This window comes from Gambusia affinis, linkage group LG19 (assembly GCF_019740435.1).
Source record: "Gambusia affinis linkage group LG19, SWU_Gaff_1.0, whole genome shotgun sequence".
Lineage (NCBI taxonomy): Eukaryota > Metazoa > Chordata > Actinopteri > Cyprinodontiformes > Poeciliidae > Gambusia > Gambusia affinis.
Genome location: NC_057886.1, coordinates 7,306,340 through 7,432,787, shown reverse-complemented (window position 1 = coordinate 7,432,787; position 126,448 = coordinate 7,306,340). Strand labels below are relative to the sequence as shown.

The 126,448-nt window shown below is 41.1% G+C and overlaps 7 protein-coding genes, 1 long non-coding RNA gene and 1 pseudogene across 21 annotated transcripts; 1 reads left to right on the top strand and 8 right to left on the bottom strand.

Annotated features, from left to right (window-relative positions):
* Positions 1-28,227: 28,227 nt before the first annotated feature.
* Positions 28,228-56,981, bottom strand: LOC122821959 (annotated as a pseudogene).
* Positions 55,245-63,985, top strand: ccdc97 (coiled-coil domain containing 97). 2 transcript variants are annotated; one of them, XM_044100766.1, is made up of 9 exons: positions 55,245-55,417; positions 59,291-59,349; positions 60,010-60,197; positions 60,282-60,446; positions 61,276-61,435; positions 62,022-62,110; positions 62,201-62,378; positions 62,490-62,613; positions 63,709-63,985. In XM_044100766.1, the coding sequence occupies exons 2-9, from the start codon at positions 59,328-59,330 to the stop codon at positions 63,857-63,859; spliced, it is 1,077 nt and encodes a 358-aa protein (XP_043956701.1). In that variant the 5' UTR covers positions 55,245-55,417; positions 59,291-59,327; the 3' UTR covers positions 63,860-63,985. The 2 variants fall into 2 exon arrangements, with proteins under 2 accessions (XP_043956701.1, XP_043956700.1); XM_044100765.1 differs by lacking the exon at positions 55,245-55,417 and having other exon boundaries at positions 59,337-59,355.
* Positions 63,986-64,475: 490 nt separating this feature from the next.
* LOC122822251 lies at positions 64,476-71,153 on the bottom strand. 8 transcript variants are annotated; one of them, XM_044100757.1, is made up of 12 exons: positions 70,900-71,153; positions 69,159-69,201; positions 68,880-69,072; positions 68,660-68,728; positions 68,307-68,440; positions 68,167-68,217; positions 67,828-68,089; positions 66,886-66,971; positions 66,400-66,444; positions 65,380-65,542; positions 65,197-65,302; positions 64,476-65,109 (listed from the first exon to the last, which is right to left on the bottom strand). In XM_044100757.1, the coding sequence occupies exons 3-12, from the start codon at positions 69,043-69,045 to the stop codon at positions 64,884-64,886; spliced, it is 1,308 nt and encodes a 435-aa protein (XP_043956692.1). In that variant the 5' UTR covers positions 69,046-69,072; positions 69,159-69,201; positions 70,900-71,153; the 3' UTR covers positions 64,476-64,883. The 8 variants fall into 8 exon arrangements, with proteins under 8 accessions (XP_043956692.1, XP_043956693.1, XP_043956698.1 ...); XM_044100758.1 differs by having other exon boundaries at positions 68,880-69,068; XM_044100763.1 differs by lacking the exon at positions 68,660-68,728 and having other exon boundaries at positions 65,380-65,532; positions 66,399-66,444; positions 68,880-69,068.
* A 127-nt stretch (positions 71,154-71,280) lies between these two features.
* On the bottom strand, positions 71,281-77,633 carry LOC122822250. 4 transcript variants are annotated; one of them, XM_044100752.1, is made up of 11 exons: positions 77,514-77,633; positions 76,230-76,473; positions 75,982-76,044; positions 75,356-75,489; positions 75,200-75,253; positions 74,732-75,110; positions 73,694-73,770; positions 73,326-73,362; positions 73,096-73,242; positions 72,733-72,853; positions 71,281-72,646 (listed from the first exon to the last, which is right to left on the bottom strand). In XM_044100752.1, exons 2-11 carry the CDS (start codon positions 76,405-76,407, stop codon positions 72,454-72,456), a joined length of 1,383 nt encoding a protein of 460 aa, XP_043956687.1. In that variant the 5' UTR covers positions 76,408-76,473; positions 77,514-77,633; the 3' UTR covers positions 71,281-72,453. The 4 variants fall into 4 exon arrangements, with proteins under 4 accessions (XP_043956687.1, XP_043956688.1, XP_043956689.1 ...); XM_044100753.1 differs by having other exon boundaries at positions 72,745-72,853; XM_044100754.1 differs by having other exon boundaries at positions 72,733-72,805.
* A 4,979-nt stretch (positions 77,634-82,612) lies between these two features.
* On the bottom strand, positions 82,613-85,660 carry LOC122822249 (GTPase IMAP family member 7-like). Of its 2 annotated transcripts, XM_044100750.1 has the most exons (3): positions 85,476-85,660; positions 85,076-85,129; positions 82,648-84,175 (listed from the first exon to the last, which is right to left on the bottom strand). In XM_044100750.1, exons 1-3 carry the CDS (start codon positions 85,513-85,515, stop codon positions 83,232-83,234), a joined length of 1,038 nt encoding a protein of 345 aa, XP_043956685.1. In that variant the 5' UTR covers positions 85,516-85,660; the 3' UTR covers positions 82,648-83,231. The 2 variants fall into 2 exon arrangements, with proteins under 2 accessions (XP_043956686.1, XP_043956685.1); XM_044100751.1 differs by lacking the exon at positions 85,076-85,129 and having other exon boundaries at positions 82,613-84,175.
* A 723-nt stretch (positions 85,661-86,383) lies between these two features.
* On the bottom strand, positions 86,384-91,679 carry LOC122822248. Its single transcript, XM_044100748.1, has 5 exons — positions 91,418-91,679; positions 91,111-91,338; positions 90,871-90,939; positions 89,477-89,769; positions 86,384-88,431 (listed from the first exon to the last, which is right to left on the bottom strand). Exons 2-5 carry the CDS (start codon positions 91,334-91,336, stop codon positions 87,550-87,552), a joined length of 1,470 nt encoding a protein of 489 aa, XP_043956683.1. The 5' UTR covers positions 91,337-91,338; positions 91,418-91,679; the 3' UTR covers positions 86,384-87,549.
* A 2,295-nt stretch (positions 91,680-93,974) lies between these two features.
* LOC122822245 (nuclear body protein SP140-like) lies at positions 93,975-103,231 on the bottom strand. Its single transcript, XM_044100745.1, has 16 exons — positions 103,069-103,231; positions 102,162-102,336; positions 101,753-101,974; positions 100,929-101,045; positions 100,719-100,852; positions 100,587-100,631; positions 100,472-100,511; positions 100,329-100,385; positions 100,127-100,246; positions 99,863-100,002; positions 99,205-99,273; positions 98,976-99,109; positions 97,720-97,840; positions 97,543-97,617; positions 97,225-97,368; positions 93,975-96,078 (listed from the first exon to the last, which is right to left on the bottom strand). The coding sequence occupies exons 1-16, from the start codon at positions 103,210-103,212 to the stop codon at positions 95,992-95,994; spliced, it is 1,824 nt and encodes a 607-aa protein (XP_043956680.1). The 5' UTR covers positions 103,213-103,231; the 3' UTR covers positions 93,975-95,991.
* Positions 103,232-104,617: 1,386 nt separating this feature from the next.
* LOC122822247 (extracellular serine/threonine protein kinase FAM20C-like) lies at positions 104,618-114,561 on the bottom strand. 2 transcript variants are annotated; one of them, XM_044100746.1, is made up of 11 exons: positions 114,478-114,561; positions 112,755-113,285; positions 110,591-110,769; positions 108,246-108,324; positions 108,025-108,117; positions 107,120-107,235; positions 106,811-106,991; positions 105,720-105,829; positions 105,535-105,616; positions 105,338-105,397; positions 104,618-104,903 (listed from the first exon to the last, which is right to left on the bottom strand). In XM_044100746.1, the coding sequence occupies exons 2-11, from the start codon at positions 113,282-113,284 to the stop codon at positions 104,645-104,647; spliced, it is 1,689 nt and encodes a 562-aa protein (XP_043956681.1). In that variant the 5' UTR covers position 113,285; positions 114,478-114,561; the 3' UTR covers positions 104,618-104,644. The 2 variants fall into 2 exon arrangements, with proteins under 2 accessions (XP_043956681.1, XP_043956682.1); XM_044100747.1 differs by lacking the exon at positions 105,338-105,397 and having other exon boundaries at positions 114,478-114,550.
* An 8,126-nt stretch (positions 114,562-122,687) lies between these two features.
* LOC122822244 lies at positions 122,688-123,752 on the bottom strand. The gene is made up of 3 exons (XR_006369118.1): positions 123,565-123,752; positions 123,377-123,443; positions 122,688-123,090 (listed from the first exon to the last, which is right to left on the bottom strand). It is a non-coding gene; the product is annotated as an uncharacterized LOC122822244 (long non-coding RNA).
* Positions 123,753-126,448: the final 2,696 nt, after the last annotated feature.

Below are 126,448 nucleotides of genomic sequence, written 5' to 3'. Positions count from 1 at the left end.
GACTGAAGCATGGTACCCACAAGGGGAAATGCTGTTTTTGGGTCAAAGGTCAGATTTAGGACTAAGGTGTGAATTGAGTTTTGGTTAGGGCTAGGGTTAGGTATGTAATGGTTAGGGTTAGGATAAGGGTAAGGTTTAGGCTGTAGAAATGAATGGAAGTCAATGGAAAGTCCCCACAAAGATAGCTGCACAAACATCAGTGTGTGTGGGTCAGGCATGGTGAGGTGACTCACTGGGTCACTGACGAGATCTGCCCTCAGTTGTGGCTCACAAACCCAACCCAGTAGCACACGGCGAATGAAAAAGAACCCAGACTGTGAGCTGAAGTGAGCGATACATAGGCAGGGAAACTACTCACCAGAGCCAGATTTAAAATCTGCTCCGCATACCTGTTGTTGTGTCTTTGATTTTTGTGTTAGTCCAAAGCAGACAACGCAGCAAATGTGAGCATGCCAAATTGTTGAAGCTAATCTCATTTATTTGGAAAAACTCTATTACAAATTTTACAGTGAGTTATGCTATACGAAAGGAAGGGCATTATATTAAAAGGAATCACTTGTTTGAGCTTTATGTCCTAAATGACATGTGACAAACTTGAGGCTCGTGGGCCAGATCCGACCCGCCGTAGCTTTTTATCTGGCCCTCCAGATTCTAGACTAAACATTAAGTGTGCTTAAATGTTATTTTAGCAATCAAATTTAGGCAGTTTTTATCTGTTTACTGCCGAATTATATCAATCAGTCCCTTAAGATTCTTGAGAATTATTGTGAAAATTCACAGAAAATCAAAAAAAAAATTTTTTGCGCCAATACATATTTGGGAGTTTATAGCAGATTTTTCTCAAAAATTGTCAGAAGTTTTCTTTCTTGTACCAAACAACTGCCTTAGCCTTAATTGATGTCAGATTATAGTTCTTGATCTATTCAGCGAGCAATGAAAAGTCACATTTATCATCATAAATAAGTGCAAATATTTCCAAACTAGTGCCACAAACACTTTGAATTTTATTGCACAAAATCGCAAAAAAGAATCACAAAATCCTGGAGGGACTGAAAAGGTTTTCAATATTATTGTGTAATTTTAAGAATTCAATAATATTTTAACAGTTTAACAAGTTTTATCAATACATTCTGGCACAACTGGCCCTTTAAGAGCATTCATGATCTTGACTTGGCCCCAAACAAAAATGAGTTTGACCTGAATCAAACTAATTTTTCCCAAATCATTTACTCCCCGTAGCAACCATTGGGAGGTTCTGTCCGCTGTAGTCAGGTAGCTGTAGAGAGAGCAGCGCAGAAAGCAGCTGAAACCATTGTCATTCAATTTTAGAACGTTCAAACAAAAAGTTATTTTATCCCACTGACACTATTGCATATCTGTCCTTTCTTTCAATTACAAAGACAGATAGTATGTCAAGGACAACTGCTAGAGTTAATTAATTAAATAAACTCCAGGAAGTAATACGGTAGTTAATTATGTAAACGTATTAAAAATCATAGTCTCACAAAAAAATGCATGCTTAATTTAATCGCAGGGTGAAGGTGTGCGTGTAGAAATAAGACAATCAGTTTGGATTGAAACCGAGTTTTGTAAAATGAAAAAAATAAATCCAGCTGCAGAGGAAGATTCTTAATTTTTTGTCAGCTGAGTAAAACTTTTACCCACTCAATTAAGACATTCTGTACATGATTGTCTCTGTCTGTGGGTAAAACCTCTTTTCACAGAGGGTCTAAATTGCACACTTTATACATCACTGTAGGACGAATATGTCATTTATAGGTAAAATTTGAAAAAGAAAGAACAGAAATTGATTGTAAATGAGCCACCTTTGGCGTTTCAGTACGTTGAACCACTGCTGAGGGGAACTCTGGGGTCCGATATCTGAATGGAGACTGGACCTCAGTGGGTCATTGACTGGGGCATCCCCAGCTAAGCAGGAGCTGCAGCTTTTTATACGGGGCTTCATCGGGACGAGAGAGAGAGAGAGAAAGAGAGAGAGAGAGCAAAGCGTAAATTAAACCCTGGTGGACGCAGACACCAACTTGCTCTCAGTTGCTCTTTCGCTCACTTTCCTCTGCAAAACTTTAGTGACACAAAGCGGATTTGTGAAATCCAGTCGACTGCCGCTTCGGGATGTTCGCACGCGCGCGAACACACGGGTGCTAAGCCTTCAATTTAACATGCTTAATAAGCTGCGCGGTGTAAGGTCAGGACCGCAGCTCACATGCGTTTCAGCACGTATGGTCCCTTTTAATGAATCTCTTCCTCTGTTTCAGCGATCTGCGCACGCAGCTCTCCGCCTTTGTTGAGCTCGAGCGACGTGGGCAACGCTCAATTAGAATCACTTGGGTTTAGTGGATTAGCCTAGTTTAGGGCTGATGTTTTCATCTCAGAGGCTCCGAAACATGCGGATGACTCATATCTCATCCAGGGCTGCCGATGACATCGGGATAGGTTTTCGCAGCCTCCTCTCTCTCTCTCTCTCCCTCTCTCTCTCTCTTCCTATCCACCCCAAGCTGTTTTCCAAATCTATATTTATCATCTTATCGCACTCTGAGAAGCCAAATTTAACCTATGCAGTCAATTTCCTACGTCACAATAAGCCCCTAGGACACCTTTAATCTTTTGTGAGGATGACAAACCAGCGGAAATCTGATGTTTCATGGCAGGTAAAATGTCTGACGCAAACAGGACGGCGGCCTGGTTGGAGGGAAATGATCCTCGTCCAAATCGTTAATGGCGATGCTGAGATAGCGGCGCAGCAACCAGAGCTTCGCCCCGTCTTCAAAGAGAACGCTGCGGATGTTGTACCAGCTCCCTTTCACTTTTAGGAATGCTTAATGAACTCTAAAATATTCAAAAATAAAGGCAAAATAATTCATGGATTCCCTCAAATATTTATTCGGAGGGTTTTGATATTCATAATTCAATAAAAGAGTCCTGAGTTTGTGTGTAATTAGGAGATAAGGGCTACATATTTTGCATTTATCTGAAGTCAGTGAGCGGCGTTATTAGATGAGACGTGTCTTTCTTCTCGTTATTGTCCAGCAATTACGGGTAGCGAGTCCGTCCAAAAGACAGCTTCGGTTGTTCGAGCGTGAGAAATTCAACCTCTCGACAAGTTTTCTCTAAGCTTCGTTTCCTCAAAAGGAAAAAAAAAACATTGAGGAGAACAATTGTTCCCACTAATATACCCGTTTTGTGCATAAAATTGGGCCACGTGTAATGGTTCCCCTTACACAAGTCGTGACCAAAACTTCTTCCTGTCTCCAACAATCTGAACCAAAATGAGATCTTATTATTTAGACTAAAAGGCAGGTGATCTTTTCCAGGAAAATAAATTTTTCACCTTGTAAGGCTTAAATTATGTAAGCTGCTGCATCTTGATCATGAAAATGTAACTTTTTTAGTAAATTAAATAAAAGAAAAAGTGTATTAGAAAGTTTGGTAACACTTTTGACGGGTTGTGTATAAGACTCAAACTCGACACAACAACTTGTTATGAACATGAAGGAGTCATTATGAATATTATCATTAAGTGTCATTAATCAAATAATGACACTTTTAATGCAAAGCTTCTTTAAAAATTGCATTAAAAGTGCCATTATTTACCGAATGACACGTCATGATAATAGTCATAAACATTCATAAAGACTGTTCATTACAGATGTTGCGTCATATTTATAACGGTGTCCAGTTAGTCTTATGCACACCAATTCAAATAGTGTTACAAAAACCTTCATTACACACAGAGTGGCATATTTCAAACATTTATTTTTATACACATATTTGATTATTATGGCTTACAGTTCATGAGTAACATTTTTTTGTTTATTAGAAAATCATTTCTGGAGAAATATTGTAGTCTAGTCTATGTGATTATGAGGATTTATTTTCAGGTTTGAATACATTTTACAATGAACAGACCTAAAATTACACACCACTATACCTGCTAAATAAGGTCAGAAGTATTGCCTGTCTGTATAATTGCACGATAATGCAGAGCTTTAAAACTGACATGCGCTACAAGAAACCCGCACTTCGACATTTTGGTTTCACCCAGCGTGGCTTTTACCTCCAGGCTAACTAAGATGCTCTTTGAACAAACACATATCGGGGTCCATTAATCTAACGGTAAAGGGGGCGTCTGACCGTTCCTGTACGTCATCCAGAATGGATCAAAAGAGGCAGCATGCAGAAACCATGGCGACAGACACAGACGTTAGCTGCACTGAATTAAAGCTTTACTCTTTGTAAATGTAAATACACCATGTTTGTAGGCACATCTGGTTATTATGACTAGAAGATATTTTGTCTTCCATTGCAGTCACATAAAACTTTCTGCAGTCTTGAGCTTTGGATATTCTTCATAGCCACCATCGATGTTATAGCAGCCCTAAGTTTGGCCCTAATGCCGCACCGTAGGCCTTGCCGTGTTTATGGTGCGTCCAGTTTTACTGCCACCCCACGCTGACGTAGAGCGCCTTCTCCTCAGCTTCCCTACGTCTCCTCTACTTTGTTCCTGACCTGTTCCTTGTCCTTCATGATGTTTCTTTAGCTGCTGGATATTTATTTAGACTAAATTCAATTAATGGTAAATAGATTATTTACTTCTGCAGCGGCCTCTAAAGATACAACATACTCTTACTCTTAAGCTGTTCTTTATTTTGTAGTATGCAGTCACTTCACAATTGTTCACAGATTTTTTTTTTTTTGTTTTTTTCATATTCAAGTTTTTCTCCAAGTCCCTTGAAAGCAAAGTTAAATAAATCAATTATTTGATGAACTCAGCAAAGGCCACCCCAATAGTTGCACCATATTTAACAGCTCTTGCATGCAGAGGTAATCGCATGTATCAGAAAAAGCACTTGACACAATCTTTTGTTTCTCTCCTTATGACTAATAGCTAAATGTTCCACTGTCACCATAAATATTTATCTGAACTGCAATCAGCGGTGCTGCGCGACTCTTTACGTTGTCTTTTCTCCAATCGCATTATCGCTCGAGGAGGCTCTCTAGCTCAATCCTTTATCACCGTCATCTTCATAATTGTTATTGACGTAAGTAGATGGATATTTAAAGCACATCAAAGCACTTCTTACGCTCAAGAAGATGGTTTACTATGAGACTCTATCGCAGTGATTACAACAAGTCTGCTGAATGAGGACTAAAACTCACTGTGGGTGGTTCCTTGCCGATTAAAACTTTCAATAGCAGAAAAGGCATTATTTTTTTCATTGTGATATTTTGGAGTTGTATTTCCACTGTATGCTCAATACATTACAGTTTTTTTATGCTCCAAGTCTGTTAGGTTGATTTTTTTCTTTCCCCAAAATGCTCCAAAAACATGTCTGCTTGTTACGGTTCAGTCCAGCAGGAAAAACATTGTCAGGTAATGTGCAGAAGTAAGCAACACGGTGAATCTCATTACCTGGAGCAGGAGCCGGATACGGGGCTACATTAATGTCCAACCAGCATTTAATGTCAAAGTGATCTGCTCCCACAAATAGGGCTTCATTATTTATTTTTTTTTAATGTGATCGTTTCTGTCTGAATGTCATAGCCTACAGCTCAGGATAGACGTGGAAAGAGCAATTTTCTGCTGAATGATGATTTTTTTTTTTCTTTTTCCCCCAAATGATTTACTGTCTGGAAAAAAAAAAGCAGTCACAATAATGATGCCAGCACTTTTCTGAAAAGTTCACTTTCCCGTCCTCCCCCGTTTCCTTGCAAGTAACTCTCAACACCGGTGCGCAAAAAGCAAGGAACACCCTAAAGATATTTTAGGTGCATATTTAGTCAAAAGCACTAAGCGGGGACAGACCCCAAAGGAAAATACATAAGGAGGTAAATTTGGGTTAGAAGATACTGACTTAACTCTGGAGCACAAGATTCTGTGTTTACTCTAGATCAAAGATTCACAAAGCCTGAATTTAATTACCATTAAATCATTTTACCAGCTTTTTGCATGAGTTTTGAAGACAGCTAAGCATTTCAGAAGATCCTAACTGGTCTCATATACAGAGAGCACCATAAATAATAAACAGCAGCATAAACTGAATGGATTCAAATCTGTCTGACAACAGTCTTCAGACCCCAACACCAGCAGCCTGCTGGTGGTGACTGCTGAGTTGCTTTATAATTTATATGACCGGAGATGAAAGTCAGACACGTTTTAAACTATGAAGCTACAAGCCACCCGCTATCTGCAGGCTGCTGTGGAGACCCCCCTGTGACAGCAACATCATGTGTTTGTTTTGCATGGTGTCAAGCAAATGAATACCTTCGGCTTACATATATTTGCATAGATCTAAAAAGACAATTACATTTGCAGGACGTTTTGTCATGTAAGCTTGGTCAAGGTTTCAGACTGTACAGTTGGACATCAAAAATATGGGTTGATGTTCAGTATTTGAGAGTATTCTCCGTTCTGTCATTTTTTTTATTTTATTTTTATCAAACAAATATGTAGCCAAAATAGAAAAGCTGTGTGTAAAAATCTTAGCCAATCCCTGTTGCTTCCCTGACATTACTAAGACAAAGCAGCACTTTATGTTAATCGGTCATTAGAAAGTGTCACCAGGTCCTTAAAAGAATAAGATTCAGCAGTTGTTTTAATACTGCGTTTACAGTATTTCCAGCAAATTCACCTGGAGATAACTAAACAAAGCAACCTCAGAGATACAGTAAGAAATCTTTGCAAACCGCTGTCAGCAAATTGAATGTCAACAGGTGACCATTACGTCCGAGACACGGCGCCTGCGTCTGATTCTTCGTGTTCCGGAGATCCTGGAGACCCGGTCCGGCAGCGAACTCAAAGCTGTGGTTTTTGCTAACAAAGTGAAAGAAAGTCTCCTTATGTGTCTGAGCTCCTTCCATGGCTAACTACGCTGATTTATTCTGGAAGTAAAAGATTATCAGAAGAACACTTTTCAACAAATATAGCAGAACGGCGCAGGGTTTCACATTTCACAGGAAATTGTTCTGCATTAACGTCCTTCGGACAGATGAGACTAAATTACAGACAACAATGCGCAGTGCTAGTTCTGATGGATTTGTTTTATCCCACGAGCTGTCAAGGCACAGTGGTGGAAGGATGATGACAAATTTGGGCTTACTTTGCAGACACAGAAGCTATGACTTCGGATTATATGTGTGCCAAATTATTTTAAAGTCGGAGATCCAGTTTAAACGTGGGTCGTTCTGCAATGACAGGAGAACCAAGCAGCAACACTCCAGCAGTGCTATGGTAACCAGAAAACATGTTTGTTTGATTTTTAACACGACTCATTTGGCTTCCAGTGTTTTTCCACTTTCTTTCGTTTCTGTTTGATCTGCGGCAAAAAGGTAGAATCTGTTTTTGTTCACTTTCCTTCCCTACATATCCCGATGCATAAAAACATGCATGCACTGGAAAGAGGCTTTTTTTTCTCCCATAATTGACATTTATTACCATTACCTGTGTAGTGTTGCTTTGGGATTGAGAGCGTGATTACATTTGACATGTTAACAACATCCCCCCTGTTGGAGGAATCATTTAAAGGTATAAATAGCCAGTAAGATATTGCACATAATCCCGAGGGCACCCAAACACAGTCATGGTACCAGCTGGCCGCCGTGAAGATGCTGCGGGGAACGTGTGCCGCTGCAGCTTGTTGGAGGAGCTCCTGGATGAAAAGCGTCCGAAGCGGAAACACAGAGGAGCAGCAAAAAGGGAGTCTTATGCACAACGCCAAGGGACGGAGCGGGCTGTGTGGGAAGAAGGTGCCTTCTGGCTTAATTAGGGGTGGAAAATGAATTAGCGACAGAATGTGAATTAATCAGACCTCCAAAGACCAAAGTCCAAAGACGATGCCAAACAGACTTGACAGTTTGTTACAGCCCAAACGTTATCCTGTTAATTGACAATGAGGTACTTTTTGAGCCCGTTTCTCGAATCGCCCAACAGTAGGAGGCGTCTTGAACCCGTGCTGTGTTTTCATTCCACACCTTGCATACGGCTGAAATAGTTTTTCTTGACTAACCCTGTCACAGTAATCAATAAATCAATTAATCGCATGATATTTTAAAACAAACTCAAAAATAACTAAAAACAACTTCCATCGGCATGATTCATCGTTTCTCTTTTTTTCTCTCTTTATGCCAAAGACTAGATGATAAAAGTCTTCAGTTTGGACAATTTTATGTACAAAGACTTCAACATGCATTTTACTAGTTTATTTTGGGTATTTTAAATGTCTTCCAGTTCCAGTGTTAAACGTTCATTAGAATTTTAAGTTTACTGATATTTTAGAACGTGCATTACTATGTTTGCCATTGCCATTATATTACTTAACAAATATAACAAAATAACAAATAATTGACAAATTTCTGCTTCTGAGTTGTTCCTGCTATCGTTTCTGATTCCTCAAAATCCACATCTTGTGTAACCCAGTGACTGATCACGTGTCAGCTCTCTGACGTTTTTGTCCTTTAAGGCCCCGCTTGGCTGAAGCGTCCCCCATGTTGGGGTCAGGGAGCCGAGACTGTTGTCTGTTTTCATCTTCTTTAGGAAGCAGTGAACCGTCTGCCCTTCATGCCACAACAGGATCAGTGGTACTCAATTACTATGGAAACTAGAAAAAAAACAACAACATGGTGTCCAACCGTCTGAGACAAGAAAAAAAAGGAACCAGCTACATAACTTACATAAGTATTTATCATATTTAGCTTGCAGTATGTGCAAACATGCTATAAATAGGAGACTAGAAGAAGGCCTCATTCACTTCATTTGTTAGGATAATTGTTTCAAAAGGAAGCAACAACATACTGTGCAGCTTACTTTTGCCTCAAGCTACAGTTCTTCTCCTTGTAGACGGATCATCAACGCGAGCAGCAAGTGTCGAGGTGAGAACCAGAAAAAAAAACAAAAAAAAAACAACCCGAGTGTTAGAACCAGCAGTGTATTTTCTGCCTTCAGGCTCAGACGTGTGTTGGTTTATAACTCTTAATTTCTGTTCTGGCTGCTCTTCAGTGCGATTCACTTTATGTAGCACCGAATCCCATCGAAAGTCCTCCCACAGCACTTTAAGAGCAAAACAGGGCCAGATCACTTCCAGTTACGTTCATTTCATTGTCACGGTCAAAGAGTTTCATTCCAACTCCGACTGCATGATTTTTGATCTTTACTTTCCCGGACACTTAATAGTGACAATTAAGGATTTGTCTTTTCAGTGGGCGTGGATCATCATTATCAATGCCATTTATTGTCTTCTTTGTAAAAAGTGTTGACTTTCTACGCCTGAAGACTATTGTTGCTAATCCGCATCAAACCCCTTCCAGTCTTAATTTCCACCAATCCATTTTATTTCAAGTTCTAAATTTAACAATGTTTTTGTCACGTTGTTTTTGACCAATCGTCACCATCATAATTCTGACAGATTGTGCCCAATTTTTCTTTTTACTTTTAAACACCAACATTTTGATCTGTTGCATGACTTAGGTATTCAAATTAAGTCTTAATTTTGCAAGCGCTTTACAGCAAAAGCACTCAGGATGCAGAATATATGAGCATCAGCCGATGGGTGAATCTGGACCTGTTTATTTTTCTATCTTGTTGTTTGTTTCCATATTTTTGCCATGTTTGGGCATTTTTACAGTCAAGTTACAGAGACAGAGATGCAGCACAGGATTATGTGGCGATTAACTGAAGCAGAAATGCAATGTGAGGTCGCTTTCATGCAGTCTAAAATGTAGGGAAATATTTTAAATATGTGTAATTTGAGTAAATATTGGTTATTAGCTATGATAACAGTATTATTATTATTATTATTGGCGATTGATGGTGGCCCAGATTTTCACATCAGTGCACCCCAAAAAAATATCTTTTCACCAGACAGTATGACGTTTTTTTACACACTTCTGGGGAGTTTAAATTCAGGGTTGGATTTCCAATATTTTTGGATACTTGGACAACTTTGACAACAATATGCAGCTTTAAAAAAAAAAAAAAAGTATGAATATGAAGTTTGCAGGCCTGAAAAGTAAGAAACAGAACCTGTTGGGAATGTTTACATTACGACCCGCCTTCTCCTGCGATATTGCTAACGGAGACTCTAATGACGAAGTGATTCTAATTTAATACAGAGATACCGCGGCCCAACTCGGCGAGGCTGGAAGGGATGATGATAATAATACTGCAGGGCAGTCAGCAATAAATCACCAACTGATAAGGTCAATGTCTGAATAATGATCACATTAATGTAATGAGTCCTAGTCATGAAACGGAGCTGGCGGACGCTCTCCTGGGCATCGAGTGGTAGGAATTTGATCTGTTCTGCGCTAACTGTGGTGTATCATATAACAGAACGTGTGTGTTTGTCTATATAAAAGGGTTTTTCTTTTCTTAAGGAAGTCTCTACAGATTCTCCACCTTCTGCAAGTTTCCAAACAGAAGCTCCTCGGCTAAATATAGAGTCTCACCTATTTTCTCACTTTATTCTTCCTCGGCCTAACACCGTCTTATCTCTCCCGGAGATTACACAACTCTTAGCTCTCATCCATTTGTCTTTGCAATCTCCCATCGTCTCCATCTCGCTCCAGGCCGCTATCCCGGATCCAACGCGCTTAAAGTGACTGGATTGCTGAGAAATTTGGGTCAGTCTTTGCGATCTCAAGAGAATTGAGAACAGAACAGAATCTGAGGACATTTGTTGTCCGCTGAAAGCAGATTATTGTAGATCTTGTGTGACATAAGGTGAAACTTTTAAATAAGTCGTTTCGTCCAAAGGCATTTTTAGACATGTGCTGCCACACCAAGAGCTGAACATTTTAGAGCCGTCAGATTCTTTATGATGCTTCTCATGCTGTCAGTGAGTAGTTTTCCCTGTTGAGTTGAGCTGTAATATCTTGTCTACACAAATGTCAGTCACCCAAGGCTTCCCATCTTAACGTTGCTCTGTGCAATACTCTTAAATTATTAAGCAGAGACTCGTGTTTCTGTTTCTACAACAGGATAAACAAAGACGCACCAAGTCAAACTGAAACTTAAATGTTGCTGAAGTCGGCACGAGGAATCAGTTGCTGGTAATGTGTTTGTGGTAACGGGTTCCACAAAACGCAGAGTTGTATTTACGTCGACCTTGAAGTAAATTTGGAATTTACTTCATGGTAGATTTTAGATCAAGCTTTTTTTCAAGTAAGGCAAAAATATGGCTAGTCTTTCCAGTTTCCCATATATTTAATTGGCAACACTTTATTTGAATGGGTGTTTGTAAGACTGACATGATGCTGTCATAAATATGATATAATACCCGTCATTGTTGCACACTTAATAATGAATCAGTGGAATTTTCGCAGGGTTTTTTTATTGTTGAAAACTCGGACAAGAGCGACAGTGAGCGCTGATCGGCCGAATAGCCTTCGCTCGCTGAGTCGTGACTGCTCACTGTGTTCTATACGCCCACTGGTGGCAAGCTGCTGTAACTACAGTTTAATACTTCAGTCCGAATAGAAGTACAACTTAAAAATAATTTCTATAGTCAAACGGATGTAATAAAATAAAGTAAGAAAAGGAAGAAGGTGCAATTATTTCTAATGTTCATTCTGCCATATCATGAACACGGAGAAGGCTTTATGAATGTTTATGACAGCTATCACGAAGTGTCATTCGGTAAATAATGACACTTTTAATGCAAAGTTACTTTAAAAGTTGCATTGAAAGTCCATTAAAAGTGCCAACTTTGCATTATTTTGTAAATTTGTACACTTTAATGCAAAGTTGGCACTTTTAATTGACTTTTAATGCAACTTTACATGAAAAGTATCATGATTTACCGAATGACACTTCATGACAACAGTCATAAAGATTCATAAAGACTCTTTCATGTTCATAACACGTGTTATGTCATGTTTATGATAGACTCCTGTCAGTCAAGGGCTACCATTTACTTTTTGTCTTGTTTTGATCATTTATATACAGCAGTTTTCCACACTCACTCAGAAATGCCACATCCTTCTTCTTCTTCTTCTACTGCTTGGTTGAGTCTGGAATGGTGCAAATAGGGTGGTGGCAAAAGCTGGGAGTGGATTCCGTACAAGCTTCAAACAGTGACATGTGCTCTACACTTTCTAAATTAGAAGCTTGTGTGCTTTTATCGTCTTTTAATCTGTCTGGATTTTTGATATAGCCGATTTTGCTATATCATGTTAGGATTTACAGTGAATTAGCAAGATAAACTGAGTGGCTTGTTTTTGTATTCCCCCTCGCGGTCCTTCCACATTGTCTTGGTTTACCTTCTCTCACGTTTCCTGCAGCCTATACCATGATCCGTGATGGCGCCGTTCTCCGTTTTTGTTGCTGCGGTCTCAGTGCAAGCTCAGCTCCTCGCAGCAGGTCGCGGTGACACCTCTGGCTTTAAAGCGTGTTTTATTGTTGCTCCACGGTCGGCCCCCGCAGCCCGTTAACATGCCGTACCCCCAACCCGAACTGTGTCAGCGTTTCCTCAGCCTCCGTCCGGGCACAGGTGGGGAAGGGAAGGAAAAAAGATCAAAAAAATGCAAACACCGACAGGAACATGTTCGCTTTTCTTGCTTGTCGATTCACATCCGATAAACCGGTTGTCATTTTCTGCGTGTTCTGTTTGCATATCAGTATCAGCGCTGGTTCCAGAAAGCCATGGCATAAGCAGAAATTAAAGGGTAGCTAATTAGAAATAGTCGGAGAACATTCTCCTTAATCTGCGGTTTTGAAGTGATGCGTGGAAATCTGCTGATGGGACAAATCACCATTTTACTGCTGTTCAGTTCCTGACTTTCTGTTTTGTAATTGCGGGTAAAATACTACGTGAATCATTCTTGGTTTTGAAATAATAGCAGAAATAATCTTCAATAGCTGAACCATATATCCCATTAGATTTAATCACATTTATCTATACGCAGCAGGAATTAATGCCCCTTCTTCGCCGCGCATTTAAAGGAAAGTGAGTACAGTTCACAGCTTGCTGGTCTAATCTATATTTGTTTTGTTTTTTCAATGCGTCTTTAGGTGGTACTGAGGTTTGTATCTTATCTTCTTTTTGTTCCAGATGAAACAACAAAGTGGATTCCTTGAGGCTTTTACAAACAATATCTCGAAGTAAAATGTCAGCTTTCTCTTCCCTCGGCGTGCCGCTACCTTCCTGTGCTGTTCCCCGTCTCTTGCACCAAAGCATGCTTGACCTTTTCTGGCTGATTGCAGAGACAACACTGTGTACACGGCCCAGTTGGATGTTTCTTCTCTGCGGTTTATGGCTTACCCCCGTCTGTTCTCGACTCAGATACGTTGTTAGCATAAGCGTTTTGGTTCAGTCGTCCCAAATTTCCTCTCCGTCGACATTATATATATATATATATATATATATATGTAAATATATATATCTGTATGTTTTTTTAGAGAAAGACACGGAAAAATGCTCTCAGGTGTAGGAGAAAACCAGCTAATCACAGTTGAACAAAAAGTACTTTATCTACACCCACTCCAAAACACCAACAGTCCCACAGAATATCATGAAAAAGATGAACGAATAGTAGTAGACTAAATATTTCAAATATACACGATCCACCTCCTGATTGGGGTTTACAAATGCATTTTCCATACACACTTTATTGAGTTCAGGATTACACAGGGCCAGCTGTTTTCCCACTAGAGGCTGAGTGATGCCTAGATGGGTTTTCCAGCCCATCATAAAACCGTCACGGAGACATTTGACAAACACCTCGCGTAAGTTTGCAAATCAAAATGATCAGTCTATTCATGTTCTTTGCTGCGACGTAAACGTGCCAAGAGAAGGTTACAAAAATATGAATGCATCACTGGGAATTGGGAACAGGAAAGTATTGCAGCAGGAAAACACTAGCTAGTTGTACAACCTGGAAATAAGCTAACATCAGTTGAGAGAGGTAAATCTGTTAACAGCGAGGGGATTCTTTGGAGGGTGCAAGACATCACAGAGACACACACTGATAAATGGGATACAAGTTTTCTTTTTTTTAATGTCAGTAAGACAAAATATATTATTTCTCTTACAACCAAAATAAAACCTATAAGTAGGAAAACGGCCTTAGCCTTTAGCTACCAAGTACAGCTAACGTTTACAGGTATTCCCCTCGTATTGCTCCGACAGCTCTAAATCACACAGCGTTTTGTGGCAACATTCCTGGACAATAATCGAAGCGAAAGCGCGGCTGCATGTTGATTTGTTGCATCACACCCATGCTGCACATTCGCATGCCATCCTGCAAGTGCCACTTCTGTGCTTTGTCTCTGGCTCTCTGCTTTAACAGTCTGCTGCTGCGTGGCACAAATCCCTGTGTCTGCTGACACATGTATCGGGAATCAATGTGGTCCATGCTGGGAAACTGTAAAGGCAGCGAGCGTGGAAAGCTTTTCCAATGACCCTGTTTGCCTCATGTGCTGCAGAGGTAAATGCTGCTCCGATACCGGACAGTGTTCTTGTCGCAATCATTAGAGAAGCGTTTCAGTGCTGCTGTGGGAGGACCAAAACATTTTACACAGGAAAACAAAACTTTTTAGTTAGCCAATGGGCTCTTTGAGCCTACGGCGCTGACATCACATCCGCATGAGCGAAAGGCCGACTTCTTGCTTCCAATTTGGGTTACCATGACAGCTAGGAAAGACAAAGTCGTATTTCAGACGCAAATAAAGCAATACCATGAACTAATGATGGTGAGATGAAGCCTCATGAGGCATTGAACCACTTGAGCCAACTGGTTCGAGAAAGGTTTCATTTCTTGAAGCTTCATGTGCACACGAAACCACCTACTAGCCAGGTGGCCATTGAATTTTTGTCTATTATGGCTCTTGGGAATGACTTCACAAAAGGTGAAGAATAAAAAGAGACAAAGAGAGAGAGAAAGAGATGTATAGAGATGGAGAGAAAAAAATTATATATATATATATAAATATTTTTTTTTCTCTCCATCTCTATATATCTCTTTCTTTGTCTGTTTTTTCTTTCTCTCTGTCTCTCTGTATATATTTTTTTTCTGTTTCTCTCTATCTCTAGATCTATATATCAGGTGGTAGAGAAAAAAAGACAGAGGCAAAGAGTCTCTCTCTTTGCCTCTGTCTTTTTTTCTCTCCCTCTTTCTGTATCTGTGTGTGTCTCTGTCTCTATCTATATGTATATATATTTTTATATATATTTGTCTCTGAGTCTCTTTCTTTCTCTCTGTATCTACCCAACCCCCACCCCACCCTCTCTACCTTTTCTCTCTCTCCCTTGGGTACAATCAGAGGACGAGGAGTTGTGGACGACGTGCGGCGGCCCGCGCTTTCCTATGACTCCCTGGTGAAACTGCCCTATTGGGTGGGGGAAGTTGTAGTTTATATATATATATTTTCAAACTAAATAACCACTATCAAAACTCTATCCACTCTCTCAACTGACCGCAACTCGCCTACAACAACCCACATTTTGAATGGAGCCTGTGGGGTTTCTAAAGCTGTCAAACCCCGCGCCAAAATCTGAGCCACTTCCCGAAGCAGTCACGTGGTACAGCCGGGCAGCGAGGCTTCTGACGTCATCGTTTTCGGCTCCTCCCCTAAATGAAGCAAGCTTCGATACGCGCTTTACGGAAACGCCCCCTCCATTACTCGACACACGCCTCGAAGCCTCGGCCCATCACGTAACATCACTGCCCTGAACATTGTTGTCTTCCAAATATAATGAGCTTTTAAGTTTTCAGGTATTTCCCAGCGATCCTGAATTTGCAAATATTCGTCGCTACCAGTTAACGCTGAACAGCGAAGTTTGCAGCCTTCACTTCACTCCGGATCAGCTTCTTCAGACCAAAACTACCGGAGGGAGACAGGTGGTAAATAAAGGAGCCGTCCTTGTGTTATTTCCAAGGAATCACTTATATATTCAGCTTGAAAGAGCGAGTGTCTGGGAACGAGTGAGCAGACCACAGCCAGACAGCCGAGCAACTGATCCGCCTGTACTGCTGTACACACCGCGCTATTTGAGCTCTTTACAAGAAGCATGCAAAAGTAATAAAGCAAAATAACACAGAGACCTTGTGACGGAGGAGCCGTCATGAGTTAGGACACATTTAGAGTCCATGTCAGTATGCAGGCACGCCCGCACATATACAAACAATCACTAACTTACTTTTTTGTTGCAGGTTGAGCTGAGAAGGTTCATTGTGGGTGCACACGCGGTGTTCCTATTTCAGTGAAACATTCATGCAAAATCCATTATTTTCTGAATCAAACATTTTTCTGGTTTTATTTTCAAGTAGGGTTTTTTTTTCTAGATGGTGGCTTGCTAGGAGGCAGTCACATGATGACTGCATGATGGCATCAGATTAGTACCAGGTGTTTTGTATCAAATTGAGTATTGTATTTTTGTTTACAAGTTTATTTATTTATTTCTGTTATTATTACTCTTATTATTATTATTTTGTATACTTTAAGAATTTATTTGAGTTGGAAGTAATTGTTTAGTTCTTGATTGTTTGGAGTGTCTGTGGGCAGAGCCTGTGGCTTTAAAAGCAGGGCTCTGTGCCACAGGCAGGCAGTCTGTGTTTAGACTCACGCTGGAGGTGAGACTGCTGACCCGAAGCTGAATAAAATACTCTAAAAACAATCTCCGACTTGGACTAGTCATGCTTGACTAAATCATAAGAGAACCCCATCACAGACCTTAAGAAACACGGCCGTATTTTTCTAAAAGCAACAACTCTGAACCTGAACAGTCAGCTGAACTCAAACTCTGACACCGGAGCTGCTTTACATTTAAGCTGAGGCTTGTTGTGCTTCGGAAACAAAAAGCCCGAACCGTAACCTCCCCTGGTACTCTGCTTGACGCTAACGACAATAAACACATATATTACACTTGAAAGCAAGTACAAAATAAGGCAAAAACATTGTCCGTTAGAATGGATTAAAATGTTTAGATACTTAAATAGCACATTTTTACTAGAAAAATGTCCGAGAATATTACCCACTAGCATAAGCTAAAGTTAATGTTAGCCACAAAGTTTAAAGAAAGTAAAACTCACCTTCATATCCGTGAATGTATAACGAGGCGTACATCTTAAAAACTTTCTCCAGTTTACTTCTTGAGGCTTTGGATCGATGTGCATCATCAATTGTTACCTTGTTCAAGCCCTGCAAGAGCCGAGTGTAAAAACACGGAAACTGACATGCAAAGAGCCCATTTCCCTGCACGCAATATGTCACATGAAATCCCCACCTATGATAACTCCAATGAGATTTCTCTTTAGGTTCATTGTGATTTTTCTTTGTCATATTTTCCAAATTCACAAGAGAGTTCAAGAGCGGGTTAGCGAGGCCAGGAACGACTTGGGGAAAAAAAAAAAAAAAAGTATGGCACTGGAAATAAGAAAATAAATCTGTCTAATGGAAACCACTCCAATTTTGAAAAAAAAAGAGTAGTTTTTCCATAAGACGTTTTTGCGCTATGATGTATCAAAATGAGTGTATTTCACAAAACTTTAACAAAAACACATGTTTTTAAAATACACATTCATGTGGTCAACAGCAGGATGTCACCATTGGCGGAAAAGATGGAGAAGACGACAGCAAGTGGAAGGAGGATGATGGTGCTGCATGTTTTTAAATGACAAAGTTATTCACGTGTGATTTTAATAATTTCTTATTTAATGAAAACACTGCAATTACAAAGTTATGTTTGTGTTGTTTTTGGGTTTTTTTACATTAGCATAATATTGACAAAGTTTTGTATGCACTGGTAATGGAGACTCAACTTCTGTAAAGACACTTTTCTGGATCTTGTTGTTGGAATTCCCCAAGTACTTTTATAACGTAGCATAAGCCTCACCGTGCTAAGTTTCCAGCAAGTTTCCGTGAACTCGCTTGAAACGTTCTTGTAACTTACATGGCACTTTCTAAGTACACACCGGATAATTTACTTTCCAGGAACTTAGCAGGCAACAAATTCTGGGGAAAAAAAAAACCTAAGGCCTTCTGAAAAATAACCTCTAAGATCTTAAAAAAAAATAACTCCTTCATCCTAGGAAAGGATGCCTTAACTGTGTTAAGGCAAGTGCTGCCACCACATCTTAGTAAGTCTGACTGAGAGCAAGAACAGACTCTTAAAGCTGGGGGAAGCAGTTGCTTCTCTTGCTCAACTGCTTGATCAACTATCCACGCACCAAGCGAACACATCCCACCTCAGGCAGGAAGAATGTGGACAAATCAGGTAACAAAAACAAAAGCAGATTGGGAGTACTCTTTTTATTTTCTAACAAATGCTACGCTTAGTGAGAACGCACCTTGCACATTTTGTCACCCACACACTCAAAAGCCCGTAAAAGCTCTGTAGGTAGGATTTAAAAGTTTTGGCAGCAAACAGAGAGAGAGAGAGAGAAAAAAAATACGATTTTGAACTCCACCTTCAATCTGTTGTCACGGGGAAATATGCATTTGCTGAACAGGAGGAGGATAAGCTCCCTACCTTGATCTTTACTCTTAGCGAGTATCGCAGCTACCGCCTAACATGCTCAACAGAGAGGGGGTGAGAGGGAAGCAGGCCTCCCATTGATCATGCCAGAGGAACCAGACGGTGCGGGCATGCAGAGCGCGTAATGGACACTCTTATCATTCTGTGGCTGCAGTCCTGACTTAACTTGCGGCGGGCTACCCTGAAAGCACAAAAGGTTGTGTGTCTTTGATGGGAATGTGGACAGCATGATAACACCAATGCCGTGAAACAAATTACGTCCGTCGCCAACATCTCGCCCACAAGGATAGAAACGAACGGCGCGTTTGTCTCGCTAATGAGACTGCGTGTCGCTTTAACCTTTGCGCTAATTCTGATTATTTAAGCAATTACAGAACGTGAAAGTAGACTTGAGGTTTGTGTTTGAATTAATAGAGCAGAGCAGATTAAGCCAGCAGAAGCCTCATGCAGAAATCCACCTCGTACCCTGACGACGAGACAAACCATCTTCTTTGTTAGTACTCTGACTTTGTCCAACTTAATTTCCAGAAGCCATTTAACTTTCATGCATGTTTTTTTTGTTGTTGTTGTTGTTTTTTTGCAGGAAGACGGAGTAACCTGCAAAAAACGAACATATGCATCTGAAAGATCCATGCAGATGCACCCTGGTAAGGATTTGAGCCAAAAGTGGTCCTGCATTGTAAACAAACAAATAAAACATCTCTAATTTACGGTAAAATAAACTACCGTAAATCAATTACAGCTGTGGTTGCCAGAATTGTACCATATAAGGAGTAAAATTGTGGCAACCTCAGCTGCTGGTGTATTGCCATAAATGAGAGACGCCTCTAATACACTGTAAATTGGAGTATTTATGGGCAAAAAATACAATTTTTTAAACAATTTTATTCTGGCAACCACAAAACTTTATTATATAAATTTTAATATAGAAAATCGACTGTATAAATTTTATCGTATAACTAGGGATTTTACCGTGTTTATACGCGGTAAAATACGGTAAAATCCGTATTTACATGGTAAAATTCTGGTTGCCACAGCTGCTGGTATTTTACCATAAATTAGAGACTTTTTTTTTTTCTTTTTTCTTTTTTTTTTACAGCGTGAACAAATGTTGCTTTGCAGGTTGCAACTCAGTCAGACAGTTTTTGGTTGCTGCCAGAATGAATAGATTTTATTTAACTTGCTTTAGTTTTAGGCACAGTTTATTTGAAAGCAGTGCTTTTTGCCAATTTTTTTTTTTTTTTTTTTTTTTGCAATTAATTAGTGTTTAAGTTTCAGTCATTCAGCTGCAGATGTAGCCCTGTTTCTTAATTAATCTGCTTTATTTGTCTGACGAATCGCTGGGCCTCAGCACTATGCTCCCTCTGCCGTGTTCGGTTTTGGGTTTTTAAAAAAAAGTATTGACAACTATCTCTGTAAGCACAACAATAAGCTGCTCATGACCAATAGCTACTTCTACGTTTTGCTTTCAGTAAAATACTTTTTTCCATTCTTGAGGACGACGTCAACATCCTCAGGTTTCTGTTTCCCTAAACTCTGCTGATTGTAGGAGTTTGATTGGATTTCTTGGTTGCTCCCCTCCGCGTTGCTGTATTTTAGGGCACCTTGTGCTCCAGTTAGCAAAAGGCAGGTCAGGCAACACCTGCATCACAGTCGTGGATCTTGCAGCTGTTGTCACCTGAAACATGGGGGTGGAGGGAGCGAACTGGAAAAATACCAGTTTGATGTATCCAGGGGTTTATCTGATCTGAGCTCGGATGTAAATACGTGTTTCCTGTTGTTACACGCAGGTAATTATTAAATAAATAAAATCATCGTTATTCTTAATAATGATGACTGCATCCACAGCATCCAACAAAAATGTCCGTTTCACATTTGCCAGGAAAAGACTTTGGTAAAATATTCAGTGGTTTGATGAAACCAGAAGGGTAACTTTTTCAAGATATGCTCGCCATTGCATCTGGCATAAAACAAACACAGGATTTCAGGAAGAAAAAAAAAAGAATATCTCATCAGCAATCAAACACGGAGGTGGCAGTGTAATGATCTGGGGCTCATCTGATGCTTTGGGATAATCTGACGCTGATGAGTTCTGCTCTCAGACAGGGAAATTACTTCATCTGGCATTCAGGTTGTCATTTTGAACCCAATCACACTTGAACTATGCATGCAGAAAAATGTTGAACGGCTAAAAAAAATAATTTAGATTTGAAGACGGACACGAAGCCTTACGACATCAAACGTAAACCTGGCGAAGACCCGGACGAGATGAAGGGAACAGAGCCGTCAACAGATGGTGAGCCCCGGACGTACAGGCGCCGCTCGCCGTCTCTCTCCGCTCTCGTTCTTTTGGCAGCGGTTCAGCAGTTTTGTTGAGCAGAGGCACAAAGTATGGAAGCTGTCAGGTGCCATATGATGCTGCCTCTGCAGTTTACACACACGGAGCCCCGACTCGGAGATTGATGACGAGGTTGTGGGAACATAAAAGAGTTCCAGTGGAGGGAACACGGGGGTCGAAGGAGGACACACGGATCAGAGAGAGTCCTCACTTTCTTTCTCACGCCACATCACACCCACTGTCAGTTAATTTGTTTAGTACATGCTCATCTCAGAAAATTAGAAGATAATCAAACATTTATTTATTTATTTTACCTACTGCAGAGTGAAGCGTGTGCCTGATGTAAATAAGATATGCACATATTTAGTATTTCTTTTTATCAATGTCAATGACAATAGCTCACGGGTTTACAAAAAGCCAAGATTCACTTTCAAAATGAAGAAAAAAAAAGATTTTTAAAACAGACCTGTCAGCGTACTGACTAGTTTATTCATGTATTACATGCACTTAGCACCAGTAGCACCTTCTGCTGTACGCGTTGTGTGCGTGCCTTGAGATTTTATACTCATTGGATTTTTTTATTATCTAACCCTCTGTATTATTAACAAAACTGTGGCAAAAAAAAGATGTTTTGTGTCAAAACCTATTTTGACACAAAACATTCGTAGTACACGTCTGTGTGAGTCTGTGGGGGTGAGCACGTCAGAGCCTGAATGTTATTGGTCTGTTTACTTTTGCTTATTTGGCAGCTTGGTGTTTTTTTTGTTTGTTTTTTTTGTAAGCTAAAACTGAATTTGAGTTTGAACGCTCCCGTAGTTCTAAGAGGGTTCGAGTGAACCCCAACTGAACTTTGTACCGTATGTGCGGTTCTGACTGGCTCACCGGTTTATGAGCTTTATTTTTTTTTTTTGTGGTTTCGAAGTGCTGACGGGTCACCCGGTTGGCCGACCGTGACATCTGCTGTGCTCATTCTGAGCTTCACATTGCGACTGCAGGAGGGTTGATCAGTAACATCTAGTCCAAACGTCCCACAGAAAAATAGAAATTAAGCAAACGTTGTTGATTCTCCTGCTACTCCTCTGGAAATCTGACACACCCAGCTGCACCTGGGACTCTCCATCCTCCACCTCCATGGGTAGGCTTTGCTTTTCTGTTTTTATTACTTAGCATAATTTGTAAAAAGAAAAAGAAAAACATCTGGAGGTAATTAGTCCATGGTTTTGCTGAGGTGTTGCTCTGACAGCTGTCTTCTTGACAATCCTCCTCATCTATTTTGTGAACTGCCCCCTCCTGCAACCAATCATGACGCTGCCACCCCTATGCTTCACAGTTGCTATGGTGTTCCCAATATAACCTAACATTCAGTTTTGGTTAGACATGTCCGGACATGGAAAAAAAAAGCTTTTTCATCTCAGAAAATATCAACAAACTACAATTTGGCTTTTTACGTTCCGTTGGGAGTAATGACTTCGTCCAACTCATGGTTGGAACTGGACTTTTGTCGCCAGTGTAGATAAAGAATCAGTCTTACAACCAACTAGCGAGGTTAGTTGTGAGTTTGTTTCTGTTGTGTTGCCTGTTTTACAGCAAAATGACGTTCACGTCTGGGACACAGAACCCTGATCCGTATGACAGCCGGGCATTGGTGTCAAAATTTGTAGATAAGATTATATGTACAATATATGTAAATATATTGTACATATAATATATGTAGCTTTTCCTCAATAAATCACATAACTTTCTCTTTTTTTCCCCCAATTGAATATGTGAAATAATGCTACTCGTCTGTGATATTCTAATTTAATAAGACATACCTGTTTGCGGCAAAAGGTCAGTAATGTTTCCACTTCGTGAATGACCCAGATTCAAATGCTCTACCTGTGTGTGTGTGTGTGACAGCGTGCATCCCCTGGCGTGGAGTCGTGCGTGTGTGTGTGTTGGGATGAGTGGGTGGGCCGACACTGTGCCGCTCCATCACAGCTCTGGTCGCATCTGGTTTGAAGCCTAAGTTGGAGAACTTTTCCGTTCTCCTCCTGACCTACATCAGCAACGCGGCGTTCTTCCACAAACTCATTACATCTTTCTGCAAAACATCTGTGGTCAAGATTGTGTTTGCGTACCTTCCCCGGAGTCTGACTTTACCACACAAACACACATGCATGCACACACACACACACACACAAGCTCAGAGAAGGAAATTCAACAGTTTAGTAGTGATAGTGGTTTCACGGAAATGCTGCTGTCACATTACAGGAAGGATTTGATTTATCTTAAGCTTCTCTCAGCAGGCTGCCTCCTGCTGCTACGTGGTTAACAGAAAAGCTATAATCTGCACACGCACACACACACACAGAAAGAGAGAGAGAGATAAACAAAAAGTATGAGCAACGAAATACAGTGACTCAACATGCAACCTTTACAAGGAAAAAAAAAAGCAACTCTGATCCACACAAAGACAAACTTCTGCACTCACACACACGTTCACATTGCGTGCTATTTGCAGCGGTAATTAGAGGTGTGACAGCCAGACAGGTGGAGGTGACGATAATGGGCCTCAGCTATTTCTGTTCCCCCTCTCGCTTCGTCTTTACAGCTCTGACATTCCCCCCTCTCGCGCTCCACCCTCCCAACTTTCTCAGAACCGAGCGCCAGATGTGAGAAGGAGTTCAACGCGCTCTCACACTTCGCATTGTTTTCTTCCTACACACGTTCTCCTGTTTGTTCCCGCGCTCTCCCACTCCGCGGGGCCGACTTGGTTATCGCAACAGCTTCCTCTATTCTGATAAACAAACATTCATGCAACTTCTTAATATTTACCTTGCTACAAATTGGCAAAACTTTAAAGTGACAGGCACCCCTGAAACGTTTTGCAAAAACGGGGACAAGTTAACTTTATTGTCTTACTTTTGATCGGATGTCGACGAATCGGTATTCAACATAAGGTTTGTAGTGCGACGCGTTGCGGGCGCTTCAACCTCCAGTGTGCAGTTGGATTTGGAAAAATGATTTTCTATGAATATTTCATGCTAGAATCCCTAACCGGAACTGATTGTTATTTGGAAATCAGTGCATTGGGGAAGTTGTCACGTTGCGACTAGCTGATTGGATGATACCAGATGCGACTTTCTTACAATACATATCATCTGTTTCATCTTTTACCTCCTTTATTCACCTCTACACCCACATTAGCTGCCATTTTTGTCATCCCAGGTGATGATTAATTAGGCTTCATGTTCAAGGACTCATAGATGTGTCAGTATGGAGGTTTCAAGGTGATACATTTTCCATCCCAGTGGACAGACTGTAATATATCAACCCGACGCGTTGTTCTTGAGCTTCACGGAGACGTTCACCTTAAAGGTTACCTAAACACTCTTCAGCCCATTTTATATGCACCTTTTATCTGATTCAGGGCTCCAGGGATCTGCTTTAATAGCGACAGAATTGTGTGTTTTCCGACCACATGATATCATTTATTACCACAAGTAATTAACCATGTTACCTTCAGTTGTTATAACAATGCATAAAAACTGACCTTGTAATTTAGCGCTTTGTAATTGGGCCTCTGTCGCTTTAAGAAAGTCCTCCTCTTTCCAAAACTCTGTCATCACAGCATGACTCCCCTACTAACCCTTTAGCAATGTTTTTACCAGCATTTCACTGAGAAGTGGCTCGCATAACGAGCTCTTCGGACGCATAGCTAGCTCTACCAGGTGTTTGCTAATTGCTGCTGGCTAGTCTGAAGGAGCTGAGTGGAGGAGTCAAGAGCAAGGGCCGCTCTGTAAGGTGGAAAGTGCAACTCTTGAGACGGAGCTTCGTCCCCCCAATTGTTTTCCAAAGCTGAATAGTTTGCCACGGGAAATTTAAGATAAGAATTTCACAAACATGAAAGAGTCAAAGCAACACTCCTGGTGTGTTTTTGATGATGGAACAATATAACATGACCTAAATCTCTAAAAAGTCAATTTTACACAATTTTGCCCCTTTAAAGTCTGTCCTGCTGTAGCTCACTTCCACCCAGCAGTTAATTAGTTAACATATAAACGAAGTCCTGTTTGTTTTTTGTTTGTTTTTGTCTTGCTGCTTGCCTGCCTGTCGTTGCAAATGACACGTTTCCCCATTTGTCGCCTGCATCTGACAGGCGGCCGCTGCGATTTTGTTTGCACATGCAGCTGGAGCTGAAATCTGCCACTTCGCTCCTGCGAGCACGTGAGCCGTCGTGCGGCGGCACGAGCGTGTCACCGCGGCAGGGCTCCTTCCAAGCGATCCTGTTTTAGCGCGTCATCCGTCCTCAGCAGCAGCGACCGCCTTGACCTTGACGACGTTACGGAGAGGGCGCGCGTCGCGTCGCACGGCTCTCTGCTCTCGTTCCTCCTCTTCCTTTCGTCCCTTTTATTTCTCCGCCGTTAATTTTTCCCGCCTCATTGTCTGCGGCTTTTCTTCCTGTAGGTCACTCTTACCCTGAATTCATTGCAGCCTCTTTGTAGACTGCAGACCGAGACTTTTACACAATTGTGGCAACAGCTTTGTTACTGTTCTTATTATTTATATATATATATATATATAAACAATCTTAATTGCACCGGTTGTTAATGTTAGCCAAACTGTTATAAGATCTGGGACATATGACTCATCTCATCAAGTCTGAGGCAGGTTATAAAACAAAAATGAAATCATTCACTGCTCATGATGCAACAGTGGGACAGATTTTTACTATCATTGAGTACCGATGGGGGTTCGGTTTTCTTGAAAGGCCTACAGCTGTGTCCCTGAGGGCATTTTGTGGGATTGTGGGTTAGCCAGATTGCTTTTAAAGACTTTCAAATATATATATATATATATATATATATATATATATATATATATATATATATATATATTTTTTACACCCAAATCGAGAACCGTGTCAAAATCCTCGGCACAAGATCAAGCCTGTTCCCAGTGCGATTGCTTGAGTTCCGCCCCGTGTTACGATGATGTTTGAGGCGTTCGTGGACGAGATCGTTTCATGTTGGATCTCAGATAAGAACAAGTGGACAGACGATTTTCTGAGCATCGAGGGTCAAAGGGCAGTAAACAATGACGTGGGATTGAAAGAAGATTCTAATAAAGCTGGAAAAGCTTCTTCACAAACCCACATGCAATGGTAATTGTCCCTTTACGGTGTTTCATGGGGATTTTTTTTTTTACGTCCTTGCAGCCTTTCGTGGTGTTGCCCGTTTCACGAATGCTCCCTTTTGTCCAATCAAAGCAAGTCTTAACTTTCTTGCTTTGCGAGTTATGATGAGTTTTGGATTGAGATTGGAGCAAGCTGATGATTAAACGACAGTGCACAATATTCTGTAAAAGAAACCAGTGCCAGGTGTGTTTTTAGCGTCAGAGTACATGTTGCATCCGCCACAGTCTTTAAAGTGTTTCGCTTAAGTGAGCAAAGAATAAGCAGCAGAACACACCTTGAGAAGGGCAGAAAATATCTCCACAAGACGCACATTTTTACTAGTTCTATCATTTTTCACGCTTAGCGTTTGCCGTCTTCAGATGTAAAACTGTCCATAAAAGCAACAAATGTTAGAAGAGTTGTATGTTTTTGAGCAGATATAAGTAACAGGAACGCAAACTGAAGCCGGATGCAGCGCCGCATGAAAAGTGCGGCAGGATGCATTGCGGCCCAAGCAGGCCGTCTGAATTGGCAAGTTCTGCAAAGTGTGTGAGCGTGGCTCGAGTCGACCGTTTGAGCCAGCTTGAAGGCATCGCAGCTTAACGTAGAAATAAAAATCCAAACCTGTAATCTTTCTGTAGTTAAATACAACAGAAACAAACGCAAAACAAAAACACGTATTCATCACGTTTTGTTCTGATTTGAAGACGTCATCACAAGCACAAAGCCGGGATGGGTAACCCCGCCCTTTGACATACACTCTGCGTTCACATATTTCTCCACACTATAAAGATCATGCTTGATCCACCGACCTCTTTTCATCTGTGGGAATTTCACACAAAAAAACATCTATGTGTGATTTCTGTGTTAAAGAACTACTCCCTCTTTGCGTTTTGCGCATATTGATGCGCAGATATTTCTTTCTCAGCGTGTTGCGCATCGCAGACGGACCTCCTGCTGCAGCGCTGAAACTCATCAAAGCATCTGCAGCATCACTCCAGGCTGTTCAATAGCGAGACTCCCTCTAAGCTGCATCCAACATTAGAATGCTGCTTTCAGGGTTATACGTGTGTGTGCGTGTGTGTGTGTTAATTACTTTGTGTGTGGTGCCTGTATATGAACTTGTGCATCTCTGGGGAACAAATCTTCCCTTTATACAAGCCAGAGGTGAAGCTAAAACAATGGTTTGGGTGGATGGATTTTTATCAAATTTGAGATTTTTTTTTTAAACACAAAAATGAACTGCAACTAAATTGTAATTTCCTTTCAATGCATTTTTTTTTTTTTTTACAGCAAATGAACTTGAAGGACGGAAAAGTTGTTTTGTTTTTTACACTGATTCCAGATACTCTTGATTATTCATTTATTCACTAGTAGGAATTTATTGACGTCACGATAAATCTAATTTGCCATCGTCGTGGTACATTTTTCACAACAACGATAAACACAGTAATTTACAGTGGTGTAAATGTCTCTCACACTTGGGCTTCAGTGTTGAGCGTGTGTGTGCTGCTCCTGTAAGACGGAGTAGTGAGATTTCCACATGATTACATTCAAGCTACGTCACCAATTTCATCATAGTGTAAAAAAATGCTTTAAAAAAAGAATCTAATAAATATTGTGTTAATAAAACAATGCTTTGGGCATGCAATATCAAGATAAATATACCTGTAGGCTTCACATTTTGCTTTTTTTTTTTTTAAAGTATCAAATATCAGTTTAAAATTGCTTTTGAACCTTTAACAAACACAAACATCTCAAATGTTCAGAAGAGATCTGTAAATTTAGGGTTAGATCAAGCCTGCAGCCTTAATTTTGTTGGGAATGTGCAAAAACCTCAAAGATACTTCTTGGCTCCCCTTACGCGCTAGTTGTTTGTAAATGAGTCTCCATTTGAAACTCATTTGTGATGCAACAGGCTGTGGATTCAAGTCGATGCCTGACTAGAAATCGGAGCGAGTGAGTGGGCACACTTCTGCTAGTCCACCTATAGCAGACAAACATTTTTCACTCAGCACTTTTGCGTTTTTTGCAAAACGTCTTGTGCAATTATAGACTTTATTGTCATTCAGCTGTACAATTACAATGTACATATTAAGCAAAGTTCTGCTGCAAGGCTCCAATATTATGAGCTTCTCCTAAATTGAATTTTCCAAATAAATTCCAAGGTGCTAATTTACTTGGCAGTTTTGTGAATCTTTGCTGGAATAAAATTGGACATCTGAATTGAGGTTTTTTTTTTGTGGTTATTGTCTGTTAAGAGTTTTTCAAGAAGACGTCTATAGTCGTGCTCTTACTTTGAAGTACACGAAGGCTGCCGTCCGTTTCCTCTCCTAATGTTCTCTCCCATTAACGCGGTGCAGCAAATGGCACGTTCACACCAAACGCGTCCAACGCTTCAAGTTCAACGCGTGTGCACTCCGAATGCAGACGCTTAACATTTTACTCTACACCTAGAGTTTTATGCGTCAGGTTTAGATTCAAAGTCCATGTCAGGGCATGTCAGCGGACGCTCGAACCGTCGTTTTCTGTTGTCGGACGTGTTGGATGCTGAAATGCTTCAAACGACGCACCTCTACATAGACTTTGAACATAAACCAGAGGCACAAAATGTGCTTGGTGTGAACGCACCATAATCATAATTCTACCCAGAATGCATTAGAAATCCACTGATGTCACGTGTGCTTTGCTGGGGGCAGTTGGCCAAAATCTGCAACAGAGTGATCAACACTGAAACCACGAGTGACCGGTCTGTTGCAGAGAATCACTTCTTGATACGCAACCTGACACTGTGTTGCTTTAGCGTGAGCGCAGCTAACGTTTATGATTAGCGGTTTACGGTTAGCGCAGCTAACTTTTAAGCTAGCAGTGCCCACCACTGATCACAGCTAAAGGCACATAAACCTCTCCAGTGTCCAACTATCTACTAGCTTACCGTCTGTAGGACCAGCCTGAGAAGTATTAGCAAGTCAAAAATAAATAAATGTGAAAGCGGTTAAAGACTGAATATGGCAGAATGAGAAATGACACAGGTTTAAATCCTGAAACGTCAGGTATAGACTAAACTTTGAGTTGCTTTTCTGACTGTTTCCAGCTACATTCAAGAGTCCCAGTCCATGTGAAGGTCGGAACCGTCCAGGAAGTCTGCTGAGAACACACTCGGGGGCGTTCGGGGCAGCAGTGTGGACGTTTCCCATTCGCTCTCTCCTCCCACGGGGAAGCCCAGCCATTCCTTACGGTCCGCGCTCCGTTCCCTGTCCGAGGAATCCCCGGGAGCTGGGTCCAGGATGCAGGTGGTGCACATAATTTGGTCATCAAGCAAAGTGAGGAGGCCGCCTGGTTCCACCCAATGGAGAGGCTTCCCAGGGATACCTTCCAGAAAGTCCTCCAGGCGTCCGCCGCCACACAAGTCGAAGTGTTGCTTATAATCCAAGCTTTTGGCTGGAGTCCAGGGCCCAGGCTGCAGAGGAGAGTCGTGTTGTAGCGCAGCGCCGCTGGGGGAGTTGGGCGGTGACAACAGGAGGTGGAGCGGTGACGGGCAAGGTGAAGAAAACGAGAAGTCTCTGCCGTCTTTCAGTGTGTCAGGTGTTTCTGAAGGCAAAAAGGAAAACCTTCTTACAGTGCCTTACAAAATTATTCACATACAGTACAGACCAAATGTTTGTGTCTTAAACCTTTTTTTATGATTTACAGCTTCACAACAACGTGCATCAATGTGTTTGATGGGGTTTCGTGAGTTGTGAACAGCACAATGGTGCCGGGTTTCCAAAGAAAAAGTGAAGTGTTGTCTATGAGATTGTCAGACAATATTAGATAAACTAAGGATCTGCTGTCAACATGGCTTCTTATGGCGTTCATTTTTGACACGTTTCCACCAAGGCCGGATTCGTAAAGAGCAGGACTAATCCTCGTGTTGCAGACTCATTCTCCAACCTGAGCTGTGGAGCTCTGCAGCTCCTCCAGAGTCCCGGTGGCCTTCGTAACGTCTTCTTTGGCTGACCTCTCAGCTTAGATGAAACGTTGTGTTTTCATAGATTTGTGCCTGTCATGTACTTCTTTCCATTTCCAAATGAGGGATTAACGTCTTGCATGAGACTCAAAACTCATGCAAGGGATTCTAAGATGCAGCAACTTGAATTGTAACACGGGGGAGTTTCTTCCCCACTTAGTGAAATTCTTAAATTAGTCATTAAATTTTAAATGGTAATTATTGAGTTTTGTAATAGAGCTAGCAGAAAAGATCCTTATTTATTCTAGACGGTCCACGCACTGTACCTCCAGCCTGCAGGATGAGGTCGATGAAATCCTCGTCTCTCAGCTGACGACAGAGAGAGAACAGCAGGTTTTACCACCAAATGACTGAAAATAGCTAGTTATATGAAATTAAAATCATACAGTTGACCGTGAAACCTAAGCGTGACTTAGAAAGCTACACAGTTAGACTTTAAAACATTGTCATACTTTATCGGGAGACGGCGAGGCTGACGTTTCGACCGAATCCGACGACAGAGGACTCAACAAGACATCCAGACCTGGGAACATCTCCTGTAGGTCACAATACATCAGGGCAATTTAAAAATGCACATATATATATATATATATATAGAGAGAGAGAGAGACAAAATCTGAAGTGACAATCTAGATGAATGTTCAGGTTGCTTACAGTTTGACAGAAAGGTGATGGGGAGTTTTTCCACCTTTGAGGAGACTGCAGCCTGCGTGGCGCTGGCGGACGATGAGCCGCTGCTTCCTGCAGCTCCACGCATTCCTGACGCGCCTCAATCTTGTTCTTTAATGACGGCATGTTATTAAAGACCTTTAAAGAAAGCGAGTTTGATTAAGAAGATACAACAGAAGAAGTTTTTGTTGTTTTTTTTTGTTTTTCTTAATTTGGCTGCCTTTAAATGTTTTCAGGAAAATGTTTGACGCATAAATAAACGAGCAGGAGACTAGAAGAAGCCGGCTCATGTTTTAAATTGCAGCATTCAGTTCACATCAAGAAGAACTGTGAATTTAAAAGAAATTGAAGCGAAAAAATAATAATTAGGATGATTAATAAATCAGCTGGAGAGGTGTTTAATACATTCACATTTAATTAAAGTCATTTTTTTTAATGCATGCCTTGTTTAAGATTTCTTTTTGCTGGCGTTTAGAAATAGTTAATAACATTTTCCAATAACACATAATTACCTCGTCTTATTTTCACATTTTCGGCCAACTTTTAATTTTTTTTTTTTAACTCGCAGGCTGCTCAACCTGTCCACCTCCAGCGCCGGGTTCATGCGCAACTTTCCAAAGGGAACCCAGAATAAAGTGAATAAATGTTCTCAAATTAAATATTAGTTTGTTTGTTTTTTTCAAAAATTTTCAGTGTGTGACATTACACTAATGCAACAAATAAGTTCACTTATGTTTATTTTTTTTGCATATCTCTACCAGGTGTTCTCATACCGTTTGTGGGCTTTAAAAGTCCTAATCTGCACATTCCAAAGTAATTCTGCTACTTTATGACAGTCAAAAACGAACGAAGGAGGAAAACAGTGGACGTGCTCCGCGTAAAGGCGCCGCTTCGCATTAAATCCGGATGTTTTTAAGCCAGCCGGGGACGCTTGCAAAGCCTCAGTGGACCAAGACGTGATGCAGTTCTTTGTTCCTCCTCTCTCAACACCATTAATCATCGTAATGGAGGACGCTGTTTGGGTAATTAGCAGGGTAAAAATAATCAGCATTAGGCCAGTGTCAGTCACTTCTCAAGCACTGCTGCTATTGTTACAAACGGCATAGGCCATTAATTTCACAGCAATCAGACTGACGGCGGCAGTTTCCTTACGCTCTTATTTCACCGCGGCGCATTAACAAGCTGTTTGAATTTTCTTCTGTTGCGCAGGCAACAAGAGAATGGATTCGGGAACTCTGTGGTTCGGTTCCAGAAGGATCTCCGAGGAAATTGTTAAGATGCTGTACTTGCTGGTTGAATTTGGGTGTTTTAACCGGTGAGTTTAAAAAACAAAAAAACAAAAACAAAAACACAGAAAATTCTCACAAGTTTTGTAAAAGCCGGTCATATTTCGCATTCATGCCACAAGCCATGTTGGGGACACAACAAACAAACAAAGGTGTTCTGGCCAGATGTGGCCAAGTGGGAAGTTTTCAGTTGATGGTCCAGAAATAAAAATAAAAAATAAAAAAAAAGTCAGTTGAGAATTTCTGGTAAGACCACAAAAAGTCTCAAAATGTTAAAAGCTGTGTGGGGCAATTCCCAACGGACGGCTGCTTCGACCAAATATGAAGTCTGGGTGCTGAATGCAAACACCATTTGAAAACCACTTTTCCTCCACTACTATTAGATGCTACCTCCCGTTGGTATTGCACAGGAAATCAGAGTTTATAACATAACCAACCATGAAAAAAAGGGTCAAAAAGTTTGAGATGTGGCCTCAACTGTCTTCACTGAAACTGGACTGGAGATACACGTCATCTAGTAGACAAACAATTGCAGAGGTCGTTGGACGCACCTGAGGTAAATCAGGATTTGACATCTTTCCTCGGTCTCCAGGAATGTGATTGGTCAAAGGAATCAGGATGGGCTTCCTCTTGCCGTCACCGACCACGGCTGGGCGGGAGTCGTTGTTCAGGAGATCCTGCGGGACGAAGGGAACGTCTGAGTGCTGGTTGGGGAAACAGAGACATCTCTTGATGTTCTGTGCTTGTGTGGAGAATCCAGAACCTTGCAATTAAGCAAAGCTATCTAAAGGAAAAAACCGAGGCCCAACTGGTGACCGTCTAAAATCCACGCTGTGATTGTCTGTAACATGAAGTACGCAAGGTTCTTCTTCTCTACTCCTACCTGCTGCTGCGGATGCATCCTGCTCTGCATCTGGACGGGTTGCAGTTTGTCGTTCCGCTGCTGGTGCTTCTTGGCGACGCTCTCCTGCTCCCTCAGCAGAACCTGTCGCTCCGGCCTCGTTTTCTCCAGCGGGGGGCGACGCTGCTCAGACTGCGTCAGTAGGTGCCGTTTCTGAGATCTCCTTTGTTTCTGCGGACGGGGTTCTTGGTGGGCTACCGGCGCCTCGTTGACGTTCTGAGCGGCACGCTGCGGCTTCTTAGTGTTGCGCTGCATCAGCAGCAGCCTACTGATGGCCTGTTGCTGAGCCAGCTGTTGAACAGAGTCCTGGAGGCAAACCTGCGTCTGCTGGCGCTGAGGATGCGTCTGACTGTGAGGCTGTTGAGGTGGGCTAGACGACTGCAGCGGCATCTTGGATGCAATCTCTTCCTCCTCGGTTTCCTTCTTGATGGTTATAACCTTCTTTTCACTGAGAACGACTAGAGAAGGACTTGTTGACCTGTCGGGAGGTTCCTCCTTCACTCTTTTGAGAACGTGCGACGCAGGATGGGCGTCTCGGCTACCGTTTCCCAGCTGCATTCTCAGCTCCTCCACCAACCTGTGATTCTGCAACAGCATCCTGGTGAGTTCCGCAATCTGCTTGTCTTTCTCCTGCAGCATTCTGTCTTTGTCAACAGTCGCAGGAGGCGTTGCCGCGGCAATAGCAGGGCCCGCAGAAGAGACCGAGCTGCGTTCCTGCAGAGAGGTGGACTTTAAGGAGAGGCGACAAGGCGCCGGGCCGTAGCGTCGCCGCTCCTGTTTGACGGCAGCAGACGCCGGAGCCGTGGTGAGCGGCTGAAGGCCGGGATCAGAGGCAGCAGGGCTCATCTGCAGAGAGAACGAAATGAAGCGCCGGTAAATTATTCACATACGACACGTGATGAACCGTACGAGCCTTCTCCGGTTTATCACCGTTCCGTCCGTGGATCACTTTGACTGATATCAGTGCTGTCTATCCATTATATTGTTGCACGTTTAACATGCTGCCTAATGCATCCCACACACTAAGAGTTGCTATAATGTTTAATCACTTTCGTCGGCCTTAATGCAATCCCAAATCTGAGTAGGAACCCAATTAATATTAAAAACGTGGAAAGAGCTGCAGCAAGGATTTACTTCCTTACAAATTCCTCCTGCAGTTTTCTTTTTTGTCTCGTCACACTTCAAAGTTTCAGATCATCAATACATTTTAGATCAGAAAAAAGATGCAAAACTGCGTATTTAGGGAGAAAATAGCATTCGAACCAACCTACACTGAAAAATGACGTGAAATGATCTTAAATAATGACTAACCGCAGTCAGTTTGCTGTTTCACTCACCACACCCAGTCCTGAGTGCGGGTTAACATCTCTCCAAACAACAAATCCTCATCAGATGAGAAAAACAAAATCCCCGACAAGCATTAGTCTGGAAAGGGATGCAAATGTGTAACGTCTCTGGTTCACCACAGCAAGAGAGATTATCGACAAACGGAGAACGCATGGAGCAGCGGTGAACGTGCCCAGGAGCAACCGACCTTCAAAAGCTGCTTCAATGATCATCAACAAAATATGCCAGAAGAATATTTAAAGCATTGCAGGCTTCGTTTGCTTCAGTCAAGGTCAAATATCATGATTCAATAAGAGCTTGGCAAAGTGGAGAAGAGATCCAAGGTCAAGACTCCTACTGACCAAAAAGAAAATAAAGATCCATGTTTCAGGACAGAACAACATACTAATAGAAAAACGTGGAGGTGGGAGTTAAATAGCAACGTTGATGGACAGGAACGTCCCATTGTTATGGACAGAAACATGAATATCTGTCAGCTGAAGTGTTGACCATTAAGCCAACACAGTGATCCAAAACCCACCAACAAGTTCGCATCAGAATGGCTTAAAAATGTCAGACTTTAGGAAGTTTCACCTTAAACATGTCCTTCATCCTTTAAAGGTTTCCAGTATGACTGAACTGAAACCATTTTGCAAAGAAGAGGGGAGTAAAAATTTTTCTCATCCATTGCTGGTTATTGCAATGGATGGACTGATGGCAGCCATTGCCACCACTAAGCAGTTATTAAGTTTAGGGGAGAATTACTTTTTTCTTTCTTTCTTTTTAAAATAGGCTTGTTTGAATAGTGTTTTCGGAGATGCTCGTAGCATTAAAAATACACATGCAGTCTAAATCGTGACTGAATCTGGCTTTGAAACATTTTCCGCCAACACTTGAACTTAAAAAGTGTTCAAACTGAATCCAGCAAAAACGAACATAAAATGACGTAACCATGACCAGCACACGCACTTTCATGACACAGTTCATCTTGAAGTGAAATAATTTGAACCATGAGTGTTTCGTGTCTGACCAGTTCTCCCAGTGGGTCAGAGTTAAAGCTGATTTCTTCTGGATTCGCGCCGTTCGGCAGGCTGGGTCCGTCGAAGGGCTTGACGGCTCCGTCACGCCTCAACAGCCGCTGAGGAGACGGCTCACTTGCACTGAAACTGCCGCCTGCATCGCCAATACAGAAAGAGTCAAGCTAATTTAGTCTCATTTATGCCCAGCAGCGGTGTAAACAGTGAGGAATAAACCCTGACATGTAACCCTGGTTCACCTGTTTTGGAACACGGTCGTGCTCTTCCCAGCTCTGGCTCGCTGGTTCCCCCTGCTGTTGGAGCGGCGGTACTGCCGAGCTCCTGGTGCGTCCTCAGCCTCTCGATGAGATCCTTCCTGGTGCCAGAGACGGGCAATCTGCGCAGCTTCAATTCACGCTTTAGTTCTGCGACCTGGCGGCGGACGGAGTAAAGGACAAATCGAGAACGAGGGAGGAAAGTGGGGAAAAAGCGAGATAGATGAAGGGAGGAAAAAAAAGTGACCGCTGAAAAAGAATCAAAGGAGAAAGCGAGCAAGGCAGAATAATCTGTCACTGTCGCTGGGGATATATTTGATGGGGAAAACAGCTTGTTCCCAGCTTCAATTTCTGTTTACTTTAATGAAGTTTCACCTCGAAATAAGGATCTGTTTTTTCCTCTGTTCAGTCTCAATTAGCCTGGATTGCTTAAATACAACTATGTTGTTGCTTTCTTTCGTTTGTGCGGTTCCCCCGATTTACTTGTGTTTCTTAGTTAGTCTCCAGTTTACCTGAGTTCTCCCACAAAATGTCTCTCTTGTTCATGTCTGCTTTTATATTAAAGTGGTTTTCAATAAATGTGTGTCCAAGCACCGGTCAGAAGTCTACACACTCTTCACAGAAGCAGAATCCACCTAAATCGATTGAAGGAAGCCGACGCTTGACCTCAGGAAAGAAACACGTCGCACACTGTCAGACATGGTGGTGGCAGCATCAGGCTGTGGGGCTGTTTTGCTGCTTTCAAACCAAAGAAAACTGTGCAAAAACATTTATTTCCTGTTTGCTTTAGTTGTCCAGATGATGTTTATTGTCACATTTCACTCTAAATTTGGGCTGCACACAAACACAGTGACTGTAGACAAATTGTTCTTGGAGGGATTGATAAACCTGGATCATAAATCCAACGTTTCAGCATGGTGGTGGCAGCATCATGCATAGAGGCTGTTTTGCTGCCAGCGCATGGAGTATTGAGAAACTTTTTTTAATTATTTAAAATGAAACTAATCATCTGTTCTACCATGAAAAATAAATCTGTTGACCTCAATCCCTGATGGAACTATTATTAATATGATTTACTGATATTAATATTTTATTAGAAGTCTGATGTGTGCCAGAAAATCGTCATTTTAGCTTTTTTGAAAAGAAAAAAGAAACAATCATTAAAGTTGTTTTACAATAATTTCCCCCTGAAAAACGTTAAAAATACAAAATATTGGGAATTAATTTTTTTATTTATTCACTCATTCATTTATACACTTACTTTAATCTAAAGCAAAATCTAAACCTTTTTCTTTTAGAGATATATCAGGATACAACGCTCCACATGCGAAGGTAAATCTAGACATGACAGCTATAAAAACAAATAAAAAAATAAAAAAAGACTGGAGATGAACTAACCTTCATTTCGTCCAGATTCGGACGGAGCGATGAGACTCTTGTCCCAGAACTTGGACCTATGTGGATGCGAGGAGAGGAGTCAGGCGGGGAGGAAGTGGAGGTCAAGCCAGACGGAGAAGAGGAAGGAGGCGGGTCCCGATCCCTGTTGGTGATCCAGAAAGTCAAACATGACTAAACCGCCACAGAAGGCTGATTCACGGATCCGTACAGACTCTACGCATACGCAGGCGGCGGGGCGTGGTAGTTGTGCTGCTGCTGACTGAGGATCTGAAGCTGGAGGAAGAGCTGCTGCTGCTGGAGGATCTTGGCGTGGGAGGAGTCCAGGTCGGGAAGAGGCCCGGCATCTCCCTTCTTGTCAGGAGGAATGTACTGGTGGTACTTCAGCTTCTTTATCTAGAGGGGAACCTGTTCATTCAGCGTCACAAGATTCTCCCTCCAAAACCAAAGTGACGACACCTACCTTTGGTGCGTTGGCCTTTGCTGTCTTGTGTTTCTGGGTGGAGGGGCGCTGGGACTAAAAAACACAAGACAAGTAGGTTTTACCCAGACACTCGTGAAGCTCAATTTTTTGTGGGTTTTTTTTATTTTTTTTTATGCATCTTACCTTAATTTTAGGGACTCCAACAGTCTCCTGCACAGAGGAGTTTGGACAAGTGGAGGAGAGATGAAAAGGAAGAACTGACGGAGGAACCTGATGGGTGGTTGCAGATGGAAAGTTCCGGTTAAAACTTCGAAAGAAAGAGAGAGAGAAAAAGAAAAAGTGTTCTGGACGCATAACACTAATTGCATTTGAGCCAAGTATCCACGGTCGGATCCGTGTGGTGAAACCTGTCAGGATATTGTCTGCGTCCAATCCACATGCCCATTCCTGTAGGAGTGACCGTACCTCAGTTGGAGAGGCGAGGCTGCTGCCGGCCGGTTTCTCTGCTGGAGGTTGAAAGCCCGGAGGACGCTCCCGGCTTTCTGACTGACGTGGAGACAGGCTGTCATTACTGTCCTCGTCGCAGGACGAGTTCCCCCCCGAGGGCTTCGGAAACCGCCTCTCTAGGAGAGGCAAGGGAGCGGAGAGAGAGAGAGAGATAGTCATTTATATCTTGCTAATTTTAACCGCAGAAGAAACAGGAAGTGCCGGCCATATTGGAGTTCATGTACCTCATCTGCTTCGATCATTGGTGCATAAAGCCTTAAAATAACTGTATCTTTTTCTTTTATTTTTAGAAAAGTAAAACTTTTACTTTGAGTACATTTATTCAAAAATGAATCAGTAGTGTTATAACTGTTGGTGCTTCAGTAGCAACTTTTTTGTCATTAGCTCCAAACTTATTCCTCAAAATTCCACAAAGTCGGAGCATCCAGAGAGAAATGTTTGACCATTCCTCTTTGTAAGCGCCTCTATCATTCAACCAGAGTTCTGGTCTTATAGCATCTTCTCCTAAGTTGAATTTGTGTCTGAGGAACCGTTTTCTGTCTCGATTTGGTCAAATGTTTTGGATCATGAGCCAAATCTCTGAGAGTTTGTGATGCCGTGCGGTCTAACAGGGTTCCTAATGCCTTGGGAAGACAAACATTTTAGTTAAAAGGACTCAAGAGGAGCCACACACACCTGGAGTGTTTTCTGCCTAAAGGTTGTCTCTTTAAAGCACACAGTTCCAGTTAAAGTCCCTGTAAAGTTTGGCAAACTCCACATAAATGTGGTTTTAACGGGAGGAGAAAGCAGACACATTATTTATCACGGTTGTTATGGAGACGTGGAGAAACACAAGACATGGCACATTTTAACAGAGAGGCGTTTAACACTGCATGGTGGCAACAGCAAAATTAGCTTGGTTTCCGATTCAGCCTACCGACCACCGGCTAACAAAACCAACATTACATACAGAGCACAACACCTGGAAACCAAGGAAGTCGTTGATTACTAGTTGGAAACTACCAGAAACTTTAAACCAAAAATATTTGTTGAACGTGATGATTTATTTGTTTCAAAGGAATGAAAAGAGGGATAAATGTTTGTGCTGCTGGTAAATGGTTTTCCCCAAACTGACATTATACTGCTAATTCAAATGATTTCTTTTATACACATCCAAATCTATTGACAGCCCAGTCCGGCTCTGAAGGTTGCTGAGGAAGAGAGAGAGAAACAAAAAGAGAGAAAACACAGAGCAACTTCCTCTTTGATTGCCAACTGATGCCGGCAATTCACAAGGTAGCCTAGGCGACACTTTTCGAGGGTGACCCACACGCCTATCGGCATAAACATTTCACATTAGAGCTTATTTAGGAGGAGTTTTCCTCTCTGTTGCTGCTTCTCATTGCATTTTCTTCGCATAATGTTTTGCAGGCGGCCAATTAACAACCGGCGAAAACAACAGAAAAATGTCCCGCGTCAGCACGAACAGTCTGGACAGGTTGAGTCATCCTGCTGGACATCCAGGCTAATTGTCCCTCTTCTGGTGTACCGTAGCAAGTCTTTGACGGGATTCAGGGAATTTCAGCGCCTGCTAGGCTCCCCCGGGCCGCTGCGGCGGGTTTTCCTCACTAATAGATGTGTGTTATTTGATTACACGGGCAGACAGGTATGGAGATCACACTCCTGGCCGATAATTCACCATCAGCAGGCGATGATGAAAACACGACGTGGGGCTGATTTATTATCCTGTGATCCAATAATGCGCCGAGTTACCCACCGCTGTGCTGCATGTGTGCGTCTTGAGTATGTGTGTGTGTGTGTGTGTGTGTGTGTGCGTGGGTGTGTGGGTGTGCAGTTGTGTCTGACAGCAGCAACATGTACCATGCTGAAGCTCTGCACCGTGTCTCTGGTAATTCAATGAAACCCGCCGTATCGGAGCATCGTAGGTACGACTGACACGTGGCCTGTTTACATCAGGATCAGTTTTATTAGGGAAAAAATGCTTGCACATTGATTTCTAATCTCTTTTCTAAAGATTTCCTTTAGCACCGCTGGCCTTTACTGAACAGTAATTTGACAGGAAAGAGGGTTGAGAAAAGGGGAAGACACGCAGCAGACAACATTATTGTTTATTCCCTATTTGGAAGCTCATGTTTTCTCTGAGCACATCTCTGACTGAAGAGCCTCCTGTTTGTCCAGTGATTACATTTTAGGATTTCAGATGTTTCTTTTAGCGTCTTTCGTTCAGGGTGAATGTGCTCGATTGGGCAGATCTGGGCATATTGGAAAGTTGTTTTGAATGTTCCACTTGAGAATTACTCAAGTAATTCTTGAGTAATTCTCAAGCTTAAAAAAAAAGCTGATTTTTTAATTCTTTAGCGACCTGATTAAATCCCCCCACGCAATTCATAAACTGCTACAATCTTTTTCTTTTTCCAATCCTAATCCTTCACTTCAGCAGTAAGAAGAACACCAAACTACAAACAATAGGAATGTTCTGCATTATGACATCTCTGTATGTGGATTTTTAGCCATTTAAAGTGAAAACAAATTAAGCACTGTCCTAATTTACGCCTCACCAGAAATTGACTTTTTGTTTCTCAGCCTTAAAAAAAGTTAAAAAATGTCTTTGCATCAGTATGACATAAATTTCTCAGCCCTGTTAAAATTGAAATATACGTCCAAATACATGAGCAGAATTTTATTGGGCTGTATTTTTCATACTTCCTCTCGATTTTGACTCGTTTGCTGTTTAAAACCCAGAGGCTTGAGCTCGATAGCTTTGTCTGAGAGAGATCTTAATTCATTAATTAAGACTGCCAGTTGAGTGCCGTGCGATTACTTAAAGATTAAATCCTGTTTTCACAGGCTGCTCAAAGGTGACAGCAGCAATGGGAGTGAGGAGGGATTCTCCAACTTGTTTCTCTCCAGCAAAAACGAGAGCGCATAAATGATTAACGACGTCTCCGCGTTCGGGAAAGCCGAGGCGTCTCACAGTCGGCATCTCATTTATTTACAAAAGATGAGGAAACAGAGGTAGATGGTTGGTGAAAATGAACTGAACAGTCATTAGAAGTTGGAATTTCTGGTGGAAAAGGTCTCAGCAACCTTAAATCCAATATGGCTGCCATGTAAAAACAAAACAACATGTACGCTAGCGATAGCAGCTGATACTCCTTAGCCAGGGTTTACAGTTTTCACTCATTTTCAACACGCTTTGCTTTTTTTTCTGCTCGTTTGCCACATTTCTTCGAGACTTCTGCAGTCGACTGCAAACGCTTCTGCAGTTTTCATTAAAAACAGTTCAGCCTGCAGCATTCACACCGTGTTTGCACAGGAAATGCTAATTTTTCTAGCTGTCTTTTACAATCACCTTCAATATTTGATACACACAATATTTCACACACTCCTTTTTTTGTTGAAAATCGTGCCACAGTGTTTGAAAGCAAAAGCTGCAGAGACCACAGAGAAATAAATTACTAGCCAAGATTTGTTAGCCTGGTGGCTGAGGATAGCATTTAGCATTTGGCTAATCCAACTAATTTTGCAGCTCGGAACACAAGAACAGAGTTTATATGAAATTAGAGTTTGCTTATCTACGCTCATATTGCAGCTAGCCACAATTTAAAAATCAGCTGCTCAGTGAGAACTTGTTGATTGGGACAGAGGCGTTTTGCCAAAGTTTTGTTCCTGGCGTGATTGGGGGAAGTGTTTTGCAGATGCACCGGTGTTGCAGCGGTTTAGCGGTTTTTAAGTGGGCCGAGTTTGGGAGACAAATGGATCCTGGATTCATGTGAGGCTTATTGGAAGCTTTGAAGAAAAGCATTAGATCGACTTCCTGGACGTACAATGTAAATCTAAGATGATCGTGACTCGCATTGTTGTTTTAGTTTCTCTAAGCTTTTGCATCGATAACATTCGATGCGTTTACTCCCTGGATTTCCGGGGTTGATTATAATGTTACTCTGAGATTTGATCATCTTGACTTGCTTTTCAGCTGGATCACACCTCCCAGAAATGAAACGTGGCCAAAGAAAGGCAGAAAACTTTTCAAAGCTCCCTCTGTTGGCTAATGAACAGTATTTGTTAGAGCAGCCTGAACTCGAGTGGCTCCGCCGTCACTTACCATCCAGGATCTGCATCCCGATTGCCTCGGGTCTCCCTGACTCACTCCTGATCTTCTGTTTGCGACCGTGCTCAGACTGCAAAACAAATATTACAATTATCTAATCACATTCAGGTTAGAACATTGAGAATTTCTATTTTAGAAATAATCACATAAAGGCCAATGATACTGGCAAACCTGTCCAGATTAATGAATCCAAATCAGAATGAGGAACTGATCGAGTGACTGTAGGGTCAATTGCTAATGAACTTTGTTTCTGGTCTACAAACTCCAGCTGTTAATGTTCAAATAGTTGTGCCACTTTGCCTAAATGCTGTGAAAACACACGGGGCCCCATGATACCGGACTTGTAAAAAGTGGGTTGAGGTTTCTGCTGTGGAACTGTGACGTCAAAGGAACGTGTTATTTCTCCATAGACCAGACTTTCTCAATCCCGGTACCGCACTGAGCACAGCAGTGTTTTAGGTGTTCCCCCTTTCTGCCGCCACCTGACTCCAACAAGTGGAGGATTTAACAAGGAGGAGGTCATGGAGTCGTTTGGATCAGGTGTTCTGAAACTGAGAAATATTCAAAATATGCAGGGGAGGACAGGAGGACTGGAACTGAGAAACGCCGCCATTAAGGTGAAGCAGCTCTATATTAAACTCCATGTTTTATGAGTCGGATGTCACTGAGGGTCATGTGTCCTCAATACTTTTGGCAAAGTGGTGCCCTTAAGAGTTCGGTATTATTTTCAATTTATTTCTGCTATCCACTTTGTGCAAAGCTGAGAGCTGGATTAAATGTTTCAAACACTGGTAACCGAGATGCAATTTATCTACATTCCCACTTGCATCTCTATTAAATTCAGATAAAGTAATTGAGGCGTAACCACAGATTTAGTGAATGAATGTGCGTCGAACCTCATGCTCCTGTAACATTATTCATACTCTGAGCAGATGGTTATATTTCAGCTCATTTAGGGGGTTTTTTGCCCCCCCTTCAGATTTTCTCTATGACCCAGAGTCACTGGAATGATACCGCTTGTTGCTAAGCCTCTTAAAGGCAAACAAAAAAAAGGAAAAATGAATCAATTCAGGTGACTGCTCTGCTCACCTGTGCTCGATCCAAGCCCCGTCTCTGCTGGTGGAAGGCAGCTGAACCTTTAAGTGCTGGAAGGATAAAGACATGAAACGGAGAGGAAAAAGCACAGTGGGCATTAACGCTGCTGCATGCCGATTAATTCACCTGAGGAGAGCGAGACGGCTCCAAATGGATCTTCCCTTCATCGGTTAAGCACAAACAGAGTGATTGGTGGGCACAATTATTGCTATTTTTTACAGCCAAAGCTCTGCCTGATTACCGTCTCAGCACAGTTAATGTCTGCTATCGTTTTGCAGATTTTTATATCTTTGCACGATGATAAAATAAAATGCGGCATATTTTTGGGAAGTGGTTCCGAGAGCAGCTGCTGGGACGGGCCAGAAATCATTCGAAGTGCAAATGCAACGCGTCCAAAAGGCTGAGCTAAGGCAGCCGGACTTCTGAAAACTGCAGTTCTGTGAACACACAGGAAATTACAGGGCTGGTGGTTCCTGTTATTTATTTCTATTGAACCTGGTCCGGCGAACTTTAAAAGTGGCATATGAGCAAAAACAAATGCTGACGTGGATGTCACTTTTTATAAACCAAAACAAATTCTGGGGCTGCTTTCGTTAGATTTATATTTCTGCCACATAGGATTTAACTTGAGTGGTAGATAAACGGATAATAAATCCAATATATTGAAAAATATTTGCGTTAATAACTGTACAACGGGCAGTAGCTCATTTTGTCTTAGATTTTTTTAGTTATGCAGTGAAAATGTCTCTCAGCCTTAGTAGGTAGTATTAAAAAAAAGTCAACATATGTTAGTATCATGCTAGCTTTTTGTTTAACCATTGCCAGATTTCCCCCAGAATTGTCACCAACAGAGTATTTGACCATTTCGCAGTGGCTAGCCACGAGGTCAAGAGGTCATCGAAGATGCCAAGTTGAGGATTTCATGATCTCAGTCAAGCCCCGTCTACTGGAGCTCGCAGCAGATAATGAGCTTTTGTCCCAGTCACGTCCCTCTTGATTTTTAGACACACACACACACACACGCACGCACACACAGCTATTTGAGTGGATTAGCAACTCCGAGCGAGACTCCGGGTACCTGCTTAAGCCTCAGTTCACGTCGCTGCACACTGTCACTCCGCTGTTGCACACCCCAGAGACATCAGCCCCTCTTTTGGGCCCTCACTCTTTCACAAAGGGGGCGCTACGCTGGGTATGAACCCGCCTCAGTCACAATGAGTGGTGGGTGTGACGGAGGGTTGAGAGGGGAGTCATCTTTTGTAAAGTGGAAGGTGTAGAAATACATTGAAGTGTTAAGACTAAAACGAAAGGAGCTAGCGAGAAAGAAAAAAATAAAAGAATAGCAGACCAAATGGGAAGTGAAGAGAGAGAAAAGAACCCATTTGGTCCAAGAGCCAGAGGCCAAAATTTCACATTTTTGTCCATTTCAGGGTGGCAAAATCTGTCGATATTTTTTTGAAAAGATACATGTCTCTAGTTAATATGTTGCAGACAGTATAGGCATATCATTCATTTTCTGACTCCTTAGAGTCTGTTGAGTAGTCTAGTTGTTAACTCTTGTGTCCCTGATGTCCCTGGGTGCCACTGGGAAAAAAGAAACGTATCCAGTTTGGTCAAATGGTGTGGAAAAATGTGTATTATTTTTGGTTTAACGAGCTCTAGTGATCTCTGTGTTAGTCAGAGAGACTCAAAACCTGATTTAAATGAAAGCCAAGAGTGTCCCCTTTAAAATGATACCAAACATTATATTATAGACCTTTGACAAATGCCCATACCATGACCCTAAACCAGACACACACCAGTCTCAAAAAACAGCATTTGTCCAAAGGGGTTGTTTACTTCATGAGCTGATAACTGTGACTCAGCTACCATTTTGGAAAGGGTTTCATACCAACATATTAACTAGAGACATGTATATTTTCAAAAAACATCGATACACTGTGCCACCCTGAAATGGACAAAGAAATGGTCTGGCCCATGGACTAATTATGTGCTTGAGTGACTAACTAACATTGCTGGTCTTTAAACTTTGAAAACATCCAGCAGCATCACTTCCTATCTGGTCTTGATGGTCTTTTCACGTTCTCTCCGCTGCTGACGAGTGCTTTATTCTCCCTTGAGTGTGAACTGAAAGGTTTCTCTGCATTCTGCTTTACTGCCCAACCGGTCAGCTGGTTAAACTTCCCAATATATTTGGAAATGTCACAAAACCCAAAGACTCCAGTGCTTCAGATATGCAGAAGAGAGACGTCCATCATAACCCACAGACGTGAGACTTTAAACATGCTCTCAATAGTGAAGAAGGTTCACTTCCATGCTGATTAGCTCAGTCTCTTTCTAGTGGGAGGTTTAATTTAGATCATCGCATGCAGCGGAGTGAGAACCCTGAATTCTTTAGCAAGTCTATAAACCTTCACTTTTTCACAAGGTATAAAAATACCCTGAGAAAGTGAGGCGAAAAGTCACACTCGTGACTCAGAGTGTCATGACAACTATATGATGTCGAGAAATAGGAAGGCACCTGCAGAAATCTCTCACAGTGAAAGTCTGAGCTAATGGTGAAAATCTACATGAGAATAGAAAGTGTGAAAATTCAATGCAAGTAGTCCTCCTGCATTTTAGGACCAGAAAAATCTTTATTTTAAAAAATAATATAAAAGGTACGTAGCTAGGTGGTAGGTAGGTAGCTAAGCAGGTTGCTAGGTAACTAGTTAGACAAGTAGGTGGCCAGCTAGGTAAACAGGTAGGCAGGATAGCTAGCTATCTCTTAAAGTAGCTTGAACTGTAGGGAGCTAGCTAGCTAGCCAGGTAGGTAGCTAGGTATGTAGGGAAGTAGGGAAGTAACTAGGTAGGAAGCTAGCTAGGTACTTACGTATGTATGTAGGAAGGTAGATAAGTAGTTAACTAGATTGGTTGCTGGCTAGATAGGTAGGTGAGTAGGTTGGTAGATGTGTAATATGCAAGTAGGTAGACACAGTCAGAAAGACAGACGGACAGATATTCATGGCATCTGTTTTGAATGCAACTCAGCCACCAAGCAGTAGGTCACATAAAATCACCAACCAGAGATGCTGAAGTGCAAAGTTTTAAAAGGACGAACATTTTCTTCAGAGTTAATAGGTGCATGTTAACTCTGCTCCTAGAGTTAGGTGCTCTAGACTTCCTTCAGATTAGCTCAAAAACAGTGCGTTGGATTTCCAGGCGGCTGCATCCACGCCTCACGTTCCAAAACACTGAATGTTCTTCTATAAACCACGTCAAATCTGGACTCTAGAGTCAGAAATTACTGAACTTTCTTCTGCGTTATTTCTGACTGCCAATCCAAAGGACGAGTCTGGGCTTGGCATTGACTGACTGCTTTGTGTGGAGAGTAAGGTTTGGTGCAGGAGGGTTGATGTTGTGGGGCGTCTTAGGCTCCCAATGCTTTGGCCTAGCAAGACATTTTGGATACTTATGTCCTCCCAACTTACGGTTTGGACAAAACCCCTGAGCAAGTAGAAAATAGGAACATGGATGAGGAAGTTTAGTTTATAGGAGCTTGACTGGCCTGATAGAACATCTCAGGGATGAATTATAGCAGAGACGTTCTTGTCCAACATCAGTGTCTGACCTCCAAAATATGCTTCAGAAACAATAGTAAAAAAAAAAAAATCCTCTAAACACACCTACCTAAACCTTGTTGAAAGGAGGAAGAAGTGCATAGGTCACTGGAGGCTGACACAAATGTGTCAACTATCTGCTTGTAACAGATAGCTGACAGGCAGACATTACTGTTTACTTTTAGACCAACAAGAGCGTCATCGTTTCAAAAACTTGTTCCTCTACTTTCTTTTTTTCCTCTCTTGAAGCTTCTTCTTTTATTCTATCCATCTATTTCTCTGTGCTTTTACATCTAAAGTGCAACATATGTTGCACGAGGTCTGGACAGAGAAAAAGTTTCAAAGCAGACAAAGTTCAAGACAAAAATGTGAAAGGCAAAACCTGGAGAGCACTACTTCCCAACACGAGAAAGAAATCAGGTGAGGCTTAAAACCTGTGCACAGTTGTAGACAGTGCACTGCTCAGGATGTGGGTACACATGTATGGAAATACCACAGTGCAAAAAAAAAGTAGCAAAGCCAGAAAAAACTAAATCATTCGACATGGCTTGAAGTTTTTACTACTTTCTTTTAATAAAATAAGATACATCTCTTGTCTTTTCCGGTCTGAACATTCTGGAAACGTCTGAAAACGAACTTCTCCAGTTACAGTAAATGAAATATTCACTCGCATTTTAAACGAAGAGCTTAATTCTTTTTGTCAGTGCAACTAGACCCGACACAAAGACTCTGTGTAGAAACAGTAAAAAAAAGAGAAGACGTTGGTCAACACGTAGGCACGCGAATGACCCATTTTCATTTCGCCACTGCAAACCAGAAGGATACAATTAGAGCAGAGATAAAGCAAAAACAACGTCAAGTCGCCGTTTCACCTTGGCTTCTGTCGCAACTCGCCATCACGCTCACATGTGGCGCTTTCTCAACAAGCCTGATGATGAAAACGTGAAGTGCTGCATTCTACTCGTCTCAGTTCTTTTAAAGGCTCTGCCTAGTCATCGCTCCTAGCATTGTTGTCGCTGCTGCCTGGCAACTAAGAAAAGAGCAGTTTCGTTACACTGCTACAAGAAACAATCTATGTATTGAATGAATGTAGAAGAGTTTGAGTAATGGTATTGGTATCATACGATAAGTATCATACTTATGTATGATACACAGATGTTTTTAATTCATCTGTGATGAATGAAAAACAAGATATTTGTGTCACATCAGTGGAACAACTGCGAATGGCAAAGATAGAAACCCGCCGTTCACGAAAATAAATAATGGCTTTAAATGAGCGGATGTATGCAGAAAAAGGTAGCGAGTCTCGGAGTAATTAAGGGCCAAAGAAGTTTTACATCTACGCAGAGATTAATGCATGCAATGACACATTTTTAAAAGTGCTCTGCAATGAAAATGAACAAAAGGGAGAGGAGGCGCAGTTTGCTGAGCTGAAAGCTCTGGAAGCTGCAGAAACGTAGCACTTTTAATGGGAGACGGAAAATCATCCGGCGAGCGGCGTCAAAGCAGTTTTTTTGAATACTCATAGCTGTAGCTGCTGCAAGGCCTTCTACGCGGCGACGTGCTTTTGAAGACGGAAAATGCCGTCTCATCGGGCGGACGGCGGATTTGTCTTCACCGCAATCCCACTAAGACCAGAAACAGCCAGAAGTGATTCTCACAGTGCTGACTGAGAAAGAGAAACCTCAACCTGAAGCTGCTGCACCTGCGTTACGGTTAGACACCGAGGCTTTTCTGCACATGCAGCTGCCAAGGAAACAGCCGTATTGTGTTAAAATTAAGTGTTAATAGTTAAACAGTGCAGCATATATACGTCTCATGAATGTTGCTTTCTGGCAAGCACAGCATTTTTAAGTGCATCCTTCCTTTATCTCCACAGTCTGTTGAGGATTCAAATATCAAGGCCTATTTAAATCCCTTTACTCGCGTAAATACGTAGTCAAACCTCACTGCACCCATGTTTTCAATACGTTTATAACGTTAGCATGATACCAAGAGCAAAAATGTCGTAGCATTAGCAATGCAGCACAGACAGCTGTCCCAGGAGGTTAGAAAAGCAGCAGTATCCAGTCTTCAAAAGGCACTTTGGTTGATCATTTTACTATTACTGTTTTTAGAACTTGTTTGGGTCATGAGGACATTTATTTAATGTGGAGTCCTATCAGGTGCTGGTATCTGCAGCAGCTTCCTTATGCGCCATATGGATGGTTGCCCAGAGCAACACAGGAAAGGGGGGGTAAACAGGGAGGTGCCAGATAAAAATAATTAAATAGTAAAAACAGATAAATAAACTGGCAGACTAATGAATGAAAAGGAAATATATTTAAATGTAAAACAAAGTTTTTATCGTCTGGATCTAGACATATCCCTGCTTTATTTATACAATAAAGCATAAATTGGTTTTATGGTTTTATTTACTTACGAGGCATGGCTCCACAGCTCTCCACCGCTTCTCTGCTTCTTCTTTGTTGCAGCTTCAGCTGAAGAACTGAACCACAAAAAGAAGATGCAAACGTCAGTCCCGCCTTATTGGGATCCATCATCACACCAGTGATGCATCATCTATCCCCCACCTTTGCTCTTAGACATGCAAAAAAGCTCAGAGGTAGAGTCATCGCTCAGTCAAGCAGAGTACGAAAGAAAAAACTCAAGAATGCTCGCTAGCTTTTGAAAGCAACAAGTTTGAGGATTTTATCTTTTCTAGTCAAAAGCCGTGGCCCTCTCTGAGAAGAGCCCCGGCGATTGTGTCACACAATACAAAGGGAAGTTGAAGAAGCTCACGCTCGAGCTGCTTCCTGTTTCGAGTTTTAGATCAAACACCGGCGCGATAAGCGGTATCGCTCGATCTTCACAGACAGTCTGTAGAAAAGGAAAAAAACCCACAAACAAAAAAGAAACTGAATAAAGGGTTCACACCCGAAAGAGCTTCTGAGTTTAAGCCCCATGCAAAACTCTTGAATCTGCTCAGCGTCACGGTTTTCTCAGACAACAGAGCTAAACATCCAAGGTGACGTGAAGTGATGAAGGAGCAGGAAGCGCTCGTTCTGCAGATCAGCGGTTTGGACTCTGATGCGTAACACGAGGTGCCTGGGAGCATTTTCACTACTGAGGTCTGTGTCACACACCCTCACCGGGGTTATATGTCAGCGCATAACTGTGCAGCTTTTTTTTTTTTTGTCTAACAGCGCACTGAGGGGGTCACCTAATCAGCTGTGCCTCAAAGGAGGAAGCAGCTTAAAAATGTTACAAACACGTTTGTGTGTTCTTTCGGCTCACTTCCCTTTTCACCGAATAAGAAATCAACTGAGCTATGAAAAAAGCATTTCCCCCCCTTACGGATTTCTTCTCATTATTTTTGCCCTTTTTTATGTCACACTTACAGGTTTCAGATGACCAAAGTAAAAATAACACGAGACAAACAAGGCGGAAATGCAGTTTTTCAAATTGATTATCACGTAAATTCGGGGACAAAAGCTTTAAAAACACAACTGAGCTTGTGCAAAAATAAATAAATAGATAAAGAAAAGAAAAAGAAAGAAAGTAGTCCTGTTTTGTTTTACCAACCCTCTTATAACATCTTAGACAAATTGCCATAAAACGAAACACATGCTAATTGCTCATTTTTATGCAACCTTTCTGGCATTAGCAAAACAAGCTAATAGTAAAAAAAATTGCACAGGAGTTTATGCATGCAAACATTAAACAGTCACAGGCTACTGACATCACAGGTGACTCATTTAATGAGATGGAAACTGTAAGAACCTGTTTAGAAATTCAAGTGTCACTGTGTTTTAGTCATGGGGCGGCCATGTTGGAGCTTAACATTGCTACAAACCTCAAACTTTCCAAGTTAGAACGCTAGTTTAACTCAGTCCGTCCAAAGTGGAAACAAAACACTGCATAGTTGCAGCATTCATTATTGTTCTATAAATCTAGAAACATTTTTGTAAAGTCATCCAGCTTTGTAAAGAAATGAAAACAGCAACAGGTCCCTTTAAAGAAAAGCGCTGTAAGAATTACTGTACATTACAATTTTCCTACATGGGTTTAGAAATCTTGTTTTATTGTATTTAAAGAAGCACCAATCAGACGTCTCGGAGTTGCCCAATCGTCCTGCGGACATATACGTGTGTCGCTCCGCAGTCTCGGCTCTGATTTTGGAGCCGACGCCAGACGCAGGACGAGTTCTGTGTTTCCGCCTGGGAGGGCCCGGGCTGGCTCCTGCTGCAGGGCGGACACCAGCAGACCCCTCGGGGCCCCCAGCTCCCACTTAAAGCACGTCCGATGTCTGCAGGCACAACACAGGCGGGCCGCAGTTAACAAATCACAGCACGTGTGATGCCACGTCGTAAAAACCTTCACTCGTATTATACCAAACCGTGGTCGTGTGATTGACGCTCAGCGATGGCAGGGACGTGATGTGACGTGCCGATGCCGAGTCTATTTCGGGAGCGCGTGCTCATTGCTCAAATGTCGGCGTGCGCCACCGAGCGTGGCCCCTGCTCAGCAGGTACAGCGTGGTTCCAGCGCAGCACCGTGATGACGGGGGAGCCAATTCTGAAGTCTCAGCGTTTTATTCAGCCGTAATTTTTAATTATTTCTTCTGTTAGGGGTCACAGAGAGGCCGCAGAGGGAGCAGCTGCAGACTCACTTTTGTTCTGCTGAATTGTTAAGGGGAAAGGAAATAACGTAGGAGTGTCAAAATGTGTGCAAATAAATGTATATCTGAATAGTGCAGCATGTTTTGTTTTTCCGTGATCCTAAATTTAGACTGCATAGAAGCTGTAGGGACAGTGTGTTTGGGGTGACGGATATTGTTTTCATTGTTAGTAGTATTTTGAATGGAGATTTAATTATCTGAGTTTCTACATCGTCTGACCAGAACGTGTTCTTCCATGTCCCGTACATGACTTTTGCTAATAAAGTTAAAATATATCTCCAATTTAAACATTTTCCATGGTCATTTGTCTCCATTTTTCGCTATATGGAAGTAGAGCAGCTGAACTGACCCCCTATGCTGCTCCTCTTGAGTCATGTGTTGTTGCAAAATTCTTGTAATGGTTGCAGAAAATAAAAAAATAAAAAATAAATAAATCAGCTTGATAAAACGCTGGAACATTTATCTTTGTCTTTCCACTTGCGTTTTTTTCTCCCCGCTGTATTTACCAACACATTCTCACACCCGACTCGTCAAATATTGACGAGTTGGGACGCCGTCTGACCATGCGTCACATATTGACGCGAAGGGTACCCCCTTCGCGTCCATATGTGACGACTTGGGCAGGTTCCTTCACCGTAAAATTTTGACGGTTTTGACGATTTTGGAAGGTCGCATATTTTACATGGATTATTTACGCGAATGGTCCTCGCAAACACTGCCGACACTTCAAAACCCAAAAATTGGTTAGGTTTAGGGAAAAAATTACGGTAAGGCATCAGGTAAAACCCTTCGCGTCACATATTGACGCGAAAGGGGTACCCCTCGCGTCAATATGTGACGAGGACGGAAGTCCCATGCGTCAATATATGACGAGTTGGGAGTGAGACTGGGTTGTATTTACAGACGGTTTGTTTGTCCCCCGGGGAGACACAAAGACATTTAGTTATGGCGTTAATATATTGCCGTACATTTAACGCCCAGCTCAGAATTTATGCAGCAGACAGATCTCCCTCTGGAGTTTGGTTTTGAATGTCTGTCACCACTGAGACATCTATTAGATATGTTTCTGCCGGTGGCTCTGCATCACAAAACAAACATAATCAGTCTTCTGTTTGGTAGATTTGGCAAGCGCTTCCTTCCGTAAACGTCCCTTACTTTACTTTACTTTACTTTGAGCTGTTAGTGTATGAAGACCGTCCTCCTCATCCTCCCTCTGCTCAGTTTTCTGCTTGCAACCGCTGCGATCCTAATCCCTCTGGACAGAAAGATGAACTGAAGGAAAGAGCATTTCTGGAAACTTCCAGCACACACACGGGAAGATGTCGTGTATAAAAGAGACCTGCAACTATTGGCTACAAGAGAACTGAGGAGGAATATGACATTGCAGAATATGAAAACCGTGAATATTGTGGAGGGCTTTCTGATATGAACCTCATACACTTGAATGTTTTAATGTCTTGTCCTTTTAAGTCCGGCGCTCCCCCAAAAGGAAACCAGTCAACAAAGTCTAGACTTCAAACTGGGAATCAGTGGCACGACGTGTAAACAATCAAACTGATTGGAGCGAATTGCTAAAGCAGGAGAGAAAACGCCTTTTTGACTTGTGGAAAACCAAAACCTTCAATCCCCCTGACCATACGTTGAAGTTTGTGGCTGAAATGGGAACAGTTCCCTGGGTTTAAATGCCGGTCGCAGCTCAGGTTGATGAGGTCATGCACTGATGCGTGCCTCACTGTGCTGGCTGGCTGGGGCCCATCTGACGCCCAGCCACATGTAAGTCATCCGATCACCTCGGTTCAGAAAATAAACCTGAATGGCACGTCGGCTCTGAAGATACACCTCAGAAATCAGCTGCGTTTTGTGGTGCAGCGGTTAAGCACAATGCACATAAGGAAGCATTAGTCTTCAACGTGGCTGGTGGCCGGGATTCGAACCCTGGTGACCTTTCCCCAGATTCAAATAAAGGTTCAAATCTGTGCTCCTACAAACACCAAACCTCCCACCTTTTCTGAGGCTCAGGCAGGCGCGACGCTCCAACGCAAATCTCACGGCGCTTTCATCCATGTCGCTGCTGATTGGCTGAGCGCTGAGAGGGGGCGGGGTCAATGCAGACGCCCTGTAGGTGCTCCGTCTGCCAAGTCTGTAGTGCTTTAAGAATCCTCTTACAGAGTTAAGCTGAGGGCCACCGGTGGGGAAAAAGAAATGAAAGAAAATCCTGCAGACTGAAGAAGTGTAAAAAAAAAAGAAAAAGAAATAAAAAGAAGTGTCTCAGCAATCACAGGTGATCAAAAACGATTTCCATCCACTTGGTTAAATAAATAAATCAGAGCCTGCAACTTTCAAACCACTGTGGGGCTCAGAAAGCGCTTCGCCTGTTGTTGCAAAGGTTGACTGAGACAAATGTGTGTGTGTGTGGGTGTGTGGGTGCGCCTTTATGTGTGTCGGATATCGGTGAGTGTGTCTGATCAAGCAGGCTGCCACAGCTGTTGCTTTACTCTCAGTCCTTCAGCGGGTGACAGACGCAAACAGGAGCGCATCCTGGCCGCGCACGCGCGTTCAAGCGGCAAATTCCGCTCACTTAGCGCCTCTGATCTGAGATCAGTGCGCACTCCGCTGCTGTCATCTTGATCAAGGCCTAAAGAAATCATTATAAACACACTAACACTACAACTGTGCCGACTTTTCCTTCTCTTGATGTCTTTTTCTGACTGTTTCCTGCTACCAAAGTCGATTTAGACTAAAGATCGTGTTTGATTTACACAGTAGAGGCAAAACTAAACCACTTGTCTGACTGGGTGGCGCCAGTGAATGCAGAACGATGACTTAACTGCTGCTTGGCTGTAAATCCAAATCAATTACGAGAAAATGAGCCACTCAGAAATGCGGTTATGCTAATAAAAACGATGCTTCTTTTTTTCCCCAAATTATCTCTACATCTCTGATTTCTTTAAGAGAGCGATTAGCTGCATGAATTTCTTACCAGCAACGTGAGGAAACTGTAAACTTCCCCAATTTAAACTATCCAAAACTAATAATAACAATAATAAAAAAAGGTCTATCTGCAGCACATCAGCAGTAACTGGAAATGATGACATAAAGAAGAAGTTGAGCAGAGAGCTGACAGCCTGAGAGTTCTTCACTTCATCGTCTACTGTTTGCTAGTTTCCAGCTAATACAAATTTAAAAAAAAAATTTTTGTCGTCATATCAACTCATTCTACATAGTTTTCCCAAGTCTTTTTTAAATATATATATATAAATCCGAGTCGTTACTTTGGAGAACCATTGTTCTCTTTCAGAGTATGTTTACATTTTTCATCAAGAAAAATTTGTTTCTTGCTCGTTTTTTCTTTGCAAATGAGCTCCAGTCAAGCTAGCTAGCTTGACTTCAGAAACATCTCTGAACATCAGTTTTCAAGATAATTAGGTAGATTTAGGACTGAGGTTTTACGCCTCTCTACCACATAAACTGTAATAAATTGTATATCGGTGCAATATGACTGCATATAATGTCCAGATCTGGGAAGAACTTCCTGGAATCCCGTTAAGTTATGTAATTATCCAAGTACATTCTTTCATGCGCTGCATGTCTGCAATGCTTTTAATTAAACTTGTTTAATGCAGCATACAAATGTGAACCAATGAAAAAGGAAATAAAGAGGACTAATTATGCAGACTTTCTGTGGTCTACACGTCTGTTATTAACCCAAAGTTAAGAGAAAGGAACACTTTTCGTTTGTTTATTTACCGCAAGTCATATCACCATAGCAACTGTTGCTACTGCCACCGCCGTGTTCCACCGTGTCGGGTTTTTTTTGTTTGTTTGTTTTTGTTTTTGTTTTTTAAAGGAAATTGGACAATTTACAGCGAAATCTGAATGTTTTTCATCTACGAGGGAGTGGGGCGAGGGGTTGTTTTATTTGTAGGAAACAAGAAAGACCGGCAGACGGTCTGCCGGTGTTTTACGGGTCAGGTCGGTTTCTAATGGGGTCAGCGCTGTCTCTGTTGCTTTCTGTCTGTCACCTCCTCATGCCTCCGGGTTTGAATCGTCCGTTCACCTCCACTGACACTTGCGGTTGTCTCTGTTATTAAGGCTCTTTCCCAGGTGATGTCCCATAATATGACATGGCATTAGGAGGTGAGAGAGGGCCCGCTTCCAAGGTAATAACCTAAATAGTTTCTTCACGTCTGTCAGTCGGGATTAAGTCCAGCCAACGGGTTGGTGTTGCGTTCAAGAGAAATCGGCAGGTTCGACTCAAAGACAACAAAGCTGGCGAAAAGTGAGAAGAAAAACGTCTTTAAGGGACTTCATTAAGGTTTTGTGTTAAATATGTTTTCTAAAATAACTCCTCAGTCCTTCAGGAGAGAGGAAAACGGGACACTAAAAACAAGAAAAAAAACACACAAAACCTGACCAGGTATTTTAGTCTAGTCTCTAGTGTGAATATTTCTACACACAGTGATGTTACTTTGAAAAAGTAACTTTAATCGGTTTACTAATTACTCCTTGAGAAAGTAACTTAGTTAGATTACTGATTACTTGATTTGGAAAGTAATCAAGTAACATTAAAAGTAACTTTTTTGGTTACTTTCAGCAGCTGCACACAGCAACGCTCCGCCACCTGTGAAAATTACATTGATCTTTGCCTAAACTTAACTACAAGTTATTTTATAATTGTAACATCAACAATGTGTCTCCACTTATATGGTTGAACTGAAAGGGAGATTGTTTAATGGTTACAACAGTACAAAAAAAAACTACCTTTGTGTGTGTTTCTATTGTATATGTCTGCTTATTTCCAAGCGCAAAAAGCGCAACCCGCGACTCATTAAATTTGCAAGCGACTTTAGAAAGAACAAAACAAGCCCAAAGCCTCTTATAACAATCGGACTTTTTGAGCGAAACTCAAAATAGTTCCCGTTTTCCCAGCAACAACATGCGCATCTCCTTCTTCCCTCCATTGTTTATGTTTCTGTCGCTGCTGATGCTGTCGCATAGAAACGGCGGTCACTCCCCAAAACGCGAGGAAATAAAATAAAATTACGAAGGAAAATAGTAACGCTCAGTAACGCAATGTGGTTTCAGTAGTAACTGTAGTCTGACTACTGGATTTGAAATAGCAACGCGTTAGATTACTCATTACTGAAAAAAGTGGTCCGACGTCAGTAACGCGTTACTGACATCACTGTCTATACACCTAAAATAAGACTAAATTAGCTGATAGGTAATTTTCTAATAAGATAAAGGAGCTTGGTTTAAGTAAACAATTCATTAATATTGATAAAAAGTACTAGTTTCACCTCCAGATGTTTTTCACTTCTAACATTTGAAGTAAAAAAAAAAAATCTACCAGTGGAACTAGTACTTTAAAAATAAATTATAATTATAATACTCAGGAATCACAGACTCAAAACAAGCTCTTGTATCTTGCTGAAAAGTTACTTGTTAGTTTTTCCAACCAAAAACTAGTACAAAAACAAAAAGAAATGTGCAACACAGTGTTGTGTTACAAACAACCAGCCAACCTCATCAGGCTCTGCAGGTTTATTTTCATGCCGTATCAGCAAGATTCCTGGAAGAAGCTGCTCTTAATTCGGTCGGTGAGGATCAGATTTATGATGGATTCTTAATTTGGAAAGAACAAATTGAGCATAAACGTACCAAGCTTGACCTTCTGGCGGCCGTGCCGTTGCTGATGTCGGTCTCTCTGGGCTCTGATCTCATTTCTGCAGTAGTTTCAGCTCTCATGCAGTTTATTCTGCCTGGAAGGAATTAAGAGCAACAATGGCTATGACAAAGAGCTGCTAAGGACAGACATAATTTCAATCTCCATCAAACCAATCTGCCCAAAAAGTGAAAAAATGTTTTGTATGCATTTGTCTCTCACTATCTGGGTTTTGATCTTTCAAATAATTTCTGAAAATCCTGACTCTCAACTTGAACCCAATCTACTGACAGCTTTGTTTGCTCTCTTTGAGATTCAGATTTGGTCAGACTACATTTGAATATAGTCATTCCAGTCTTTTGTGCATTGGGAGAAAAAATATTTTACTATTAAGAGAATGGAAGTAAGTTTTATAAACCATGAATGGCAACCCAAAATAACTTTCTCTGAGAAGTAACCTCCCCGGCTTTTACTTAATTTTTTATTTCTTTCGTAAATTCCTTTATTCAGTTTAAGTGGGGGTTTTTTCACATTATAATTTGTGTGTGTGTGTGTGTGTGTGTGTGTGTGTGTGTGTGTGTGTGTGTGTGTGTGTGTGTCATTGTAGGTGCTTTTGCTTGTTTTCTTTTTCTCTTGGGAAAATGGTTGATTGAAAAATATTTGAACATTTAAATCTGCCAGCTGTGTTGGATAATTCAGGAAGGGTTCACCTCTTTGCATGTTGCAGTCTTCTGATCTTCTGTGTGAGCTGGGAACGCTTCGGCAGAGGAAGCAGTTGAACGTTATGGGCTAGGTGGAAACGGGGACGCGTCAACCGCAGCATCCTGTCAGCGCAGGACATCATCTAAAATAAGAGCCTGGCACGAATCCTCCGACCATTAAAACATTCGGTCTTGTGGTTGAAAAATGAGGTCAAACTGATTTTTGAGGAACGTGCTTGAAAGAGGAAACAAACAAGGAATGAATAAAACAAATGACGTTACTAGATTTTGCTCCGTCGTTAATACAACATTCAACAACAACCGACTGCTCAGAATATGTATCGAAACCAACTTCAGCATATTAAACTAATGTAACTGGAGTCTGAAACCGGATTGCTAATATTACAGACACGCGTCTCACATTTTGATGCACATTTTGTAATCATCTTCTCAGGCTTCACATCACACATGGGTCATAACTTTGTTTTATCTAATCTCATAAAATGTCACGAAACTGAGCCTCGTCTTTTTGACAACTTGGTGTCATTTTTCTACAACACGATAAAGCTGTAAACAAGTGTCAGATTAGCTCATAGTCGCAGCTGCTCTTCCTCCTCCGCCTGCTGTTATGATTCTCTGATGATTATTTGTCTTGTTTGCTCCTCTGCAGCATGTCCGCTATTTCTTTAGGGAAAGTTGTGAGATCCCTACAGGAAGGAAGATGCTCGATTCAAAACGTTCAAAGATGACCACTATCTCAATTTACGTTAGCCTTTGTTTAGCACAAAATTTAGTTTAGTTTTTTTTCCTAGCATTGTCTGTTTGCAGCAGTCAACAATAATAGCATGAGCACGGGAAATCATCACGCCTGTCAATCTTCTAAACAAGCAGAAGACGGTTTCCTTAAGGGAAAACCAACGCTGCTCATCGTTCTATAGACACCGTCTTCATAGCAACACACAGTGGTGGCAGCACGCTCTATTTTAGCAAGTAAAAGGAAGCTGGTCCAATACACGTACCTAATAAGTGTATCATCCGATAAACGATATAGTATCGTGCCCTGTATCGTGTATCGGAAGCTGCCCTGTATCTGATACATGACAAGATACAGGGCAGTACGAGAGCGAAACTACAAAGGACTTGTGGTTTCTAGTAAGACAACAACCTGAAAAAAACAGCCTGAGGAACAACAAAATTGTCTAGATCAAAGTGGATTTGCATGTTGCCCAATCAAAGGCCAGCTGTATAATTCAATGGAAAGGTTAATCCTTGATACATAAGGGCCAAGTCAAAGTCTGGATGTGTAGTTTGTTCACAGATATGATTTCAAATACATTATTTCATAAAATCTAAAAAGCATCAATGAATGAGTATCAACAAACTGAATAAAACTTCTGCACTTTCTATTGCAGCTTTTGGTTTTGATGTCCGATGATTAGAAGTGACACCCCTGACTAACTTACACTGTACACTCAACCGACCCCACCCTGCCCCCTCTTCCTTCTTCCATTACATATCTCATAACCTCTGTACTCTCTGCCAAAAGTTTAAATAGCAAGACCAGCTGGTCTCTTCACTGTATCCAGGATCTATTTATCTGCACCCGGTGAGTCTTTGGGAGAATCGGATCTGTAACAGATTATTTTCATGTGACTTTCCGGTTGTAGTGCGTGGACTGACCTCAAGGTGGAGACTTGAATCGAAATGCAGCACAGAGTGTCTAACTGTACGTGTAAGTATGTAATAATTACTGCAGCCCTCATTCTGAGATTGCGCTGTGAAATACACAGCTCATGGAAAACAACAACAACGGCGCCCCCTACTGTTGAGAGGGAGATAAAGCTAGCCACAATGTAAAACAGATACGTCTGTTTTAACAGACGTATCTTAGCCAAATATTCTTTAATGTGCTTCACTCGTTCATTAAACATAGTTCTTAGACTCTAATATACTGTTATTTTCTGGCTTCATATGGCATAGAAAATTACTTGAATTAACATAAAGTAAATAAACAAGGAACTAAAGACCGTATTAAATGAAAAAAAATCAAAGAAAATGATAAGATTGCAAATAAAAAATCCATATACCTTTTTTAATGGTTTGTGGTTGGCGTTCAACAGTCCGCCGCTAGATGGCGACAAAAGCTGACGGCACAGGCTGAGAACGGAACCAACATTTCACTTGCAACAAGGGGGGACCATAATTATGACGGACTATTATGGCAGCCAAAACAGTTAGCAAAACAAGTAAATGTAGTGTGTTTTAAGCATTAAATAACGTTTTTCGTGTTAGAATGTAGATATTTAAAAACCCACTCGTTCATTTTGGCGTCGACACAGCACGTGCAGTGAGTTAGCGTTTATATTTCATCGCGATATCTGTTCAGGTAAAGCCTGCTGGAGTTTAGCAATGTGGGGGGAGATCGACCCTCCCGTTAGAGCCCAGCCCAGGCCGCGTGAGACCGAAAAGAGGACGGTGTTACCAGAGGAACCTGCGGCTCCTTTACAGACATGCGACCTCTACATACCCAAACACAGAACAGATACCCAGCCGGTCGCCCAGCTGGACCCCTCGGTGAGGCGCCATGGGTTTTTCTCATATGTCTCCTTTTGGGTTGGATTCTTTCTGTTTCTCTGCTAACTGCCTTCCTAACCACAGGCAGAGCCCAGCTGCGTTGGAGCCATGATAGAGTCGGTAGCCATGAGCGGGAGCCCCGTGAAGAGCCAGCAGATCGGAGAGGCCGAACTGACCTACGGGGAGCGGCGGGAGGAGCTGCTGCATCAGTACCGCAGCAGGCCGCTGGTCTTCCTGGAGAGGTACCATGTAAGTGCCAGCGGGACACAGAGTTAGACAACAGCGAGGGAACAACAAGTAGATCTACTGTATGTGGAAGTGTCCTTATGTGTCTTCTGGCTGCCAAGCGAAACGTGAGGAAAGGTTTGAAAGCTTTAAAGATCGGATTGGGACAATTTGCCTCTGATTAGTGATCTGAGTTCCTTTTTCGTGATACAGTCTCTCCTGTACTGCAGTTTGGATGTTGTTTTCAGGTGTACGAGTCTCCCTCGTGGATTGGTGATCATTATAGTCAAATATCTCAATTTCATTTGATCACCAGGAATGTCTCAGTTTTTAGTCTGGATTTCCACAATGCTCTTGGAGTGGTGGCCTTTCAGAGCGTGTCTGTAGTTTGGTGGTTGTTTCACCTTGTGACCAGCATCAGTGAGCACCAAGTTTTTGCTTTTGTTTTCGGGTCGACTCACACACTTAGCACCAACACACTTTCACCTCTGGGAAACTTAGGACCCACTTTAAAGGTAATATCAAAAAGAGAGAGAGGGCATGTAAAAAGACCCCGAAACATTAAACACAGATAAATATGAAAGTACAAGTGTTGCAAGTGTACAAATACAATGAACTATAGTAAAAATTGGCAGCTTTTAAACAGCAAAGGGTCCCACCAGATCCTCAGGACAAATGAAATAAACCGAAATGTCCAACCTGACCTCAAGAAGGCCTGCAGAGGTCAATCTTTTTTCACTGACAAAAACACAATAAACAAATAACAGCAGTAATTTAAATAAGATATTAAAAAAAGAGGTCAACTTACTGATGTCATGTCTCTTGGTGTGATGTTACCTTCTTCCATCACCAGGGCCACCTGAAGCCTGAGCACCTTCCTGCTTTCACCCACGTCAGCTCTGACCCGAGGGCCCAGCACTACAGCCGGCTGGTGCAGACGCGACCTGCGGGATGCACCAACAGGACCAGGGTCAGAAACCAGCGCTACGCTGCCCTCAGAGCACTGCAGAAAGGTATGGGCTGGGTTACCATGGGAACCGCTGTGGAGGAAAGACTGGTGGTATCAGACATCAAGAACCATGGCGGGATGGTTAAAAGTCAATATTTTTCCACTTTGTATTTGAAAAACAGTTGTTTCTTTCTCCCTTATTTAACAGAGACAAATAAGTTAAAAGCATTATTTTTGACGCTGATTTTGATCTGCAATTTGTGGATAGAATATGAAACATACGCTAACAACACTCAAAATCAAAGTGAACAAAAAAACCCCCAAAGTCTAGAGAAAATTACACACAGATGAAATGACCAGTCTATATGCACAATCTGGAGGTGTATGTGCCTCTGTCCATTTGGGAGCCCAACGTGAAATGAAGTGAAAATGGAGGCATTCAGATTAAACTTCTTATATTTATCATTAGGATTTTCAATATTTCTATGTATTCTGGGTAAATCATAAAAAGTATAAAAGGAATCCTCCCTAATTATTGTTTTCACTGCTTAAAGTGTTTCTCTAAAGCATTTATAATAAACTGGAGTTGTAAATCTTGATCATTTGGCTCTTTTCTTCTTCTTCTTATTCTTCCTCTACTCTTCTGGCAGACGGCGAGTATTTCAGTGAGGAACAGATGCGGATGAGGGAGCCGCTGCTGTACGAGCAATATATTGGCCAGTTCCTGACTGATGAAGAGGTGATTTTTTTTTTTTTTATCGACAATATTTATGTGTGTGTAGTTTCCAGGAAGCCTGGCAAAACCTGCTGGCTTTGATTTATGTTCCAGGTACTGGAGCGCTCCCAGGAGGCCATGCTGAACGGTGCGCAGGAGGGACAAGGAGGCGGCTCCTGTGGACTCGCCAATCTCCTCCTGAACTCCTACCAGGAGCGGCTCATCCAGCACCGCCTGCAGGAGGAGCAGGACAGAGAAGACTGCGCCCAAGAGGAGGACGAAGATGACGACGGTGAGAAACTGCTAAAAGAATGGCGCCCAAAAATATGAGTTTTGTTGTTTGTTTATTTTTTACGTCTTCTGCTTCCCGTCTCAATCCGGCGGCTGAACGTTTGTTACACAGAAGATGGAGTCCAGCAGAGGGGATGGGAGCCCACTGCAGAGGAGAAGGCTCTGCTGAGGGAGGAGTTCATCAGTCGGATGCATCAGCGATTCCTAGACGGAAAAGACAAAGATTTCAACTACAGGTCAATGACAGTTAGCGCAGTAAACTTCTGGAAACTTCCCCTAAAGCGAGCAACTTTGTTTTACTTTTTATTTTTTTTCCACAAGTGACAATAAAATGCAAAATGTAATTTATTTCTACAATTCAATAATAATAGAGAAGTGAAACCTAAATATGACAGTCCAAATTCGGTCCCAAACTTTTTCATGCCATAGCTTCTGTTCGGGGAAAACCCACAGACGATCCAGCAAAATATGTAAACAAACATCCACTTTTGGAATGTTTTTCCTTTACTTTTATTCATTATTCAATAATCAATACGTTCATTTAGCAAAAGAACGGTTCCTCCAGTTTTCTTCTAGTCATGCCCGTTTCATGCTTGCTGTGCTAGTTTGAGTAGTAAAGCAGTTTGATGAATTTGACTGGCAGCCAATCAGAAATGAGCATGGTAAATAACATTTACATTTTTGCTTATAGTTCAATAAACAGATAAAATTTCATGATTAAAAAATTTCAATGAAGTCAGTCTTTATATTTGAATTTTTTTTTCCGTCCAGCTTTCTGAGGGCCTCCACAGCTCCCCCTGGTGGCCCACCAGATAAATGCTTTTAAGCCTTTATTTCTCATCAGTTTGATAGATTTCCACTTAGTTAATGAAAACATTTAAAATTAGAAAATTAGATCATCCAATAAAGAATAATTTAAATGGGGAAAGGTATATTTAATGGCTTTTTAAAAGTTGTCAATTTTCAATTTTGCAATCCGATAAAGGAGCTAATTTGTTGGATTTGACTGTACTTTCAGCTGACCGACATTTTCCACATTAAGAAAACATTTTGTCTAAATTCCTATTTTCATTGAAACTAATGTTTGATTTTCAACAGTGAGCTACAATCGTCAAAACTCTGAAATAAACACTTCAGTTGCGTCACTATGTGTTTAATGGAAGTAAATGATCTCCGAGTTTCACTCTCTCTTTTTTTCGTTGTCGTCGAATTTGAGTATTTCCAAAGAACATTTGGATATTTGCCTACAACAGTGAAAGTAACTCCTGGAATGTTCAGTAAAAATATTTCACCCCTAGAACATGAAGCACTTTAGTGTTTGTGTGTTTCAGCGAGGTGGACGACAACCCCGACTACGACAACCTGGACATCGTCAGCAGAGATGCAGAGGATAAATACTTTGATGAAGATGACGGCGAAGAGGAGGAGGAGGAGATGGAAAAAGATGATGATGATGATGAAGAAGAGAAAATGGCTGAATAGGGAAGAGTTTATTAGAAACAACCGACAATCTGTAAATAAGAGTGTACAAATATAAACTGCTGGACGTTGTTGATTTTTTTTTTTTTACTGCATCAACAACCTGCAATAAAACTTGTTGGTCTTTTGCTTTTCTGAGTTTTATTTCACTGTTTGAAACTTTCAGCTACTTGGTGCCGGATTTTCTTTTGGAGCATCAGAGCAAAAAGGGGGCTGAGTGTTAAAAAAACAACAAAAAAAACATGCAGAAAACACATTCCAGGTTTTTATTCGTAGGAAATGTTGGCAACCATGTTTGGTTTTCCTTCCCTTCTATAGCTGGCTTTCCGCAAAAAAAAAAAAAAAAAAAAAAAATCTCAATATGATCCACTCCAGTTTGCAGTTGTAATAAAATGTAAATGAAAATAATTTTACATTGCAGCATTTAAAAAAAAAATTTTTTTTATTGCCGTCTTGTTTCTTAGGAGCTTTTTCTTGAAAAGACTTCTTTAAAGTTGAAAACTTTCCTTTTCAAAGCAATGAATTTAAGGTTATTGGATTATTTGGGTACTGATATGTACGACTGACTTTGTTTTAGAAAAGACAAGGGAATTGTCCCGACAGACATCTGATGGAAACATTTTAAGCAATCCACAGTTTTTATTTCCACCTTGAAACAAAACAAATAAAAACTTTAAGCAACATTGTCAGAAAACCATCTTGTAACATAATTATGTTAAATGTAACAGGAAGAAAAAGGTCATGTTACCTATAACTTCTGTTATAGGTAACATCTGTTATATCTTAAAATATAGCCTCTCTATATACATCTCTATTTACAGATACATATAAAAACAAACAGTCTCCGTTCAAAATTAATGTCCAATCACGTTATTTTAATCCCTGGGATCCTAGTTTAATTCCACAGATGATCTAAATCTTCTCTTGGCACAGTGATGATAAAATTCTCAACTCTTTTTTTTTTTTTTTTTTCTTGCAACAGGAAATGCTTCATCCCTGCCAGAGTTTGTTAAAGTTGCATCACAACCTACATCGATGAACTGAATCGACCAGCTTTCACCTGAACCTGTAGAAGACGTAATTTCAAAGTGTAATATTCCTTCTGTACTCTTGCAGCCTCCAGCTGCGTTTTTAGAGTCTCTCTCTGCAGCTGACCCAGATCCATCGTGTCCGCATCGGAACCGGTCAGGACCCCCGACGTTGACGTCTCCACCTGGTCCGAGATGCGAGTGCTGTCCGAATCGCAGACGCTTCTGGGAGGAAAGGGGAACGCCGTAACTCCGGGCCCGTTTTGCTCAGACGGCACCACTGATCAAAGTAAACGAACTCCTACAATTTACCTCGTCTCTGACATCGTCTGCGATTCGAATTGGTCCAAGCAGCTCACAGCTGTGCGATTGTCACAGGCGCTCGGACCGGGCGTAGTCAAAGTTTCAGCAGAAAGCCCTGCAAACTAAAAATATTGTAGGCACCGCAAATTTTAAAGTTTTGCCACTGACCTTGCGTTTGGTTTGTGTACTCACCCAGGAATTTGTGGATTTTCTCCTCGACCGGTTCTTGTTGGGGAGAAGTGTTTGTGGCCACGTCTGCCGTTTCACTTTCCACCGGTCGCACGAGCTTTTCTCTCTCACTGCTTTTTGTCTTTTCGCAGGAATTCATCTCCGAATCTCCGGCTCCTTCCTCATCGTTTTCGGGAAAGAAAATTTGGTTTTAAATTAAGAAATTTAAGAACCTCAGAGCAATTTATCAGACATGGTGAAAATGCATCACCGAAAAATCTGGTAAAACCAGAAAACCTCAAGACGTCAAAAACGTAAGTGAATACTAAATTAGATCAAATCTCCTATTTTACTGTCTCTTACTGCAGAGAATTAATTTGGACCTTTTCTGGCAAAAACAGTCAGAACCAGTAAAATATTATTTTCCACAAATATATACTTTGTGCAAAAGTTAAACGAGGAACAGAGGAATCTTTGTTTGTGAGCATAAAGTTTCTGTGCTGCTTTGCTAGTGTTTTTATGTTTTAAGAGCAGCTGCTTTGTGGCTTGTACTGTATCATCACCTTCCAACATGTGTAGTAGTTGTAAATGACTATCTTAGTAATCTAGTAATCTGTTTATTCTGACGATTAATCGGGTAATCGGATAAAAGAAAATATTGATAAAAGCTGCCATAGCAGCAGTATTAATATCGGATATCAACATCGACCCAAATGTTCATATTTGTGCATCCCTAACAATTACCGTTCTGTAGTTTGGAAAATTAAACCTGTAACAATAACAGCTCACTTTTTAAGTTAACCTGGACAAACATTATACAGAAATCTGAAATCATATTCAATTTAATAATAGAGCAGCAGGCTCACAAAGGCACTTCTCACACCCTAGTTTTCATTTTACGTATTAATCTTCAGTCAGTTTAACACATGAACTCTCACTTTGCACAGCCTGTAACCTTGTTATATAATCATCCATATAAGTCCTGATTTAAACAGTTTAAATGAGAAGGTTGTGAAAATATGGACCTATTAAAACTCATAAACCTTTGAGTTGATGCACCACAGCGGCGGTCTGACAGCGACTCCTCGCCTGTGAAATGACACAGAAGAGAAAACCAGATTTCACAGAAAACCTCCACGGAGTAAAATGACGACCCAACATCAGCTGGCATGTCAGTACTGTACTTCCTAATATCTAGTTTCATATCAGAAACAAACTTCTTTCTGTATCAATATAACCAACTCTTCCTCTGATCCGTTCGTGTTAGAATATTTTAGATCGTCAATCAAAGCTTTGACTTCTCATGGAGATGAAAAAGGCTTTTATCCCATTTCTTCCAACGTGTTCCTAACATTTCTATATTATTGCCATTGGGCTGCAATAAAAGTCTGACTCAGAAGGTATATCTTTACATATACGGTACATTTAAAGTGGAAATCTTTCAGAGAGGAAGATATTTTTCTCAATAACCAAGAGCGCACCTGGGTGATATTGTAAAAACCACTGGATAAATTCAGCCGCTCATCTCACCATTGACATTCTTTGGAGAAGAACAACCGAGTTCATCTGCAACGCGAGCTTTTCAGGTGTCGAGATGATCAACCTCGGATCAGGTTCTGGAACAGAGGAGGCGTTTTCAGAAATCAATCACTGGTCACGAGTCGTGATGCAAACTCCGACTGAAGGAACAGCTTTTGTTTGAACGATTTGAAAGAATGTGTCGTTTTAAGTTGATGGTGAAGTAGAGAGACGGCGAGAGGGAGCTGCAGTGTGTCTTTAGAGTCAGAGAAAGAGAGGAACTGTGAAAGCATAAGGAGGTCTGGAGTGGTTCGGGAGAGCTGCTAGACAGCAGTGAGGTGTGCTGTAGGAGTGCACCAAGGCTGGACTCCAAGCCCCTTCTTGTTTCCTCTGATGAGGTCAGACAGGACAACGATGCTCGCAGACGACATTACGATCTGCAGTCAGAGCAGGACGAAGGCAGAGGAAAAGCTAAAGGAGGTGAAGGCATGTGCTGGAAAATTAACAAAGATCGGTTTAAGCACGACCGAATACATGCACACGAATGATTCGGGCGCAAGTGGAACGCTAAAGGGAGTAGAAGAGAAGAAGGTGGAGGACGTTAAGTTTTTAGGGTCCATAGCAACGCTTGGTGTAGAGAGAAGAGACTGAGGAAAACACAAGATGTTGCAGAGCTCAAGATGTTGAGGTTCTCCTCTAGAAGTGACAAGAATGGACAGGATCATTAATGAGAACATCAGAGGGTCAACTGGTGTTAGATACTTTAGAGGAGAGATAATTATTACGCTGGTAGAAGGGAGTTGATGTTGGACGCTCAGAGGAAGACCAAAAAGCAGGACTTGAAGTTAGTGGGTGTAAAGGCGAAGGATGCAGAGGACAGGATTAAATGGAGACAGACGATTCGCTGTGGCAATCCCTGAAGGGAAAATCCAAAACAGAAGAAGACGAGATTACCGTTAGGAGCACAGAGGTTTTTATCGTTATCATCCCCGTCGTCTTCCGTTTCATCTTGGTTTTCCTCCGGATGGTCGGAGTCGTTTCTCTCTTTCTCTTCCTCGGGCCTCGATAACCAGCGTCCAGAGCCTGAATGGATCCAGTTGTCGTTCTCAGAGTCGTCTGTAGCTTCTGTTCCTGACTCTCCTGCTCCTGGAGCGTCGCGTCGGCTTAAATGATGAGCTGGTTTATCTCCATTGTTCTGAAATGTTTTACCTTTCTTCTGTTGGACAAAAAAAAATAATAATAGTGTTATTGAAAAAAAACAACTGTTTTTGCATCCGAGCGTTACTCACTTACTTTATACGTCTTTGCCCCTTTTTTGTATCCCTCAGTGTCCAGAAGGCCTTTCTGTGAGGAGGGAAAATGTTCATTAAATGAATAGAAAAACTGTATTTTATTGAAATAGGTGCTTAAAAAAAACAAAAAAACAAGGTTACATCAAACCAATGTTGCAGAGGTTTTCCATCAGAGTATATGCTGTGTTTCCATTTTTTAGCTGAGCCTCTTCCTGCAAACTCCTCAAAGGCAGGCGGGGTGAACATGCGGCGCTCACACTCGATACACTCCTCACCTGCAGAGCGAAGTGGTACATGCACTTGTGGTTTCAAAACTTGTGGAGATTGAATTTGCTTTTAATATTTACATAACAGGATGTTTTCCCTCATGAATTTCCTGACATAACATTGAAAAATCCCCTAAAAACATGAGGGCATTTCTCCACTAAACCCCGCCACCTTTAGCTTGTTGCCACGGTCCGGTGAATCATTTCACACAATCTCGATGTTCTTACTTTTCGCCAGCTTTTGGACATCCATTATCCCCATTTTGTCCCCACAGCTTACAGGCCACAGTTCTCGATCTTGCAGACAGAAAAGCCAGTTTATGTCTCAAATATTCCTCAGCAATTCAAGCCAATGCAAATGTTTTACTCTCTCAGTGAAACGCGGTTTGAAATGCTTGAAGTCCCGTTTGCCTTCAGCGGCGTGGATTCGTTTAAAAAAACCGGATACCTTCGTGTGTCAGTGACTGGCTGCAGTCGTCTTCCTCGTAATAATAATAACAATCTTCCTCGTCATCGTGATAGTTGATGCTCTTTCTTTTTCTCAGATTGTGTTCTGTGTCTAAGCGTCGCTCTTCCTGTCCAGAGTCGGACCGTAGCGAAGATCTTCTCTTCATCTTCTCCTCTTACTCACTGCAGTCTGTCTTGAGAAACAAACCGTTTAGAAATTGAAGGAAATGTAAACATAGCCGGTTATTCCGTGAAATAAAATAAAAAATACTGTCACTACCCATGGGGAACTTTTGTCTCAGCCTTCAGGATTTTAGGTTTCGCTGTGATGAGACAGGAGATTACACTTACTGCAATTGTCAAGTTTTTAATAAAACATATTTTCATACAGTTTCTTCTATATTGGCTTCAGTTTCAAACTTCAAAAACTGTTTTAGGAGCATCCCACTACGCTGATAAAGTTTGGTGAGAAAAACAAAACGAATGTTAAAAGTTTGAGGAAGATGATGAATAAATTTGATTTGCTGAATGTTCAGTTTAACCGACCATAGAAACGTTTTACTGTTCGATTTGACTGAGTGCAGCTCCTCCTCCATTTTTTCCTTATCTACATGGAAAGTCTGTAGTTAAAACCCTCCTTTTTGCCTTTGCTCTGAATATTTAACATAATATTTTATTTAGGATTTATTTAATTAGACAGATCTCCTGGATGTCCAATCTGAAAGCAGGCTTCCACATTTAGTCCGTTTAAAACTTAACCCTTTTAAACAAAAGAGCTTTATTTTAAAACTAAATAAGCAAAACTACACCTTTAGGGAAGACGTCACCACAATGTTATTTTGTTTAAGCAACTTTTATATCTGCTGTTTAAGTTTGACAAGCTGGCGATTCGATCTACTCTTTTGTTTTTTGAAAATATGAGTCTTTTTTTTAAAGAAAGGCAGACTAGTTCACAAGGTTCCGTTTGTTTATAAAAATAAATACTATTTTTATTATGGTTTAAAATAATTATTATATACTGGTATAAATATTTTTGTAAATGTTTAATGGTTTAGTGAATGCCTTGATAGCAGATCCAGATATCCTTGTACAGAAGTAAATATGTGCCATCAGGATTTGAATTGAAAATGCCTCTGAAATTTGAATGTTGTATATTTACACTTACTTTTTCAGTAATACACCTTATCCTTGACTTTATTAGTATCAATTGGTTGGATATAAGTGGCTGCTGGTTTATCCAATAGGAGCTGAGCGCAGAGAAAGAAAGAAAGACTCTCAAAGTTAAAAATGTAGATAAACCGTCTCTATAATTAAACTATTCTATTTTTTGTTTTCGTTGTAATTTTAGACGGGTTTGTGTTTAAAGATTCTGCGGGTCTGGCACAGACCAGGCCCGGAAGCGTCTGATGAAACTGAACTCTGCTTTTCACAGGAAGTGGTAAATCTCCAATAAATCGTGATTGGACGAATTATTTGAAACGTCTGTTTGAAATGACGTGTTCAGACAACGGTATTTGGGTTTAGGCTCAGGTGGCTTTCTGTATATTTTAACTTTAACCATCACTAGAAATTAAAGTTAAATCATTTAAATTATTTACTTTGCCTTTGGTGGTAATAAAGTATTTTTGAATTTGAAATCCACTCTTTAAGCAGCCCGTTAATTTTAGAGCAACTGTCAAAAAAATTGAGGACTTTTTTTTTTTCTACTCACTTTCTTGCAACCAACAATCTTTCTAAGCCACAAATAAAAAAATATCTTTAGTTATCAACCCTTAAAGGTAATTTACTCTCTATCACCCCATTCCTTCCAAACAGAATTACTAAATATGCTCCAAAAACAGTTGCGTCTTCCAGAGATACGTCTACTGGATGAATATTTTGTTTTCAAGCAGCTATCAAAAGGATTTCCCTCCTACACATTGGTCCAACTCACTTATCTGTGGTTTTTACAAAAAAAACAAATACAACCCCACAACAGCTTGAAATTAATTCAAAAGTCTTAAGAACCAAAGAAAACTTACGAATCAACAGCGAACGTCTTCCCTCTGCTGCGGAAAACGAAACAGAAACTTCGGTTGCAGACACGCCCCACGTCGTCTTCCTCCTCCGAGAACGAGACGGATCACAGCATGCCTGAATTTAAGAGTCTTAGAAAGTGAGTCATGGAGAAACCGCAGCAACACAGCAGAGCCGAAGGACGTGCAGCGACGTCCAAGGGCTAAAAATGAAACCAGATGTTTCCTGGCATGAGAAAAAAATAAATAAAGCAACGTTTCAGACAGAAGAAAAGGTGTGACAATTTAAAACAGAATACGTCATTGCTTCAGATGCTTACGCATCATCGGTCACTACTTGTGTGCTTCAGCTGCCGTTGCAGAAAATGAGTAAAACAGGAGCAGGAAGTTTGGTTGATTATTTAATATAAGAAAACTAACACCGAGTAGAAAACTTGAGACAGACCTGGAAACAGCAGCATTTGACATCTACACTAAGAAACAGAAACATTCTTAGCACAGTGTGAGGAAAAGCACCAAAAGCAAAATATAGTCAGAAGAGCTACAAACAGCTGAATGCATGAAATGTAACAGTAAATATTTATTTTCTCCTCAGGGTTATTCACACCACTTTCAAAACTGTAAGATAACTAACGGGTTAGAGATTTCAGATTTCCAAGATTGCTTGCCAGTTTTGCACTAATAGGTAGTAATAATAATAATAATAATAATAATAATAATAATAACACCTTGACCTTGAAAGGTGACCTTCTGGCAATCATGTTTGGGAATTAGAAAAAGTAATACTTTTCCACCTGTAAATGCTATTTATGAAAAGTGTAAAAATCACTCAATATTTTCTTAACTTGTCATGTTTGAATGTGAGCTCTGTAAAGACGTTGAGATAAACTGAGTTGAAGTCGTGAAACAGCGTAGAAGAATTTGATAAAAATAAAACTATAGATACCTAAACCATCACTAGTAAAATACAAACTGTTTGTATGAAAAGTGAAGCTTAAACAACCACTGCAGAGCTGTTTGGAGAAATGAGAGACCAGCGTTTTTTTGTTCGTCAAAGTAATAATGCCGGTCAGAATTGGAGCAGAAATTACATCTAACTGAATGCATGCAGACAAAACTTTAGTGTTTTGAATTACCGTTTTTCTAACAAAGGGTGAATTACAGGTAGGAGGGGCAAACCACAGAGGGCTTTTAACTTCCACTGTGGGGTGCCGGTTAGCTACGTTTTGAAGCTGCTGTGCTCAGTTCTTTTCATTTCCTCCACTTTTCTGTAAACTTCAAACTTTATCATTGCTACCATCTGTCTTGTCTCTTTGGCAACTATCAACTGTGACTTTTTCTCATAAAGAAATTACACAATGTGGAACACATTTAAAAAGAAAAGCTGTAAAAATTATCAAATAGGCACATTTTCAATACCAAATCTGCATTCATAACATTTTATGGTTTGTGTGCTAATTACCAAAACCTCACATCTAATTGTAAAATAAGTAAGTAAAGTAAAATGTAAAAAATAAGGTTAACTAGTCATTCACAGAGTTGACACTAAAACCTTTCTTGTCAGTTTTTTAAGTTGTTTAGCATCAGGGTGTAACATTCCTCTTGCAACTTTAAAACTCTAAGCTGCAGCTTTATTTTTTCCTTCTTCAGCTGATCGATATCCATTGCATCCACGTCGGAGCCGTCTGAGACCCCCAAAGCTCCTTCGTCCTCCATCTTCTCTGAGACTTTCGGACAGTCTGAGACTCTGATGCTTTTGAGGGGGGGGAGGGGGGGGAAGAAACATTTGTTTGGTATATTTGCTTACTTTGTTGACTGGAGCAATGCGTTTCATCTTACCATGTCTCTGACCTTTCTAATTCTGCTTCGTCGTGATCCGGTTTGGCTCCATCTGCGTCCTTCTCATTAACCTCTTTATTAACAGACAGAAGCAGCAGGTTTGCAGGTGCAACAGAAAGACTTGTTAAGTAACCAAAAAACAACACAAAATGAAGTTTTTTGCTGCTTTTTTGTTTTAGAAAAAATGACTGATCTATTAGTTTCTGAACTTCTTGACAAGTGGACTTGAGGTCATCTTTAGGTGACCTCATATCCAACACTGCATCTTTCTCCTCACCTTAAACAATGTCAAAATATAATAAATCTACTTAAATATTTTGAAAAAGACTCATGAAAGCCTTGTTTTAACTAACAGAGCCTTACCTGTCTTGTCACCGTTGCTACTAACGGCGAGCTCTGCAGAGGAAGCACCGAGGTTCTCGCTGATCAACTCGTTTCCTTCAGCGACGGCCGAGTCGCCTTCACTCTCCTCAATGTGTGTGTTTTCCTCCAAAGGCTCACACCAGGCACCTGTTCACAAGCAACAACACAATAAAATACTTACTTTGTTTACCTGAAGAGGATTTGAGAAGTTACTCGAGTTAATCACAAACCTTTCGGACGCCGTTTCGCCTTACAGGCTCTCTGCCTCTGTAAAAGAAGGCAGAATGAGTGTAAAATAAGCAGAAAGACTCCATGAGCTGAAGGAATGTAAAAAAATGTAAAAATAAAAATCAACCAAAATAAATTCAGAATAAAAGTCAGCAACAAGGACGAATCAGAGCTAACATAACAGAGCTACTCCGACATGAGGACCGTGATGTATGTGAACGTCTGACTCACTGAGGTCACTCTCGCTATTTTGTTCCCCTGAGTTTTATTCTCTTCACAGCACGGCTTCCCTGTTTCCAATCGATTTGCTGGTCAGTTGCTGAAACAAACTTCACATTTAAACCACCTGCATGCGGTCTGCCATCTCTACCTGTGAAAGCCTTCTGATGATCGCTTCAGTTTTCCTCTGCTCCTCGGCTCCGGCAGCGTCCAAGTCCTCGCGACTTTCTGCAAAACAGAAGAAACATTCGGAAATACGAATTCTCGAAAAGCTGCCTACAGCCTTCGCACTTGCTCACATTTTAATATACAACAGCAAACGTCAACGTAATTGAATGGTATTTTGTTTTCCCAAATGGGCTCTATTTATTTTCTGATCGTCTCTGAAGAGAAGCAGCCCCACAGTATGATGCAGCCATCGCCATGTATTACTTACTAAGTATAATTTATCTGGAGGAGTGAAATCTATTTCACCCTTTGAAGAAAAAAAGCAATTTTTTTTTTAGGTTTTATGACCATCAATTATTTCGACTGAGTGATTAAACTTCACTGATAAATTGAATATATTTTATTTATTTATTTTATTTGTGTAAAAACAGGATTTTGTAAAAAATGGAGGAGTAAATTTCTGCCAAAAAAGTCTCAGAAGTTTTCTAGAAAACACGTTTTGACTTTTGGAAAAAAAATTCTCAGATTAAGATGAAAATTTCAGTTTTTTCTATCAAATTTCTGAGAATAATCAAAAAAAAATTCTGAGATTTTTTGACAAAGATTTACTATTAACCCATAGTAGGTTTCCATAGTTCAGAGTGACATTAGCCTAAAAGTGACAATACATCAAATTAGAAAATGGCTACAATAATATTAAGAACATTTATCCTTTATTTTTAAGGAAAAGAGAGAAAAAAGTGATTAAAATCCGATTTTGTATGTTCAAATAAAAATTTGAGATTTAATTTTTAAATCACATCTTCCAGTCCCATCTACCATGTAAATAGTTTGCTTTCTAGTTAAACTAAGGAACTTAAAACGTATCTAATATTCAGAGTGAGAGGAAAAATGTCAAGTTTTTAAGGAGAAGAAAAATACCATATTTCTCCAAATTTACAGAAAAGCAAGGCACCAATCCTTCCACCAACACTGGGATCAGCAGTAACTTCAATAAAATGATTTTTGTGAGAAACATCACCTCTGGCGTCGCCGTGGTCGTCCAGGTAATCAGCATCAGCAACCACATCCCCGTTGTCCGTTTTATTTTCGTCCTCAGCATCTCCTGAGTTTAGACCGTGTTCATCATTTCTCTCATCCGGTTCATCCCTAGTTTTTTGGTCTCTCTTCAGAAACTCGTGCCTGTCGGACTGCTTGTGGTCATCTTTAATATGACCTCCCTCACGATCCTGTGCAGGCTGTACTTCTGCCTCTACCGAGGGGATAAAAACTCCTGGAGAGATGCTTCTCCGGGTCACCGAGGTGGAAGATCTCTTATATTTACTGCTCTTTGTTCCCTGGAACTTGTGGACGCTTCTTGTTGGCTTGCTTTCCATTTTTTTTGATGAAACCTTAACCATCTGTTGTAAGAATTAGGAATGAGTTAAACTCAGAATAAACATAATTACTTAATAAATCGTTTCGCTAATGCTAAATGTAGGAAAGATACCCTCATAGGCTCGGCTCCTCTTCTTTGATATCCAGTTGTGGACAGAATACCGTTCTGTAAGATCCAACATACGTCGATTAACTTTTGTTTAGGACTTTATCTACTTAAGTTGACAAAACAGAAAAATAAAAAAAATAAAATAAAAAAAGGAATTACCGCAAACCAATAGGTCAGAGGTCTTCCTTCATGGCATATGCTGTTTTTCCATTTTTTGCACGCTCCTCGTCCTGCAAACTCCTCAAAGGCCGGGGGAGTAAACCACAGGCCCTGACACTCTATGCAATTCTCACCTAAAATCAGACCAAAATCATAGATTGTATAGATTGTGACAGACACCAGCCCCACTCACAACCCTGCAAGTAAGTGTGTTTAAATAATGGATGGATGGATATTTAAATTGGAGCTAAATATTTAACCTCCGAAATAAATGATAAGTTTGGTTCCATCTTGCTAACTACATAACGAAATTCTTAGCTTGCTAAGTACATAGCAAAATATTTACCTCGCTAAGTACATAGCAAAATATTTAGCTTGCTAACTACATAACCAAATATTTAGCTTGCTAACTACAGACCAAAATATTTGGCTAGCCAACTACGTATTTAGTTTGTAACTGTGACAGGCCAAATAACCCACATTATTGCTGTTAATATTTGGCTGTGTAACATCACAAACGGCACCTACTCATAATCACACTGATATTCTTCTACAATTTCATACATGTTATTAAAAAAAACAAAAAAACATTTAAATTGGGTGTTTGCATAACTTCTTTTTCTCACCTTTTTTCAGCTTTTCTACATCCATAATTCCCTTTTTGTTTTCACACGTCACAAACCAGATTCCTAGGAGGACAAAAGCCGCAAATGATAGGACAGTTTATTTCTACATTCACTATCAGAACATTAAAAATGTAAAATAACTGTGGAATAATTACACTTTAAATGCCTGGTAGGACTTTTGTTTTACCCCAAAAACAAACAAAAAAGATAAAGACAAAATGTAACACCTACCTTTAAAAAAAACTCACCATTTTGCTTTGTAATGCCATTCTCTTTAATCATCTTCTTCCCATCACCTTGGTTACTGTACACATTAAAAGATTTAGCTCTTGCTTGCCTTAAGCCAAACTTTCTGTCCCCAGATCTCTCTTCCACTTCCTCATGTACACAACAGGATTTCAGCAAAGGCCTTTTTCTCTTCGACATGTTTTCTTGCCAAACAATTTTCCGCCTTGGAGTCGGGTCTAAAGAAACTATTTCAGGAGAAGAAGTCTGGGAAAACAACAAAAGACAAAAAACAGTATAGTAATCCTAAATGACATTTTGGTTCATCCCAAACATTTCTCACAAGTTGAATATTCCCCGGTATTTTATTTCCTAGTCATGTTCTTTTTAACTTTAAATTTTGAGCAAAGTTCTGTATTTTAGTCCAGCCACCCAAAACCACTGTTTGCATTCAGATACATTAATGAATCCCAACAACCTTGGTGAAAATATTTCAATAAAGAAAGCACAAACTTCCTATTTATTATGCGTTTCCTCCAACGTATAGAGATGAACTCTTATCAAATTCTTTATGTTCACAGATACAAATTAAAGTGATCACAACTGCCCAGAATTTCTGATAATTCACCGATTTTAAATTTAAGCCGAGCACAAAGGCTGAAGGAGACTGTTCTGAAACACGTCTCAGGTTTTAATTACTTAAGAACTGAAAATTATTCAAATTTCCCTCTCCATTAAAGCTTATTTAATACAGTTTCGGATCTTAATCACAGTCAGTCTTAATTATGACTGCAGATAAAAAGACTGTTATCCCAATTAGAGCTGTGATTTTTCTCGTTCAGAAGTTAGATAGATAAGCAAGATTCGCGGTTGAAATTTCAATATAGCAGAATTGTGAAACGCCCTTTGGGAGTTTAAACAATTATTTAGGAAAATCAACCAATATTTTCCGACATTTTACATTATGTTGGACAATTGCAACGGAGGAAACAGCTTCAAAAGACAGATGTTTTTTATATTCGTTGTTTCACACTTATTCACACGCTTGGAAAAATCCATGTTTTTCCCAGTCACGAAATATTAGTTTGACTACATCCTCAGAGCACCAGAACTCCTCCAGTAATCTGCACTGTCTCGCGGCTAGCATCCCAGCAATTAACAAACAAGAAGGAGTTGTGCGTGTAACTACAGCTGTTAGCAGCAAGTTTAACGGAACGACTTAATCCTAACTTAAAAATCACTTCCACTTTTTTTTTTTCTCCGTGCTACGGCGGTGGAAAATTACAGTCCTCGCTGCGTCCGCTCACCTGAAAACACAGGAGTGGAAAAAAACGCCTCTCGTGGTTGAAGCTGAAGTTAACGGCTGCACTCAAAAGCCACGCGCGCGTGCTCAACACATTGCTACGTTACGCTGCTACGTCGGTGACGTTGTTTTGGCTTTCTCGAAACTTTATTGACAACGTCGTATTTATGTGTTTAAATGAAACACTTGATTGAAAAAGCCAGATAGAAGAACTCCAAACCAAATATTGGCTGTTTCCTCCAAGAACTTCTTGGTTATGACTCAAATATCAAATACATCCCCAACAAGAAAGCTGTTTAAACACCAAATATTTTCACGATTAACAACTTCTATGGATGTTTTAAGTCACCCCTGGCACTTTGTAAATCTGCTGTTGTTGGCTGGTCAACAGTCAGTGTTTTTGTATGTCCTACAATTTTCAATAAAACAAAAGAAACACTTAACGTTGCATGAAACACTTGATGTTTTATGTAATTCGGACCGGTTTATAAATGTGTGCACACGTATCGTGAGTATATGTTAGCTTTTCGGTATTGAAAGTTTTTCCCCTACTGTTTAGATAGCTGGAAAGGAAAATGCTAATGCGAATTCTCTCGATATGATTCATATAGTAGAGTCTAGATTCGATGTAATAGAAAACAGCTGATGTTTACAATACATTGCGAAGGCATTTTAAAGCTAAAAGATCAGCTGCAGAAGATCTTTCCTGCCAACCGCCATCAATAAATCTTTGAAGAAACTAAATTAATGAGTTACAACAACGTTTACTTTCACTTTGGGATTGAGAAAGTATGTCTGAATTTGAATCGAATTGAATTAATACAAATAGATGGTTTTCCTGTATCTATAACACAAGTACAAACGTTACCAGAGTACTGACCGCTCTCTAAGAAAATTACTTATACCCTACCTAATTTGTCAAACTTAGTTTTTGACGGTCTCACTTTGTTTTGTTTTTTTTTTTGTTTTTTTGCTTTTGTTTTTTTGAAATTCACATGTTTATGCATATCAAAAGCATGTTCAGAATAACTAGTGTAGTCATTGGCCATTTAAACAGATTTTACTTTGAAGGGCTGGGTTATGTTTGTGTGTGTGTGTGTGTGTGTGTGTGTGGTTTAAAGTTGTCTGAGTGGAACGTGCATGATGTCATTCCCTTGCTTTGATCTGACAGTGATGTAAGAGATGATGTCATTGCCAGAATCTGCAGTGCCTTTTGTAACAGACACACAAAGCAGAAGTCATAGAACCAGAGACCACTGCTGAACAGAAGCTGCTAATCCAACACAAGAAGACGGGAAAATATGGGTCAAAGAGAAAGCTCAACTTCTACGGAAACCAGCACTGCAGAAATTAATGAAACAAGTGCTGATCCAAAGGAGAGAAAGCGAACCCAATCATTGAAACAAAACAACAGAGGCGTAGAACTCAAAAATGTGGATCGGTCTGGACAGACATCTCACAAGAACAAAGAGAGAACAGTGAAGGAGAGCAATTTAGACAGTAAAAAGCCACCCCAACAGAGGAAATCGAAGAGCGTAGCCATGTATCTCCATAAGTTGGATATAACTGAACAGACAAAATGCAAAACCCAAGCGAGAGAAGTCAAAAGTTTGGAGGAAACCAGCATGCCGGCAAAGTATTTGCCCAGTCCCAATCCAAGTGGGAAGTCGAAGAACAACTGCAGAGGATCCAAAACTTTGGATCAGACAAAACAAAGGAAGAAAGACTTAGGAGTCAAATTTTGGGAGGAGACCGACAAGCCAGGATCGCATCCAGTCGATTTTAAATCAGATGAGAAAGGACGATCTCGACAGAAAAAATCTAAGAGCAAAGACTACCGTGATTCAAAGTCTTTAGGTCCAACCACAGAGGCGAAGCCAAAGAGCCAAACGAGAAAAGCCAAAAGCATGGAGGACCTCAGCACGCCGGGACAGCATGTGTCCAGTCTCGATTCAGATAAGAAAACCCAGCCGGGACACAGGTCACCAAAGATCAAAGACCCAGACAGCAAAGCGTCAAAGGATAAAGCAGAAACCACCATTTTCAATACATACAAAGCACTCAGGTTGATCGACAAGCAACTTGAAACAATCACAAAAAATCAGGATTGCCTTGTCACGTTATCCAGAAACATCCAGAGCTTTATGGAACAAGTTAAGAAGATTAGGAGTTCCACTACAGAGAGGCGGGATAAGCTGTGGAACAAGTATGAGGACTGGCAGAAACTGGTCGAGGGTTTTGATTATCCTCTAGCGCACCTTGCAGCCATGATGAATGTAGATATGAATTTTCTAAAAAGGCTCAAGTTCTTGGATTACATCATAGTCAGCATGGACACCCTCAAGGAAGCCTGCAGAAAACTGGAGAGGGAAAAAACAATCTCAGAGGCGAAACACAAAGAAGAACGAAAGAAGCTCCTCAATGAAAAAGTCAATTTGGAAAAGATGCAAAAACGCCTGGAAGACATGTTCCCTGCCATAAAGAAGAAAATGAGGAAAAAGGAGAGAGAATCGCACAGAGCCAACAAGGGAACACAGACACAATCCCCCTATGAAGCTTCCATGATGCTATCAAATCTGTTGGCACAAATTCACGCATCATTTGCACATTTTGCACATAATTTCCAACACTTATCATTATAGTACCATTCCCGCACGTCCCCCCCTTCCCTAACTAACCTTTTCTCCACAACATCAACATCTGATGCATTGCAGGGTCTGTGAAATTATGAGAACCTGCCACTTGTGAAACATCTGCATCTTCCACAATAAAAAAATAATCCAACACTTAGTTGTTGGTGTGGGTTTCCCTGGGAGAGCCAGGTTTATCCCACATGTCCACATCCCCTTCAGTGGTCTCTAAACGCCACCCTCCCATGGGCCCACCACCTGTGAAAGGGGCCAACGGGGTCGGGTGCAATGTGTGTTGGGTGGCGGCCGAAGGAGGGGACCCTGGCGGTCCGATCCTCGGTTGCGGAAGCTAGCTCTTGGGACGTGGAATGTCACCTCTCTGGTGGGGAAGGAGCCAGAGCTAGTGTGTGAGGCTGAGAGGTTCCGGCTAGAAATAGTCAGTCTCACCTCGATGCATGGCTCTGGTTCTGGAACCAGTCTCCTTGAGAGGGGCTGGACATACTTCTACTCTGGAGTTGCCCAAGGTGAGAGGCGTCGGGCAGGAGTGGGCATACTTGTTGCTCCCCATCTTGGCGCCTGTACGTTGGGGTTTACCCCGGTGAACGAGAGGGTAGCCTTCCTCCGCCTATGGGTGGGGGGACGGGTCCTGACTGTCGTTTGTGCTCACGGGCCGAACGACAGCTCAGATTACCCACCCTTTTTGCCTTCTCCGGGTCAGGGGGGGTGTCCTGCCCCAAGTGGAGGAGTTCAAGTATCTCGGGATCTTGTTCTTGTTCACGAATGGGGGAAGAAGGGAGCGGAAGATCGACAGACGGATTGGCGCAGCGTCTGCCGTCAAGCGGGCGCTGTACCGGTCCATCATGGTGAAGAGAGAGCTGAGCCAAAAAGCGAAGCTCTCGATTTACCGGTCGACCTACGTTCCCACCCTCATCTATGGTCATGAGCTTTGGGTCATGACCAAAAGAACGAGATCACGGATACAAGCGGCCGAAATGGGTTTTCTCCGTAGGGTGGCTGGGCTCTCCCTTAGAGATAGGGTGAGAAGCTCAGTCATCTGGGAGGGACTCAGAGTAGAGCTGCTGCTCCTTCACGTTGAGAGGGGCCAGTTGAGGTGGCTCGGGCATCTGGTCAGGATGCCTCCTGGACGCCTCCCTGGTGAGGTGTTCCGGGCACGTCCCACCGGGAAGAGGCCCCGAGGAAGACCTAGGACACGTTGGAGGGACTATGTCTCTCGGCTGGCCTGGGAACGCCTTGGGATTCCTCCGGAGTAGCTGGTGGAAGTGGCTGGGGAGAGGGAAGTCTGGGCCTCCCTTCTGAAGCTGCTACCCCCGCAACCCGACCCCGGATAAGCGGAAGAAGATGGATGGATGGATGGGAATGTATCAGATTTTATGATGCAAAGTTAATCTGTGACACGTGTGCCAGATTGCATTTGTGTTTCTCATGCAGGTCGGTTAGGGATTGGAGGGAGTTTGTGTAGGGGATTTAACGCAAGCAGTGCAAAATATTCACAATTACTCTAGTTTTACTGTTTCTTCTGTGAAGTCATTCTTTAAAGTTAGATTCATTTTCTAAAAATAATCCAACACTTAGTTGTTGGTGTGGGTTTCCCTGGGAGAGCCAGGTTTATCCCACATGTCCACATCCCCTTCAGTGGTCTCTAAACGCCACCCTCCCATGGGCCCACCACCTGTGAGAGGGGCCAACGGGGTCGGCCCCTCTCACAGGTGGGAGAGGGGCTTTGCTTACATTCCTTGATGGTTTCTCTTTTAAAAAACAACAACAATGATAATAACAACAACAACAGTCTTGTCCTTGTGTGATCCTGCTGTCCATTTTTCCTTGGATGTCTGTTTTTGTTCTCTGGTTCCCTGTGCTCCTTTAGTTTGTTTGTTTATTTTTATTACATCTTGAAATCCAACATTTCAAGATGTATTCACAGGGAACTAAATGGAACTCCTTTAGTTCCCTGTGCTAACTAGTTCAAAAAATAATCCAACACTTAGTTGTTGGTGTGGGTTTCCCTGGGAGAGCCAGGTTTATCCCACATGTCCACATCCCCTTCAGTGGTCTCTAAATGCCACCCTCCCATGGGCCCTGTGCTCCTTTAGTTTGTTTGTTTATTTTTATTACATCTTGAAATCCATTTGCTGCCTCAGCCTCTCTGTATTTGTGTCCACTTTCAACACACAACATGACCTTGACTCTGTTCTACATTCCAGTTCCTATTGTTTCACTGAGACAGCTGATATTTAATGCCTTTGGGTTTCATTTGTAAGGAAATAAGACTCTCGTCAAGCAAAGGTGCAACAGAAACATCGGTTGATTTTGGAGACGCACCGATCCACTTTTTTCACTTGAGACACCGATACTATCTAAAGTTTAGTTTTGGTCATAACGATTTGATAGAGAAAGAAAATGCTGCTTTAACTTAAACTGTTTCTTTAAAAAAAAAAAAACAACACACACATAATGGTATTAAATTATGAATTTATTTGATAACTCTGCACCGGTACAGCACACTTAAATATGCCAATAAACTTCACAAGCTTGGTCAAACATGTACAGTACAGACCAAAAGTTTGGACACACAGTTGTGTCCAAAAGTTTGGTCAAACATGTACAAGTAACACAACTTTAGACAATTTTAGGCCCATCTAAAATATCCAGGGCAGCGCATATTCCAGCTCTCAGCTGTCCCTGAGGATTGGAATGGAGAAACGCTGCCTTAGAACAAGATAACCAGCGGACTCTGCCCTGTAACATGAGCAGGACGTTTAATGGCTACAATATGCTGCCTTTGTGGTAAACAGAGTAAGCAGAAGCATGAATGGCTTATTTTGTAAACCACACTGCTTGCAGTTTAATCAATTGCTTTACACGTCTACTTGCAGTACCAAGAAAAGATCAGTTATTTCCTGTACGTAACGAACGTACCATTGTGTCAAAGGCTGTGGGTTTAATCTTCGTCATGACGTAAACAAAACTCACATAAACATACCTGTAATTTTTAACAATATGACATTCTTCTCCTGGAATGTGGCCGATCCACAGACAGATTAGAGATAAAACAGTGATGGAAAAACAATTTTTTACTTTTTCCACCGTGGTATTTGGTTCAGAAACTTTAACGGGATCTTGAAGAACATCCCGGTCCAAATGACTGCCCCTGCAAACAGGTATCCAACTGGAACCTGCAGAGCAAAGCCCGGCAGCAGAACCACCAGCATCAAACACAGGAGGATGTTGGAGACCTTGTTGATTTTTATTTCTTTCTCTGCTTCCTTTCTTGCATTCTCTTCCTCTTTCCTCCAAAGCTCCTTAAGCTTCTTCTTGAGCTCCTCTTCTTTGTACTTGCACTTGAATTCTTCCGCTTTGAAGTCGATGGCGTTGCTTCTCTCTGCCAGGATGCTCTCCTGTCTTTCTCTGATCTTGCTTTCCTCTTTGGGATAGAGCTTTGCATGGTAGTGACTGCCTCCATTCAGGGCCACCAGCGTCTCGATCTTCTCCAGAAAGCGCGACACCTGCAGCTGGTCCTCCGGGTTTTTGTTGTTAAAGACGTGGAAGCCACCGCTGCACTTGCGGATGAAGTTGCGGAGGTTGTCATCGCTCTCGGAAATGACTTGGTTTATTGTTTTCCCCTCCAGCCGATCCCCGTGGGTGAACAGCACCAGGGTGTAGTCCCACACCCGCGGACCAAACTTAGCTTCAATCAGCTTTTGGGTGTCTTCGTCCTCCTGTGTCAGTCGTCCTACTGGGACCACAAACACGAAGACGTGAGGGCCCGGCTGGTGGAGCGTTACGCGCATGAGAATCTCTCGAATGATTTCGTCCTTGTCGCGGTGTTTCTCAAACAGCCCGGGCGTGTCGATGACTGTGACGGGCATATCTTCGATCATCCCCTCCTCCTTTTCACAGTGGACGGTGACTCTCTTAAGCTTCATGTCGGATTTAAAGACAACTTTGTTGAGAATTGTGTTCCCGGTGCAACTCTTGCCAACTCCACTCTTCCCAATGAGCATGATCCTCAAAGGTTCTGACAAGAAAATGAGCAAAAGAAATTACACTTCTATTGACAAGAACTATATTTTCTGTCTTTACTTGTTCAGAAATGTAACATTAGCTTATGGTAGTTAACTATAGAATTGGGGTGCTAATAGCAACAACATGATGGAGTAGCTCTGTTAGTTCTTTTTCTGATTTGATCCAAACAGTTTTTGTTGACAAATTGCTTTTATAAAAAGCACATGAGGTGGACTAGCAGTGCTTGCTAACCACTAATCCAGGACATGTTACTGTGAAGGATACTCTCTGTTGCTTGGATATTGAGCCGTTCATGTCATACAACAACGGTGTCTCTTCAGTCAGAGGCCTTTTCAGATTCACTGTAAGACTGACTGGTATGCGGGAGATGCTTCCTGTCCACAGCATCCCCATCCAAAATGATTCTTTGAAGATGCTTGGATTATATACATTAGGACAACATTTAGCTTGCCTTTGTTTTAAATAAAGCAATTTTGAATTGAATTTTTAATCTGAATTGAGTTCACAAATACAATTGAGTTTGTCTAATTAAAGAGTGAATACTTCTTTTTTTACCTGTACACATATATATTCCTGCAAGACCTTGAAGCAAAACCATGAGAAATTAACCTTTGAAATCTTTAAATTAAATTGAGTTTATATATATATATATATATATATATATATATATATATATATATATATATATATATATATATATATATATATATATATATATATATATATATATATATATATATATATATATATATATATATGAAAGATTTCAAAGGTTAATTTGGTTTTGCTTCAAGGTCTTAATATATACAGATATATATATATATATATATATATATATATATATATATATATATATATATATATATATATATATATATATATATATATATACCTGTGGTCTGTTCCGTGTCAGGGTTTCTGACAGCAGCCATGGCAGAAATCAGTTCTGGGTTGGAAAATAGCAGCAGCTTTAAACATCCAGTATATTTAATTAAAATAAGTTTACATCTCAATCATACAGGGTGACGATTAACTCTGGATCATAGCTGAGTTGAGTTTTGTTATTCAGATCCTAATCCGACCTTAAAGTTTCTGTTAGAAATGTTTAAGGTTTGAAATGTGTTACTCCTCTTAAAGTAGCGCTGTCCTTTAAGCAAAGATGTGGTTATTCATCTTGTTTGGGCTCGTTTGCATCACCATAAACACGTTAGTTATAATTTCCCGGTATCTCTTCCTGGTAAAGAATTTCCTTGAGAACCAGTGACCGTACTACACTTTCACACTTCGCCTACCTGTGGTCTGTTCCGCGTCAGGGTTTCCGACAGCAGCCATGGCAGAAATCAGTTCTGGGTTGGAAAATAGCAGCAGCTTTAAACATCCAGTCCAAATATATCATAGAGGTTTTTACTAAGAGGAGTAAAACGAAATGTAAACTTTAGCCAGCAGGTGTGAGGCGAGGCGCTGTGACAGCCGATACTTAAACTCGCCAAGTGAATAATAACAGGGATCAAAGGCTGGAATCACTCTCTGTAGAAAGCAGCTCTCTGGCGACATCTAGTGGTAATTATGAAGTACGTATACCTCTGCATCCCGTAAGCATCTGCAGACTTAGAAATTCACCTAATTAAAAATACAAATTTAGAAGTTATAATTGTTTTTCCCTTTATACTCAAATTACCCACAGTAATTTGTAATAGCTGTTTACTCCATCAGGGTTTATACATATTTTTCCAGAAAAAATTAAGATGCCAGCATAAACCAAAAGAAAGGACACAACGATGAAAGAACCTAGGGAATAGAGGAAGGACAAAAGGAAAGAAACAAAGGAAGGAGAAACACGAGAAGTGAAGTGAAGAAGTGAAGGAGGAAAGACACAAGGACAGAAGGGATGGAAGATGACAAGTGCATGAGTGAAGGACAGGACAGAGACAGAAGCGAGGTAAGAGACACAAAGGGGTAGAAATATGAGGGCAAATAGGAAGGAAGGATATAAAGATGGACAGAGAAGGAAAGGACACCGGACAGAAAATCACATATAGAAAATGGATTAGAAAATAAAGTCAGCGTAACGCTTGAAAGACAACCCTTATTTGACATGCAGTCTGTGAAAAATTTGCACTAAAAATGGAAGTGGATGTCAGTAATTATGGCTGTTGCTTTTAGGCTGGAATGATCACAAGTCAAACAAACTGTTCCAAGTTAGAATTTATTGCAGATTTTCTCTAGTTCACACAAAGTAAAAAATATACATGTAATCTTAAATATATAATTACATCTCTACAAAATGCCAGTTGCAGAGAAACTTTGAGAAACTTTCTCCAGCTATCAAGAATCTTCTGTCATATTCTGGGCTGGATGGTCGACAACTAGCCGAGTTTATTTAAATAGATTGTGTTTTAGAGGGTTTTAAGGAATAGACCACAATTTCTAATATGGAAGAGGTCAGTGCCAATATATTTGCTTAATGCTAAGTTTTGGTGTGTTGGGACCATGGTCCTGTTGGAACATCCAACTGTATCCAAGTTTTATCCATTTTGTACGACTGGAAGCCAAACAAACCCTCAGTTTGATACTGTCACCATGATGCCTGATTGTTCTAACATTATTCTCAGAATTTTTGATAAACAGCTAAATCTGACAATTTAACAGTTCACCAGAAGGCATTTTGATTGTTCTTGTGGGCAGCTTGATATTTCCATCAGGCTTGAAGATGACCATTTAATAGCTAGGGTTTGTTTCTTGGCCAACACCCTCTCAGTTCATTGAGCTTTGAACACCTGGGCTTTCTTGAACATCCTAACCATGTTCTTGTTGACGCCGAGGGTCATGTGGTTAAAGCTTGGACACAATCGTGTTTGCTCCAATGGCACATTGATCCCAAAAACACACCAAAACTGGTTTTGGAATATTTACTTAGTTAGCCGTAACCATTAAACTTACTGGAAATGTTTGACGATGGTTTAAAGTCCATCAGCAGGAAACAAACCAGTTCAAACAAACTCAATTGACTCTGCTGGGAAGAATGGTCCAACACCAAACCAGAATTGTGCCAGAAGCTTGTTGATGATTTCTAGGTTCAACTCACTAATGGAACACACTGTATCTCCAAATATTATCATGGGGTTCAAATACATCCTTAAAGGCCCAAAATGAATTCCCTTCGATGGCGAGTGTATGTAAACTTTTAACTGGAAGTGTAAGTGCAACAAACTGAAAGTACATAAAAACACAAATTGATCTCTCGAGGTTTCTGATGAGCGAAACCTCTTCTTGATAATGTTCTTGTTCACAAAATAGAAGGAGAAGTCTTCATAAAGGAAAATTTCAATCTAGGTTCAAAATGACCATGTTTCTGCCTTAAACTCATCATTTCCGATCTGCCAGTCTTTGCAGCAGCGCAATGACCGTATCCTGCTTGGAGGAGAGCAGCTCCAAGGCCGTGGCTATCCTTCCAAGAGACTCTGACATCCGCACCTCCCTCCTCTCACGCCTCTTCTCTCTGGCTTCCACCCTGCGCCGAGCCACCCGATCCAGGTAGCCCTGCTCTTCCTGCTGCTTCAGGACCTCCTGGAACAACCCGATGCTGCCTTGCTCCTTGTTTCCTTTCTGGTTCTGCCCCCCTGTCCCCACACTCGCAGGTGCAGATAGCGAAGCGGCACTGGAAGTGGTGTGAGAGGAAGACAATGTGGGGAACGAAGAGAGGCCAAGGATGTTCTGAGTGTGGCTAAGTGGGGTCGTACCGAGGCAGAAAGGTGTGACACCTGACGTGAAAGACGGACCTTTTCGGCTTTTGTAGGCCGACGAGCCCAGGTCTGTGCTGCCAGATGAGCCGAGAGCAGAAGATGCAGAGGCTGTTTCAGTGAAACATGGTGAAGAGATAAACGATGGAGACGGTACGATGGTCGCTGGCTGAATGCTAGTAGTGACAATGTCACCATTGAGGACAATAACTGGCTTGACCTCTGGAGCATTGACAAGCGTAACAGTTGTTGCAGTCTGTGAGGGACTGGCAGCGGTGCTACTCATGATTTGATTGGCGGCAGCTCCCAGACTGGCCGTATCCAAACCCCCGGTCCCAGCAAAGTCCCCATTGGGACGGATGATGGTGGTGGGCTGCGGAAGCTGTGCTGGTTTTGCAGGGATCTTTGTTGAAGGAATGGCCAGTGAAGAAGCTGTACTGCTACCTTTGTTCCTTTTGTTGCTAACGATCTGCGAGCCAATAGTATCACAGAGCGTGGCATCCATGAGCTACAGAGAGAAAAGGAAAACCACAAACTATTTTTATTCATGATACCAAGATGAGCAGCTAGTTATACCTTGTAAAATTAACCCAATTAATACCCCTCAGATCGCTGTAAAGCAGGAAGATACTGCCTTGAATTTTGTCTCTGGAAATTTTGAAGGACTTTTATAGACAATACAAGGTATATATAGACACAGAGGCTTTATCTCCTGGATTATGTACCGCTGTATAGAAGAAAAGAGATCATCCTTTAATATTATGAGCTCATACAAAGTTAAGAAACTCTTCTATTGTACCAAGCACAAGAATTCCTGCACACTTTCTTGTTCAAATTTCACACTTTTCCTCACTCACAATTGTCAGAGTTGTCCATCCACAAAGGTTGAGTTACTTTATAAAAGAAAATGCTTCTCCAGGGATCTGTCTCTAAAGGAAGAACATGCAAAAAGTACACACTGGTAAAGAGTGAAGAACTGACGATGGGTGGCTGGACAGGTGGATGGAAAATGGGGGAAAAATTAATAATTTGGTGGATGAATGAAAGATAATTTATAAGATAGATGGGTGATAGACAGAAGCAGATGAATGGATGAGTGTATGGAAGTATGATGGATAGATGGATGAGTAGAACATTTAGACAGTGATCCTGGAATCAGTCCAGTTATAAGTCACGCTAAAGTTGACTTATAACTTTATAGCTTTAACACATCCTGTGTTAGCAGGATGTTTTAACATTATGCTAACACGACATTTAGCCCTGACTTTTATTTCTACAGCTTCTTTTTGGGGATTCAGATTTTGTGTCGCCTCCATTCATCTTAAAGGAAAACCTGTTAGACCAGATAATAGCAGTGCCTTCATGTGCCTTCATTCTACAACACTGCAAAAAGATAAAGCAAAAGAGCAACAGGACAGTCGGTGTCCAAACATTCTTTTATCCAAACTCATTACAAAATGCCATTCCTATATTTTGCTGCTTTAGGAAGGTTTGGATTAGTCTTAAAATGCCCAGCAGAGGGGTTTGTCTCCACGCTCCTCCTCCTGACTTACGTCAAAGAATTCCCAGGATGTTTTGGCATGTCCCGTCTCCCGGCTGCGGTCCTTGACCCTCTTGTACGTGACAATGAGGTTGTTCCACTTGCGGCGGATTTTTTCCACGGGAAGGATGTGGCCCTTTGAGGCCATCTCTTCCTGGACGCTCTGGAAGAGCTGGGAGCGCTCCCGCGTCTCATAGAGACCCCACCGGCGGCCGACGGCCTCTATCAGGCACAGGACAGCTTTGGAGGAGAAATCGGAGCCGGAGGAGAGCGTCTTGTCTGAGGGAGCAGGTGGCAGCACTGCAGCTGAGACGGGACAAAGGCGGCTTTGATCAGGGGCTTTCTCACCGTGCTTATCGTCACATAACTTTAAAAGGAGCACATAAATCATAGCCGGTGCTGCCGTGACATACTTAAGAATATGTGCCCAAAAATGATGACACAGGGTTTCCATCAAATTATTATAAGCCTGGTGGGCCACCAGGCTTTACTTGCTCCCCCACCAGGCTAAACAATGTTCATTTATTTTAGTTTTTTTAAAATAATTGTATTTTTTAAACATTTTATAGATGGTGTTTAGGTATTCGTCTTCCAATCTTCCAAAAATGCGTAACTATCAAGTAATATTTTCAAATTTTCTGTCAACTTTGAACATTTTTAAACTCAAAAACATGGCGGCGGTGGTTGGGCACTAGAGTATTCTGGAGGAAACCCGGTGACAGATAGAAATATCTTGGTGGAATTTATGTCATTCACCAACACAACGTGCAAAAGAAGGAAGAGTGGATAAAAATCATTTGCAATTGAAAATATAATTACTGCGGAGCGAATTTGCACATCTAGAGTCAAATTATTCCACATTGTTTTCAGCAAAATACTTTGAGTCAAATGAGATGGAGAGTGTCTACTGGAAATTTAGATTTTCAATTGAGTTCAGGTACAAACTTTGCCTAGGCCATTTTCAACACTTTGGTCTGGCTGTATTTTTAATGCTGCTGCACATTAGGAACACTAACCCTTTTCACAACCTCAAGGGTTTTGTAGCCTGATCTTCCAGGATCGACCTATTCTAGCTCCACTCATCTTCCATCAAGTCTGACCAGCGTTGCACAGCATGATGCTGTCACCACCATGCTCCACAAAGGGAATGGTGAAAACAGAGCTGTGGAAGTCATGTATCGTTTTCCTTCACTTCACTTTGTTTTGGCCGATCACACCAAATCGCAACAAAACGTATTCAAATAATTTCTGGTTTAAAATGTGAAAAAAAAAAAAAACGGTATGAAGGGTTTTGTAAACGATACTAATTTAATGGTTTAATCGCATTTGTGTATTTCGTGGATTTACCATCTAGAAATATGCAGCATATCACTGGATTTTACACATCAATGTGGTTTCTTCTCTTACCTGGGGCAATCTTCAGGTATGTTTTCCCATCGGACGATGATGTAAAGAACCGATCTGTGCTCACGGGATCTGAGATCAAACAAATTACAAGACAAGACTTGAAATGGTGCATGTATGAATATGATTATTATGTGGTATATTAACACGGAGATTAAACCTCTTATAGCTTTTAAACAATAACTGAGGTTCAGTGTCAACAGACAGATCTATGGCCCCATGAATGGACTCATCTGTGCTCACACAGCAGAACGGAGGGAGCCGAGGTGTTGGCCTGCAGCTCCGAGTCAGTCAGTTCCTCCGCAGTCTGCTGCGCCCCTCCTCCTGCTCCTGCTCCCGCTCTGCATGCGGCATCTCCGCAGGGCGCAGGCGACTCCCGGCTGCCCAAACCCAGCGCAGATGAGCTTTCATCCCCGGCTTCGGTTTTCACATGCATCGCTGCGCCGCCTCCATGCAGGTTCGCGTCCATAGCTGCTGCGGCATGGAGAAGATGAAGAAGACGAAAAACAAGAAGGGGAAAAAAACAAGAAAAAGAAAAAAAAAAACTAACGTATGCGCTCGTTTTTGTCTGCGCAGGCGTTCAACGGGAGAGAAAGTTTGGAGATCGCGGTTGTTGATCGGCGATGCACGCTCCGGCCGGAAGTCACGCCGCCGCGTTCGGCTCGAGGAACGTTCCGCTCGGCCGCGTGCGCGCCAGGGCGACTCTCCCCCCGCGCGGATTTTGTTTTCCAGCGACGAGCAGAGAAATGGCTGCGCCGTCCACCTCAGCTCAGCTGGCGGATGCGCAGGGCGGCTGCGCAGCTCGCCGCACGGATTTGCTGCCGGGGAAGTGTGATAGTGACGTCAGCTGATGGCACGGCACGTGGTTAGCGAACGCCGCAGCTTCAAAAATAAGGTCAAATGCATCAATTCAAACCTACAGGAAAAATATGCGTACCCAGAGTAGGTCTGATCTAAAATGTGTTCAAAAACTGAACACATTTTAACAATAAATTGTTTCAGAATTTATTTTAACTTATTTTTCTTAATATTAATATATGTCAAGCATTGATATTTGGTTATTTTGAAGATTATTACTGACAGCTAATAAAAACACACTTCAAATATAGGCTAATTGATATTAGCCACCATGATCATTTTTAATTCATGAAAGGCGAGTTCGTAATAATTTAGGAGCCTCTTGACTTGGCCCATACAATCCTCCCTGCACAAGAAGGGTGAATCCAAAAATGTCACAAGTGAAGCTGATCACAGGAAAATTGAGCGGAAGGGGGAAAAAAAGGGCCAGAAAATCAATTAAGTCCGTAGCAAAGCTACTGGTTGATTGCCTAATGGAGATGCAAAACTGACAATAATTCATGCAAACTAAGCATTAAGTGTACAAGCTCACATTTCTTGAATTAAAAATATAATTAGGGCCGAGCAGCTAAGCGCTGCGAAGGCCTATTGTAATCGTACTGTTTCGTATTTGTTTTGCAAATGAATTGGCTTTTTGGGGGCTTTATCATTTACAAAATCTCACCAAACTTGGCGGACACATACAGCCTGTGTAAAATTTACATATTTTAAGGTCGTTGCAAAAATCGCAAAAGAAATGGCTCAACGGCACCACCTAGGAACTTTCAAAATACCTTCTGCTATGACCTTACTTCATTGTAGAGACATGGATTTTGGTACAGTTGTAGAGCTCACCAAGACACTCAGAATTTACAATTAATGTCATAGTGCAAGTATCACAGGAAGTTGGCCATTTTGGATTGAAGGTCCCATTTTGACCCCATTTTGGCCGTTTACAGCCTTCGTATTTGATCGAACTCCTCCTAGTAATTTCCATTGATCGGCTTCAAACTCGGTCAAACTTTGTGCATGCTGAAGGAGGGTTGCCTGGGGTCAAAGTTCGCCTACTCGCCATGAAACACGAAATTGTTGTATCTCCTACACAAAATTTCAGAGGCACCAAACTTTCAGTGATTGATCATCATCGGGTCATGATGTTGTGGTCAACATCATTTGACCACAATATCCAATGGTCAAATGATGACATCATTTAAGCCACGCCCCTTGAGAACAGGAAGTGTCATGTTTTACTGTGAACGGTCGCTATCTTTGACCTAATCAACATGAAACTGTGTACAGAAACATGAGACATGTTGGTGTGTTGTGGATTCCAGCCCCGACCGGCTTCGATGGAGCAGGTGGGCGTGGCGAAGTGACCACTAACGCCGCTGTCATACGTTTGGCTCTGAATTTCAGTTTTGGGCCGAGCTTCTCCAAACTCACTAGGATGGATCCTTATACACCTGCCGACAGGAATCCATAACAACCTTTGGTGGGCATGGCCTAATTTCTCTATAGCGCCCCCTAGAATATTTTAAATGATCAGCCCCAAGCCATGCTTTAACATAGAATTACGAAACTTGGTACACATGTGCATCTTGTTAGGACGTACAAAAAGAGTCTCTTGGAGCCATGTTCTAAACCCAACAGGAAGTCAGCCATGTTGGATTGAAGCCATCATTTTCTCTTTTTTTATAGTTGTCGTATCTGATCGAACTCCTACAGTTTTTCAGATACAGACTTCAAAATCACTCCTCACAGTTTTGAGGCATTGAAGATCAAAAGTTATCAAAGGATTTCTCGTACATCAAAGCATGTGGGTGTGGCTATGTGTCAGACTTTGACTATTCGCCATGAAACATCAAGTTTCAGTCACTTCCAAATGGAAGGTCACAGCTGCATCAGACTTCCTATGTCTCTCTACAGACCAGTCCCGATCACATTGTCATGTTCAACTGATGACATCACCTTAGCCCCGCCCACTCCCGACAGGAAGTCACCTGTTTTTTTCTGCTGTATGTCTTACTTTTACTCCATTATTTGTATGGATTTAATCTTGTGCCAACTGACATAAAATGATATGATAATGAACTCTGTCAATGCTGGCTGAACCATCTGGGCGTGGCCAAATGGCAAATGTCAATCTCTTGCCATAGGCATACGGTCGTCTCTAAATCACACATGGAGCGGGCAGCAGTGCTGGAACCCCCGCGGTTCATCCAACAATATTTTTTTTTCAACTTTTCAAGAAATTTAGGATGTTATGCACAAGTTTAGGAAACACCCTAGGTTAATTTATTACAGAAACATTCAAAAGACATCCACAGTCAGTGCAGACGTTAAAACCTTTTGGCAGTTTTAAACATTGTACCACATTGTAATAAAAAACAAGCCATAAAAAACAAATTCATTTAAGCATAAAACATACAAAAACATCAAAAAGAAACTGTAATTGCAAATTGCATTGGTCTTGCATAAAAAAAAACAAACCTTAAGGTCTTAATTGTATTGAACACTTGGTCATTTTTGTTTGCAGTTTACTCACAAACGCATTGAAAGTGAAGATTTCGGAGATTGATTTAGAAGAAAAAAAGAGTTTCTCAAAGAGATAAACATTCAACAACTGTTTTCTGTCCATCGGAGCCATTTCAGGCTTTACGCACAATTACATCAGCTTTTGAGGGCAACTAAGATGAATAATACATACCTCTCGCTTTGTGGTAATGCATTCCTCTTTACATAAAAGACTGAAGGTTGACATCCTAACCATCAAATCCTTATCTGAGTAATACTTTTATCAACTGATGTGCTTAACCAGAATTTGGATTTTAACAAAGAGGAACAGCAACATAATAAAACTTCAAAAGTGGCTGCAAATACAAACTTGGCCTCAACAGGCCACCGTTAGGTCAGACATTAGTACTGGTATTCCTCTATGGATTAAAGCAGTTTTAGTGAGACCTTTGCCATGTTAAAATGTCCAAACTGAAAACTCAGTTTTACTCTGAGAGCTAAATCCAGGTTTAGTTTTCACTCAGGGTGGATTTGCGGCGCATTGTGCGATCATAATGTCGTGAACCGTTGCAACAGAGAAAGGCTTCGGATACCTTCAGCACTTCATCCCCCTACATTAATATGCATCCTCCATTGCATGCCTCTCAAATTTCATAAGTTAAGGCCATATATATTTGTAAATAAATACTAAAAACTGTCATAATCTAACTACGATTTAACACTTTAAAATCTTGTATTTAAAAAATTTATTAGCTTGGACCTTTGGTTATTTCTAGTTGTAAACATCTCAGGTTACGCCGCCATTTAATTCCCCTGCAGTGTCAAATATTTGAGTTTCCCTTGTGTATCTCTTTTCTTCTGGTGAACAAGAGTTTAGATAGATTATAGTGATAAATAATTGTGAAATATTAGGGACGGGGAGGTCAGTGATTAGGGTTGGTGCCTATCTCTTGTGGTCAGTGGATGAGAGGCGGGGTACGCTCTGGACGGGGTCACCAGTCCATCACAGAAACACACACACACACACACACACACACACCTAAGGACAATAAAGAGACCAACTGACCTAACAGTCATGTTTTTGGACTATCTGGAGATGAACATGCAACCAGGCCGGGCTGTGAACCCACCTTCTTGGTTGCCTTGTTGTTGTTTCCTATATTAAAGTGTTACCTGAGGAGCTACTTTTGGCGCTCGTTTCCTTGGGAAGCCTTTCTGTGCGCTTTAAGATAAAGACTTTTACATGCGTTTTTGTTTTAAAAGTCTGTGGGCCAACCGCTTGCAAAAGTGAGTCTCAAAGTTCCCTCAACTGGCACAGCAACGTTTCAGAGCAGACGGTTGAGTCCTGTGTTTTAGCTCAACGCAGTCCTGACCAATCCACACAATAGTTTCACATGGCAAGGGAGCATGTGACATGAGGCTGACAGCAAAAATGACACCATTTTTTTAACCTGAAAATGACAACCGATTTCAAAACTCCGGCCGGACCGTGCAGGACGAGACTTTTCTAAGACTCTCATGATGAAGATAACCACAGAACATCATATTGAGAATCTGCTCTGCTCTACTTCAGATCATATCAAAGCATGTTTTTCAAAGAGTGTGCCAGACGTTCAGTAATATTATAACATTTTCTTTCATTAGTTAAACAGAATATTTAAAAAAATGTTGATCCTGGTTAGATAAAGAGTAATGAAATTACTGTCAACGCAACATTTAAATGTTATTTGTGTATAGCCAGCGTCTGTAAGCGGTGATCTGTGAGTCTGTGGTCTAATCCCGGATGTTGAAGGCTTTCTTGAATTCTCTGTCAAAGAGCTGCTGCAGGTGTTTGCCCATGTCCAGGTATTCTGGATTGTTCTGTAAAAAAAGATTCAAGAGGTTGTTAGTTCACCAAGAAGAAGAGGACGGTCTTTGAAGGAGCAATACGCAATATGACTGATGAAGAAGAAAAATATGCATTCTATATTTTCTAAAAAAAAATAAAAAAAATTATAGGATTTTGAACATCTGAGAAATATTTGAATTCAATGTATTTTGAAGTGAAATTTGCTTTTTTGCAGTGAAACTACATTTTCTCAATTGGACATAATCAAATGCTTTTTGTTTACATTGCAACATGAAACGCCTGAGACGAAACCCTACATTTTAGGCAGTGAAACACTTTTCATTAAATTGCTGTGGGAGTCTTAGACTTAAACTGTTTTAAATGTTCAATCTCTTCCAGGCTTTCCTAGCAGCAGAATAAAACTGGTCTGTTTTTTCTATTTTCTTGTCTCCCTTTTTACCCAAATTATTGGAAAATAAACATTCATATTATTCCAGGGTTTCAATCAATTTATTATAAGCCTGGTGGGCCACCAGGCTAAACAATGTTAATTTATCTTAGTTTTTTATATATATATATTAATTATTGCCTTTCTTTTAAAGATTTTATTGTTGATGTTTAGGTATTTGTCTTCCAATCTTCCAAAAATGCATAACAATCAAGTAATATTTTCAAATTTTCTGTCAACTTTGAACATTTTTTAACTCAAAAACATGGCTGACTGCTCTAGCGCTCAACCACCAGACTTAGTAAGTTTTCTGGGGGAAATCCTGTATTCATAAAAAAAATATTCATTGATGAGATTAATAAGAGTAAAAAATATTTTTGATAAGTTTATGAGACTGATTATTATACAAATTATGCACATTAACATAGATGGCTTATTAAATATGTTGAGCTTTGCTAACTTAAAACTCAACTTAAGTTAAGTTTATTACTTATAAGATAGCAGAAAAAAAAAAGAAGTCAAAACCTGTACTTACTATAAATGTGAATTTAAGCTAAAACGTCAAATGGAATAAAATGTGGAAAAGATTGCATGGTACAATGCAAGATTTCCCCTCTACAGAAATCACTTTTTAACACATTCAATATGTTTTGAAAATGTCAGAGAACATTACCCTGATACTGAGCGGTTTTCTGTGCACAAGTGCTAAATGTTTCCAACGTTTGCTTACCCTGTTGTATGTGGCAGAGTTGGTGAAAATGAGCTGAACGTCAGACACAAACTCTCCAACAGTCTGGTATTCGTTCCTCTGAAGTTTGTCTGCGATCTTATCCAGCCACATCGGAGTCTTAATAACGCTGCAGTAATTTTCCAGCTGTGAGTGTCAAGCACAAATTGTGTTCGCAATCATTTTAAGACGACAGAATCCTTGTAATGTAGTGATATGATAATCGGCACTGTGATTTCAGCGGGAGCAGACATAGTTCCTGCACTTTGAATCAATTAAGTTTGATTCTGTGGACACAGAAAGACGTGAGAAGTCACTTACATACTGACTCGGGTTGGTGGCAAATATCTGCTCCTCATCAGCGCTGCATAGATAGAGGAGGAGATACTGGCATTCCTGTGCAGGAGAGACAGGAAAGATGAGTTGCAGCAGGACGTCTGAGCGACAGCTTTTTATATGAACAGACTTCCTGACTGGAGCAGAGAAAAAGATGCTCACCAGCATCTTTTTCTTAGATATTGGATGGGACACGACGACTTCGGTTCTCTGCTCGTCGGGGTACCAGCACTCCTTATTGAATTTAAAGATGCAGAATGTGCAAAACCACTGGTTGTCATCCCTGAAAAAAAAAAAAAAAAAAAAAACATATATGTAACAAAACTAACTCTGAGGGGACAGAATCTGGTCTCCACTGGACTACAGGATCCATCATCTTCCTTCAAACTCAAAACAACGGCAGTGTAAATGTTGATATGTTGGACAGGCTTGAGTGGTAACACGACAAAACTAAAGGTAGTTACTGACTTAAAATACTGCAATAATTCTTCAGGTATGTAGTTGTTTAGTTCTTTTTGCTGTTATAGATTTATAAAGAAGGCGTTTACAGTTACGCACATTGTAGCTATCTCATTTTAGATAGCATGACAGTATGATTATATATGTTTAAACATATTTTTTATGGGTGTAAACATAAGGAAATGAAATTTATTGCGAAAAACATCAAGTTGTGTTCGAATCATTTGGAGGAGAGTGAACCATCATCAGCGTAGACAGAGCGTCTGCATGGTGCAGCATGAGATTAAGAATTTCTATTGCATCTAATAAAATATTAGAAGTATTTATCTAACTTTCTTCCCATACTGTCAGTAGCTACATTTCTATTGATCATAAAATTACACAAATTGAAATTTTGAAAATAAATTTGCTCAATGGAAACACGGCCATTTTGAAAAAGTTTGTTAGAAACGGGGTTTTTTTGCATGAGGATGATATCATTTTTCGGTGGCATCAAAATTAGCGTATTTCAGAAAAGTGCAATGAAAACGGTTTTCACAAACTTCTCTGAAAGAAATATTGTTGTTACATTTATTACAGCAATAAAGAATTGAATTGAACTTCAGCTGACATCAGTTTCGAAAAGCAAAAAGCCAATGTAACTAATAAAACTCAAATTGTGATGTAGTAAACCTAAGATAAGATAAGGATCATCCTCTAACTGCAAATCGATGTAAAACACAGTTTGTTTCAGGAATGTATTTCTATCTATTCTATAAGGGAATAATAACAAAATATGGAACCACAAACGCTCTTCCCCTTACTTATCCAGATGTGGAAAATATTCAGATCAAATATACTTCTCAAAACTGCCTAAGGCCTGCAGAAAAACTCCCGATAAACCCAACAGACCAGACAAAATAAGTCTTGTTTCCAAATGCCACGACTGTCAGACAAATTGAGAAGGCGTTAGTTCTTACTCCAGTATTGTGTCGCCTAGATGAGGCAGGTGGCAGTTCTGGTGGAATGATCTCGGACATTTATCACACTCCACCAGGTCCTCCTCTCCCTCACTTTTACAGATGCAACAAATGTCGTCATTTTTGTCATCGTCCTGTAAAGTCAGTCAGGCCATTAATTTCATAATTGAATTCAATTTCGTGATTTTACAGCTTGTGAAATGCAAAACTAAACGAGCGACACGTTTACCAGGTCTTCAGGTTTCGGTTTGCACCGTTTGCACTTGCATAGCAACGAATGCATCATCAAGACCTTTGCCTGAAAGAGAAACGTAGACAAATTCTCAGGCTTTTGTTTTTACAATTTAGGGCTTCTGATTTAGAAAGATTTCAGACTTCATCTTAGAACAGTTTCATGAAACAACATCACTCAAACTGTGGCAAACCTAACTTGATTCTGCCTACTCCCCAGCTTCACAACACACAATTAAAACTTCTAACCTGAAGCATCAATATGTTGAGGATTTTAAAAGCAAAAAAAAAAAAAGCACATTTGTGTAAAGGAAGTAAGAAAAAATAACAGGACATTGTGATTGTCGATATATATACATATATATATATATATATATATATATATATATATATATATATATATATATATATAAAAAAATATATATAAAAATATATATATATATATATATATATATATATATATATATATATACACGTATATATATACATATATATATGTATATATATATACAGCTCTGGCAAAAATGAAGAGCCCACTGCACTGACTCCCATGCCATGAAATTAAGCACTAACGGAAAATACCAAGAAGAAAAGTTCATTTTAGACTTCAGCTACAATAATCTAATCTACGTCATCATGTCGGGGTTCTGGGTTACCTCCAGGAGAACGCTGAGGGGTTCCCCTTTGTACAGGATGTCCTTCCTCCAGGAGGCGTCTGTCTGGTTTAGTGCCGTGTTCACAAACTCCTCCGGACTCATCCAGCTCACCTCGGTGCGGATACTTTTCCCACATTTTCCTGGTGGGGGGGGTGAGCGAGGCAATAAAAGATAACAGACACGTTTCATACGTCAGCGCACGGCGTCTGACAGCAGAATTGATTTAGTTTAACACTTATTGTTCTCCGGCTGAGTCATGGTCACCTGATGCGAAGCGACTTTTGTGTAAAGTCCCAGTTAAATCTCCACACGTCACTCTGAACATGCTCTTGTAATGATCCGGGCTCACTCGTGTCGGCTCGCCTTGTTCTTCCGTTTCTTCTCCTTTGGGAGACGAAAGTGGTGCAAATGATATTTATTACATCAGCACCTTGCTGTCTGCTAGTGTTTGTGTAGAAACCGGCACCTGAGGCTTCCTCTGCTAAAGGCTGCGCTTCCTCTTCATCCTCACTGCCTTCTTCATCTGACAGCACAAAAACGAAGGTTTTCAGTTAAGAAAAAAAAAAAAGCAGAAATTGGTAATAATGAATCTTGATGAAATAGGGTTACCTGTGTTTGAATGACTGGCAACAAACAGGGCTTTTCTGGCCTGGCAAATCACAGACGTGGATGAGTGAGTCAAAAATAATGAGGATTCCTCTCTTTGTTGTCGTTTTGCTTTTACCTGTCTGATTCTTCTTTTGTAGACCGCTGCCTTCAGGTGCCCGTCCTTTTAAAGGAACGACTGCATATGTGAGTGAACCGACATAACGGACCACAAATAATTGCACAGCTCCAAAACGGCGTTTCGGCAAACCTTGATAAGTTTTCCCAAAGGGGTGTCCTTGCATCGAATGCTCAATTTCCAGTTCTTGGCGCTTCCTTTCCCTGCGAACTTCTCAAACTCAGATGGAGTGAACCGCTGTTTGTCCACCTGGATGCACTTTTCACCTGAAAACAAAACGACTCGATTCTTTCACATAAATGACTCACGGAGAATCGAACAGGCTAATGAACACGGTCTGACCTTTAGCCAGCTTGTCTCGTATGAGCGTCCCCTCCACCTCGCCACAGGTCACAGGCAGCTGGGTCTTATAGAGGGGCCAGGTCCAGATCTCACCCGCCTCCCCCTTCCTTGGAGACGCTGAGGAAGAAAGACAACGGACTGGGATTTTTGATCTTCAAACTGGAACTTTCACGGACTACAAAAAAAAGGAGCCATAGCCATAAAAATACGGTTTGCATCTGTAACTACAAAAGCGATAGATCATTTGCGGAGGGGTGAAAGCACACTGCAGTCAGGTGGACAAGCAGCAGCTGTAATGGTACGTTTGATTTCCACAAAAAAAACAAAAACCTGAATTGCTGCTTACCGTTAGTCATGTTTAAAGAGTTCACTTTAAACATGGCTGCCACAAAAAGACACCCGTTTATTTGCACCGCTGACACTTTGCGGCTTGTTAAAAACTACTTTGCTATCTGGAAAAGTCTGGAATTTGAGTTCAGTATTTTCAAAGTCTTTATAACTGTGGAAAAATAAAATAAGAGTACGGAAATCAACTTTGTTCCCTTGACGTTCACGCTGTTCTTTTCTGAATCGAGCTCTACCCTCCTTGAGTCCTTCCTCCATTTCTGAAATGGATTTCTGATCCACATCAATATGCAGATAAGGATATTGCAGCTCTACACCTGTTAAATTATGCAATGAAGTGTTGCACTTAGCTTGGCACCTCATACCTAAAATCTACTCAAAACACACAATACAACAGGCAACGTGCAGAGATTAAACGGCGAATCCCGGAGCCGATGCACGCATACCAACAAAAGTGAACTGCCAGAGAGGTGACTTACAGAAATGGATTTTCTTGGCCTTTTTCTTCTGACCTGGAGTCTGTTTTGCTGACGAGCCCGGCTGCTCATCGTCGCCTTCGCTGCTCCCGCTTCTGAGCTTCCTCTTCTTTTTGGCGGTCTTCGTTTCCTTCTCCTCGCCGTCGGAAACCTTCGAGCTTCCCCTTTCGTCGTTCTCTTTGGTTTCCCTCCTTTCAGGTAGTTTTGGGTCAAAGTGGAAAGAGCCTTAAAGCAGAAAATTTACAAATAACTTATGGCATGATTTTTTTTTTTCTTCCAACACAGGACCTGAATTAATAAAAGAAAGACCCAACATGATAACGATGTGCTATTTAAAACATTTTTAGATATTATTTTACATTCTTTTAGTTTGTAATGGTCAAATGAAACAGTAGAGCTCAATACATCTTACCGTCCATGAGGCTATTGTGCAGCAGCTTCAGGATGGGATACCGGCTCATGATGACGTCTTTGAAGACACATTTCCAGAACAGCGGGATGTGCTCCGAGTTCTCCTTCTCAAGCCAGTCCAAGAGTTCATAAACAGCTCTTCTCATTTTATCTTTACTTCTCATCCGGATCGTGGTCTAAACACACACCGACAGACATTCAGAGAAATCAGTACTCGATCGAAAGCAAAATGGCAACAAAAATTAGGGTCGTTATTTGTCAGTTCAGGTTTATTTAAATATGGATTTGTTTGGCATTTTAAGGACTAAGTTGTTAGACAGCTGTTTCTCTGATGAATTAATTCAATTGAAAGATAGGAACGTTAGTAGGACTTTGTAATACAAGAGACATTTCAAAAGTTACACACAGGTATTGTCTGGATGTGACAGCAAGCAGATTTTAAATATATACACATACTTTTTTTATTTCTTCTTCTTCTTTTTTTTTTTTTTTACTAATTTGAAAGTATCTCGTCACTTCCCTCCGTTTGGGTTGCCATGGGTTACGCCGGATGTTCTTCCCCAGTTTATCCTGGGGAGGGAACGGGGTTCGAACCTGCAACCCTCCGAGCCGCGAAGTGCCTGCTCAGTCACCCTAACCCGTAAACTACCAACAAACTTTACTTCAGTTGTACATTAAAAATAATCAGTGCATACGCTAAAAGAAGCAACTATTTATATCCAAATTGTCAATTAGAGGTTAGAAGAGTAGGCGGACTGGTGGTATTCAGATTATTTACTCAATCAGCTGTGACCCAACTTATTTGGATAAAACAGCCCACGAAACCAAAGTCCGTGTTTATTTCCCGCGCGCGCACACATGATCTTTGGAACTGTGGGCGTGTGCTCCCATCGGCTTGAAAACTTTACCTTGTATTTGTCTTCCGGTATCAGGTTGTGGTCCCTGAGCTGGTTCAGGAAGGTCTGCGGGTTTTCCATGCAGGACATTTCTGTTTTACGACAGTGGAAAAAGCTGAGCAGCTCATTGTGATCCAGGAAATCCAGCGGGTCCATCACTGGTCAGCGTACAGGCCCTGCAAACCGAGCTTCTTTGCAGCTAAGTGCAAAACGACTACCCACGCTTGCTGCTGTTCCGCAGCTTAAACCGGCGCAGAAACAACTCGGGTACAAGAAGCGAAACACTTTTTCTTAAAAATATGTAAGAAGTGTCCGGATCAGGGACGGCCGGAAGCACTTCTAAAGGTTCCGTAGAGGAGCATCCCGCAAAAGCCTCCGCTGTTCCTCCTCCAGTGACGTTTCGAAAATGAAAGTAGTTTCGGGTTTATTACGAAATGTTGCCTTGACAACATTTGGCGCGATCAAATCAAAGGAAAAGATTTTGCGCCGTTGATTTATTTAGTGGTTTTTGGAGACAAAAGATCTCCCCCGTAACAAGAAAACAACTAAAGAGAGCGACATTAATTTGGGAAGAATAAAAATAAAAAAATACTCAGAGAATGAATAAATTGCAACTTAATTTATAAAACGAGCGCCTTATTGTCTCGCTGAGAAAATGTTAAGAGTTTTTAAAGAAAACTATTCTATGTTATTTTTCTCCTTTAACAAATGGACAAGAATAAAACAGAGTTTTCAATGTAAAGTATAAATTTCTGTTTGATTTCACGAAAAGCGCAGCGAATAGAAAAACTTTTTCTGCTTTGCCTGTGCGCGGGGGCTGGGGGTGGTGGTGACGTCACAAGAGGTACGAACATAAACCTTTGATTTTCCACAGCATGCCTTGAGTTTATCATTTTAAAACAAAAAGATTTTTATTCTGTTTGTGACCAGTTGTTCTAAATTATTTTAGCCAGTAACTGTGATGTTTTGCTAGCCAGTTAGCAAAAATTAGCTAATTTTCAGGAAGAAAACAAGAGAGACGCATTCGACATGACTATGACGCCTCATGTGATGTCACCTGATCCATGTTTACGTTGAGGTTTGTTTTCTGGGAGGGTAGATGTTATCTTAAATATTAACATCCAACAAAATAGCAAAACAAAGGGAAAAACTGGTTGTGATGTGCTAATTTATAGGTGTCGAACTATATCTCAAGTGAGCTAGGTTTACTTACAGAAACATCTGGCAAGTAGGTTCGTTTACTAAGATGTTAAAAGCCGTATAGACATTTGAAAAATGTTTCAAACATCTTGTTGAACTTCCAGCATGAGGAAAAAAGAAGGTTCAACCAGTAATATTAGGATTTGCTTAAATGACAAATAACTGGAATTATTTTTAATTTGTTAAATGACTGTTTTTAGTTCAGTCGTCGTTTCATTATTATATCTTAATTATTCATGAAAATATTTAAAGTGTTAGGGCTAATTGGGCCCATGAGGACGCTGTCGTCAGAGCATCAAAGCATTTGAAACACTATATGCTAAATTACAAAACGGGGGGCGAAAATATGGGACACGCATGCTAAATATAGAAAATATATAATTTATTGTCATGGATTTCCCCCCAGCTGTTGATCGTCGTGTTCATCCAAATCGTCATAAACGACATCCTCGTTCCCGTCCTGGCAAGTCTGGACGGCCGCCAAGACGGTTGCTAGGCGTCGATCCAAAGCAGACAGGTGTGGCTCGGAGAGGAGGGGGGCCACGGCTGTGAGAGGATCCTGGGCCAACGACTCCCGCATGACATCACTCAGACGAAAGTCAGGACGGGACAAGAGCCTCAGGCGGAGGAGGGTGGAGCGACGGATTCTACGGAAAAGGAGCGGAAGGTGGAGAAAAATCGACTTTAGGTTCTGAGGTTTTCAGCAATGTGCAGTGTTGTGAGAAGTATTTGCTCCCTTACAGACTTCTGTTGTTTTTAATTACACGTCAGAGCGACAAATGTTAACATCAAATTTAACTACGTAATTTAATTACTTTTACCCTACTTCCTGCTGTCAGACGGGTTCTAGTGAAGTAACTTTTTTTATTCTGGACAAGAGGCAGTAACGTTGGGCAGGTGAAACTGAATCAACTGTAGCAGAGCTCAGACAACTCAAAGTTTTTGATATGATTTTCAATAGTATAGCTGTTACAAAAAGAAGAAACCTGTGATTAATATTTTCCAGATACATTTCACAGCACTGCAGATTTTGTGCTTCATTTTTCCTTTTCCTTTTTTTTAAAAAATAAATTGGATTTACCTGCAACACTGCACCAAAGGAGCTAAAACAGACGGCTCGTCCTGAGAATGTCGCCCGAATCTAAATAATTATTAAAAACTGCTTTTAGAGACAACACAGATACATCAATTAATGGCAAATAAAACGAACCATTAAGAAGCAACAGTGGAGTGGAGATCATTTCAAATGATGACGATCATCTCAAAGTCGATACTCACGCCCGACCGTGGTCCAGGTGAAGGAGGAAAGTCTCGTTGCCAAATTCCTCAAACGTCTCATAGTGATGTCGGTCCATGTTGCCTAGCGAAGAGAATAACCAGGAACAATGCTTTATTTTCCCTGCGGAGTTTTGTTGATAGTTTGGGTGCGTTTTCCATGTTTGGCGTTGAGAACGTGAACTGACTCATGAGGAAGTCCAGCACAGCCATGTCGATGAGATCCACCAATCTGCTGCCGCGGTTGTAAGGAGGCGTCTTCTTCACTGTGTCACAGTAAGCGGCGTCCTTTTCCCACCTGGGGACAGAAAGTAAACAGTAATGAACACATTTGTGTAATTTACACAAGACCATAAATACTGGCAACTACTGCAATTTGCTGTTGGTATTATTCTGTACAAATAAAGTTACAGATTTTAACGTCGTGTGTATTTTCAGTCCTTCAGCTATTGGTTTTAATGTTCTTGAACGCCTTCCGTAGTTTAATAATGGAAAACTGTAATCATAAACCTTTTATAAGAACCACCATCTTGCAGCGTATTATTGCATCTCTGCTCCAACACAACTGAATCAAATGAGCAACTTGCTAAAAGGCATTTTGAAAACTTAATAGCATGATTTTGATAGTGCATCCAGAGGACTGGACAAAAAATGCACCTTGCAGTTTTCTCTCCCACCACTGGAGGTCAGTGTAAACTCGTGGTACTTTAGACGATGGCAGTGCAGATGAGACAGGATAGCAACGGTAACGTTCCTGCCATACTGCTTTTTAGATGAGTAATGGTGTGTTTGCACATGCAAAAAAAAAATACAAGAACTCATAAATAGTTAAGGGGTATAAGAGAATTTTGCAATAAACTGTCGAAGTAAACCAAGAAGAGAGATGTGTCAGCAGAAACGACTTCATCCCCCTTGAATTTTTGCTCCTTTTGTCATATTCAAACCGCAAGCCTCGATGTACTTTATTAGGAGTTTATCTTGTAATAGTGCAAAATGGTGAAATAGAAGCACATGAATGTTTTTCTTGTGTCTCCTCAGAGACATATTCCAGCAGATTCGTAGTTGGAATTACAGTCCAACCTCGTTCTAAAGAGTACTGACTCAGCAGCGCTAAAAACAAACGGCCTCCATACAGCTCAGATTTTTGTTGGGATACGCTTCGAAAGCCGTCCACTTCCTAGTTAGCCGTTGCTGTTTAGGGCCAAGATGTGGAAGAGTTGAAGAGCAACAAACACTTTCGCAAGAAAATGTTATTCTTCGCTCATAAGAGGCTACCTACTGTGCCAGCTTTGTGCGGCTGTAGGACCGTCTCCACGGTGACCTCCAAGACCTGCGTGGAGCCAGGCTGAGGTCGGGCAGCATGGTAGCGAGGGACACCTCCAACACGTGAGGCCGACCGCATACCGGGTGCTCTGATGAGCAGTAGTACTCGCACTGACCGTAGAAACACACGTTCCCGGCTGAAATGAGCGCATAAGACGCAGCGACGTCAGGAAAAAACAGGCTGGGACTCCAAGAAGGAGCAGCACACTTTAGACATCGGCGCTCCAGTAGATCTGGAGGTGTGCGCGTGCGTGGCCTTACACACCTGGGGAGGTGAAGAAGGTCCTGGAGAGCCTCTCGTCAGTGGTAACGTCTCTGATCTCTGTGGTGACGTTGATGAGTCGACCGACCACCGGGGGGATTCTGTTAAAGCCCAGCACTCTGTGACGTGGAAGGGAAAATATTACATGCTAGCGCAAAACAAGTCCCTCACAAAAAGAAATAGTGTATGTTCTTTATTTTCCTAAGCAGAGTTATATATAACACTAAAACAGCTAAAGCCTGTGGCATTGAGCTATCACTCAACAGCGTAGCGTGGTGGGTTTGTTGACAGGCTGCATAACCTACTTTCTTCCAATCGTTTCATCAGCTTCTGCTTGGATCTCATCGCAGGTCTGTTAGCTTTCAGGGTTCTGTTCTTACTTGTAAAAATAAATCGCGTTCTTGCTCATTCAGCTTATCGTCTTCAAATGATGTAACTCATTTTCCAAAAGAGAGGCTAACCAGTCAGCTGACACTGACATAAAGCCTTGTTTGTCACAGTACCTGTTGTAAACAACTTACTGACTCTTACAGCCTAACAATCACTCTGCTTTACTTATGCTAAACTGCATGTTCTTCAGCCTTTTCCATTTTGAAACCGACCACTGTGACACGTCATTTTCATCCCCCAGGGAAACAGGAAGTTGTGTATTACTATTTAAAAGCTCCTAAATATGTACACGAATTCAAAGAGTGCTTCAGTTGCATTTGTATAGTAGGAAATTTTAGAGTTGGTGATGATGGGATTGAGAGTTGCTAAATAGCAAATAATAATTTCCTTGCATAGATTTTAAATGTATATACATGTAGAACAGTGAAGCCACACTGGTTTTCACTTAGTGGCATTAATGCAGTGAGGGCTCCAACTAAAACTTTTCGTACACTGACTGCAGGCTTAATCATCCGTACCTGTCAAGATGGAAGGCGGCGATCTCTGCGTTGTGTCGCTCAAAGTCGGAGAAATAAAACAGGTTCACGTCCGTCTCAGCATCCCTGGATTGTCTGTGGGTAACAAAAACACACACATAAACGTATGTTGGTGTGTTTTTGTTTGTTTTTTTTTAAATAAAATATGAACCACCTCCGGCTGTGTGAGCCTCAGAGTTTTCAGTCGGAGCGTTGCGTCTTACCTCATGGGTTTGAGCAGAGCCTGGCCGTAGTTTGGGAACGACACGAGCAGCTTCAGCTGGGTGCCCCCTTTCTTTTGAACTAAAAATAAACATCAAACGGATGCAGTGGTGTGTAAATGATCAAATACAGAGGGTGTTGTCTTTCATCTCTGCTTTCGTGCCTTAGTGAGGTACATTCTGCGCACATTAAAGACGAGGTTTGTGTTGTTGAGGGAAGAACAGCATGGATCGTAACCGAGAGGCGCAATGTGTCTGTTTCTCCACCGGGTGGCATATTACATAACTGAGCCGCTGCTCAGTTATCTATTTTCACACTGCAGACAGACCTGGATAAAAAACCGATGAAACTGATCTGATCAGTTAATTCATGAAGGAGGATTTAATAGTGCATGTTATTAACGTGGAACCTTTAAAATATGGCTGCATTGAAGGCGTTTTTTTTTTCTCTGTAGGGTTTTAAAAAGCATTTTAAATATTTCGATCGTTGCGCTGAAGGAAATAAATAAATAAATAAAATAAAGCCCGTCGCAGAGATCTGAGCTTAATCTGCACTGGAAAATCAATAACAATATTACAACTGAATAAATGATTTATCCTGCAGCATGCTGACGCCCAGAGAGAGGCGCAGACTGTAAAAGAGAAACTATGGACGTCCTCACCGAATACGTTTGTCCAATAAGAAGTGAACTCAGCTCAACGATTGAAACTCAGACATTATACGGTTTCGTTAAACACAGAGCGATGTCATTCAAGCAGTTGTTTTTTGTTGATTTGTATGATTAATATTAACATTTGAAATTCAGATTCTTAAGATTCTGATATGGCATAAGACTGAAGGGGAATTCCAAAATAAAAAAAAGTACAGAAATGTTACATTATGAACGTGACAGTTTTTCAGCAGACACCCATCCAAGGTTAAGCTCGGTTAAGCCACAAAATGTCGTTGCTAAGGAAACCGGTTGCTCACAGGGAGCTGTAACCAAGCATATTGTTGTAAAGTTAAGTGGAAGAAAAAGCCCGTTCAAGTGTTTGGAGCAGATTCTGGAATCAGAGCTTCAGTCGGACACTATCATGGAAATGTGTTACAATTGTCCCATTTACTTGATTTAAGCCATTCTTGAACGAGCGACAACATCAGAAGTAAGGAAGTACCTCACCAGCTGCTTCTGCACTGATCATACAATTGTAAAAATTGGAACTGCAAAAATAAATTCATTGAATGGAAACAAGCCCATTTTAAAAAACTCTTTACTTTTTTTTTTTTTTTTGGCTGAAATGAGTTTGCGCTACGACAAGATGGTTTTTCTAACCTATCGATATTTGTGCATTTTGCAAAACTAGAAATGCTTGTTTTCGTGTCACAACCAGCAGTTTACTACTGGCGGAAAAGACGAAGAAGACAACCACCGGAAAAAGGAGGAGGAAGACGCAGCCGCACGTTTTTTTTTTTTTTTTTTAGCCATTAATGCCGCGAACAAACATATTCATGTGTGATTTCAGTAGTGTCTCATTTAATGGAAACAATGCAATTGCGAAATTGTGTGGTTTATATATATATATATATATATATATATATATATATATATATATATATATATATATATATATATATATATATATATATATATATATATATATATATATATATAAACAGAATATTGACAAAGCTTTGCACACATTTGTAATGAAAATGCAGCTACTGTTCCTCAGTGGTACAAAGTCCTCTTTACAATGTCAACTTATCTATTTTTAAAATCTTTTTTTTTTTGTTATCTTTTCTAGCAGAGACATGCAAACTAAATATATCACGTTCTGTATTGAACTTACATGAGCTTACTCTGATGAGAGCTACATGCACCAATCAGAGCTAAACGCTGACTTTTAAGGTTGTATTCTGTATGCAGAAAGCATTTGTGAAAGATTCTGTTACTGTAAAATATAAGTTTTGTAACCGTACAACAAACAAACAAACAAACAAAAAGTTATGATGATGAAGTGATGTTTTTCTCTGCACCGTTTGCTTGTTTGAATTTAATAATACATTACGGTCTCTCTCGGAGGCTGCAGTCGGGTCTTCACTGACCTCCAAGAACTCAATTACAGCCCGACTCGCCTCCTCGCTGTTAGCTTTTTAACCCTCTTCTTATCCGAGACCCTCCAGGGCTTGTTCTGCTACGTGCCACTGCGCTGGCAGGCGTTGCCATTTGATTTTCCTCTATCTTGTGCATTATGTGTGAATGTGAGGACATGGTCCTAAAACCTGACGCAACAACAACATTTTCTCCTCGTCCTCGTGTGTCACTTCTGCTCACTGTCCTCTCCCACCTGCCGCCATGTTTACTCACCGGCCCCCAGGATGCGCTGCGTCGCCAGATAATGAGTCAGCTGGGCCAGGTTGAGGTCTTTCCTGTCGTACAGCTCCCAGCGAGAGATGCCCAGGTGGAACCTCAGCCAGGGAGGGTGGGTCTCCTTATCTCTGGTCCAGGTGACTTTATCATAGCCTTCCTCTTCACTGGCACTTTGCCTGCAGATAAAGTTCCAGTGTACGTGCAGTAGCATGTAACAGAGTCGTTTAACACTTTGTTGGTCAAGAAAAGCAGGCGAAAATACAACATCGGAAGGAACTTAATAAAAGATACGGTTACATTAACTCCTTATGTGAATGTTTGTCAAATGACTTGTCTTTTTAAATGTCTGTAATAGTTTTAATTGTTGGTAAAAACAAACAAACAAACAAACAAAAAAACCTTTTAGGCAGCCCCGGCTCCAGATCAGTAGAAAAAGGTACAGTGCAGTAACACTACTCTTATAAGTACCTTTAAAAAAATAAAATAAAATAAAAAAAGTTACTCAGGTGAATATAACAAGTACTACTTACTTTTGAACATAAACAACAACACCAGTAGCCTACAGGCTACTTGTTAACAAGCTTAAGGTGCCGTATTGGTAGCTAGTCATCTTTTAGCTAACATTAGCTGCATTGAACAGCTTTACTCAACTCAGTCGGTTAGTTTGGAGTAAAAATTGTGTAAAGTTCTTTGGGTTTTGCTGCCATGATTCTAACACACCTGAGCAGCTCTGTACAGCAGCAGCAGGTCTCCTTCGCTGGCGCACAGGTGGAAACCCAGCGCGAGCGTCTTAGCGCTCATGTTGCGTTTAAATGGGGCTCGGAAAAACAGGTTACGACGTGTTAACAACGGATTAAACAGTTGTAACTGTTGAAAAAAGTGACAGAAGGCATAGATATGGGAAACGCGGAACCTCCTTCTGTATCAAATCGATATAGGAATAACAGAGAGTTGGCCACTCTGAGGTAAAAACAACAAACAGCTTCCAGTCCAGCGGGGGCACGGCTGACTCCGTGGGTGGGCAATGCCCCCCAAACCCCGCCCATGCCGCCGGACCTGGTTTTAGGTAACACAATAGCTGTAGTTCTTTTCTGTCACCAGCCTGGGTAATGCTGTTGGATTACGCTACATTTTCTCTCATTACACCTACAAACTGTAGTGTGGGCTTCGTGCCAGATCAACACAGTGACCGCTGTTATTGTAAAGTTCAAGGACAATGAAGTTTGGTTTTCAACTTTTTTGAGGTTGAGGTTGTTTTCCAAACCTAAATTGTATTTGCTAGCTAGTTTATTTCCTAAGGTGTCTGGATTTCATTTGGACCATAAAAATTAAGACTTTTAAGATTTTTATTTGACCAAAAAAAAAATAATAAAATAAATAAATCATCCATTACTTCATTTACTAGAGATGCATGTCCATGAATAGACGCCTTGTGTACCACAGGAGTGCAAATAAATCATCCATTACTTCATTTACTAGAGATGCATGTCCATGAATAGACGCCTTGTGTACCACAGGAGTGCAAATAAGTAGCTTATAAATGCAGTTCCCACTGTTGTACATGTTGCAGTTAAAATTTGTGCTCTGCTGCTCTGAAGCTGAAGACTTTTCTTGTAATGGTTCCAACTTCAGGACCAAATTTTGTTTCCTCTGAAAGGAAACTCAGAACAGATTTGACATTGGAGTTTCCTACTCACAGGAGATTACGTCACTACCCGATATTTGGGAAAGTTTTAAAATCCTACAACAAAATGGTGTGAGCTTGATGTGGGATTTTGTGACAGAAAACAAAAATCATTAGATTGAAAACAAAACCAAAAAAAACCCCTTAAAATTGTAAGAATTTGCACAAAGACTCATTATAATTAATATACTTTTTAACTTGTGATTACACTTTAAGAATATCGTTCCAATTTGAGGTTATTAAATCATTTGGTAAAGTCATAACTTTAAGGAGCTTAATGATGACAATGTTGGTCGTTTTCCCTAAGAAACACTTAAGAAGTAAATTTTTCTGTCCATAAAACATGACTTTCATTGGCCTATAAGAACTTGTTATCGCTAATTTAATTCTCTCAGAAATAACAGGCCCGGTATGAAGAAGCTTGACCTATTAGGCTGCTGATTTCAGGTTTGTGTTTTTCTGATTAATCTTCCCTACCAGTCGCTGTCGCTAGTGACGGAGTCTCGATTCGCTTTTTCTTCCTTTTCTATCTCCTCTGCCTCCGCATCTGTTTTCAGCCTCAGCAGCCAATCGTCTTCCTGCAGTTTCGGGCGTGGCAGGTTGTATAAAGGATGTTTGAACAGCTCCTGCAGCTTGGAGCGACCGTTCTCCGTTGGGCTCAGTTTTCCAACTCCGATTAGTTTCCTTGCCCTCTCCAGGTCCTCGCTGAACGAGTCGTTCCCTTCGTTTTCAAACGTGCCACCGACGCCGGGCTTGTGACAATCGCCGTGTTGGCGGCTGTTGGCTTGTTTATTTGAGGCAGCAGCAGAAGAGGAGGAGGAGGAAGAGGAGGCGTGTGAGACTGGATCTATCCTCGGAACGGAGGACGAGGAGGAAGTGGGAAGGATGCAGGCGGACTGGAGGACAGAGAGGCAAAACAAGGCCAGAAGAAGGTGGAGAGTTAAGGACACACAAGCCAGGCCCAGGTAGATGGAGCGAGTGGACTGTCTCAGGTTTAGACGCACCATGCTGAGAGCAAGGAAGGGGAAAAAAAAGACCAGGAAGTCCTCATGAGAAGCCAGTCAAAGTGTTAAGTTAAGAATCTAGTTTCAGATTAAACCATGACTCAATCGGATTTGTACTAAAGTACAGATTCGTAAAAACAAAAAACAAAACATATTTGTTCTGTTTCTACTTATTTGTTGCAGTTCAATAGTTCAGATAATCAAAAAAAAAAATGTGTATGGGCAAATACAAAAATGTAGTTTCTGAATGACGACTTCATTTAGTAGGAAATAAAAAGCTATCAGAACTTTTTATTTCTTTATCCTTAGAATTGGTCACCGCCCAAATTCTACGTATTAAATTATATCTTCCCCACTTTTTCAATTTTTCAAACCACGCCCAGGACTTGACGAAATCAGCTGAATTCAACTCGTTGGACCAGATAAAAGATTTCAAATGCAGCGCATCATGCAGCGATCTGAAGGAATTGAGGAACAGACGAGATGTTTGTGATTTCAGGCAAACACAGAGACGACTGGATTTGCTTCGATTTTGCCCTCTGTGGCTAAGCTAACCGCTACTAGCAAAACAAGCATCTCTGAATTTTGTACTTTGAAACATTTTAGCAATATGTATGAAGGCGGCCATATTGGATTTTGAGGTTGGGGTTGGTGAGAAACTTCAGATGGAATAGTAGACATTGACATTTATCTTTATAAGTAGAAACTGGTGTAATTATTTAACTATATTCTATAATTATTTAAATCACACACTACAGAAAAACCACAGGGAACATAATATTAGAATTTGTTTTGTGGTATTTGGTAAATTTAAGGTAGTGTTTGTTAAAAAAAAAGTTTGCTAGCTTCCAAACAGCATCTCAAAGTTTTACTGTCAGGACTGCAGCGATTACTCAACACAATAAAGTGGACTATTGTAACATTTTTGTCCTTCCAGTCGATTCCTTATGTCCTCCTGCAACATATTGTCTGAGGACAGATCTAAAGTACAGCAGACAGGCGCGGCGACCTTTCTTTTTTCCTGCACCCACACTTTCATCCATATTCATATGAGTCATAAAGAAAAGTTCATTCACATCCAATCAAGGAGAGAAACGTTCCCAAGGAAAATCAAAGCATTGCTGAGCAAGCCTTCAGAATCTCCTATGAGAGGCCGCAGAGAGGAATAATAATAATAAAAAGAAGCAATAACTTACATTTCTCTCCCCTGCTCCTCTCCTCTTCGTTCCCCCGGTGTGACAGAGCTACACTTTGATCCGCGCCACACCAGGAAGGCCGATTGTTTGTCTGTGACCGTGTAGTCACTGCAGAGCAAACAGTCGAGAGGAGAACGGCAGGTCGCGGTGACTTGTGTCGCCGTGACCCACGGTTGGGTGGAAAGCAAGCACAAGAAAAGACACCGCCATGTTACACCGCTCCGATCAATGCAGGTCAGCTAACACGTACAGAAGGAGGTTGACACTGTATCATATCAATCTGTAAATAGCCCTTTTATATTCTCAAATCATCACGTTTTGAGATAAAATACATGGGTTTTATATGAAATGTTGTACTATCAAGCCTCTTTTGTGGGTACTATGTTGGTTCAAATGGCACATTTCCAGTCAGAAAACATAAAAGTTCAAATCAAAAAGCATAGGTAAATGAAATCCTGCTTTACTTTTACTCTTCATTTCTTTCTAAAGGTTGTGCTGATCTTTTTTCCCCCCTCAGTGTTGTGACAGGAAACAGGTTGAACCATGATTAACGCGGTACACTCCTCCATGGCCATTCCATTTTTTAAAGAGGAAAACGCAACACTGAAGTTAGCATCCGATGTGACAACTGCATCTCAATGAAATAATGAGATTTATCCCATTATCGAGTTAGATAATGCACCATCTTTAATTTGTAAGGACAACTGGTCACGACTGCCAACTGCTTGAGCACTGCATAAAAATTATTGAAGGGGCAGGGTTGTGCAAAATCTGTTTATTTTTTATGCTTTACATCATGCTATAATTATATTTTATCATCAAAAATATTCCTGGAGTGTTGCCTTGATTCTTTCAGGCAAGTTTGAGAAATCCTTTAATCTCCCATGGCAACCATTCAGCTGTGCAAAACGCCTGGGTGGACCTAGCTCCGCCTCTGAGATGCATCTCCTCCTCAAAGTTTCCCCCAGTCAGCTCCTTCAAACTAGCCAGCAGCAATTACCAAACACCTGGTGAAACTATGCATCCGCTGCTAAAAACATTGTTTAAGGGTTGATAGAGGAGCCATGTTGCGACGACTTCCAGAAGGCGGAGTTTCAGAAGGAGCAGGAGCTTCTTAAAGAGGCAGAGACCCAATTTCAAGGTGTTAAATTATAAAGTCAAATTCCTTTTAAGTCATATTTAACATGTTCAGCATTTTTATAACAACTGAAAGTGACATAGTTACATGATTGTGTTACAAAATAGCATTATGTGGCTGGAAAACACACAATGCTGCTTCTTTAAGTAATTGATAGAAAGCCAAAAGTAATCCCAGATGTTGGTCTCACTTTCCTTACAGATCCACTGGTGTCTGTCTCCTGTGGCTCTGGATGGACACATCTGGGACAGGTTGGCCGTCCATCACAGGACAAATGATCACTCATGAATACACTTGCATCTAGACGCACTCTGGAAAGATAAATGAAAATAAACATGCATATTTTTGAGCTTTGGGGGAGAAGCCAGAATACCGAGAGGGAACCCACGCATGTCCTGAAGAACACGCCAACTCCCTGCAGAGGAACACCAGGCTGGACTTCAAAACCCAAAACCTTGAATGCTCTTTGAGATGTAACACCATTCTGTTACTCTCCTGTTGCTTCAAATTTCTCTTTTTGTCTTTTTTATTTTTTATTTTTATTTTTTATCTCCTCCTAAATGCAAATAACTTCATTATGCAAAAAGCCTCACCTGAAACCTGGATGAAAATGGAGAAGAAGTGGCTTAAATCCACCGGTGAGGGATTTTCAGGTGCACACAAACAGAAACGCACACACTGGCTACTGAATTAATATTCCAAAGAAGCTCAGATTACATCAAATATTCATACCCCGAACACAGTCTCCCTCCATCATTTTTAATTTTTTATTATTAACGACGGCTCCTTTTTTAAAGAACATCAGTTAAATCTCCAGCTGGCATTTCCCCCCACCCCCCGACCTTCACCGTTTTTTGGGTTTTTTTCTGGCGATGAAAATAATATTTAAATGTCTGTTGCTAATTAAATTGTTTGGATTTTGCACATCATGTTTTTTTTGTGTGCTACAGTAGATCCCATTGGATTTCATTGATGGGTAACAAATGCAGACATCTTTTAAGCATTGTAAATAACACAAAGAGAACGATTAATTTTAGAAAATGCTCCAAATAAACATCAAGCCTTGTAAATCTATTCCAAGTAATGCAGTATCCCAACCCGTTCTCACTCCCAACTCGTCATATATTGACGCGTGGGACGTCCTTCCGCGTCACATATTGACGCTGGTAATTTTCACGGCGTCAATATGTGGCCGAGGGTTTTATATGCCTTACCGTAATTTTTTCCCTAAACCTAACCAATTTGCGGGTTTTGAAGTTTCGGCAGTGTTTGCGAGGACCATTCGCATGAATAATCCATGTAAAATATGCGACCTTCCGAAATCGTTAAATTCGTCAACATTTTACGGTGAAGGAACCTGCCCAAGTCGTCACATATTGACGCGAAGGGGCTACCCTTCGCGTCAATATGTGACGCATGGTCAGACGGCGTCCCAACTCGTCAATATATGACGAGTCGGGTGTGAGAATGTGTTGAGTATTCACGATCATGTTTTTGCTCTGCTAAAGGTTGAGTCACTGGGGCAGAGTGGTTCCATAGACTTATTTTTCTGTGATACCATAGATTTTAAAATATGTGGTAGTTTGTGCACGTCAAGCAATCTGTGAGCTAAAATATTTTTTCTCCTAAACAAACTTTTACTTTTATCACACCAAACCTAATGTTGCTCTTAGCCGCTAAAGTTGTTAGCGCTACTTGCAAAACTTTGCTCTGCTTTATTTAACAGTTTCCTTCAGGTATTATTAAATTGCTGTACTTACCAAATATGGGTAAAAATCAATTTGACATCACAACATGGCTCCTCTATTAACCCTTTAGCGTTTTTGCGTGTAGCTCCTCTATTAACACAGCATGTTTGCACAGCTGCTGGCTAGTCTGAAGGAGCCGAGTGGAGGAGTCACGGAGCTTGGAAACGTGGAAAATGCATCTCCGTGGCACTTTACATAATAGTGCTCCTTTAAACACACCACACGTTGCAATAAGGTTGCACCAAAACGACCACAGAGAAGGGAAAGAGTTAATTCAGATGTAATTAGGCTTACACACGTTTAAACAAAGGAGTCCCACTCACTTTGAAATAATTAGGTAAGAAATGTGTACACAAATCTGCTGCTTATTTTCACCAAAGGATTTGGAGTGTTGTCCCTTTAGCCTTGGCACACATTGTAACAGGAAATATTCAGCTGGCTGGATTATTGTATCTAAGCTACATATTTGAAGATTTATCATAAAAAGCCACAAGAGTTCATTCAGTTTATAAATAAAAGAAAAAAAAATCAGATTTAACCTTTAATCTATTTCTTTGTTGCCTAATTGACCAGATTTCTCAGAAAATCCCACAGTTTCTCGTCAGCAACCGCTAACCGGCAACATTTTCTTGTGATCATCCGAAACGAGGATTCCACATCAGATAGGTTTATTTCGTGAAAGCACAGATCTGATTGCAGGTTGTCAGTGAATCATATCGCAACGTGGCGCCTTTTTCCTCTCAACACATCCTCTCTCCCATTCTCACGGCCTTCTTCCGATTCTCCCCACGCAGGAAGCCTTCGCCGAACGCTCCCATTCAAACGCCGAAAACATCCTTCAAAAGCTTTGAAGCCCTGGTCTCCCTCTCTGCAGCTGTGGCTGAATGTGGGTTGCTTGGAAACAACCCAGAATTTGACACTTAATTGGGCCGCGCGTGCTTTCCTGTCCGACAGGCGGGACGACTCCCGGCGACTTTGTTGTGCAAAACCCAGGATAAGTAGACAAAGTGAATGTAAGATCACATCTGGCTCTCCGGAGGGAGACGCTGAGGGCTGCCTGACAAAAGTCAAAGGGAGCTTTGTGGATTTGTACTTGAAGTTACTTATACTGGCTCATGTGGTTGTTTATGTGGTGAGTGAGCGGTCGTTTGGTTTTGTTAGGAAAATCTGTGTTAATACTTACAAGATTAGATTGGCATGTGTTTGAACGGCCTCGTGAAATTTCCTTCTTGATGCAGAATCATGTGTTTTCCAGCTGCATTTTAGCTGTTTCATAACAAAATCATGTAACTGTGTTATCTTCAGTTGTAATAAAATGCTGCATATAGCAAATATGACTTAAAAGAAATTTGATTTAATTTAGCGCCTTGGAATTGGGGCTTTGTCTCTTTAAGAAACTCTAGAAGTCATCAAAACATGGCTTCTCTATTAACCCTTTAGCAACATTTTTGTCAGCGTCGCACGAAGAAGTAGCTCGTATAATGAGATGCGCAGCTCCTCCTGAGAGGATAAGGGAGCAAACACCAGGTGTTAGCTAATTGCCACTGGCTAGTCTGAAGGAGCTCACAAGAGAGGGCTGCTCTTTAAGAGTGAAGCTCAGAAACTGCAGCTCTGAGGTGGGGAGGAGCTTGGTCCTCGAAGGCGGGGCTCGGTCCCACCAAGCGTTTCGCACAGCTCAGTGGTTGCCACGGGAAATGGCAGCCACCAATACTCATCAAAAACATACACCCTAAGTATTGATGAGTTTTTCATGAGTATTTTCCTTTACTTTTCCTCTCTCATCTACTCCTTTCTCCTGTTATTTATTCCCCATCATCTCTTTTTATTTCCTTTCCTCACACTGTGAGCTGAGGAGCCTTTGACTGCGCCTGCTCCTGCAGCTCAGGCGGCTGCCGCTGCCCTCCCCGTATGGATCGCCTTTAATAATTCATGTTGGGAGAGAGAAGGAGGGGAGGAGGCTGGGACTGAGGTTTGGTAGATGGATATGAGGCCGGGAGCGAGAAGAGATGGAGAGAAACAGGTGACTGCTGCTGAAAGTACAAATGCAAACAAAGAAGACCAAACAAACGGGGAGGAGATGGAAGCAAGATGGAAGGAGAGGGGAAAGCAACAGCTCACCCAACCACATGCTACTTGGAAACATATTTACTCACAAACAACACATACAGCTGATGTAAAAATCCAGGTGATTGTGTTTATACGACGCAGATGTGATATTTCTGTCCCGCCTGACTCCACAACCTAATGCTCTAATTCTCGTCCGCATCCATCTCAAAGTGACAGCTTGTGAGATAATCCGCTCTCACGTCTTTCCGCATGGGGGTGATCTGTCATTGGCTGCGACTTGAGTCTGAGGATCGCGCGCGGCGCTGCGTAAGGAAGCGATTGTTGTCGCTAATGAGAGGAAAACAAAAGGCGTGCAAGCCCTGCGCGAATCATCCTAGACATGCTTTCGCTGTAATCAGTGTAATACGTTTCACAATTCTGACAAGTGTGTGTGTCCGTGTGTGTTGTAAACCCAGGGCTATGTAAAAGTAGTTGTTTCATTATTTAAAAGTGTTCAAAAAGGATGCGTGGTCGGCTGCGGACGGATTGGCCCGCTGGCGGAGTAAAAATGCGTGTGATGTGGTTTACAGCTGTCAAAACAATATTAATACCCAGCTGAAAAGTCATGACTGAGACTCAAGTTTAAAACTTTGGTATCATGGTAGGTATGCACCTAAATGCTAGGCTTATAGGTTTTGTAACATTGGGTGAAAAACTATGATTTTATTTTTTTATTTTATTTCTTTTGCACTAGAGAAGAAAACACAGGGAACCTTATTATTCTTTACAGAGTAACACTTGATCTGATTACCACGAATCTTCTCTAAAGGACGAAACAAGTAATGATCAGATTGTAAGGGGGTTGTGTCCAGGGAAAATTTCCTTTTTAAGTGTTTTTGTACTTCTTTAAGGTCTTTACTGCTTCCAGAAACAGCAAAGTGCTTTAAAACCCCCTACAAAATGCAGCTGCAGGGGTTTCATTGCCGTCTGGAAAACAAGCCATTTGAAAAACTTTGTGGTAAAAACGTTAGAAATCAACAGCCACTGAACCTCATCCAGTAACGCAAGCGAAGCTGCTCAGCTTTACAATGGCTGCTGGACAAAACAAAAAACAAAAAACAAAAAAAAACAAAAATGAAAGTGTTTTGTAATTGACTTAACATCCAGGAACAGCCACTGTATCCTTGACGATGCTTTTTGCTACGTTTGCTGAGTTTTTAGAAAGGGTTCAAGGGAAAATTATTTCAAAATAGCTGTTATCGTGTGACAGAAAAGCAACAAAATGTGTACATTTGAACAAAATGCCCACATCTCATTGATTCATTTATTTTGAAATTTCTACAATCTGTCAAATGTGACGTCATGAGTGAGTAGCAGTCATTGATTAAGACAAAGAAACGATGAGAAATGAAAGATTATGTGTCTTGTTATGATCTGCTTCAAACTATTGATTTTCCAGAGCTTCAGGGGTGTATCAAGATGGAGTTTCCTGAATTGAAAAACAGAGAGAGACTTTACAATCGAAAGAGCCTGGCGTCGAGGAATACTGTGCTTCTGACATTTCATCTGGCGTCGTTAACTGTGACTCAAAGAACTGATGCATCGCTACTAATTGTAGCAAACGTGATTCCAGGCTGATGAGTTTGACTGAGAGCTCGGCTCCTTCCTGAAGGATCCGTTACTCATGCAATGAAACCAGGCTGAAGACGTGGCTTGTTGTGAATGTGTGCATGAATTCTCAAATGCAGAGCGGAGAAAAAAAAATAGTCCAAGAGAGTGAAGAGGAAGAGGGAAGAGACTCGTTTAGTAAAAATAATAATAATAAAAAATGGCGGAATGGATCTGACTACCTGCCTGTGTCTCAAATCGATTTTGAACAGATGGCATTAAAAGCCTTTCGGAGGCCTCTAGTCTGAAGCTGACGAGGACGCCTCACTCCGTGAGTGTTTTCATAATCTATTGATTAGCAAGAAAGCAGCGACAGGATAATGTTTTAGTAACGTGACAGCGAGGTATTACAAAAGAATCTCAGACTTATTGTAAGCTGGATGGGTGTCATCCTGAAAGCGGACATTCCCGGCTACGACTCTGCCGCCACTCGGTTGTCTCCCTGGATTTTCCGGCTGCCGTCTCACATTATCACAAGCCACTCGTTTTCTCACTCTCCCGCTCGTGGCTTCACACTCGTTTATCTTCACATGACAGTTTTGTTCTCTCGTCATTCTCCAACTCTATTGGAAATTCAACGCGGCGCGCACAAGCGAGAGAAAAAACTGTGTCCGAGGCAGACTGAAATATTGATGGCCTTCCCAAAACGCGGCGGATAATTTGATTGGGAGTGGGTGGATCAGCATCGAGAGCGGATTCGCTTGAAAATGCCACAGTAAATGTGAAAGAGCTCTTCTTTAGACGGGAATAACAAAACGCTGTTGAGGACAAAAACCTCTGGGGGGATACAAGAGGTGGGGAAGACAAAGGTTGGAGTGTTAGATCAGACTAAGACTGCATTACGACATTAAAGATTTTGCAGAAAATTTATGCTTTTTTTCAGGGTATTTCCTGAGGGATGCATTAAGTACAGTCCTCTTCCTATTGATAAGTTTCCTGCAATGTTTAGAAGAAATATGGCGCTTAGTCACCTAATCAGGCAGGCAACCATGGTCATTTTTTATAAAGCTTTTGGATCTGTGGCTGCAAGGTGCAAAATGAACAAAAAAAAAAGTGTAAGATTGATCCCAGAAGAGGAATTGTGCACACACCTCCAAATTGCGCATTCACCGGTTGAATGGACCCGGACAAAACTCTACGTTTTGAATGTATTTTCCACGTCAAAATAAAGTCTTAGTGTCATTTGTAGCAGCCAGGAAATTGAAAGAGCAGGCGCTACAGTGGGTTTAAGAGTGAAGCAAAAAAAACAGACAGATTTTGTTTAAAGGTATCATTCCTAATGACTGCTGATACACTAATAAAATACTGATGGTGTTTCCTCCTCCAAATGCGCTCTTGATTACCTGATTGGAAATTATGAGGTAGATTAATAGTCACAGAAAAAAGAAGTCAATTTAGAGAAACTGACATCACTGTCTACCAAACGACCTAAACGTTAACATCAACCTTCTCATTCTTCCAAAAATATTTCTATGTATTTGAAGCTGTAAATGTCTACAAAGGACCACAGAAAAATAAACGCGCTCTTCATGTTCTGGCTTTCAAAAGCCAATAACATTGATTAGACAAAAAGACGCAAAGATGTTGCCATAATCAGAAGGTTTATTGTCTGGACTGTATAGTAGAAGGGTTCTAAAGACGGGGGAATGAGGACGAACTAAACAGGAAAATGCAGCGATTTGTCAGACTTGAGTTTAATTAAGGACACTAACGAGAGCACACAGGAGCCGGGTAAACAAAGAACAAACACTGTAACAAATGAATTAATAAGGAACGGGGCTGCAGGCCAGAAAATCCAATAAGAGTCCAAACATAAATCCAGAGGGAAAAGCAAAGGATGTCGGCAGCAGCACGGCAATGAGCTCCGGAGATGAAAACCGGCTTCGTTCCCAGACGTACACGGGCGAAACCGAGATCAGGTGAAGAGAAGATAAGCCAACGAAACACATTAATGGCGATACTGTCAAAGATGGTGCTTCTCTGGTGCATTTGCTCCTCTTGTACACCGAGAAGCTGGAGGGGAGAAAAGAGATTTTTTCCAAAATGGAGAATTTAGAGCCAGAATTTGGTTTGTCATGTGTCTGTGTTAACTACACGTCCAAAATTGTTCAGAATAATGACATAGGACGACCTATCATCTGCTGACCTAAAGGCCAAACGTAAGAGAGCTGCTTCACTTTTTTTCTGATTCTGTTTCCATTAAACGTCAAATAGAAGCAGGGAAACTTATAAAGCTGAGAGAAAATGGTGAGAAATGTTAAAGACTAGCTATGATTGCGCTGGGAGAAGTTTAGCCTACCATGACTTTAGCAGCACTCAAAATCTTCTAATTTGGAATCCTGATGCTGTCAGGTAGCCATCGCCTCCTGTTGGCAAAGATTAGGTATTGCAAAATTTTTGACTGTAATGCCACTTAATTATTCAGAAACAGAGAGAAAAAATATAACTGCTTTAAAATTACCAAAAAAACAAAAAAAAACAACTCACCATCTTCCTTTGCTGCTCTTCAGTGTGCAGACGATCCCGTGTGCCCTTCCAAGGACCAGACCCTTTCACCAGCCTTTTCATATTGTTCAATAAACTTTATTTATCTGATGTCCCGTTCTCCCGGTGTTCTGCATGTGGATTAAGAAACTGGTACCCATCATGACAGAAACAGAACAAAAGTTAACTTGCATAAGAAAATAAGCATGGATCTAAGCAACTGGAGTTCATTTGATACTTATTTTTTTATATATACAGTACAGACCAAAAGTTTGGACACACCCTCTAATTGAATCCAATTAGAAGGTGTGTCCAAAATTTTGGTCTTTACTGTATATTTCCTGGAGCTAGACATTTGTTGAAATATTGCAGTGAATGAACAAAAAAAAAAAAAAAAAAAAATGTGACAGCTTCTGTCTCTCGCTTTCTCTTTTAAACATCACCCTGAACAACCAGGCAGAATATTCTTTTGTAAACAAAATATCACAGGGTAAAAGCTTTAAAATTGAAGAGAAGAACATAAAATAGTTGCACAGGAAGGCCTTTAGCAATAATCATACATTTCTCAGTGAAACAAATGGATGCGAAACCCTCAGAACATCAGAGGTCGTTTTAAGCATCAGCCTTTAGCGGATTGAAGCGGCAGCATTAAAACATTGTTGGCAGATGAACACAATTTATCGCACGCCGCTTCGAACAGCGTTATGTATTTTTGCAACGTTGCCTCGCGGGGCAAACGGATCCGGCAACTCCTGTTCTTTCAGTTGCTCACACGAAGCCCGGAGCTTCCCATCCAAAGGAGCGCTAAATAACAGAGCTGTTACAGATAAGTGAGGGATGGTGGGAGGATGAAAGATGCAAAGTGGGTGACGAAGAACGGAGGAAGAGCCTGTTCCTGTCCAGATGGAGCCTCCATGGGAGTTTTGGACCATTTGCAGAAAATGTGTTTGTGTGTGATTGTGTGTGTGTGGGGGGGAGGGGGGGTTTATTGTGTGGAGAGAGAAAGAAATGTAATGATTCTGGCCTTGGACCAAGTGGAGGCTGAGCAGTTTGGATCACAAAGTACTCTTTTTAAGCATTTCTGACACGATGGAAAACGACTAAAATGTCCAGGTTTTAAAAGCCTTCACGAGAAAATGGTGCAGAGAGTCAATATTCAGAGTATTGACCGGTCATCATCTTGCAGTTATTGATTTGCTAAATATCAATTTACGGCCTAAATCCTGACTGATGGTGGTGATCCACTGCAGGGAATTTCTGCTTTTAAGAAACCGACCTCAGGTTATCAATGAAGTTAAGATTTGAAGATTTTCCTGGCAACAGAAGGAAATTGTTACTGTTACTGTTATTATCTAAAAAATTAGGTTTCAATACTGAGGTATCAACTGAAGATGTTTTTTGTGGAAATTGTTGTCCAATTAATAACTGTGTAAATTAACACGTAGTCACACCCAACCTGCTGGCTCTCATAAGCAGGCTCTGCACAGATGGTAAGATGAAATATGACAAAAGCATTTTTATATATAGAAAACTTACATATCCCAGCTTTACGAACCACTAACACTAGAAGACAATCATTTCAACAACAATTGACATTATTTTGCAGTTACCACAGCTGTATGGGCTAATGAATCCAAGATAATAAGTAAAAACCATCGATGGACTATGATGTGTCGTCTGGATCCGCGGTGTGTGATGAGTCATTCTTGAACATGTTCTTCCTGTCTCTTTTTTTTCCTTTCCTTCTTTTTTGAAATATTTCAAGCCACATGTTTCACACACATTCCATCTATCTTTTTTCGTTTCTCTCTTCAGTTTTTAGAGATAAATTGTTCACATGTACTTTGGGCCTTGGCTGACGGACCGCTCTGTTTGATTTCATTGTTATCGCTCTGTTAGGATTCCTCAGGGCTGCAAATGAGTGGTTGTCTACTTAATGTCTAATCCCAGCAGAGGCAGCTGTTGTTTTTTTTTTAAGTCACTTGTTAAATCTGCAGATTGATTTGTAGAGAAGAGAAAAAAAAGAAGCTGTTTCAGTTGGATGCCTAAGCTTTGAAAGCCCAAAGGCTTTGGTACCCTCGGCTGTAAGAGCCGGCTCGCCCTTTAAATTACTTCGAGGGAAGCTTAGGCACTCTTCATCGAAGATGAGTGCTGACCACGCAGCGACATTGATGTTTGCATGAAATGAGTTGCAGTGGTGTCAGTAAGCACAAAAAAACCCAAACGATTTGTTGGATTAGATTGGACCGCAATCCCTTCACTCCAACACAGGATTAGACGGCAACCGGTAATCTGCAGGGAAAGTGGATGACACGGGTTGAACCCTAAAGATGGTGGTCGTTCTTGCCAGTCAGGAAGGTTTAACTGAAGCTGGAGAAGGGGGAGGTCAAAGGTTAAGACATTGTTGCAGTGCTGTAATGCGCCGTTAACTTTATGTAATAGTGAGAAAAAGTCAAATACTCCCACGTTTGGTGCTCTCATTTGTTAAGTTAAAGCAAAAATAGTGAACTGTTCAGAGATGGAAATTGCTTGAGTGATTGTTTGTTTCCTCCCACATTTCTCATGAATTTGGCAGGAGGACACACAGATGTTATAACACGAAAGAAAGTAGTGAGGTGTAGCTGTGGAAGGCAATTTTTAAAAAAAGAATAAGAATTTTTAAAAAATAGGCAGATTGGATAACAACACATTAAACTAGGGCTGTTTTTGATGTGGGTCGGCTCACTGCCCGGGGCGTCATCGTGCCAGGGGATAAACATGAACAAAAAAAAAAGAAAAAAAAAAAGAGCCAACTGGATGAGCCACTAGAGCCAAAAAAACCTCTGGCAATAATCATAAGTATGATTTTGTTGTTGTGGAAATAGAGAAAAATATAGAGCTATGTCAG

Bases quoted from the DNA above. Each gene is read 5' to 3' on its own strand.
- LOC122822249 (XM_044100750.1), bottom strand. From the start codon at position 85,515: ATGGCTGCTGTCGGAAACCCTGACGCGGAACAGACCACAG. The intron at 85,130-85,475 runs GTAGGCGAAGTG...TTTCCAACCCAG, and splicing joins TGACGCGGAACAGACCACAG to AACTGATTTCTGCCATGGCT. The intron at 84,176-85,075 runs GTATATATATAT...TTTTCTTGTCAG, and splicing joins TGACACGGAACAGACCACAG to AACCTTTGAGGATCATGCTC.
- LOC122822250 (XM_044100752.1), bottom strand. From the start codon at position 76,407: ATGTCGAAGAGAAAAAGGCCTTTGCTGAAATCCTGTTGTGTACATGAG. The intron at 75,254-75,355 runs GTAATTCCTTTT...TGGATCTTACAG, and splicing joins CTCTGACCTATTGGTTTGCG to AACGGTATTCTGTCCACAAC. The intron at 73,243-73,325 runs GTTTGTGATTAA...GCTTGTGAACAG, and splicing joins GGCGAAACGGCGTCCGAAAG to GTGCCTGGTGTGAGCCTTTG.
- ccdc97 (XM_044100766.1), top strand. From the start codon at position 59,328: ATGCAGCACAGAGTGTCTAACT. The intron at 59,350-60,009 runs GTACGTGTAAGT...ATATCTGTTCAG, and splicing joins GCAGCACAGAGTGTCTAACT to GTAAAGCCTGCTGGAGTTTA. The intron at 62,111-62,200 runs GTGATTTTTTTT...TTTATGTTCCAG, and splicing joins AGTTCCTGACTGATGAAGAG to GTACTGGAGCGCTCCCAGGA.
- LOC122822248 (XM_044100748.1), bottom strand. From the start codon at position 91,336: ATGGACGCGAACCTGCATGGAGGCGGCGCAGCGATGCATGTGAAAACC. The intron at 90,940-91,110 runs GTGAGCACAGAT...GTTTGATCTCAG, and splicing joins GGCTCCCTCCGTTCTGCTGT to ATCCCGTGAGCACAGATCGG. The intron at 89,770-90,870 runs GTAAGAGAAGAA...GTCCCGTCTCAG, and splicing joins ATACCTGAAGATTGCCCCAG to CTGCAGTGCTGCCACCTGCT.
- LOC122822245 (XM_044100745.1), bottom strand. From the start codon at position 103,212: ATGGACCCGCTGGATTTCCTGGATCACAATGAGCTGCTCAGCTTTTTC. The intron at 102,337-103,068 runs GTAAAGTTTTCA...GTGTGTGTTTAG, and splicing joins TACCGGAAGACAAATACAAG to ACCACGATCCGGATGAGAAG. The intron at 101,046-101,752 runs GTAAGTCACCTC...TTTCTTCCTCAG, and splicing joins GGCCAAGAAAATCCATTTCT to CGTCTCCAAGGAAGGGGGAG.
- LOC122822247 (XM_044100746.1), bottom strand. From the start codon at position 113,284: ATGGTGCGTCTAAACCTGAGACAGTCCACTCGCTCCATCTACCTGGGC. The intron at 106,992-107,119 runs GTGTGTAAGGCC...CGCTCATTTCAG, and splicing joins GACCTTCTTCACCTCCCCAG to CCGGGAACGTGTGTTTCTAC. The intron at 104,904-105,337 runs GTAAATCCAATT...CCTTTTCCGTAG, and splicing joins CCTTTGGTGCAGTGTTGCAG to AATCCGTCGCTCCACCCTCC.
- LOC122822251 (XM_044100757.1), bottom strand. From the start codon at position 69,045: ATGAAGAGAAGATCTTCGCTACGGTCCGACTCTGGACAGGAAGAGCGA. The intron at 66,972-67,827 runs GTAATCTCGTCT...CCTCTGTTCCAG, and splicing joins AAACCTCTGTGCTCCTAACG to AACCTGATCCGAGGTTGATC. The intron at 65,543-66,399 runs GGTTTATGAGTT...TTTCCCGAAAAC, and splicing joins CTGTGGTGCATCAACTCAAA to GATGAGGAAGGAGCCGGAGA.